The sequence below is a fragment of the Carettochelys insculpta genome, chromosome 6 (assembly GCF_033958435.1).
Source record: "Carettochelys insculpta isolate YL-2023 chromosome 6, ASM3395843v1, whole genome shotgun sequence".
Lineage (NCBI taxonomy): Eukaryota > Metazoa > Chordata > Testudines > Carettochelyidae > Carettochelys > Carettochelys insculpta.
This window is the reverse complement of record NC_134142.1, coordinates 109,912,112-110,056,290: the sequence shown is the minus strand read 5'-3', so window position 1 is coordinate 110,056,290 and position 144,179 is coordinate 109,912,112. Positions and strand designations below refer to the sequence as shown.

At 44.4% G+C, this 144,179-nt stretch overlaps 1 long non-coding RNA gene across 1 annotated transcript; it reads right to left on the bottom strand.

The window, feature by feature from the left end:
* Positions 1-41,663: 41,663 nt before the first annotated feature.
* Positions 41,664-67,918, bottom strand: LOC142015087 (uncharacterized). The gene is made up of 4 exons (XR_012646096.1): positions 67,898-67,918; positions 57,773-57,824; positions 47,357-47,444; positions 41,664-41,723 (listed from the first exon to the last, which is right to left on the bottom strand). It is a non-coding gene; the product is annotated as an uncharacterized LOC142015087 (long non-coding RNA).
* Positions 67,919-144,179: the final 76,261 nt, after the last annotated feature.

Below are 144,179 nucleotides of genomic sequence, written 5' to 3'. Positions count from 1 at the left end.
TATCTGCAGGTTCCAGGGCTAGGTAAATGGATTCACATAACTCATGTTGACTTGAGCCCAGTATGAGGATAGTTCAAGTAGGCATCCATTCTCCTTATTCCTCCTCAGAACTAGGCTTCTGAAATGTTCCAGGAGTTGCCCATGCAGGTCTTTCAAGGTTCATTCATGCATGACTGAGATGCCCTCACAGCCTTTATTGTGACCTGCTCTCCAAAGGAAGCAGAAGTTCTAATCATCTTGTCATGGCCAGTTATACTACATGTTCGGCTGAGGTATTGATTTTGTCTTTCATAGCTGCAGAGGGGAGCTATGTAGCATACCTTTGGAAATACTTCCCACCCACCAAGCCCTATCAGATTTTACCATCCACTTTTGCATGATACTTTTTTTTGTGGGGGTTGGTCCTGCTTGAAGCAGGGGGTTGGACTAGATGACCTCCTGAGGTCCCTTCCAGCCCTGTGATTCTGTGTGTGACTCTGTGACACTGCAGCATAGAATCACAAAACAATCCAGTGTTCTTCTGTTCCTCATTACAGTTTCTGGTCTGCCTTGGTTGCTGTTAGCACACACTCTTATTTCTGATTTCTGGTGGCATCTCTCTCAGCTACTTATTCATTTCCCAAACATCTTGGCTAGTAGGGGCCTATTAGTGGCTTAGGTCATTTGGACCACATGGTGGAATCTTATGGTAAACCCCGAGACACTTATGGAGGTGTAATATCTTGGTTTTGGTTCCCTCCACGTTTTCATAGCACAGAGGCCAAAACCACACTGAAGGAGTACAATCTGGCACTGACAGTCAACCCCAAGTTTATTATAGTCCCATTAGACTATTAAGAAGAGATAAAAGAAGAGAAGTTCTGGCTTCCTCAGCTGCTTCCTTGCAGAGATTTTTTGTGGCATGGGTTCCCAGGCATCTAATCCCGCTTGCCTTGGCAATCATGCATGCCTGGGGAGAGCTGAGACATTACCATTAAACCTATGATTGGAGCCTACTGTCTGCTGGTCCAAGTGGAAGTCCTAAAGCTTTCACGTGCCCCTTTATGACTAGTCATGTTTTCAACATTTAATTTCATTGCTCTCTTCTCCCTTTTCTCTCAGCAGCTGCACAGCTTTCAGTGAGAAGGGCAAAGCCCTCTTGCAATTGCAGCCAGTCTGCCACAGTGATCTTCCACTGGTCCTTAAGAGCTGCTGAAGCAAGCCCTGCTACAGCATGGCATCTAGCTAACGCAGCACTACCTTTCCTGTAAATTCCTGGTTTGAGCATCCATTTGGGTCTTTCATGGGACAGTGGCATGAAGCTACATGCACTTGGCTTTTGGCCTCAAGAACATTCAGGAGCTTTTCCATGATCCAGAACATATGGAGACAAAAAAGGGCGTGTGAAAATACTACCCAATAAGCAGAACCCTACCAAATGCACGGTCCATTTGTTCAATTTCATGCTCACATGATTTTAAAAATGATAAATGTCATTATTTTAGGTATTTAAATCTGAAATTTCCTAGCCTTGTAGTTGTAGGAGTCATGACCCAAAAAAAGAAAGGTGGAGCTGGGAGGTGGCAGTATTGCTGTCCTTACTTCTGTGCTGCTGCTGGTGGCGGCACTGGCTTGAGGTGAGCAGCTGGACAGTGATGGGCACTGGCTAAGACCCCAACTCTGAAAGCAGAGGTACTGCCTGCAGCAGCACAAAAGGAAGGATAGTATTGCCAGCCTCACTTCTGTGCTGCAGGTTGCAGAACTGTGCCCTCCGTCAGCAGTTATAGCTCTCTGACCATCCTTCTCTGAAGGCAGCACAGAAATAAGGGTGGCAATTCCAGGACCACCCTAAAATCACCCTGTGACCCCCTACAACTCTCTTTTCAGTCAGCATCTAGGTTCCCTCTAAGCCAGCGGTTCCCAACCTTTTCCAGACAGGGACCCATTCTGACAGCTCAGGAACACTTGGTGACCCAAGGCAATTCAAAAATGGGGTCGGGGACGGGGGGAACAGTGTTGTAATAGCCAATTTCGTGTCTGAGGCAAGAATATAAAACCACACCCTCTCATGTTTATATATTCATAGTAGTTATTTTATAGAAAAAAGGAAAATACATTAATAATAATAAAATAATACTACATTTATTAGACTGAATTATTATTTTATTATTATAGTTGATTTGAGTTATGGTGGGGAAAGACCCTCATTCCCAAACTGTTCCCCTCACCCGCCATTTTAAACCCCACATTGAGGGATGGGGGGGGTTCATACTCGGGGCTGGAGGGAGTCACACTGAACAACTTGGGGGTCATACTCAGAGGCTGGGGGCCTGGGGATCACACTTAGAGCCTGGGGGAGTCAAACTTGGGCTGGGGGGGAGTCACACTTGGGCTGGGAGAGGCACGCTCAAACAAAACAATGAAAACTGACAAATCAGTTACATAGAACAGAAGGGTGGCAAAAGTGGGGAAGGGGTGGGGGCAAAAATTACTTACTGCAATAGTCTTTTAAGTTCCTTGCCTGAGGTGATTACAAATATCAAAAGTGAAGGAGCTGTCTTCATGATGCATCATTGCTTCTCTGTTGACAGAGAGAGCTGCTGGATGTGGCAGTGTTAAGGAGCTGCAAATGGCTTCTTTAAAAGCCACGTGCAGTTCTGAGCTGCTGGCGACCCTTAACAAATCTAATCGTGACCCATGTTTGGGTCCTGACCCATAGGTTGGGAATGCCTGCTCTGAACTGTAGGGCCAGGTAACTTCCTACTAAGCCCTGTGCACTGGCTATTAAGCTCTACACAGGGGCTTAGGGCTGCAGCAGGAAGAGATACCGCTCTTCAAGCACTGAAGCTGCTGTGGCCAGGGGTGATGACTCCAGCATGAAGCAGCTGTGTCTGGGATGGAGGGAGCAGGAGCTAGACCTGCTGACCTCTTTGGGCGCATAGCACAGCACCCCACGGCACAGCATCCTGCCTTAGGACAGCTGCCCAGGTAAGACAATCCCCAACCCTTCACCCCACACCTGGAGACACCTTCTGCACTCCAAAACCTCATCTCCAGCCCCAGCCCAGAGCATGTACATCCTTCTGCATCCCAGCCCACAGGCCTGAACCCTCCCCAAACCCCTCATCCCCAAGATCTCTCTGGAGCCCTCTCTTCCTCCTGCCCCCAACCTCCTCCCTCAATCCACAGCCTCTCCTATATTCCAAATTTGGCAGCCCTGTCCCCTAGCCTGGAGCCCCCTCTGCCACTCTAACCTGCCATTCCCATCTCCCCTCCAGAGCCCACACAGCTAAGCAGAGCCCTTACCTCCTCCCATGCCCACACCACCTGCCCCAGCCAGCAGTCTGCTCCCACACCCTCTCAGGCCCATTTAGAGCCCTTACTCCAGCTCTCATCCAACCCCTCAGCCCCACTCCCACCACACCCTGTCCATGTACGGTATGTCTTTTGTTATGGAATACATCACCTGGGCATTGGGGAATATAATGAAAGTCGTTCCACACAGGGACATAAAAAATTAGAAGAAACACTGGCTAGGACACCCACTTTAAGAAATGTTGACCTCCCCCAGGATACCTATGTGGTATAGAGTAAAAGCACGCACTAGACCAGAGATCACAACCTGTGATTCATTTTCCATGGCTGTGAATTTGGCCGGGCCCTACCAGTGGAATGATAACTGCCAGGAATTCCATACCCTCTATCTGTACCATGTCAGCAATATCACAACACTGGCTATTTATAGCTTCCAATTTGTGATGTGATTCCCAGAGTTATTTTACAGCATTATTTACTCGTGTGATCTAGGATGTAGATGTTAAGAAGATCCCTGGTGTACCCTAGCTATGTGTAGTTAGTTGCATGTGTTATTAAATACACTGCCATCTATCAACTGTCAAATATCTTGTCCTAATTTTTTTCAAGTACCACATTTCATAACCTGTTCATTTGAGCAAAGTTTATAAGTTGCCTTAGCAGGGAGGAAATAATGCATTCCCTGTTTTCTTAATCAACATTTGAAATTCTATAATAGGTCCAGATATTGGGAAATATTGTTCAGAAAATCTTCAAGAACATTTTTTATTTTTAACCAAATTTGAAACGTTGACAAAATGTGAAGAATTTCATCCAGCTCTAGTTATAAGCAACAGTTCATCCCAAAATGGGTAGAGCTTTGACTTAAGGTAGAGGGATGTGTAGAGAATCCAGAGAAATTCACACAGCAGGGAGCCAAATGACAGTAAGATTGTTCACAGAAAATATTTCCATGAAGTGAGGATATTGGCCTTGTGGGACCAGGTGAGATGCTGAGAATTCTGGCTGTGACAGAATACAATGGGAAGCAAAATTATGAAGAAGGACTCTCTTTACATGTGACCTGGGCAAAGCTGATGTAGAATGACATTAGAAATCATGTAATGAAACATTCTCTGGCCCAACCAATAGCTCTGTCCTTTAAAACATGGCACAAGCATTACAGCATCACTGCATGAAGTATTCTGGGAAATGGTTTCCATTTGAGATTTGCTACCAACATGCTTTGTTCTTCAGGTTTTAGCAAATAAATTACCAAGTAACTATTGAGGATGCGAGTGACGTATGAATAAATTTGAATATTTGATTAGGTCAAGTCAATCACACCAGAGCAATGGACTGGACTAAAACTGAGTCCTTACCAATGCTTCCAGGATTTTACCCCGCGACCCTGCTCGCCGTCTACGGTGGGTCTAATCACAACGGGGTTTCAGGGTGTGTGAACTGCGCTGCTGCGGTGTGTTTACCCAAGGAAGAAAATACAAACAAGATGTTAGGTTTAAACAGGGAGATAGGGTTTATTTTATAACTCAAAAGTATGAATTTTGGTAAGCTAAGTTGCACAAAATATGTAAGCCCTTGTTTTTGTGGAATAGGCACAGGATTTGAATACTATGGCTTGTAGCCTTAAACAATAGGTAACTGCTGTAACAGCACTGCTATCTAATCCCTTAGCTACTTACTGTGCTTCCGGGACGGACCGTGCAGCCTTTGATGCGTGCTGTAAAATGGAAAGATTAGCTTCAGAGCTGAGTTATATTTATTTATTTATTCCTGGATCTTTCTGAGGTTCACCAGGTCGCTTAACCCTTGGCCGACTACCGCGGGGAGCAGATCTTATAAGAATAAGAATTTGCCTGCACTAAGCTAGGTCAATTCTCTAGTTAAATGGGTTGCCCTGCTGGCCAAGCAGGGGAGAGCCCAGTATATGCGGGGTTTCCTACTGAGAGGTTTTCCCCTTAGTTAAGTAGAGGGGTTCTCCTAGTTAAAGGTTATCCCCTCAAAATGGTACTGCCTATTTCGACCACCTTGTTATGGTAGCCCTTTATTGCAGACCTTCATTACCCTTAAAGGGTTACTAAGAATACCAGGGTTTTTCCTTTATTGGGTTATTCCTGACCGCTCTACCCTCCTAAATAGGGGGGAGCTTATAGCTCTGGATTATAGTAACAACGCAGTTTACCTAACTACCCTCCTGTGTGCATGCAATAGTTTTAAGCTAAACCAATAGCATTGGCCTCCTGTGCCTTTACAGAAGGACAAGGAATACAAAATATAAGGCGCTGATCATGGACTTGGGAAAGTCCTAATCCACCCTCTATTACAAAGCTATATGAAAACATTAACTGCTTACCCAATTATTTAACCCTAAACCCAGACCATGAATACCTCCTTATTCCTGCTCTGTGATTCAGGCGCTGGGCCTGTAGTTCTCTTTGAGCTAGGAAGTTATGACCCTCACGGCGCGCTTGTACGGCAGCCGCGTCAGGTCAGATAGTAAAGGAGGGAGAAAAAGAGAGCCAGGAGGAAAAACCAGCTTGGTTAACAAAAACCTCCTGTGTTTTTAGGAACGATCGTGATATTTCAGACACCGGCCTGAGCTAGGGTCAGTGACTGGAAGGGCAGGGTCGCTGCTGCGGTTTCCCTGTGCAGGGCACCGTTGTTTGGGCGGTGCGGTCTGCCAGGCAAACCCTCCGGATAAAAGAACCGGAGCCTTACTAGTGATTTAGCTCTATGGAGACTGGAGCTCTTTTGGTCTTCAGGCTGGAGCTCTTCTGTTCTTCGACGGCCCACGGCGGCTAGAGAGCGATGACTGACACGCAGGTCAGCTTCGGCTCTTCTGCCAGCGATGTTCAGCTACAGGCTCAGTCCAGCTCTTAGCTCAGTCCTTCTTCGTAGTTTTCTTTCTTCTTCTGCTCCCCTCCAAGGTTTGGTTCGGAATGCCCCAAGCAGGGCTGCTCTCCTGAATATATGCAGCCTGGGTGGACCTGTTTGACAACCTCTGCCTGCTAGGTCCTCCTCAGTGCCACAATGTATCAAAAGGGGCATTTGACTATTACATATGTATGAGGATCCTAAAGTAACCAATCGGTTTGAAACTTTTCAAACCATAACTTCATAGATATTTATAGCTCGCCGAATATTAATTACAACTGTCATTTTCTAACTGTCATTCTCCGGCGGCCATTTTGGATTTCTAAAACTCCATTTTAACAGTGAATATGGTTTTTTAATTTATCTAGTTTTGATGTGGTTTGTGAGGGAAATATGTCACCACTGCTGGTAAAGCAGGTTATAAGTTTAAAATGCTTAGCTTAAGAGCTATTTGGTCAGGATGCAGGGCAACCATACAGACACCACAGCTCATGGACAGGGACATATAAATCACCTCAGAAGAGGATATTTCTACATGCCCCCGTGGCCATGGCCAGGAGCTGCATGATGACTGCATTCACTTAGGTACGACCCATGGTGCCCCAGGTACGATCACGCTGACTAGTGGACCCACTCATCCTGTACTTTCCTTACAAGAACTCAGGAACGGCCGCCAACAGCAGATGGCGCCACCCGTCCTGGAACCCGTAGTGGGAGACAGGTACAGTGACCCCAGCAAGCCAGTGCCACCCATCCTGGGCCACCTACGGTCCATCCTAAGCCCAAACGATGGTTTGATGTTAGAGGATATGGACACAACCGGGACCACATAACAGGACACGCGGACACAACACTCACCCCACGTTAGGGATATTGCGCCATGCCCCCGTGACCCTGACAGAGGCGGAGCGGTTCACTCCTTACCCAATCATCCAGCCTATAAGCTAAGACTTAATAGTTAAACAACTATGTGCCAAATTAGACAACTATAGTTCCCGCACAAAGCACATTTACATTTATTCTTTAGGCTTATTTTATTACCCTGATTTGATATAGGCTACACATGCTAACACAAGTTTCACAACAAGGTATATAATCAAGACTGCTATTATAATTATAAAAAATAAAGCAATTCCCTTAAATATTTGGGTACCCACATATCCCAGTTTGTCGGTGACCCATGACCACAGATCCCATACAGGTGGTGCCGGCGGAACATAGGCCACACGCATTATATGGTCTGCTCTGTTAAAAACCTTATTTGCATTATCTGGAATATATACACAGCACTGTTTTCCAAAAATTGCACAGACACCTCCCTTGTCCGCGAGGATCATATCTAATGCTATTTGATTTTGGATCACAGCCTGGCGGATTTGATGTTGTTCATCAGCTAACTCCTTGAGGGATTGCCCTGTTTCATTGGCCACAACCTCTAAGACTGACTGTAGTCTGAGGACTGCTCCACCAACTCTTGCAATGCCAACTGGTGGTAATAGGGCCCAGCCTATCGTTTCCTGCATAGTTAGAGGCTTTCTGTTTTTTATATCTTGTTGTGCTTGCTCCAAATCTCTCTTTCGCCTAGCCAAGGGGCCCCGACCCCAAAATGTTTTTCGGTTAGGTTTAGGCTTGGGGATGATATCCTGAGAAAAGGATTCATCAGGCACTACTTCGTCGTCCTCCTGGTCACTTGTACCAGGGACTCCATTGGTTTCAACCTCAAAATCAAAATTTATCCCTAAAGCGTAGGGAAAAGCGTTACCTATACCCCCCTGCGGTAAGGTTTTGCGGATGTGCAGGGAAGGCAACAGGTAGGCTAAATAGCAGGAGCCATGCCAATATGCTGGGAGTACCTTATATGCTTTGTCACCGCACACCCAGTAATGGCCGGTAATAGCATAGAGCGGCTGGTTGCAGCTTCCCTTACCCTGTCGAAGGTTGGATTGTAATGAAGCCGCAGCTCCTTGATAGTAGCCAGAGAAAGGCCATAGGGCTCCCCCTGAAGGTGTACACTTTCAGAGCATAGAAGCATTTGTTCGTGCACAATTTTCTCCCTGGTTGTTGTTCTCAGACCAGTATGACTTAACAAGTGGGAAATACATGGTTCCCCAAGATTGTGGGAGTGCCATACCCTTACTTAAAATATAGGTTCCGCATTTGCTTTTGCCAACAAAAACATTTTTGTGTTCTTTAAACCGCCATTCTGCACGTGATTTAGATGTGCCGGGTACCTTAACTACCTTTTGCTCATACAAATTAGAACCATTACATACAAAACACCAAAGTCCCTGTTTTCTTTCCACTATCAAATAGTCAGGACGTTTGGCTTGTGCTCCTTCCCAAGTGTTTTTCCTCTGACCAATACATTTTGTCATGTTTTGAGTGGTCAGAGGAATAGGTATCATGGGAATTCCAACTCTGCTGGTGGCAGGGAAGACACTGCATATCCAGCAGTCGGTTTTGTTTAGAGCCTTTGCCACCAAGGTTGAGGTTCTAATAAATGCATTGCTTTCCCAGTTTTGTAGTTTACCATTTACTACACAGGTCATGGCCAGTAGTAACAACAGCATAATGCAAACCTAAAACGAGAAAAATTAACATTATTATTTCATAAAATTATGCAACTGAATTGTAGCCTATTCCCTCTTATTTAACCAGTTGTGGTGTACCAGCATATTTTTCGGTGGACCCAAATAATAGGTATTAGGGTGTTCACCGACCCTTTGAATAGTGTCAGCGAAAGGTTTTTCTGCTCCTTCACCGGGAAGCGTTACCCATACTTTTTGGCCTTTGGCATAGACCGGCCGCCAAGGTTCTTTTTGTTTGGGCTGTATGTCCGGCCATCTAGACACCGCCCGATTTATGTTTAACAAGGCTGTGTCTAAATATGCATGCCAGCCCTTATAGTCTGCATTGGGGTTTAAAATTTTTAGTTGAGTTTTTAATACCCCAATTTTTCTTTCCACTACCCCATTACTTTGTGGATGGTAAGGAGTGTGGAAATGCCACCGAGTATTCCATGCCTTCATTTGTTGTTTAACTTCTTTTGAATTGAAGGGAGGTCCATTGTCAGACTGGATCTCGGTAGGTACAGACCAGCTGGCTGCACACTTAGACAAAAGCCGAATTACATCTTTGGCTGTAGACTTTTTTGTGGGAACCGCCCAGACTTGACGAGATCCCAAATCAACAACCACTAAAGCTTTTGGGAATAGCTTTGCCCCCGGCAGCGGGCCCATTAGGTCCACCTGCCAGGTAGAACCTGGTTTGAAATAAGCCGGATCTAACGCGCTAACCTGTGACCTTGGTCGATTCATTCTTTTGTTGACATTACAGGTTAAGCAGCCTTTGGCAATCTGTTGCCAAGTTTTATGAGACACATATGGGCTTCCCATCTTTCTTTTCCAGATTTTCTCGCATGTTTTTGGGCCCCAGTGACCCCATTCTTGGTGGAACCACTGCGCCACATTTAGGGAATTACCAGAGTTGTCTGCTAGACCAACTTCTGGAGTCAAACCATTCTCTTTTTGAAGATGGTGATTTAAGAATTCATGCAAAGGATTGGAGTCCGGTTTATGGGAAGGACAATGGACCAAATACCAGGGTCTTGGCTTTTGTTCGATTCTTTGAAAGATTTGGTCCCAGTGGTGAGAATAAGCAGTGGGTTTTGCCTCTTTGGACAAGACTTTAATTACATACTCCGAGTCTATTCCTAAGACTGGAGCTTCCAGCTTATGCTTGTCGTTAGCATGCTGGATTGCATAGAGTACTCCCTTTACTTCTGCCTCTTGAGCAGATATTTTTGATGGCTCCGTCACAATCTTCAAATAGTGACACTTGGAGCAATAAATTCCTGCTTTAGGGTAATGCTTGGTAGACCCATCGCAGAACAACCAAGGCTCTTGGTTATCTGTTTGTATAACCAATGACTTTGGCTTGTTCTCAGCAGGTATAGGAGTGTTAACCAGGGTCCAAGACATCCACGAGGAATGTGCCTCGTAAAGCAACTGTGCCCAAGTGGTGCTTTCTCCCCCAAACTCCAAGGGATACTCTGATTTTAACCACTGCAATGACTTAACTGCTGGTCCCTTTACCGTCCCGTGGTAATGGTTCCAAATCCTGGCTTCTTTTAGTGCAAGAAGTACCTTCCCATATGGCCCATAGTTTAGCTGACTAGGCTGCAGTTTTTTAACTACACAGCCAACAGGCTGATTTTGTTGGGCAGCTTCTATTGTTATCTGGTTAGGTGTATAATTTATGGTAATAGTCATAGATTTTTGCGGATCTATCCGCGCCAAAGGCTGGGGATTTTTTAGAGCCTCCAGGAGCATTTCATATGCTATTTTTTGACCTGGAGTCCATTTTATTTTGTCCCCTTTCTTTAATTTTCTTTGCAGAACGGCTAAGTTTGGAGCCATTTTTATGGGTATTAAAAAACGGTGGTAATTTAAATACCCTAGCACCTCCTGTAACTGTTTTTTGGTTTCTGGAGGACGTGCAATCCATTTATTTAATTTTTCTTTTTCAATTTCTGTACACCAGTTAGTAGGATTTGTTTTAATCCCTAGGAAACTAAACTCAGTTTTGGGGGCTAACTGAGATTTTTCCTCATTCACTCTCCAGCCATCTGCTTTTAGCTGGGTAATTACCTCTTGGGTGAGCTTTTCAACAGCGTGTTCCTCTTTCCCCACTATGGCAACGTCATCCACATAATACATCACCTCACAAGTTTGAGGGACAACCACCTTTTGTAGCGTTTTAGCTAGGTGTTGTGTAGCGACTGCTGGTGAGTTTTTATATCCCTGGGGAAGAACCTTCCACCGGAACATTTGCCCATTGAATTGAAAATTCAGGACACCCTGCGGGTCATGCATGGGTACCTGATAAAACATATCTTTGAGGTCCAACGTGCACCCCCAAAGATAGTTTTTGTTGCTGATAACCTCCTCTATATGTGGTCTGTCCCACTTTACAACGTAGGGTGTTTCAGCAATATGGTCATTAGCCTTACGGTAATCTATGACCATTCTATATTTCTTATTACTAGGGTCTGAACCGGGTTTTAGAATCCCCCAGGCGCTACTGATGTATTTGGTTTCATAAATTCTAGCTATTTTATCCTCCTTTGTTAGGTCTTTTAGGAGGGTATTTATAGCTTCTATGCCATCTTTCCCTTTAGTTGGGATTACATTAGATTTCCAATTTTGGGGATTTGTTAATTGAGGTGTGTGTACATTTAATAATTTTGGAGCAGTAATCTCCACCGGGAGTGTTGACAAAATGTGCTGCAACTGAAATTCCCGGATGGAGTCTACTTCAATCAGGTTCCGGGCGCCCAGTATAGCCCTTGTTCTTTTTCTCTCCCCATCTGGTAGCTTTAAAGTGACTTTTACTACCGGGGCTTCTTTTAATTCATTTACCCCTTGCACCCACAACTTTGTGTTTGTTGTTTTATGGGCGACATCAGGGGAGATAACATTTATTTGGGCTCCCGTGTCTATTAGAAATTGGTGGGACTGATCTGTTTCATCTAACAGAGTAATATAAGGTCTGGTATCTGTCTCTTGAATATTGTTTTGCTCGACCAGGGCGTTGGTTGCGTCTTGCCGCTTTTTCTTACGCCCCCGGGAGCGGCACCACCCGGGGACAGTTAGGCGTTTTTTGGTGAGGAGGGGGCTGGTCGCCTAGGTCCATTGGAGCTATACGACCACCATTCCGGACGCCACCCTAACTCTATTGCCTGTTTTTCAAGTTGGGCATCAGATTTGCCCTGCATGTTGGTAAGATCCGTCCCCTTATTGAACAGGTATCTAGTAATAGCCTGCCTGTATTTTGTTACAACTGATGCCTCTTCATCATCCCCAGACCTTTTCTCCTTCTCCCTTTCCTGTTCGGGAAATTTGGGCTTAAACCCAAACCAAGGCTTTTGTTGTCTATTTTTCTCTTGTTTTTGGTACCTGGGCTTAGTGTCCACCGGGTATGCCTGTTTTTTGGCATTTTTATGGTCGGGGTTCTTACTGGGTTTGTCGTGGTTAAACCCGTCATATTGGTCTCCTTGCTGGAAGGTCGCTGGCAGTTCTCCCTCTACATCGTAGAGGGCTCCTACCGGCCTCCCTTCTACTGACCGTAGCCAGATTTTTATGGTTGGGGATTTATAAGGAAGCCCCGACGCTCCTGCCTCTATGGCTAGGCTGGAAACTGGGATGGCAGAGTAATCATATATATAACAGAAAAAGTTAGGTCTCCTTGTCTGGTCTGTAGTGAGCCCTACCGGTCCTCCCTGCTCTGCCCTCCAGCTGGCCACTGCTACACCAGCTATGGCTCTAATTAGATCCTTGGTAGTAGTAATCGCTCCCTGAGGGAGCGAATATGCCTGCCAAGTGGATCTAACTATCAATAAGGCAAGGCTTGGAACCAGGATGGGCCAATGCGTGTTGCGATCCAACTCCGTGGTGGATCCCGCGCCACCACGCCAGCTAGCGTTTCTGGCCAGATAATAGGCTTCTCTCTGATCCACCCATTCCTGACCATATTCTAGTATTAGCCTCCCTAACCATACCATAATTGGCTCTTTGTCTTTTTTGCGGGTGTCGTCCATTAAGGACTTCATCTCCGCTTGTGTTCTACTCCTGTCTGTTACAGTGCTGTGAACATTGCCTGCCACGTCTGTGACACGTTTTGTCACAGTGACAGGGCAAGCTTCAGCTTGTTCACTAACATCCTGGATATCTTGGGCTGGTTTTACTGTGCTGAGGGAGGATGTTTCACTCCCAGCCATACACAGAGTCTTGTCTAGTGTGGACTCCAACCTAGTAAACTTGTTGAGAGTCTCCACTAGACAATTAAGGAGGGTTCCGGCCATAACTTTTGTATCATAATTAACCCGGCCAAACAGACCTCTTGTTCCTGCACCTGCTAAGGTCCCCTTCCATTCATTTAAAATGGTGGTCCCCCTAGCTCCAGGCCTAAGTAAAGTTGGAGTTTTTAGGATAGAATAATCTATCCCACTTTTCTTTATCATTTCTTTGATTTGTTGCAGGGTCTCTTCAGGAGTCCCTGCTTGGGGCTTTTTATCATATTCCACTTTTTGTGGGTCTTTATCTACTGGGTAGAACGTTAGGTTCTGGTGGCAGCTAATTAGGCAAGCCAACCCAGACCACGTGACCTTCTCTATGGTGTTCCTTATGGTCTCACTACGCTCAAAAGCAAAAGTATATTCATTTTTTTCTCCCTTTTCTTGGGCATGAAATACTAAGTGGCTTAGCTCTTTGCCCTGAACCTGACCGTTCTTCCAGGGGCAACACGCAGCGTCTAACGTCACACATCCTGTCCGTGACGCCATATTGAGGATGCGAGTGACGTATGAATAAATTTGAATATTTGATTAGGTCAAGTCAATCACACCAGAGCAATGGACTGGACTAAAACTGAGTCCTTACCAATGCTTCCAGGATTTTACCCCGCGACCCTGCTCGCCGTCTACGGTGGGTCTAATCACAACGGGGTTTCAGGGTGTGTGAACTGCGCTGCTGCGGTGTGTTTACCCAAGGAAGAAAATACAAACAAGATGTTAGGTTTAAACAGGGAGATAGGGTTTATTTTATAACTCAAAAGTATGAATTTTGGTAAGCTAAGTTGCACAAAATATGTAAGCCCTTGTTTTTGTGGAATAGGCACAGGATTTGAATACTATGGCTTGTAGCCTTAAACAATAGGTAACTGCTGTAACAGCACTGCTATCTAATCCCTTAGCTACTTACTGTGCTTCCGGGACGGACCGTGCAGCCTTTGATGCGTGCTGTAAAATGGAAAGATTAGCTTCAGAGCTGAGTTATATTTATTTATTTATTCCTGGATCTTCCTGAGGTTCACCAGGTCGCTCAACCCTTGGCCGACTACCGCGGGGAGCAGATCTTATAAGAATAAGAATTTGCCTGCACTAAGCTAGGTCAATTCTCTAGTTAAATGGGTTGCCCTGCTGGCCAAGCAGGGGAGAGCCCAGTATATGCGGGGTTTCCTACTGAGAGGTTTTCCCCTTAGTTAAGTAGAGGGGTTCTCCTAGTTAAAGGTTATCCCCTCAAAATGGTACTGCCTATTTCGACCACCTTGTTATGGTAGCCCTTTATTGCAGACCTTCATTACCCTTAAAGGGTTACTAAGAATACCAGGGTTTTTCCTTTATTGGGTTATTCCTGACCGCTCTACCCTCCTAAATAGGGGGGAGCTTATAGCTCTGGATTATAGTAACAACGCAGTTTACCTAACTACCCTCCTGTGTGCATGCAATAGTTTTAAGCTAAACCAATAGCATTGGCCTCCTGTGCCTTTACAGAAGGACAAGGAATACAAAATATAAGGCGCTGATCATGGACTTGGGAAAGTCCTAATCCACCCTCTATTACAAAGCTATATGAAAACATTAACTGCTTACCCAATTATTTAACCCTAAACCCAGACCATGAATACCTCCTTATTCCTGCTCTGTGATCCAGGCGCTGGGCCTGTAGTTCTCTTTGAGCTAGGAAGTTATGACCCTCACGGCGCGCTTGTACGGCAGCCGCGTCAGGTCAGATAGTAAAGGAGGGAGAAAAAGAGAGCCAGGAGGAAAAACCAGCTTGGTTAACAAAAACCTCCTGTGTTTTTAGGAACGACCGTGATATTTCAGACACCGGCCTGAGCTAGGGTCGGTGACTGGAAGGGCAGGGTCGCTGCTGCGGTTTCCCTGTGCAGGGCACCGTTGTTTGGGCGGTGCGGTCTGCCAGGCAAACCCTCCGGATAAAAGAACCGGAGCCTTACTAGTGATTTAGCTCTATGGAGACTGGAGCTCTTTTGGTCTTCAGGCTGGAGCTCTTCTGTTCTTCGACGGCCCACGGCGGCTAGAGAGCGATGACTGACACGCAGGTCAGCTTCGGCTCTTCTGCCAGCGATGTTCAGCTACAGGCTCAGTCCAGCTCTTAGCTCAGTCCTTCTTCGTAGTTTTCTTTCTTCTTCTGCTCCCCTCCAAGGTTTGGTCCGGAATGCCCCAAGCAGGGCTGCTCTCCTGAATATATGCAGCCTGGGTGGACCTGTTTGACAACCTCTGCCTGCTAGGTCCTCCTCAGTGCCACAATGTATCAAAAGGGGCATTTGACTATTACATATGTATGAGGATCCTAAAGTAACCAATCGGTTTGAAACTTTTCAAACCATAACTTCATAGATATTTATAGCTCGCCGAATATTAATTACAACTGTCATTTTCTAACTGTCATTCTCCGGCGGCCATTTTGGATTTCTAAAACTCCATTTTAACAGTGAATATGGTTTTTTAATTTATCTAGTTTTGATGTGGTTTGTGAGGGAAATATGTCACCACTGCTGGTAAAGCAGGTTATAAGTTTAAAATGCTTAGCTTAAGAGCTATTTGGTCAGGATGCAGGGCAACCATACAGACACCACAGCTCATGGACAGGGACATATAAATCACCTCAGAAGAGGATATTTCTACAGTAACCTCTTCCTCGTCTCTCTGCAGCTTTGCTTTCATTGGGGAAAAAAGGTGCACTTTTAACTTGTTAGTTAATACATGGTAACTATTATGAGATAAAATCCAGGTGAAGACAGGGCAGTTGCAGTTTTAACATGCTCCATGCTGCCTGCCGTTTTAGAAATGAAGCTCTGTTGCAGGTGATTATCATAAAAAGATTTTTTTTGAAGCTTCAAGAAATGCTGTGATAGCCAGCCTCACAGTAAGCTCATTCAATGAGAATTTGCTCTGGTTATGAACTTTTTCTAACCTGGCATTTCATTGACTGAATGTATTATCATATAATAACCTTAGAATTTAAGGAGTGGAGCTCTTTGGAGCCAGAACTACTTCTCTGCGACTTATACAGTTCTTAATATTAACTTGAACCAGTAAATACTGTGATCCAATGATAGCTTTAGTGGGGAGACTGTCTCAGCTCTCCTGAATACACCTTGAAATAAACTCTGGTTTTGCTTTTTCTAAATAACTGGGATGAGGGTATGAGTTAATTATTAGCATAAGTGGAAAAACTATCCAAAATGATACTTGAGTAAAAGTGCAGCTGCATTGGCTTCTGGATACTTGAGTACAATCAAAATGTGATATGTGTGTGCATGTGCATGTTTGTGCATTTTACTCAAGTAATTTTTCAAATGGACACTGGTGACTTGCACTTAAATATGTTCTTCCCAAAGCAGCTGTACTTTTACTGAAGTAACTTTTTGGGTACTTTTTCCACCCCGATTAGTAGTGTCCCAAACACAGCAGAGGCTAGAGGTAGGGATGTACATCTCAAAACTCAGCACCTGGGTGGATGTCAAATGCTGTCACATTTGGGGTCAGCATTTGTTATGGTCTAACCAGTGCCCTGAATGGGAGTCTTGTCTGAGTGAAGACTGGGGAGAAGAGTGTAATTTGCACTTACAGTTGTAGGCAATCAGCATTTCCATTAATGCCAGATGGGGCTGTTATCTCACTCAGCCTCTATATATAGAAGCCATTCTGGAAAGGAAGGGGTGGGGGTTCAGAACTGAGGCTCAACCCAGACAGAGAGAGAGAGAGAGAGAGAGAGAGAGAGAGACTGACCGACCCAAGAGCCTCAGACAGGTGCTCAATTCACCTTTTACATCTGAGCAGCTGCTTCCTTTGCATGTGCCTGTGTCAGTGTGTGTATTTCGTTCCAGTCAGTAATCATGGGAAAAATCCCCCTTATGTCCCCCCCAACTTCTGCGGATGCCTGGTTGATGATCTCATTCATTAGGCCCCTGTTACCCTGTTGCCTGTGAGGAAATGGCTCTGTTCTCCAGCTGAGGGCAGGAAGTGTCAAAGGGATTCTTTAGAACAGTCTGAAGAGTGTTTCCCATGGTGTTATGTTTATACTCACCGCAAAGCCAGGGGGAGATCAACCTTTCAGATGCTTTTGATTCAACACGCTTTGGCACAAACCACACACCCTTCATCTGCTTTCTGAGGGGAAGTTTTGAGCTTGGACTCTCTTCCCAAGCATGTGGAGAGTGCCCTAGTACTGTACTTACAGGGCTACATTCTGGCTTTGTCCTGTGTGGGGATGTTAAGGCAGGAAAAAGGGGAGGCCAAGCTGTTAGGCCTCTTCCCCTCCAAGCATATGCATGCCAGAGTCAGGCAAAGTGCTGACTTCTCACTGCCCTGAAATCGAGGCAATGAGCCAAGCTAATGTCCTCGGTGGTACTAAACTGCCTCAGAGAGGCAGGGGCAGCCGATATGGGGAATGGATGGCCAGCTCAGCTGTCCTCATCTCCCAGAATATGAGGGGGAAGCACCCAATAGCTCACTTTGAAATGGCCATTAGGAGTGCTACAGGATACAGCTGGCTGGGGAAGAGCTGGGGAATCTGAAAACTGAACAATTTTTGCTGTTCCTTTCAACAAAAGTCCCCAGGAATGTTGACGACAACAGAACTTTTTTTGTGACGGTCCCACTTTACTGAAACGCCATTTGTGTCAAGCATTTGGTATGGTCTAACCAGTGCCCTGAATGGGAGTCTTGTCTGAGTGAAGACTGGGGAGAAGAGTGTAATTTCCACTTTACTGAAACACCATTTGCTGTCAAGCAAACATTTCAACAGAAACATTTTGACCACTTCTTTGGAGAACCTTCCCCTGCTTGGCCAAAAAAGCTCCCCAAAAGTCTACTAGGTGCCTATTGTTTCACTCCATCCCTCCAACATTGCAGGGAATTTTGTCAGGAGCCACAGCACCAGCACTTGTAGTAACTGAGCAAGCACCCAGCTCAGGATATCTATGTTCAGGCTGTGGGAAATATTTAGCTCACACTGGGCATGTTCAGAAGCTTCACATGGGCATAGTCGCTCTGGTCCCATATTACTATTATGCATCTCATGTGCATAGCCACAGCCAATAGTAGTAACATGACACCATTGCTTCCCTCTGCTTTTCTCCCCATAAAAAATTAGAATTTCAGTGCTTATAATACCATTTTTAAACCCATGGGAGTTTCTTTCTGCTCCATTTTAGCTTCCCTTGCAGAATACTATTAATTAGATAAAGTGAAGTTGATTACTTACTTATCTTCTACTGTGCTCTCACTCTCTTTTTTTCCCCCCTCTAACAGCTTTTAAGGGTATTACTACAAAGGCTTGCACAACATATGTTAAAAGTCAGCAATTTAAATCAATGCACATTTTTATTGGAAGCAAAACTGAACTTTTTTTCCCTAAGCCTCACATTCCAGGCTCTAAAGCAGAGATAATCTTCCGAGGAAGCTAATGGACATTGCTAATAGCTGGATCAAATTTATAAAGAGTTAGGGGAAGACAAGCAGGATAGCAGAAGATAACCTTCAACAGGAAAGTTATGACATGCTAGAACATCGTTCCAAGGTTCTCTGGGTCTCATGCCAGCTACTTCATTCGAGGTAATTCAGAAACATGTTTAATTATTTGCAAGGATTCTTTCTGTTATGTCTCTGCCAGAAGCTGCTGATTCAGTTGCCTATTGCATTCAGCATATGAATTGATATGTTTAGTATCCATGGTTTATGCAATAGCATTCTCCCCACCTCTCATGTTACAGGTGCTCTGCTTTAGAAATCTAAACTGTCACTGTTGTTGATAGATTTATTGTAATGTTGCTGTGATAATTATAATTAAAATTAAAAAAGTGATCTCCATCCTAAACCTCTATTTTGCCCAGTTGCTTAAAACTAGAGAGAGGTCCTGGCTGGAAAGTGTGGCTCAGTTAACTTCTGTAGGTTGTTTAGTGTTAGAAGATTTTTTCATCAAACTGTAAAGGTGGGGCTCAAGTTTAAAGGGCTGGTGTCTCATAAGCCACTACCCTGCACCTTATTTTGTTATTTGCAACTGAGCAACATGAGTGCAAAGAAGGTGTGTGGCCCTGCTAAAACACGGCACTGTGTGCTTTGCTGATTGGCATCTCTTATATGTGTAAATGACAACACAAAGTGAGGGATAGTGGCAAATCAGGCCTTAGGTCTAAATTTGGATTCAGACTTCTCCAAAATTGAGGCTGTTCAAATCTGGGTTTGCAGTTTGTACAGCTTTCTCAGAATTTCTCCTGCTAGAATTTGGGAGGAATTTCCAGAAAAGCCCATTTTGGAGTGATTCAGTGGTGAACAGAAAAGGGCTTTCTACCAAAGACAGTTTCCTGATGCTTCTCATTAACTCAGATAACTTTGTTGTAAAACGTTTGATATGTCATTCCCATTGCAATGGGTTAGGAGTGGTGCCTTTGGCATGTTTCAGTGTACTTGAGTTTTGAAATAACGAAGTTCTGGGTGTTTGAAAACAGAGGACAGTGAAGATGTGCTGCATATTTTATTCCATAGCTTCAGGATGTTCAGAGATTACCATGCTACAAGTGAGTCTATTCGACTTTCCAATGGGGTGGGGAGATTTAAGAGAAGCATATACCCTCTGTTTGGTCTAGTTCCTGTTTTTGGTTAATACCTAGATTCTTCTGAGTTCATCTCTCTCTGCACGCATTTGTCTAGCCGTCATTTGTGCTAGGAATCCCATTCTGACTTCGGAGCGAGCCCTGAATTCTCTCTCTTTAATGGGTGAAATCATAACTGAGGGTGTCTGTTTTGCCTTCAGCTCAACCTGCTGTTTCTTGAAGATATGATATACTTGGAAAACAGCCTAATGTCAGTCTGTTAACAGTTGTGTTGTAGTATTCATGAGTCTTTTGGTTGGAACTCCTCTGCTCCTACCCTGGGACAGCCTATATATTTACAATCCATTTGTCATGTCTGATCTTTGCCAGCTTTGGACAATGGGAGTTATAAGATCTTTCTCCATCCTGGCTGAGCAATTGACAATAAGCTGTTTTTTGAGTGCTGGAATCTTTGTCCCCATTGTGTAGTTCCCTAATCTGACCTCGACAGAGACCACACACGGGTGTCTCTGGATGAGAGGGAATGTATGGAATGTTTTTCAATGAACAGCTTATGAAATTCTTTCCTTATATGTTTTTCAGAAATTCTTTAAGTTAAACAGCACAAACATTTCTCAAAGGGAGGCAGAGTTCACAGGAGCTCAACTTGAGACACTTGCTTATAAAAACATTCTTTACCAGAAAAGAAGGGAGAGTAAAAGAAAAATAGAGATGTACATGGGAAAGCATAATTTCTGGTTGAACAGGTGTACGTACGCGCACGCGCACACACACACACAGAGAGAACAAGACAGGAAAGACTATACAAGAGAGACATGATGGCTGAAAGGGCTGATAACAGGGTACAATTTCACTGTCAAGGAGCTAATCCAGTGTCCATCACAGTCAATGGAATGGATTTGATGTCCATCAAAGTATTTCCCTTGACTTCAGTGGGCACTGAATTGGACCCTAAGTCACTAGCTCAAATCTGGCTTGTGTCAGTGGTAAGTGCAAGCTGATGGCCATTCAGTGGCCTCCATTATATATTTGGACAGGTGCACATATCACATTTGGCACCTTCATTGGCAGGCTCAGGAGAGAGGTTACATTCCATTTTCTTTTTACTTGGTAAATATTATATAGATTTGGGGTGGATTTCAGCAGTCATATAACAATTGTAGTAGAAATAAGTTTTGAGGGATGCATGGAAATAATAAGGTTAGGGTTACTTTTGTTACCCTGGCATTTCAGTGGACAGCAACCAGGAAGCATGCTGGATTTAAAAGCCAGGAGGACACAAGATACAGAAAACTGATAACCAAAGCGTTCTGTGAAGAATATTGGAGTTATCTCCTTGTAGTGGGAGAGTTTCCATTTCTTTGTCCCTCTTGCTACAATCCCTATAGGGCCAACGCTTTCTCCCTCCAAGTGGGTAATTTGCTCTGTTTAAAGGAGCTTCTCATCTTTCCCCTCAATCTCTTGTCTTCTCCCTTCTCTCCTGCCTATTCTCCTTATCTCCCAGACATGCACTGTCAGGGTAATATTTGATTCTTCTCTACCATTCTCTCCATCACATCACAGCTATATCATCATCATCATCATCATCATCAACATCTTTCTTCACAATTCAGTAGCGCCTAGGGGCCTTACGCGCATTCAGGCCTGCAAAGGGGTGTACCAGGCATTTGCTGCCCCCTGCCAGTGTCTCACTGACTTGTCACACACCCCACCCCCCCGAAAGAAGATGCCCTTTTGGGGAAGAGAAGCACTGAGTTCAGTCCTCCAAGGACAACATAGAGTATCCACCCAGGATCAGCTGCTGGTGAAGATTGGTTCCAGTGGCTAGAAGGGCCAGAAATAGGCAGAAGCCAATCAAGGCCCAGCATGTAAGATAAAAGGATCCAGCTGCTTCTTCCAGCTGAAAGTGTGATGGGGGGTGAAAGGATCTCCCTTATCTTAAGCCAAGAACCCCAGCTTTTTTGGGGGCCTAACTCTGATACCATACTTTTATTACATTAGGGAAGAGCTATTGCTTTATCTTGTGAAATTTTAAATCCCAGGGGGCCATTGTGATTTAAATATCAATTTACTGCTATAAAATCAGAACTTCTTGTTTCATGAGATGCTTCCATCACTCAGGCAAGCTGGTGACAGGGTGCTGTGCAATTACATAAGAAGAGAGACACTCCTTGACCTTGAAAGCTTAATATAAATAGAAAAGAGAGTATGAGGAGTTACAGAAGAAGGTGGCTTAAGAGTACATAGCAAATTGTGGCAGTGCCAAGAATAGAAACCAGGTCTCTGGTCTATACACTGCACCACACTGATCCTCAAAACTCAGCCCTTTCTTGCCTGTCCCAATAGGTTTGTCCTCCCTTGGGCTATGCTGATTCTTTAGAATCATAGCTTTTTCCTCCAAAGCTCTCTGGTACGCCCACTCTGGTCTATCTAAAATGTTACAGCTAAAGTCATCTTCATTCTCCAAGCACTGACCATGTCACTTCATCTTTCAGTTCCTTCTGTCATTTCCTCTCTTTCACATACCCAAGCTGCAATCATCTATAAGGTTCTTATCCTTGTCTACAATTCTGCTGTTACTTACCATGACTTAGGATCTGTTCACCACTAAGAAAATGTAGTCCCTGTCCCAAAGAGCTTGCAGATTGGGTAAACAATATACAAACAGTGAAGGGGCATGAATGAGCCATTAAGTACTGTAATGCCCAGTGTAGGTTAATTCTATTGCAGATTATGGTTTTGAGCACTTTCCTCAAGAGAGAGACAGGACTAGCTAATCTATTGGAAGAAGCACACTTAAAGGAGGGAGAAGGTGTGATGAACCTAGTCATGGAAGAGTTTCCAGAGGGAAGAGCACATGGAGAAGAAGTTACAGAGGTGAGCACGGGTAAAGGACAGGAAATGAGGAGGAGAAATATGTGGTATGGGCAAAACAAAATTAGTGAGATGGGGAGCAGAGAAAACCCAAGAGTAGAGACATGCAGTTAGTGGGTCAAACAGGTATTATGTCTTCCCTTCATCTTCTGTTTTACTCCTGTTACCAGAGTACAACATAAAGGATGTGCAGATTTGGGATTCAGAAGTGGGAATCAGTTCAAACCACTTTACTAAATGCCACAGTTGAGGAAGGTGGACATATTAGTTAAAAAAAAAAAAAACTGACCTGGTTTGGAGGTGAAGTGAAGGCACAGTGATATAAAAGGGATCATGAGAGAAATGAATATGAATCAGTAGTAACTGCAGAAAACTGATAATGGAAATAAAGAGGCATCTATGCTCAGCACAGTTCAGGAAAATAAGGAGATTTTTTTAAACATAGCACGAACAAAAAGAATCCTGACAATGGTCTTAGTGCAGAAAAGGAAGAAATGTCATATTTCTTCTGTATTTGGAGAAATACACATGATGTAGTCTCATCATACGGTAATATAATGATCTCTCCATCTCACTTGTATTTCTGGAGAATATTAAACAGAAGCTAATAAAGTTACATGGAGCATTCTATCTGTATCAGTCTCAGGATATTAGAAAGACAAGATGTGTGAGGTAATATCTTTTAGGCTATGTCTACACTAGCCAAAAACTTCAAAATGGCCATGCAAATGGCCATTTCGCAGTTTACTAATGAAGCGCTGAAATACATATTCAGCGCCTCATTAGCATGCGGGCGGCTGCGGCACTTCAAAATAGATGCCGCTCGCCGCGGCGCAGCTTGTCCACACAGGGCTCCTTTTCGAAAGGACCCCGCCTACTTCGAAGTCCCCTTATTCCTATCTGCTCATAGGAATAAGGGGACTTCGAAGTAGGCATGGTCCTTTCAAAAAGGAGCCCCGTCTGGATGAGCCGCGCGGTGGTGAGCCGCATCAATTTCGAAGTGCTGCGGCCACCCGCGTGCTAATGAGGTGCTGAATATGTATTTCAGTGCTTCATTAGTAAACTTCGAAATGGCCATTTGCATGGCCATTTCGAAGTTTTTGGCTAGTGTTGACGTAGCCTTATTGGACCAACTTCTACTGGTGTGAGAGACACATTTTTGTGCTTATACAGAGCTCTTCTTCAGGCTAAAGTTATACATTTTTAGATCTAGGGGTCCAGAGAACTTGCAATCAAGAATTTTAAAAGAGCTGGACGAAGAACTAATTAGACTGTTAATGTTGATTTTCAGTGCGTCAGAGCTCTAAGAAAGTTCTAGAAGACCGGAAGATGGCTATTATTCCATTTTTTAAAAATTGGAAACATGTGCATCTGGGTAGTTATAGGGCTGACATTGATTCTAGGCAGTTTGATGCAGTGGCTGATACAGCATTTGATTAATGAAAAATTTAAAGGGAGTAAAATAATTCATGAAAATCAGTCTGGGTTTATGAAAAATAGAACCTGCCAAATTAACTTACATTTTTGGTGAGATTACAGGTTTAGATGATAAAGGCAATAATGTTGACATGATGTAGTTAGGTTCCTGGGGGTGTTCTGATTTCGTACCACACAACATTTTGAGGAAAAAGCTAGAATTGTATAAAATTAGCATGGCACACATTAAACTGATTAAAAATTCGCTAATGGATAGATCTTAACATGTATTATTAAATTATGATTAAATTATCATATTATGATATATCATAATCACATTATCGCATATCATATTATCAATTTATAATAATCATCGTACTATGATGATTAAATTATCATCAGTGGATGTGTCTCCAGTGGAGTCCTGGAGGCATCAGTTCTTGAACCTATGCTATTTAAACATTTTTATCAATGACCTGGAAGAAACCAAAACCATCATGGATAGAATTTGCAGATGATACCAAAATTTAGGCTACAGTAAATAAGAGGACATTGCACTGATTCAGAGAAATCCAGATTTCTTAGTACACTGGGTGCAAGCAAACAATACATGTTATAAGACTAAATGAAAATGTATACTACACATCTAGAAACAATAAATGTAGGCCATACTGACAGGTAAAGGGACATACCTTGAGAATCAGTGACTCTGAAAAAGATTTGGGGGTCATAGGCTACAGTTGCACTAGCAAGTTTTGCTGGCAAAGCCCCAATTGTCTCAGCAACACTCATGGAGCATGCATGCAGAAAATGCATTTTGTCAGTAGTATCTGGACAAAACACAGCACTTTTCCTGGCAGCATTCTGCCTCAAAGGTTTGTAAGAATTGAATCACACACAAATGCAGTCAGGCCCACCCATGGTGGGAGGAGGGGCACAATTGCACAGGGGCCCAGCCTTTCAACAGGCCCAGGAGTTCCCAGACACCATCCTAGTGGTGGTCAGAGCCCTGGGTCCCTTTGAAACATCACAGAAGAACCACCCTGTGCAGCTATGAGGGCTGGTGGGGGGGGGAAGTGCCCTGCCCATCCCCTTCTACCTGTGGCTGCACCCCTTCTAGGGGTGCAGAGTGGAGACCCTCACACCTTACTCCTGGGCCCATGGTGGCTGTCAGCTCTGTTGAATACAATAGTACTAAATCTTAAAAGTTACATAAATACTTCACAACTGCAGCAGTTTCCTGAGTTACTGGCTGATGGCTGTCCTTAATTTTTTTTTAAATTTTCATATTCTATTAACTCTAACAGAGGACTTCTCAGAATATTAAATGTACGGTGCTCTTAAAACTTGCACAACTAGCTCTCATCTTCTCCCTTCCCAATGTCATTTTGATTCATAGGCTGAAACAGAAATACGAGTTTTCCTGCTTTTTCAATTCCCAGTCGATTCCTTAGATTTGTGTGAATAATACCAAACAATGAAAATATTCTCTCTGTGCCTGAAGAGGAAGCTACTGCTGTGAAAAGTTGGCTTAGCAACTGAAGGAACTCTGTTTCAAGGTGTGTGGCTAATGATATCTAACAATTCAGAGGAGTGTCTTTGTTCCAAACATCATCAGTAAACATCTACTGATTATATGGTTTTACTCCACTCCTGAAAATTACTGTAACTGGCATAACTGAGGAGTTATTTTTGAGATGCCCATGCTATGACAGCATCATTATCTTCAGAAGTTAGGCATTTACCCTTATATCTGAGGCTGAGAATGTTTGCAAGAAAATGAGGTGGAGTTAGTGTTTAATCCATTTTGTTTCTTCACTGCCTGTAGTTTAAATTTCTGGTGAGGTATTTTGTTTATCAATGCCTTTTGAAGTGCCTTCCAAATTTCGACAGAATCAGCAATGCAGGAGCAATTTCTTTGACGTTTGTTTAAGGCTATGGACCCTAAATTTCAGTGTGCTGAACATATCCTCTACATTCTTCTTTAATCCAATGTCAGATACTTTGGATGAAATATTTCCATCTATTTAATCACAGTTTTCTAGGCCAATTCTTAATAAATTGTTCAAAACAATCAACTACAGAATTCCATCACACATTTAGAGGGAGAATTAATTTGAATCCTCCTGTTCTCTTCAGGGAAGCTGAAGCAAAAGAGTTGTTAACAGAAGTATTTGGAGAATTCAACAACATTTTCTTTTATTCCTGTGAAGACGTACTTAAGTCTTTGGTTAAAAAATGCATTAAATGGGCACTGCAGCCATACGTTAGTAAGGAGCATCCCTCTGTTTCTTCTTTTATCTTCTCATCTTTGTCTTTTGCTGCATTGTCTGTGACAAAACTGCCCAGGTGACTGTTGAATTTTTGTTCACTGTTGATTACAACTTGCACTGCCACTTTTTCAATATTCTGTTGTGTGGGCATTCCCCAATATATTTACTGTTTCTGAAAGATATGCAACCCCATCCTTTGTTGCACGTATTACTGGATCATTGTGTACATTGTTCCACCTATCAAGGCTTAAACTGGCAAATTTCCTCTAAGTATTTCCTGCACTCTGTTTCAAGTTCCTTCTAATACGCTGTATCTAGAAACCTTCCACCAATGTCTGTTCTGCCAGGTGCAATGTAACATGGTCATAAGGATTCAACCATGCCGATGAAGGTGTTTATTATTACCATTGCAGTAAGGAGAATTTGTGGCATAAATAAACCAAGCTATGGTGTATTGTTGGTATTTGCTGGTCCTTACTACAAGCCCATCCGTGGTGGTGGTTTTATGGGATGATTGAGATCTTTTGTTTGCTATTGATACTTCCTTGTTTGAAATATGTGGAGTTGTAGCACTGCTGTGAAAAATACCAATGGAAGACTCTGAAGTTGTTGCAGATAGACAGTTTGTTTGTTACACGTAAATAGGATCCTGAAACAAAATTCAAAAATGATTTTGACTAGTTGTTCTTCCCGCTCTTTTATTCAGTTAATCATTTACATTTTCTCAACAAGGAGATGCAGATCTGATTCTAAATTAATAAAAAATCAAAGACTGACTGCGCTTAGAATGCACTTAATTTTGGAGTAAGTCCCATTGAGCTCACTGGCAATTCTGTTTTTTGAGAGAATAAGAATAGGATGGGGTTCCTTGAAAAAAGCTGAGTGATGCCGATGTAAAATAAAGAATGGACTTATGGTGTCGTCATTATGGTCATGGCCATTTTGTTTCAAAATCAGGGGCATGTTATGTAATATAAAATACGAAAATGATGGTGGCAACTCTGGATTTTTTATTGCAGCTTTCTGTCCTGTATACTTTGGTGATTCTAAACCTATTTAACTAATTAAACTATCCAGAATGATTAGCTAAGCTAACCTTTTTTTTTCTAGCAATGTCCAACATAGCTAATATCTTTTTAAATCACACTGAGGCATGTCTATACTTACCAGAAGGTCAATGCTCGAGAGGATGAAATTCCAGGGTTCAATGTAGTGTGTCTAGTAACAGGAACACACTTAATCAAATATTGAGGGCACTTCTGTTGACTCTGGTACTCCTTGCAGTCATGAGGAATAAGGTAAGTCGATGGGAGAGTTTCTCCCAATGATCTCCTGCAGTGGGGCTGCATTGGAAATTTGACTTAAGGTATGTCAATTCCAGCTACACAGTTCTTATAGCTGGAGTTGTGTATCTTAAGTCAAATTTCATTTGCAGAATAGAGCTGGCCTTATACTAAAAGGTACACAGAAAGTCTTGAAGAATAATGCATTGCAAAGTGAACTAAGTTACTCATCAGTTCATCTTCATTGTTCTTCAAACACATTCATAACTTCACCCACATCATTTTCTCCCAATAAGCAGTTTTCCTTATGTAGCCCCTCCTGTTCACTGGTCCAATAGGAGGTCATTCAACATAGGGAAAGTCTTGTGACTTTTTACACAATTTTGATTGACTAGGCCTGAGGTACCTTTGTGAGCTCTGAGTAGTATGTCAGTGTGTGGACCTCAGACCAGACCCACTCAGACAAACCACTAGGTAGAGGCTTTTTTCTGTAAAGGACGTAGGATAGGATAACTGTTCAGTGGCCTCCTCTCTGCTTGCAGCCTACAATCAATGCTGAGATCCTGCAAGGGGGAGCAGGAGAGGCTTCTGGAAGTTCTCCCAACATGCCACAGTTCATAGTGCACAACTTGCAGTTCCCTGGGCTGCTCCTGAAGCATCCATGAACTTGGGCTACACTTATGACGTTTCATTCTTGCAACTAGGCCCTGCATGACCTTCTTGCACAGTTTACGCTTGACCCATTTTCCTTTTAGCCAGGGAACAAATTTCTTCAAAATATTCCCAGTTAGGGTATCTGTTACCATGGCCCAGAAGCCATATCAGTTTTTCTGTGGCAGAAGTGTGGGGGAATAAAGAAAGTGCTGAATGTGCTGCGTGTACTCCCTTTTAATTTCCAGTCCACTCCACTGTTCCTTTCTATATTGCCTCTGTCTTTTCCTATATATTGTCTCTATGTCATTAAGACAATGGCTTCTCCCACTCCTCTGCCATGCTTGGCCCATCTCCACCACCCCATAAGCACCATTAAAAAAAATCCTATCCAGCTCATGTCCTTGTTTGCACATTACTTTAGTCTGCTGAGAAACAGACATTGAAAGTCTAGAACTTTCAAGAGGTAAGAGTGATAGTTAAGGTGGACATACTAGAGCCATTAATTTATTTTTAAAACTGTAAGGTTGTGTCTACACTAGCTTCCTACTTTCAAGGGAGCATGGTAAGTAGGGTGTCAGGAGACAATTAATGAAGTGCTGCAGAGCATATGCAGCACTTCATTAAGCTAATTCTCCCCCGCGGCAACTCCGAAGTGTTAAACTTCAAAGTGCTGGCTTGCGTGTCAGCGCGGCCAACCCGCTGGTATTTCAAAGTGCCTGGGCAACTTCGAATTCCCTTTACTCCTCAAAATTTTGAGGAGTAAAGCGACATCGAAGTTGCCCAGGCACTTTGACGTACCAGCAAGTTAGCTGCGGCTTCACTCAAGTCCGCACTTCGAAGTTTAACACTTTGGAGTTGCCGCGGGGGAGAATTAGTTTAATGAAGTGCTGCATATGCTCCGCAGCACTTCATTAATAATCTCCCGACACTCTACTTACCATGCTCCCTTCGAAGTAGGGAGCTAGTGTAGATACAGCCTAAGTGCAGGTACAGCATGTTTATGATGAGATTTAATTGCAACTATTATTTTTACATTCAAAATTTGGTGTCTTATTGATTTTAAAAAATAAAAAATGTTTAAATAAAAAAAATCCTGCCTTGCAAGTCCCTTTCTTCAAATCCTTCTCTAAATCCAGTTTCTTTCCTGTGTGAGTCTGCTCCCCATTAATCTCTACTCCCTGTACCTTAAATGAAATGGGATTCTGTGATTTGCTTCCTCTGTGTCAGACATTAAGTGCTTTGGGGATGGGACCATGTGTCTTGTGAAGTGCTCTGTGCATTTACAGCATTGTATATTTTCATTAATTACTATTAATAATTCATTATTCTTCCTTGAACCACTTTCACATTTCCCTTAGGGCCCCCACATTGTATTCAAAATCCTTCCAGCTTAAGGTTGCCGATGTTATTTCAGTTCCTCAGCTACTGGAAGTCAATATATCTCCATTGAAGATAACAGAAATACACTAGTTTACATGACAGAAGCTGCAGTTTGAGACAAAGTCAAATTCCTGACAACAGTAAGCTGTAAAGCAAAATCAAGGGTTCTTGCTGTAGAAGTGCCTATCAATACCAGGAAGATTAAGTTAGAAATCAATAGAGAGGGCACAGGAATATAGTAAGTGACTGGAAAATAACAAAGGATCAAACAAAACAGGAAGCCATCATAGAAATTAAAAAAAAAAATCATTAAGCAAAAAAGAATTAAGCTGTGTTGGAAAAATCAGAGCAAAGGAGTCATAGGCAAGTTCTACTGCAAAGACAGAACCAGTGATTGAGCAAAACCAGTATTCTTGCCCCTTCAAATTTGAGCTACAAATAATGTATTCTGTTATGGGACTAGGTCAGATCTAAAAATAGTAGATCCTTTTCCCCCTGCTTTGATGTGTACTGAACTGACAGCTAAAATTCAGGGGGAAATGTTTCAACTAAACATTTATTCACCAAATGCAAAACCGTTCACAAGAAAGGATCATGTCTGTTGAATTTCCCAATTAAAAGAAGTTAGGATTTTTGACATTTTCTAAATCAAAAATATCAATTTTCAGGTCAAATTTTTGTTTAAAAATTTAGGCTGAATCAGCAAAAATGTAAAAAAATAAAATGCTGACAATCAAAATGAAATATTTTCAATAATTTTAAAATAAATGTATAGATTGAGCTGGTCCAAACAAAATTTTGATTGTTTGGTGTATGGAAATATTTGAGATTTTGATTTTTCATCCCCATTCTAAATCTTTTTTTTTTAAAAAAAAAATCCTAATAGGAAAAAAAACATTTCTTACCCAGCTGCACTGAAATCTTTTGAAAAGAAGAGTGTTACATCATGAGATTTCTGACCAAAACCTTAAAGAGAAGACTAGCTTATATGGCTTCAGTTCAGGTTTGTAACCATCTGTCAAGCAGCTGACAACAGAAGACAATTTCTGGTCCATGCAAGACAGTGCAGAAGCCCAGTTAGATTTTTCTTTCATCTGGCCAGGATTAAGTATTTTGTTTTTCTCTTTTGCATGTGTTATTGGGAACTAAATGTCAAGGGACTAGGTTGTTATTTCATGTAAGGATATAAAAGAATGTCTTGTGCTGCAGTGGAACCTCTGCGTAAGATGTTAGAAACTGCCCGGTGTTCAAAAAGGGGTGATGACCTCATTGCCAGCTTTCAGGCACTGAGTGAAGATATCCAGCTGTCTCTTCAAAGAGGACTGTAAAGCTGCAGATCATTCCAGAGGTGGGAGGGTGAATTCTGGGAAGAAATAGGGAATGGGAAATATCATTAGCTGATCCAGAGCATATTTATTATGGAACCTTCGGGAATAGGGAGAAAATACTGTATTAGGTCGATTTATCCATCACTGCAACTCATGTAGGAGTCTTCCCTACATGGTGTTCTTCAAACAAGCTTTAAACCTTGGACGATCAAGGATGAAAGTCACAGCTCAACACAGAAGAAACGTACTCCCTCTCCTTCCCTACAGAAACAGAACCTTCCTAATCTACCTACCATCTCTCCTTCAACCCCTGTGAAAACCACAACAGGGTCTTCTCTTCCAGTGCAAAAGACAGGTGAAGACCTGATAGGGCAGCCTATCTGGAGAATGCAGAATGGAGGCTCAGTAAGGGTGCTACATACTCCAGGAAACAATCCTGCCTTTATCTCTTCTGCCATAAACCCTGCTTTTACTACTCAATACCTGCTTCTATGAACACTCAGCGATAGGCAGTAACTAGTTGCTGTCTACCTGGGAGCTGTCTGGTTTTCTGAGGACAAAGGCTGAATATGACAAGAAGGTCTTACATTCAGCAGCAATGTCCCAGGGCTCTACAGTTTTCCAGCACAGCAGACTAGAAAGTGTGTTGCAGCTCCATGTAAACTGAAAAAAATGGAGAAATTGAATTAATTAAACATGGAAATGAATAATATACTCAGTAGAGTATCTTCTGTGCCATGTTGAGATTCAATTCATTTTTATGCTGTCTCCACATGATCAGTTCTCAATATGTGGCAGACCTAAGTCTTGGGAATGTTAGACTGCATTGTACAAGTTGTGAGGGGGGAAACTGGAGGTTTAGCTTTCTGAGGTGAGGTCAGGGTAGGTTTTAGGACCTGGGGAGGCATTAACAGTGTTACCAAGGCTGACATTCAAGCTGTCATCTTTAAGACTATGTCTAGATCACAGCGATTTGTCAACAGAAGTTTTTGTCAGAAGATATCCTCTGGCAAAACTTCTGACAGCAGATCACAGCCAAACTGCCAAGCGGACCACAAGAGCTATCTGCTCTGTCAACAGAGCGCAGCCAGACTGCCTAGACATTCTCTCAACAAAACATCCAACCAGAAGTATAACGGACAGAGCTGCCCGGTGTCTGTCGACAGAGCACTCTCTGGAACATCCAGACCAGCTTTCTGTTGACAGATCTCTGTCTATAGATGTGTTATGTCTTGTGGGGAGCAGGATAAGACTGTTGACAAAAGTGCTGTATTCTGTCAATTTACTATCAACAGAACCCTTTGGGAATGTGGATGTTCCCAGGGTTTTGTCAACAAAACCCTCTAGTGTAGACACAGCCTAAGTAGCAGAAATGTAGCACTTTAACTAAATGATGTTTTCAGTGATGAGCTTTCGTGGAACAGACCCAGTGTTAGATTTGCTACGCCATTGAGGGTGGTGTAGGTGAGCTCATACCTTTCAGAGCTATTGTCTCAATCTCTGTAGGCTCTGGAAGATAATACTATCAGTTAGTTTTAAAGACAGCTTAGTTTCTAGAATTGAAATGTGCAGTGTGGGATGGGTTCCCCACCAAATGGTACTGCCTCAGAATGTGAAAACATAGAGCCCCAGGCCCAATGTTCCCTCTAATTCTTTTTCATCTGTAAGCAGAATACATTTTGTTACGTGCATCAAGCATGTTTACCACAAATGGAAACATATGCTGCTGGCTGTGGGCACTTTGTCCACTCTGCTAATCAGCTGGGTGGCACATGAGTGTCTCCTGGGTGGCTAACCAAGTGCTCAGCTTACAGGGAGCATTGTCCAGACCATATGATGGAGATTCCAACACTCACCTTATACTCCTTTTGAACATCCTAGGTAATTCTTCTCTTCAAGGGCTGTTCTGGAGAGGAGTTGAATTCAAAAGGAGTTGTGGCTGTTCACTATCTTTCAGGATCAAATCCTTAGAGACTCCACTTGTGTCCACTGATGTGCATGGCACAACTCTTGTAGGCTTTGGTGGGAGGACATGGTAACAGGGGCACTGCAATAATTTTTATAGTAGGGGGGCTGTGAACAATGTATGCCATGGAAACCACTTCAGGCTAGAAGTGCAGCACTCCCAGAATCTCTAGTTCCAGCACATATGCATGGCAACTTTATATTTACAGCTGGAGTTTTCATAGGAGACTAAATAAGGGAATTGCAACTCAAAGAGCTTAAGTCTTGTTTGGCTTTCAAAATCCCTTCTAATTCTTGTAAATATAATATTCCCTCTATCCCTAAATCCACGGAAGATGCTTTACTTATGAAGTACCCCCACCGCATGGTGTGAAACCCGTAGTTAAGAGATGGAAGAGGAAACACCCAGAAGAATGACTCATGCAGGACGTTGGGTAGGTTGACTATTAAGTGAGACTTTTTGCCTGGGGTGGACAACAGGTGAACCCTGCCTTAGAGATGGAAGACTTCCCAGAAATGGAATCTCTACTTTAAGTGGGTTCTTCTTTGGGAGAATGGAGCCTTTGGTTAGCAGAAAGTATTGCATATTGCTAAGGGAGAGATGTGTGGAGCAAACTTACACAGAACCCATCTGCACTATACCATGTTCTACCTAGTGCTATCAGTCTTTCAGCTACTTCCCAGCCTCCATTCCACACTGACCTGCAATCCATGGTGTATATACAAGCCCTGACAAATTATTTGTATAACAGTATGGCTTGTGGTTTATATATCTTGTCTGTTGATAGCCAGGTCCCCGCCCTGTTTTGATTGCCCTCTCTTGATGTTTTATGTCTAATTTAGATTGTAAGAGCCCTGGGACAGGGTTCTGTAATTTTTACAATTGACTGTGGAATGTCACGAGCATTTCTGTTGTGGTATAACTAATAAACATTGCCTTCCAAAACTTCAGACGACAGATTTTTAAAAGGAGGGTCGAGGTGGTCTTGAATCCACATATGAACAGATGGAAATCAATGCATGACTTCCTTGTGACAGCTGCTCCAAATGCAAATGCTCACTGTCTTCTACTCTTTGATTGCAGCACTCCCTCATGCAATACACAGGCTCCATGTACCACCACTTGCGTGTACCCTGGGGCACCAGCTAATAGAAAACCTATCACATCAAGAGGCTTCTTCCACACTGAACAAAACAAAATGCAAATTCTCTCATGCATTGGTCAGTCAGATTCCTAGGGAGAAGGTGGTGGATGACTAAAGCTTAACCATCCTCTCTTGGGTTCTATGGCAAGGAGAGTCATTATGTGGAGATCAGTTAGTGACAGCTCTGATGGCAGAAACCTGTCCCCTAAGAGCAGGAGTCAGACCAGAAATCTACAGAGGCCAGCACAATGTTAGATATTAACATCAAATGTGCAAATCCAGAAATTGTCATTGATATAAAATCTCAAGACTTCTGAACCTTCAGCCTTTACAGGCCTGCTACAGAGCTGCCCTCTGTCATCCTCAGGAGGAAAACCAATGGCAACACATGAGCATTCACCATAGGACATAGATTTCTAGGTGTGCTACGAGCATCCAACAACTGTCAAAATCCTTCATCACACTTCTTACAGCATGTAACAACCACAGCACTGCCATGCACTTGACTTGTGTGTAAACCATCTTTACTCAGCTGTCTTCTATGCCCTCTCACTGCTAGGTGGCAATATAACACCATGTACGTTGCATGTTCCACGTTGGTAGGGCAGTCCCATGCTAGTCTCTCTGCTGCCAAATATTGTACCTTGAGTCCAATCCAGGCTGAAACACAAACTCAGTTCATGTTCATGGGCCGCAGAGAGCTCTCAGACAGTACTCCCTCAGCTGGTGCCAAGTCAACAAAACACAAAAAACCAGTTCAGGTCCTTGTCATTCCAGGGCTATTCTCAGACTCCATTTTAGGTGACCCCTGTAGAAATCCATATAAGTCCATGCATGACTCCTGCAGAGAGGTACCATGGCTGAGCCACATGAGTCCTCTTTCCAGGGTAGCCATTTTCCCTGAAGTCTGATCCTGGGATTCTTAATTACATCAAGCAGCACCTTCCTCGGCAAATAGTAACTGAAATAAATGGGACATTTTGGAGTGAGACACTACCTCAGCATGAATAATAAGTTCACAAAATGCCACCTTTGCATTGCACATGCTTTCCAGTAACATAAGACGAGCAGAGGAAGACCGTGGTTGAATATGGGATGTGGCCATCAATGGGTCACATCTCTCTGTTTAAATTGAACAACACCAGAAGAAACAAGTACCAACAAGGTATGTAACTTTAGGCTTCTTCTACAATATCTGCTGAAACTTTGAGAATGTTGAAACCCCAGGTTTCAATACCTTCTCCACAGCTTTTCCTCTGTCTTTTACAATAAAGATTTGTTTACCAACTTCTTTGATGGGGGACAATAAGCCAAAACAGACCTGGAAGGCCGTGTGTGGTGCTGTGCTATGGTTGGGGAAATCCTCCTTGATGTGTTTTGATGATCTGTGTCCCCCTTCAATCTATTCACTTTTGTGGGATCCCCCCTCTGATATTTTATGTACTTTTTTTGAGGAACTTTCCCTTGGTAGCAAGTGGAAGGGGCAGTAATTCGTTAAATTAGTCAGGCTTATGTCCATTATGTAGGAGTGGAAGGTGGTGGTGGTTGTTGTTATGCAGGAGTTTTATCTTATTCTGAAGCACTGGATATTGGTCATGTCTGGGAGCAGGACACCAGCTTAGATGGACCCAACAATCCAATCTTGTATGGTACATTTAAAGATCTTTGAAGCCTGAGGCTATTTCCAAACCACAAATTATTTCCAGAAACTGGGACGCTCTGGTGAACAACAGGGGGGAAAGCAAGCACGTGGCAAGCTTGACACAGAAGTAAAATCCTTTGCAATGAAGTCATTACAGAGAAAGTAAACTGCTCACAAGCCCTTTTACAAGAAGAGTTTGGATCCAGAGCTCCCTGAATTGGCAACTGCATGAAAAGTATAATGTATGAATGAAGAGGTATTAAGCAGGTGTTTTCCATGGGAAGGTCTGAGGACTTCTGCTGAAAGGGGTCTGTGTGTTTGTATGAAAGAGAGAGAAAAAAGAGAGAGAGAGAGAAAGAGATTTACTGGGAGGATCAGTCCACATGGGCCCTGTTCCAAAGCCAGGTTAACGGAAGAGTGGAGTTTTTCACAGAAAATAGAGTCAAACCATTGCTTTATCAGGTTTGCCGTTCACTAAACTTTGCTTAACTTGTGCAACAATTCCTGGCTCCTCTGCCTGGCCTTCACCTTTGAATAGTACTGATTAGCTGGTACCTAGCTTGGCATATGAGCTGCATCTCTGTTAGATCTGTCTCTTCTTTATCTAATGGAGTAGGCTATTTTAACTCTTTGTTTGAGAAAGCCACTCCTCTGGTCACATGTGAGACACCTCTGAAACGTCTAAAATAGACACTCATCTTTGTTAAGGTGAAAAGGAAACAGAAGTAGACCACAGATCTTCCAGAGATTAGATTTAACTTTTCAGTTAATGATGTTGGTAACAGTCTTTGTATAAATTAGCATCTTGAAGGCAACCCCAACATCCACTGAAGTATAGGACAAGCACATGGGGGAAGACATCACCTACCCTGAAGAACTTACAAGCACAATAGACAAGGCTGAGAAAGGGAGTGTGTGTGGTGGAGGGTGAGTAGGGGGAAATACAGGCACACAGGTGAAGTGATTTGGCTAAGGTTATCCAGCTCTAGAAACAGAGCCCTTGTCATGCAAATAGAATCCATGTTTCCAATGCAGTGCCCTATCCTAGGGTCACACTACCTCTAGCTTTTTACTGGCATGTGAAAACCACTGGCTTTGGATTCACAAATTGGTTAATGCAGAGTTAAGGCTTGCCCTCTGGTATTTCAAGCCCTTCCAGAATGTGAAGAATGGTAAAACCTAAAGTCTGCAGAGCAGAAAATTGAGAGTTAAGATAACACATATTTAAACCTCTGAAAACAAGAAAGTACTTTAAGAAGCATGTCATCACCTTCCCCTGCCCCTGGTAATGCTAATGTAACTCTGATCCCTTTGCATGATGTCCCACCATGCCATCAATACACTAAATAGCAATCTGTCTTCACGTATGTTACAGAACTCTCTGGGTAAAGACCATATGTGAACTGTGGACAAAGTTTAACAACCTCTCTTTGCTACAGCACATAGTGGGTTTAGGTAAACTATAGCAAACAGGAGCTACCTACTCTCGTCCTGCACTCAAACACTGACCCAACTCCACACAAATGACTTCAGGCTTGCTAAATGTCATCTCCCTTTCACCTTCACCATTTCCCTGCTGTGACGTTGCTTTCACTTATTTCTTCCAAAGTCTGCAGACCCATGTCCTCTGGGCCTCCTGATTGCAGGCAATCCCCACGGCAAGAAAACCCCTGGAGCACTTTTGCAGCTACAACCTACAAAACACAATGCTGAAATGAGGCATGATCAATGCCTCAAGGTACATGTGGCCCTTTTATCACCTCACAATGACAGCTCTGCCAAGCTACTCCAGTCAGTACAGTAACATCTAACAGTGAATGCAGTTTTAGTATACACAGATAAAAGCTGCAGTTCAAATATGTGGAACATAACAAACAATAAGACATTCTGGTACCACTTCCTTATATGACCTTATTATAGAAACATAGCCAGAAGGGACCTCCTGTGTGACACATACACTATAATTTCATCCAGTTACTGCTGTAATGAGCTGTATACCTTGTAGTTAGCTAAAGCTTCTTCAAGAAGGGTATAAGTTGTATTCTGGTCTTGAAGTCCGCAAGTGATGGAGAATGCATCCTTTTAAACCCATTTTGTAAGATACTGAGTGCTTGTTTTGTGGGGGGATGAAGTTGTTGGGCTGTATCTCAGGAACCCCTTCCTAAGCAATTCTGAACTGGGATTACTACCCATACCCCTAGGAAGCATAGCAAAATTCAAGACAATCCAAGTAAGCGCACAGATTTTAGAGCCCCTCGAACTGTCCACCTTTAAGCTGAAAGCAATAGACAACTGTAGCTAGGGTGGAGTTAGTGCATGTTCATGCTGGTGGCATATGGATTCATTTAACTAAACACACCTTTCATTTAAGTGGAAGGTGGTTTCTTCAGATCATGGCTTGGGGTCCAGTGTGAAGCAGACTGTGCAGAAGCCCAGGAGTATATACAAAGGGAACCTGAACTTCCCTATCATTGTTACTTGGCAAGAAGGTAATTCCTTTAGGGTAGGACTGTAATGTCCTCTCTGGTTTGTGTGGAAAGAAAACCTACATTATGTTTGCGTGTCTCATGCTTTTATCTAGTGTGTGAATAAATAAGTTTATCTCTCTCTGGTCCTCATAGTCCTTCACCCAGCGATCTATTCACCGCTCAACCTCCTCTGCACAAAGTAATCAATAAATAACTATACTAGTGATCCTCATCAAATAATGCAGGTGTTGCCTCAGTTTGAATATCCAGCAATAGCCTTCATAGGCATATTCAGTAAGTGGACACATGGGGCATCAGGGCAGAAAGGGCACTCCTCATCTTAGTGCATCCCAAGAGAATAAACTTCTTCTTGTTAAGGCCCTGGATGGTTACTTGGGAGAGCTGAGGTCAGTTCACAGCTTGGCTACGCACTTTTTGTGTAACTTTGGACCAGTCATGTAAGCTCTCTGTGCTTCAGTTCGCCATCTGTAAGATGGGGGTACCACTCCTTCCCTCTGTATTGTTCATTTATACTATAAGTCCTTTGGTTCATATATGCACAGTGCCTGACAACTGAATCTTAATCTCATATGGAACCTCTAGGTGCTATCATATTAAAAATATTTGCTCATTGTTCTACCCATTTAAACCAGCAGCTATGGGTATGGAAAATCTACTTTCTCTTTATGTACCATACCTCAAATGATAGTGAGATTTTGATAGTCTGGGAAGTCATGTTCTCATGTTACTCAACAATGCTTCCCATTAAAGCTGGATGAAATCCTCATAATGAATAATTTATTTGACTGATTTTTTCCCTTTTCCTGTGTACAAGCTGTGAGCAATTTCTCAAATGTGTTCACTGTTCAAAGTAGTGTGTTATTTGAATCCATCATCCAAACAAATTGCAGCCCATGTTCACTGACCTCTAGAATTATCAGCTCAGTGTGATTGGGTGCATAAGTCACCTGACATTGTTTCAGTTTCCTGAGGATGACTGTAGTATCTTAAAAAAGACCTTTTTAATAAGTGGCAAGGAACAAAGAGTAAATAATGGATAGTGAATAGCTTCTTCATGCATGAATATTATCCAAGTGTGAACACTATGTGTATAATGAGTAGCATCTCCATAAATATTTGTGTGAACAGAAACTGAACTTCTAAACACTGAAGGAAAAATTGCAGAAATATGGCTGAATAAATTCAATTGCATGAACGCACTCACCAGCCCCATAGTATAACCCCATAATTATGTCATTATCTCACAATCATTAATGGATTTTATCCTCACAAATGTCCCGTCAGATGTGGGTGTTGTTCATATTTTCCAAATGGGGAACTACAGCATAAAATAGATTAAATGTCTTCCCCAAAATAAGGGGGAAGTCAGTGGCTAAGTCAGGAACCAAACTCAGGTCTCAAGGTCTAGCCCAGCAGCCCATCCTCTAGATCACCTTTGCTATCCTCCCTGAACAAATTTCTCTCAAACTAACATGATTCTTTCTGGAGACACACTGGTCCATCTCCAATGTGAACAGCACACACCAAAGCATTAGTGGCCATTTGGCCAACTAGCAAAGACCTTCACTGATATTTTTGGTGGGGGGAGGGAGGTTGACTTGGCATTTCTTACTTTCATGGTCTCCACCAAACTACTAAAGTGCTAAACTCCCACTGAAAATATTAAACAAAATAGATTTCTTTAAACCCACCCTCAACTGGGCAATGGAAGCTGTTCCTCCAGAAAGACCCGAGATTGATCAATCTACCTAACTACGCTGTTATTATTTAAAAGGTGCCTACCACTTTAGCACCAGATCTTCATCTGGTGTAGATCAGTACTGCACAACTGATGTGAGTAAGGCTATGTTGATTTACACCAGCAGAGAACCTGACCCTTTGTATTTAAGAAATGCCAGGATCAGAGAAAGAAAAACCTGACAAGCTGCAGCCAGATTTTAGGTTTAGAGATGTCAGGATTTTTTTACACCTTTGGACATAATCGTCCCCGTGGGGCAGGGATTACATGCCTTTGGCTGTGTAAAATCAGTGCAGACACATGAAATTCTAAAGTGTCACAGGCTGCCAATTAGCAGCATTACCAATGGTCACTTTTTGTCAGTTAGCTCCCCTGGCAATCTGAACTCATGAATATTAATAATCATGAATTTGAATACAGTCCTCTGATTGGGTGAAGTGAGACCTTCCAGAAACTTCCATGCCCAGGAGGACCTGTTTGAGAACTTCACCTATATGATAATCAGGTTAGGAATATGTAAACAGAATGATGAATTATTTATGAGGACAGTGAATATAAGCAGGGCCCTCCTGTCATTTGGCGGCCCTTGGGGACACAGGCAAGGATTCTGTGCCCCTGCACAGGGAGGTGTGGCTGCGAGAGCAGCGTCCACCAGCCCTTAGGCCGGCTCTAAGAGCGAAGGCACACCTGCTACTTGCTGAATCACTTACTGCAATCACTACAGCGCCACCACAGCATCGTGGCACCAACGGGCCCAGGCGACGCCACCGCTCTCTAGCAACACCACTAGGGAGCAGCAAGTGGCCTCGGCGGGGAAGTGACTGGGTGGCGAACTGGCCTACCGCAAGGCAGGTACTGCATACCCAGTCACTGAGCCCTGAGGCCGCCACCACACCTGTGACGCCGCCACCTTGACTCCACATCATTACCTTATTAACTGACTCGACAAACCACCGGACAAGACATACCAGACTGGACTTCCTACATCGGACACATAAACCTACCTAATTGAACACACTTTTAAATTCACCAGCTTGGGACATCGGGAGCCCTATTGGAGGAGTAGGGGTCGCACCCCTGCGTTGTGCTTCCCCGACGGGGGAAGCACAGTACCCGAGGGCTTGACCCTCAGGGCCGGGCCTATAAGCCCAGGCTGTGTGTTAGTATACACATACAAATATAAAGGAACAGCACATTTAATTATGAATTATTGTTGTTGGTTAGAATCTTTATTAGTATATTTAATTAATATTTAATATTAGAAAATTAGCAAAGTCTGTAAATGTTATAATTGTGTTATCAGGAAGGTTTATTCCCCATATCCTCTTACCTAAATTACCCTTCCTCAGATACTTGTGGGTGAAGGCACTGCCTCCCTGCCTCCTGTCTCTGTGTACCTCGAGTGACCCACGGAAGAGCTATTTGCCTCCTGGGATCACATATATAGTTGGAGCCACAAAAGGGGTAACAGAAGGCCTCCCAAAAAGACGAACAGCCTTGACTGACTCCAGGGTCCAACCTCTTGGGGCAGGATTAGCACCCTGCCCCCAGTAGGGGTGAAGCCAGCAACTTTGCTCCACCTTTTTAAGGTCACAGAAGGGATTTATATACCCTTACCTATCTTAATTCCCCTATACTTAATTACCTAACCTAACATTGATTTTTGCCTTGCGGTATAATAAAATATAAAAAGAAGAAGCCACACAGGAAACAATGTTTATTGTAAGTGTATAGTCATTATTAGTCATTTCGTATAGACAGTTTGTTATTTTTAATGGTGTTGTTTCAATAAAAATAGTTATTTTGTTTTAGCCTTCACTTCCTTGTCTTGCTCTCGTTATCTGTGCCAGCCACTCCCCTCCAGGCGGCTTAGGCGGGGTCCAGGGTGCGCCGGGGTGGCGCTCTCCTGCCCGGGGGTTGTAGCAGGGATCAAGCCCGGGTCCTGGGATCTGTGAATCAGGAGGTTTAAGGCCTCCTTGTGACAAGCTTATTTTAATATCTAATTTAATCTGATTAAAAAGCTCGCGGCAAGAGACATTTTATGACAAGAAAGGATCATTATGGTAATGTCATACGCACTTTTGCAAAAGACAGGCCATAGAATTTTTCACAGTAATTCCTGCTTCCGTCCCCATGACTTGTGGTTAAATAGGAGCAGATGCTAAGGCATCACCCCATAGATACAAAGGGTCAACAGGTGGGCCTGTATCGTGTGGTGAGGGTAGGGCAGTGGGAAGGGGAGAGGCTGAGTGGCACAGACTGAGTGGCACAGAGCTTTGTTGCCAGTTGGGATGTGGTTTTCAACATGTCTCCCTTTATTTTTGGCCAGGGTGAGTGGATGCCAGAAACCCTGATCATTCATGTGTGCAAGTCAGATATGTTCTATTTATTCTTGCCAGACTTGCTGAATGAAATGACTGTCACATGACTCTCTTAACCATCCCTGGACAACAATTCAGCACCGAGCTCATTACGGTAACACAGTACCAGACTCAAATGCTACATGGGGGGCATTTTCCATTGCCCAAAGTGATCCTGTGTCATATTAAATACTTATTTTCCACCCCTGGCTAAATTCATTGCTGCTGACAAGTATTGGAAAGTAAAGTCCTTCATCCATTAAAATATACAAAATGGACCACTCCCTGCTACCCTGTTCTTCTAATGTCATAGAGAGGCCAGCTCGAGGTGTGCGACTACAGAGTCTATGAACAAATCCATTCTTGGACACTCTGCCGCATGCAATAGCAGAATTAACTAGTTCAAGAGAAGATCAGACCATTTCACCCATTCTGCCTTTGCTGAGGTTCTGGCATTTTTTGGGACAGTCTGATGAGCAAATGTGTTTGTCTCCACACACTTCTGCCCCTTGGATATCAGCATAGGTTTTATTCATTATGTCACACATCCATGAATATTATTAAAAAGGTCTTACACTCGGTCTGGATATCACTCTACTTTTTCCTGTCCGACTGCCCACTCTTTGATTTTTCATCACCAGTGGCAAATGCCTGAACTTTAATAGATGCAATTTACAATTGTTTCCTTAAGCTTCATATATTTCTCCATCACACTCTGAACAAACATACTTTTTTTTATTTGTACTTCTGGACCTTCTGTCGAACAATCAGTGTTCTCCCAACTGCCATGTTTCCCTTTTAATCAAGGGCAGATTCTTGTGAAAATGGGGAGGGCTGTTTGTTTGATTGGTTTTATTTAATTTCCTAGAAATGCTGAGGTTTGGCTTCCCCTGAGGATTTTCCTACTGGGGTAGGTTTCAAAGGGAGAGCTGGGTCGCCCCTTCATTTTCACCTTTAACTTCATTGTTTGCACAGCAAATCTACCTCTCTCTGCATAGGAAAAGAAAAACATCCTATGCGTATCCCACTGTATATAGCGCACAGAGCCTGAACTGGTAATTCAGGCACAAGTGATCGTCATCTGATATTAAGTGAAAGCAGAAAAAAAGTTCAGACCAGTAATATATATTCTTGGTACTTTGAAAGGGCAATTTCATGAAAATGAGAATAGTTACCATCCAAATCATCTGTGAAGAAGAATTTAATCAGGAAAAAGTAGAATGATAATTGGGAATTGTTTCAGAATGCTTTACTAGATGCCCCAAAAGCAACAATAGATGAAGAAGGTCATATTGTTTTTTTAGAAAAATCTTGATATAGAAGGGAAGTAAAGGCAGCTATAAATTTTATTGTTTTGATAGTATATAGACTAGCACGGCTCCCTCTCTGTTACTATAAAGTTTAAAATATATATAAAACAAATTAAAGCAAAGGAACATTGATTGTAATGAATATGAGTCAGAAGCTAGAAAACTGATGAAGGAAGCAAAGGGATAATGGAGAAATCTACAACCAGCAAAGTTCAGGACAGTAAGAAGAAAATGTTTTAAGTATAGTAGGCAAAAAAAACGCCAAACAAACAAAAAAATCCCATGATGGACAGGGGTCTTGGTGCATCACTAGATGGGAATGATGTACTTATCAATAATAATGCAGAAAAGGCAAAAGTGTTCAATAAATACTGGATAAAACAGTTGTCATATCATGTGACAACACTCTTTTTATTCCACTAACATCACAGAAGGATGTTTAACAGCAGCTACTTAGATTTGACATTAAAAAATGAGCAGGTTTAGATAACTTACATCCAATATTTTTGAAGGGCTCATTGGACCATGAATATTGTTTTTCAATTAGTTTTGATACCTCTAGGTAGCTCCAGAAGACTGGCAGAAAGCTAATGCTGTGCTAATTTTTTAAAAAGGTAAATGGGATGACCCAGGTAATTATAGGTCTGTCAGTCTGACATTGATCCTGGACAATATAATGGAGTAGCTGATACAGGATTCATTTAATAAATAATTCAAGAAGGGTAATAAAATTAATGTCAATCAACACAGTTTGTGGAAAATAGATGCTGTTGAACTAATGTGATATCTCGTTTTTGGTGAGATTTCAAGTCAGTTGATAGAGGTAATAGTTGTTGATCTAGCAGACTTAAGTAAGGCATTTGAATTTGTATCACGGGATACTTTGATTACAAAACTATTGAGATATAAAATTAAAATGGCACACAGTAAATGGATTATAACTTGCTTTATGGGAGATATCAAAATGTAACTGCAAATGGCGACTCATTAGCAAAAGGGTGTCCTTCTAGTGGGGTCTCTGCCCTATGTTGCTTAATATAGTTATTAATGATGTAGAAGAAAATATAAAATTATCACTCAACTAGTAGAGCGATGAGGACAGGTCACTGATACAGAGTGATCTGGATGGGTTGGTACATTTGGCACAAACAAAGTACATGTGTTTTAATACTGCTAATTGTATACATCTAGGAATAAAGAAGTTACACTCTATTTACATGTTGAAGGACTCCCTGGGAAGCAGTGATTCTGGAAAGGATTTGGGAATTGTGGCAGATAATCAGCTGAATGTGAGCTCCTAGAGTGATGCAGTGGCCAAGGCTAATGCAATACTGGGGTGCATGAACAGAGCAATCTTGAGTAGGAGTAGAGAGGTTATTTTACCTTATAGCATATGGTGTCCAGTTTTGGTTTCCACAATTCAAGAAGGATGTTATAATTGGAGAGGGTTCAACAAAAAGCCATAAGAATGAATAAATGATAGGAAGCATGCCTCGTGTGATAGACTCAAGGAGCTGGAAGAAGATAGCTAGGCAAATTCAGGATGGAAATAAGGCATACATTTTTAACAGTAAGAATAATCAATGTTGAATGGTATAAGAAGCCCTGAGTTCATGCTTCTTTGTTTCTCTTACAACAGTAACACACACACACACAATGTTATTCTCACACTTTGCATGGTTCACGTCTTACTGGAGAGAATGTCTTATGGATACCCGCTTTCCACTTGCAGTCATACAACAGATATGGCTATGTCTAGATTGCAGGCTTCTGTCGGGAGCCCGGAGGTCTCTCAACAGAAGTCTGCCATATCTGGAACCTTTTGCTGAAATCCCAGTCGTCCTCGTTCTTTGAGCATGAAGGGATGTGTGGACAGGCCAAATGTCAGGAAAGCCTCTCCCGACACAGCAGGAGATATGCAAATGCATTGAGCACTTTGTGTGTCTTTTGCTAATAGTTCTCGGCAATCTAACATAGCTTACATGGGTACAGCATATATTTTCTCATATACCATTTTCCCCCCACTGAAGAATGACAATTCGTCCAAACCAAAGTGGCAGGGAAAGGGTCAATTGTGACCAAAAAATTAAGAATGTAAAAAAAAAATCAAAATCAAAACAATATGTTTTAGCTGACCCGACCAACATTTTTTCTCAGATTTTCAGTTTGTGAAAATTTGAAGACTGAAACTTTTCTTCCCGCTTCAGTATGGAAAACATTTGTTGAAATCCACATGCACAGTGTTGCCAACTTTTCTAATTTAATCCCAAGTCTCCTGATATTTGATGTTTTTTCTTAAAGCCTCAATTCCAGGAATAAGATGAAAATCACAGCTTTTGTTTTTTTTTTTTTTAATAAATTCAAGTTCTCCTGGTGCAGAATAAAGCTTGATGAAAACCCTAAACACTTCAACACCAGAAGGCAAATAAAAAATGCTATTTCGGAATATGTTTTATAATGTAATTTAGCAGGTGATAACAAGGAGATTTGCAACCATCTAGTGGTCACCTGAGCATAGCAGACCACCACTGGCTCACAGACTACTCTGGGGCCCTATGAATGTACAGTATTGTACAAAGTATGGGCTGAATGGCAGCAGTTGTTTCTTCCAGCCCAAGCTTCATTGCATTAAGTGGTCCTGACAGCAGAGGTAGCTGTCGTTGGAACAGTAGACGTGGTGTGCAATAGAACCCCGAGATACATGCACTCAAGTTGTGCGAATCTCAAGTTAATGCGACTCTGAGTGGTGGGGAGCTGGCGTCTGGCTCCAGGCTGCCTGCCACTCAGGGGAGCTGGGAAAGTGGCCAGTGCTGCTGCATTTTCCCTACTCCTGTTAGTGGCAGCAGCTGAGAGCCTGACTTTCGCCATCCCTGACAGGTTTTTCCGCTCCTGTCAGGGACAGCAGCCTTCCTGCTCCTGTTAGGGATGTTGAGAGTCAGGCTGCTGCCCCTGACAGGAGTGGTTTTACAGTGCAGCAGTGCTGATTAGTTTGCTGTCTCCCCTGAGTAATGCAAAATTTGACTTACATGGGGTTGTGCAAGAACGCAACCTCTGTGTAAGTCGGGGGGTCTACTGCACATGTTTGCAGTGATGTTTGCATTGGTGGGGTATGCACTCTAGAAACATTGACTCAAAGTTAACAATTTTGGGGGGTGAGATGTGGGAGGGAATATAGAACATAAAAAGACTTGAGGAGTAAAAAGAACGTGTAAAATATGTCATAGCAGATCAGACTGTTACTCTGTTAATCTAAGGTGGCCAGTACCTAGTGTGTCTGAAAAGGGTTATGTTAGAATTGTCTAGAGAATCACAATTCCATTTTGTAGCAGTTATTCAGTTTTTTCCTTTTTATTCCACACTGAAACGCTGTCAAGACCTTGGGAACATTTTCCTGAAAACAGCATTGTGTCACAACTTGTGGTTTTGGATGTAAACCAGAGATTTGGGATAAGTGAAGAGAGGTAAGAGACGTGTCTCCTAGTTTCATGTTAGGACACTGACCTGAAAGGCCCATGGTAAGAGCAGTGTTTTTCTGAGTGATTCTGAATGAAGCAGAGCTGAGACTTACACCTGGGTCTGCCAAGTCCCAGGCTATAAAGCCTCACACTTCCTCCTCCTCCAAAACCACCTGCCAGAAGGCAACTTTGTAGACATTGATAGCACTCCTCATACGTACCACAGCATATGACAATCGGATGTTCCAAGCAGCTCTAGTTAAACCCCCTCCATTTCCCAGCAAATTCCTTCTCAAATCCAACAGACGCCTGTGATCTGATCCCTCCCCCACAATAAATCCCTCCTCTAGTTGAGTTCCATGCCCTGGAGAGCTAGTAAGTCTCCATTCTCTCTTACTCCCTTTTGCTCTCTCACCCCTCCCCTGGCCCTTTTCCTTTTCCCAGAAGGGATCCCTACCTTTGCTCATACTCCAGTTACAGGATCTCAGCAGATTGGGCCGAGACAGGCTGCACAGGCACATCAAGACGGGATTTGAAGACAGCACCTAGCCCAGGAAATCATGAATGTGAATTAGGATTTGAGGGGTCAGAATGCACCTTGGATCAAGGCTCTAAAACCTTTAAATAGGGGCAAGTTCACAATAACAGTTGGGTTACAAGTCCAGTTGTTGATATTTTTGCCCAGATTGCTATTCAGTGCTCAGATATGCATAGGTGAAAAGCGTGTGCATTTAGCCACTGCAGCAACTGGTGTGCTTGTAAGAACCCTTTTGGGAAAATTATCCATGGCTATTTGTGAACTTTTTATTGAACTATGAAATCAGCTGGCTCCATCCTGATTGTTTGTGCAGCAAGGGATTAATATATATAAAGCAAATAAACTTCTCTCTCTCTCTCTCTCTTTTCTTGAAGCAGAGTTGCCTTGCAGTCTTGTGAAGCATAAGACATTTCAGCAGATGGCACCCTTTCTATACACATTTCTACCTATCCAGGTGTGCAAGTCTATAACTGTGGTAAAGGTTACGTTGCAGCATCACTCAGTGACCATGAGTTTTAATCTGATTTCAATGAGACAGCTAACTCCCACTGCCAAAGAGAATAAAATTAAAGACCAAAGCAAAGTAGAAGTGTGATTTTTAACTCCTTCTCCAGCCCTTTGCCAACAAAACAAAGTAGACAGCAGTTGCATACACTGGTTATTTTGTCTATTAGAAATGGGCAAACTGGAAATGGAAAGAATAGACTAAGTTGCACCAAAACCCAAGAACCCCCTTTTTATTTCCCCTTCCACCCCTGCCTTGCAATATTCCTCATGTCTTTAAACCACCAACACGTTCAAGTTCCAGAGGAAATCTGGGTAGAATGCAGGTCAGTTCTTGGCTTTGCTCCAGGGTATATGCACTTAGCAGGGAGACCGGAGAAATGCTTACAGGCACTGTACCAGCGCCATATACAGTACTCCCTCAGGATATGCGGGGGTTGCTTCCACTCAACCCTCGCATATCCCAAATTTGGCATAAGTCGGGCGAGGGAGCTTCGGAGGTGGGTTGGGGCTGAGGGGTTAAGCCTGGAGTGGGTTAGGGCTACAGGAGGGGCTACTGGACGGGGTGGGAAGGTGGAGTTGAGCCGGGGTGTGTGGGGGTTGGAGCCAGGTCTGCAGGAGTGGTGGATAGGGAGCTGGAACCCGAGCCCCATGTGGGGCTGTACTGTGCAGGGGGCTGAGCTGGAGCTGCAGAGTGGGGGACTGATCCTGGGAGGGTGCAAGGTGGTTTTAGCCCCCCTAGCTGCCTGCAGCAGTGGGCAGCTAGGGAGGCTAAAACCCTTCTTCCTACCTTCTCAGAGGGGGCTGCTGTCAGCTTGACAGCAGCACCACTCTGGGAAGGGGGTTTTAGCTCATCTGACTGCCTTCAGTGACAGGAAGCTAGGTGAGCTAAAAGCCTTCCCCCTACCTTCCCAGGGCCATGCCTAGGCAGGGGAAGGGGCTCTTAGCATGCCTGACTGTCCACAGCTGTGGGAAGCTAGGGAGACTGACAGCCAGGCGTCTTCAAGTTGCATAAAAGTTGCTTAAAGTGAGTTTCACACATCCGGAAGGTAAGGGAGGGTTTATTGTATTCAGGAGCAGAGAGGTAGGTGTGTTAGTTTGTGCTCCAACAAAACAACATCACAGAAGTGTAGCACTTTAAAGACTAACAAAATAATTTATTTGGTGATGAGCTTTCGTGGGACAGACCCACTTCATCAATTCTGATAAAGTGGGTCTGTCCCACGAAAGCTCATCACCGAATAAATTATTTTGCTAGTCTTTAAAGTGCTACATTTCTGTGATTTGTATTCAGGAAGTCATCTGGACGTAGCTGGGGGCATCCAGCTCTAGGCCAGAGTAGGGAAGCAGGCTCTGCTCCAGATCTCAGTGAATCTTGGTTGATTTAAGGTTTGCACCAGGTGAAACTGATTGTTTTGCCTGAATTTTGCTTTGCATTTTGGAATTTGGTTTTTAAACTAGAGATAAGCTGAACCACATCCTGAAGGCAGGAACCAAAGGTGAACCAAAACCTAAGATCCAAGTGTCATGTTCCTTTAATGGGAAAAACAATTGACTGAATCCAAATTACTTCAAATTGGAGGGTTCAAAAATTGTGGTAGCTCAAAAATACCTTCCAAAGAAGCTACAACATAATTTGTAAGACTAATTAAGTTTATGAGGATATATTAAGACAATAAACCAGAGTTTGGAAAGGAATATAAACTGTCATGCTTTGGGTCATAAGATGAACACTACATTCTGGGGCTTTGGACAGCACAGTCTCTAGGGATAGGTGCAGTGGGATGGCTCCACTCCTACAGGGAAAGGGTTAAATCCAGCTGGCTGAGGAGCCAACAGCTGAGGCAATTAACTGCCAGTTATGGCCCAGCTGGGGCTGTATAAATAGGGGCTCCAAGAGAGAAGGAAAGAAAGACTCGTGCTCCAGCTGTGGGGGGTGGGGGGAGGGAAGGAAGGAAACCTAGCTGCTAGGGAAGCTATGAAGGTTTCCAAGTGGAGCAGGGCTGGGGGAAAGGCTGGCAGAGCTGGGTGAGCTCTGGCCAGGCAAGTTCTTAGGCTGCAAGGCCTGAGACAAGGCCTAAGGGTACTAGGGCTGCAGGGAGGCAACCTGGGCAGCAAAAGGCAGCAGGTCCAAAGCTCTTTGCTAGGGATGAGTGGCCATTTCAGACTACCCTTTACCACTGAGGTAAGGGGTTAGATGATAACTGGCAGCAGGTCACTGAGGCAAAGTGGGTATTGGGGTTCAGGGTTCCCTAGAAAAGGGGGCCCTGCAGCAGGGCTGGATCCTGAGGGAAGAGCACTGTGGTCTGGGAGTGATGTAAGTCCTGATATAGGGTGGTGGAGAACAGAAGGTGGGTAACAATAGGTGGGGCACCAGCCAGAGGATGGGGCTACAAAGGCTGAAGAGCTCATTTCTGAGTGACCAGTAGGGGGCACCACTGTGTTTAGTTGTGCTCTGTTACAGTAGGATACCCCAGACTTGCCAAGTGAAGGGTTTCTTGCACTTCCTGTAAATCACCCGAATCAGAATGGTGTAGACTAGATGCACCTCAAGTCTGACCCACTATAGTAAGTCCCAAGTTCTCATGTCACATATGTGCATTAGGGTCCCAACTTACTGCATGCTCATATTATTAGCATAATTTTCCTCCCTTTGAATGCCCTCCCTATGTTATCTCCATGTGCCGTTCTTATTTACACTATGCTATAAACTATGAAATCTTAAGGATGTGGAACTATATAGGGAATACATAATATGAAATAAGGCATTGTCATAAATAATAGTAAACACTATAATGATACTCCATTAACATATCCAATTAATTAATCTCTCAAACTTTCCAGTATTTAAATTCAATATTTGGAGCCAGATCATTATGCTTTTGTTTTGAAAACTCAAAAACACAAACCTAGATCAGTATCAAGAGATTTGGCTTGGAATCAGACTTAAAAAAAAACAAAAACAGAGTGGATGAGGGATTTAGAAGCCAGCCCATAAGAATGATTGAAACCCAAGAAATTGTTTGTATGAATGCCAGTAGAGCAGAACCACCAAGTTTCCAACAGCTCTGATGCCGAAGAGGCTGCCTGGCCGTTTAACTTCTTGTGTCACAGCATCTTGGTCAGGCTCAGGCTGGAGAACAGCTCTATAACACAAACTGTTCTAGGGATTCTTAGAATCTCTGTAAATACCTCATTGGTCTTTGACTTATTTTGCCGTATCTAATATCGTATGTATTTTGTCTCCAAACCACAGCTGTATATTATCTGTGTGGGACCCATGACCACTGTTTGTGATTAAATCTACTTGTTTATTTCATAACCTTTTGGCAATAGAGCAGCAGTGTGCAACCTGTGCCCCACCAGCTGCATGCGACCCATCAGCCATTCTGTGTCAGGCCCTCAAGCATTTGTTTGCCCCTGGCCATGCAGGGTTGCCAGATTCTACTGGTTTCCATCCAGACTGTTTTTCCTACTGGTATTACTACAGTGACAAGCACGTAAAGCAAGGGCACGGGGAGCGGGCCGCATGCTGATTACATACAACATCCCCAGTAAGAGCCATGTGCTCCCTCTGCAGCCAATCAAAGCACTGCTACAGCTGAAGCTGCATTCAAAACAAGCCTGTCCAAGGCTGTCCCAAGAGGGGGAAGGGGCACAGGACAATCCCGCCTCTCAGTGCCTGAGGCGTGGGACCTCAGGCAACACCGTTGTGCTGCAGCTTTGCCCCTCCATCACTTTGCCCCACCCTGGCCCCCTATCCCCTCCCCAGGCAACAGGGCAGGGAATTACTGGGGGCAGGATGCAGCAGCTGCAGCAGCAGGAGTTGCCTCCCTCCCACATGCTCAGCACGCAGCCCAAGTGGCATCCTCCTCCACTCCCCTGAACCTTCCCAGCCTGTGGAACCCTGCTTCTCTGGGGGTGGCTGAGAGTGAAGGGCATGTGTGCAGGGGAGGGGGTTCAGAAGGAGGAGACCTGCTGCTGCCACCAACCACTGACATTGCTGCATCCTGCCTGAGGTAGTCCTCTCTCCTTCTGCCCCACTACTACTACTGGGTGGAGTAGCTGCCGCAGGGCCATCAAAAGCATGGGGCATGGGGTGGCCGGCCCACCTCAACCTATGTATGGATGGGCTGGCTTCTACGATACTGTCTTTGTTACGAGAATCTTGCGGCACGAGCCTAGGTTGCCCATCGCTGATTTAGAGTACACTCCATGGACAAGTCTCCACCAAATTACCATGCAATCCGCTTGCCAAAAACATCTCTGACCACAGCCTCTCTTTAAGTCTCCTTTGTGTTTCTTTTATCCCAAGACAACAAACATATGGGCCTGCCTAGCCTTCTGTGTAAGTTAGCCTCAAGTACGTGCTAAATCATGCTCTGCTTTCCACGAGTCTCTGTTGGCCCGAGGAAGAAAAGAATTTCTGAAATGCAGTGCAGTCTGGCCACATCCCCAACACCAGGAGCAGGGCTAGTGTAGCAGTCTCATACAAGCACTTCAGCAGATGCATTGGGAGATCAGGGAGTATTCTCAAGCAGCTGTTTCTGTCCCCTGTAAGGCTCCTTTACACTGCAGTTCCTCTCGCTGCACCCTTCTGTCAGGAAACTCTGCTTTTACTTTTCTCCCTGCAAACCCAGGTCCTGACTGCTAGCACATGGATGCCAGTCAGGAGAGGTGCACTTGGCTGTGCTTGCTAGCCTCACAGTACAAATCAAGGGGCTTTGCGATAACACGCTGCAAGAGGCCAATAGCAGCATGATGCTTTCTGCTGACCTGTTTCGACAATGGTGCGCAATCAACGGCATTTTGTTTCTTTTTCAGAGTACCATTGCTGGTTGGTCTTCCTCTCTCCCCACTGAGTGATATTCTGTAAGCCCAGGCATTAAGTAGGACCCAGAAGTTCAGTGTCCCAGAGGGGCATGCTATCTGCTATATAAATAGCCACTTCCCACACACATGACCAGCAAGCCTTTTGTTTCCCTCAACCCTCACCCCATTCTTCCTCTGGGAATTCAGCATTGCAGTGCTCTGTGTACTAACTAGGTATGTCACACCATCTTTTGGGGCACTCTAAGGCCATCATCTCTCTTATGAAAGCCAGCTTTTGAGTTTCTCTGCTGTACTTTTCTTTAGGCCAAGAGCATGATACAGCAGAGGTGTAGCCATAGGCAGGCTGCAGCCCACCCTGCCACTTAACATCCAGGCCCACCCAAATCTGAGCATGGGGTATAGCGCTAGCACAGGGACCTGGAACATTACTCGGACACCTGAAAGCCAAGATGGAGATGCGCGCCCACCCCTTAGAAGCTGTGCAGCTCCATTGCCATTTTATGAGCTGCCCCCATGCGAGTACCCAGCTTAGCAGCTTGTTTTGAATGCGTGTCTGGGGACACCAGGGTGAAGAATAAGTGTGGTGTTTGAGGAGATGCTGAGCTAGCACAGTTTGGGTGAGCCCCGACTTTCGGGTGGATGGGCAAATGTCTACTACTCACTATGCCACTATTATCCAATGACTATTTGATTTTCCAAATTGCCGCCACTGAGTCCTCCAACCAGCTACAGCTCTGTACTCTTGATAGTTACTCCTTCCGTAGTGCCTCTTGATGCAACATCCTGCTTTTATGAATCTTTGGGTCTAGCTCCTCAGATCTCAGGTTATATTTACAAGGGAAAGATATACAGACTTCCCTTCTCCGCTTCTCTCCCGGGAAGTAGATGAGCATTAGGTAAGTACAGGCTGGCCACATACCATATCACACACATTCCCTGTCTTTCAACTTTCTGTGTGAGCATTTGCATGTTGTCATAAAACCTTTGAGTCTTGCTAGCCATTGGCTTAGTTTCAGGTAATCCTCAACTGGACTGGTTGACTTTATCTTATCTTAGAATTAATTTTTCTTGCTAATGTCTAGACTTCAAAAGCCAGATCTCTATCAGCTTTTCAATACCAGCAGCTCTGTCACATGAGCTGGAGTCTTGCTCCCTACCTTGACCCATTTATTAAAGAGCTTTGCCACGCAGTAGCTCTTATAAGAAAATGTCCCCCACTCCCATGGAAAATGTTGGCAAAAAAGAAAAATAGTTTTGTTTTCAGAGACATTTTCTTTGGAAAATTTCAAATTTTCATCAGAAAACCAAAACTTTCATCAGAACACCAACCTGGTCGCGATGATTTAACTGGGGTTGATCCTACTTGAAGCAGGGGGCTGGACTCAATGACCTCCTGAGGTCCCTTCCAGCCCTTGGATTCTATGACTTTTTTTTTTTCAGTGGTGGGACAAACACTTTTAAAAAATTTTAAAAATCCAAAGAAAACAGATGCTTTGTGCAAAAACTTTTCATTTACCTCAACACTCAATTTTCCCACAGAGATGTTTCAGCAGAGACATGTTGACTAGTCCAAGCAAGTGAATCTAAGCTTCTCTCAGGTTTTCTGTGGTGCTGTAATCCCAGCACTGCCACTGCCAGGCTTTTGTGTTGGTGTCGTCATTCTTTGCAGGACTACCTCCAGGAGATTTTGTGCCTTCCAGTCAAGGAACGGCTTACTTGCAGTGCTAGTCAGATGCACCATCAGAGCATGGGGGTGTTCTGGAGAAGAGGAGCTCAAATGGGGGAGACTGGCCACAGAAGTGGGGGTTTGGGGGTAGTGGAGCTCTCTCAGGAGAAGGGAGGTTGCCAGGGGCTGCTAGTGACCTCCAGTAGCAAGGGCAGCTCAGCCTGAGGCAGTTGCTAATCTTTTCCTTCAACCCTTTCTGTCTGGGTCAGAGTGATACAACTATCTCATTACAAGCAAAAGCCCTGGAGGGCTGGACCCAGCCAGCACTCTGCTGTGGGCCTTGAGAAGTGTGACCAGGGGCTTAGAGACAAGGAGACTGTAAACTGGGCTCTGTAAAAGCCCCATGAGTGACCTGAACTCCTGCCATGAACAGTAAAATTGCCCAGGGGAAAGGATCCCAGATCCTGGGGCAAAAGACTCCAAACTACAACAGCTGAGCCCTAGCTGTGGATCAGTAAGAAGCTAATTGGATTGGGGGGGGGCGCTTTTAACATTCTAGCCTTCTGCTCAGTTCTATGGTGTGAAGCGCACCACTCCATTAGTCAGTGCTTGGCCATTGATGGTGTCCCTTGCTAACCTCTCACATCTGTTGAGGCAGCACTCATAATTGTCAATGGCTATCAGCCAAGACATCAGAGTTCTTATATCACCATGTCAGTTGATCTCAGGTCACCAGTGCCTCTCATGTCCTTCTCCTGTCACCTCTCAGCCTCCTTCCACCTTATTTCTTTCTTATCCTTGTGAGACTTGCCTTCATTCTAAGTCCTTTGGGAGACTGGTCAATAGTCATCTTCAGGGATTATTTCTGAAGGTACATCGCCTGTATGGGAGCAAGGTGGAATGTTATGACTTGGATTCTTCCTTTTCTCCACCACAAAGACCTGTACACGGCTGCTGCTTTCGTCTCCAGAGCTGGAGTATAGTGGAATTGTTGTCACAGAGCTGTGGTTGGGTTGTTTCCTTCTTCAGCGGGCATACAATGGTTTTACTTGTGGCATGACTTTGGCCAGATAGTTAGTTTTTCATCTGAATTCCTTTTTGCTGGCCCCTACAAAAGCTGCACCCCACTCTTGATAAAGGCCTTCATTGCTATTGCTGCTGCAGAGTGCTTAGTGGGGTCAGAGGAATTAGAAGACTTCAGAAGCTTGGAATTGCATCTGAGAGCAGACAGAGAGGAATGGTCTGTGGGAGGAAGGGAGAGAAAGAGGCCATGTGCCTTAGACTATCCTCCCTCTTCGATCCAAGCACATTTCATAGAGCCACCTGTTTCCCAAGAAATCCTTTGGCATTTGTTACCATTTCAAAACAGATTTTTGTTTTCATCCAGGAAGCAGGGTTTATTCCATCTAGCCTGAGGGGTCGGGCATTATTTGGCTTCATGCTCATTAGACAGCACCTAGTGGTGAATGTGTGACGAGGTGGAGGATCAGATAAAGCTTGGAAATGTACCATCTGTGGAACACGGTCGGGAAGCTCTGGGATCGCTGGAACTAAGCTTTTACATATCCTGAGCAAATATTGCCTTAGCCTGTTTCTAGGAATTCTCTGTATGCATTGTCTTGTGGAATCAGAGGTTTGAAGAGGGCAGCCAGCCAGATGCTCGAGCCCAGTATTGTGGAGCTTGGCAGAAACATTCCTTTTCATGGACTTGGACCTTTGGCTTTAGCACCCAGTATCTTCTGAATCGGTCTCCAAGGCAATCAATTCATTTAATAACCACCTGGCCTCTTCACAAGTATCTGACACCTCAAGGAAGGCCTTGAAAACCTCACCCCTAAAAACCAACCCTGTTCACAAGTGTCCTAGGCATGAGATTATTCCTCCCGTTACTCAGATTTGTTTTGACACCCCAAAGTACAAAGCTTTAAGGAACAAAATGCCTGTTCCCTACTGCTGAACTCTATGTATTTGCTGTGGGTCTGCCTGCTTTACGGTATCACTATTGTCTCAGGCTGCCTGACTCTTTTTGCACTTGGTCTCTGCAGGCCTTTGGCAGCTCTAATGGCTCAAAAGTAGCTTAGCCCCTGGACTGGAATTTATAGGGACAACCTGAACTTTGCAAAGGAGTGGGAATTAAGGAGTCAGAGAGGGCATCTTCATCAGCTCCTCATTGAAACCCCGACTTCAGGGGAATTTCAAGATGGAATTGGGAGGGGGTGGCACTGAAGGTGAAAAGAAGGATGGATAAAAGGCAGAAGAAGTGTAACTGAGGCAGTCTAATGCCCAGGTCACTGCTAGCTGAAGAAAGCCCCAAAGAAGGGATGGATAGAGAAAGCTGAAATCCTTCCACCTTGGTCCCTGTGCTGACCTGAATGACATATGGCCCCCGAGTCAGTGTCTTGGGTATCCCTATCTGTCCAGATCTCCAGAGAATGGGGCTTTATTCAAATGGTTAGCAAGCAAGATTTTGTCTTTAGCTGAAACCATAAAGACATATTTTTAGCCCTCAACAGCCCTGCCAACAGGCTGGGGCCAAGAGGGCAATTGCCCTGTGGCATGCTAATTCAAAGGGGCCTGGGGCTCTTGTTACTGCAGCAGTGGTAGCAGCAGACAGGCCAGGCCGTAGGGCAAGGTGAGCAAGCCAGTTGCCAGGGGCTCCATGCCTTCAGGCCCCTGCGCTCCAAGTGAAAATAGCTCCAGCAGCTGGGCCCCACTGTTAGTGTGCTGCCTTGGGCTCTGCTCACAGGCCAGGCCCTGCTGAGTGGGCTCTGACAGCTGGAGGCAACAGCAAAAATTGTTGCTGTAGCGCAACTCTGCTTAGCTTAGAGGGGGAGGGGAGGCCCAGCACTGGCTGCCCCACCCCTTCCATCTAAGGCCCCCATCCCTCCAGGGGGTATGGAGCTCCCCTCATCATACCAGGGGCCTACAGAAGCTGTCATCCCCCCTGGCCCACAATGTCCCTGGTTCAAGTCATAGGAAAAGTTTTCTCTCTATTCCCTTTCTGTTTTGGAGGTACACTCAGCTACTTCATCAACCCCTCCATTCTACCTTTTCCCTGCTGGTGATATGAGCACAAGTCAAGTGATAGAATATGAAGTAAGAGCAGCAGGAGGAGCTGGTGACCAGCTAGGGCATCGGTCTTCCACATGTGGCTTTTTAAGGACTTCTTTATGGCTCATGATATAATTGCAAAGTTACAAAACAACAATAAAACAAAATAAAAAACCTCCTGATTATTTTTCAACAAACAGTGAATGTCTAAAAGCCCCCAAATGAGCAACTCATATCTAAATAGCAAATGATATGTTATTTCAAAATGTTGGATAACTCACCCTAGTGTTCTCCAGAGAATGAGAAGCCTCGGGACGAAAAGTCAGGCAAACACTGGTACAAACACACATGTAAGGGGAGAGGAAATAGAATATATAAAATGTCTTGGAACATCCTACAGTAAACATGTTTTCAAATTAAAATCAATGTGTGTGCATTTTTCTTAGAATAGAGGTTATAAAAAGTACAGTTTGACATCATATATTAAGGACCATCTCATATTCAAGTGCACTGCGGCTCTTGAGTTACTCGTTTTTTTACCAAATTGATAAAAATAGCTCCTCTTGCTATTTTGGTTGCCAACCCCAGGACTAGAGAGTTGATAGGACACTAAGGCTGCATCTACACGTGCACGCTACTTCGAAGTAGAGGCACCAACTTTGAAATAGCGCCCGTCACGTCTACACACGTCGGGCGCTATTTCGAAGTTAACTTTGACGTTAGGCGGCGAGACGTCGAAGTCGCTAACCTCATGAGGAGATAGGAATAGCGCCCTACTTCGACGTTCAACGTCGAAGTAGGGACCGTGTAGACGATCCGCGTCCCGCAACGTCGAAATTGCTGGGTCCTCCATGGTGGCCATCAGCTGGGGGGTTGAGAGATGCTCTCTCTCCAGCCCCTGCGGGGCTCTATGGTCACCGTGGGCAGCAGCCCTTAGCCCAGGGCTTCTGGCTGCTTCTGCGGCAGCTGGGGATCTATGCTGCAGGCACAGGGTCTGCAACCAGTTGTCAGCTCTGTGGATCTTGTGTTGTTTAGTGCAACTGTGCCTGGGAGGGGCCCTTTAAGGGAGCGGCTGGCTGTTGAGTCCGCCCTGTGACCCTGTCTGCAGCTGTGCCTGGCATCCCTATTTCGATGTGTGCTACTTTGACGTGTAGACGTTCCTTCGCTGCGCCTATTTCGATGCTGGGCTGAGCAACGTCGAAGTTGAACATCGACGTTGCCGGCCCTGGAGGACGTGTAGACGTTATTCATCGAAATAGACTATTTCGATGTCGCAACATCGAAATAAGCTATTTCGATGTTGGCTGCACGTGTAGACGTAGCCAGTGTCTTTTTTCCTGTAGGTGTAGCAGCACTGGTGCACAAAAGAGTTGTCCAAGCTAGGAGTTCTCTCTTGACTTTCTTCCACAGGAATATTTCTCCCTGTCCTTCATGGAGGCAAAAGCAGCTGTGATTCTCTATCTGCTCCAACCAGTACACTTTTTATCATAGAAGATCTGCTCCCACCCAGCATCCCGTTCACATATAGTTAAGATTTTGCCAGGCCCTGACTCTCACTTGGCAAAATGCAGAGGACAGGGCAGTCTTGACCTCCAGGAGCAGAGCATCTGCCCCAGCAGATTCTATTTCCCTCTCATATATTTTCATTCTTTGTTCCCGGGTTGTTCTGCTTATATCTATGGCTGTGTGCAAAGAGATCATCACAAGAAAAACTAAACCTTCAGAAGTAGGAGATTTGTTTCAGTTTTGAAAACTAGTAAAAAATGTCCTTTTGGTATGGAGTCCAGCTGTTTGCTGTTCTTGTTTGAAACAAGGTATCATGTCAAACTGGTCTATTTAATTGCACAGAAGACTGAAGGGGAAAAAAAAAGTCCTGTAGTACCATAAAGACAAAGAATGTTAATTATTAGGTGATGAGCTTTCAATCAGATTAGTGTGTCTGTCCCATGAAAGCTCATCACCTAAAATATAATATTGCTAGGACTGTGTGTGGGGAGGGGGGGCAGGGGAAGCTACAGACTAACACGGCTACCTCTTTGAGGCTAGAAGATTGAAGCAGAACTATATTCAAGAGACTCCCTTGAACATTTTTAAAATATATTTTGAAAATTCTTTGTAGGAAACTGGAGAGGGTTGGGGTTTTGCCACCAAAAGATGCAAAATCTCGAAATTTGGTTTGAAACTGCCATTTGCTAAAAATTCCATTAAAAATAGCTTGCAGCCGAATGGCAATAAATAATTTTTAAGGAAAGATCATGAAGGCAGAACATTGCCATATTCCAACAGCCTTACTTATTTCACCCCAAGAGAGGGTGGCTTGGTAGGTATTATTACATAATAAGCAGAGGCAAAAAATATAACTAGTTTACCTCTGCAAAAATAGCAATTGCCAATATCTCTTCAAATTCCAAACCCCATTTCCAGACAGATATGTTCATAGCCATTGTATTCACTCTGGGGAAGCATTGTTTGGGTAAAATGGGTTTTGTTTGCACAGATGTTTGGGGAATAATGGTTTGTTAGTCCAATGCTTCTATTCCATTGGAAGAGGGGTGCTGAGTAAAGGTGGGAGATACAGGGCCGTACACTTGGGGAATCTCCAACTAGTGGTTTGGGTCTGCTCTAGGGTCTAAGGCAGCACGAAGCGGTCATGGTGGGTGGGGCTCAGAACAAGTCCTCATGTGTAGAGAATATACACCCCCCTAGAGTCTATGTAAAGTGCCCAAGGATGGGAATCAGAAGAGGCCATGGGAGCTAACAGACTTGGGAATTGATACAGCAGGATTTGGTAGGGGGCAGGAAGTGTGAGTTAAGACCAAGAGATTTATTTTTGAGGAAGGTAGGGGCAGAACAGCTGTGAGGAAAATTTTGCAGCTGATTGAGCTAAAGGAGATGTCCAAACAATTTAAATATATTCTCCTAAACATGCTAATCATATTCTAATTAGGTCTACATTGAGTTAATGGGGACTATTGTTCCCAAGGGAAGTATGCTACAGTAATTCAGAATGGCCTGGAGATTGATTGCAAGAAAAAGCCTTGTTAATCATTGTCTCTGGTACATGTCCTTTTTCACAGTCTCATGCAAAGTGCCCCAAGAGGAGTGGAGTTTGACATCTCAGAGTGGCAGCCATAGGCTGGACAACATTTGGTCATGGCAACAGATTTATGGTGGGGCCTTCCCAGCACAAATGACAGACATAATATGGTGGGCAAAGATGATGAGGAAGGTTGGCCTTGTTGTTAAGATGTTGGCCTGGGCCCAATGAGATTGGCCCTCAATTCTTGGCTCTGTCCTAAGATATGTGTGTGACCTTGGGCAAAGCACATGGACCCAGTCCTCAGCTCCATTCGGGCACCAAAAAAATTGGCAGTATTTGCCAAAATGTGTCACAGTTCCCTTTGTGACAAGTTTTCAGAGCTCACTGGTACCTCATTGGGAAAGGGTCTCTTTTGAAAATCTATACCTTGGTCTTTCTATATATGTCAGTTCCCCCTCTGTAATGGGGATAACAATCTTTTCTTTCTCCCTCTTTTTGTCTGTCTTGTTTGCTTGGACTTTAAACTCTTTGGGGCAGACTAACATTTTCTGGGGTAAATACAGTACTTAGTACAATAGGGCCCACATATTGTTGGAACCCTCTCAACCCCACTGTAGTGTTAATAAATAACTGCATGGAAGCAAGGTCTGGGGGCAGTGGAAGTTCCATGAGCTGATCCCTACAAAACCATAACATCTTCCAAATTTTAGCTCAAGACAAAAACACAAAGTGTTTTTCCGTGAAAAGCGCATTTGTGGAAAAAATTCATTCATTTCCCATCAGTAAAGCCAGTAGGAGGTGGGAATGTTTTCACGTAGCTCTATCCACTAATAGTTGTCTTCTTTGTTAATGAAGTACTCCCACCAGTTAAGTATATAAATAAAAAATATCCCACTGCCGTGCAGCTGAGATTTCACTGACAGAATGTCGTCTTCTCTTGTGCTAGTTTGCCAAAGAGCAGGCAAACGGCAACTTAAATTATTGGATGGTGATGAGTGTTAGTGTGATAAAATAAGGATTTAATCCAAGTTTTAGGTTAAAGTTCTCCTTGAAATATTAAAAAATAAGGGAAGGAGAGCAGAGAGAGGGGCAGGCCAGGGAAGGATTTCAGATGTTTTCAATTACTGTAGGAAAAGAAGGAGGGCACATGGTCTAGCCATGAAAGTAGAAGAATGGGAATGAGTTTGACAATACAGTTCTTACCTGCCTCTGAATGAAGCACATTTCAAAAGTGAAAAGGGCTGCTATTTTTGGAAAAGTTTATGCCAATGGCATGATCAGTCACTATTGTATTATAGGGATACATGATCATATAATACACATTTTGATGATTCTTTCCATTTTAAATACATCATACAACTACTGCCTGATGAATATTCACAAGGGGCATGATTCTCAGGTACTCTGAGGCCTCTTTATATCTCTTGGGTGGTACAAAAGGACCTTAAATGGGGTAAACCTTAGCGTAAGTGACTGATCTCCAAAGGCCCTGTTTGGCCATGTGTTATTACGCAGGAGTGGAAATTCAGGTTGAACTATTGATGTTTCTTTTTTTCTTTTACCCTCCCCATTGTCTCATCCTGCCTTCTTTCATTGTTCTTTCTCCATCTCTTTCTCTTTCTTCTCTCCTTCCGTCTTAATATGTAGTCCATCACTTTTCACAGAATTATGCAAACTTGAACTAAAAAAACTGCTTTCCAGTATATAGATTATCCTCATTTTACACTAGGCAATATGAAGACACATAATTAAGAGACTTGCCGAAGTCCACAGAGGAGATCACTGGCAGAGCTGGAATTAAAACTCGTGTGTCTCTGGCTCAGTGCCCCAAAACCAGAGCCACACGTTACTCGTGAAAAAGCTTTGGTTATAAGATGTGGCAAAAAGATCATCAGGAAGAGTTGTGACATATTTGTATGACCCACAAGGGTTATTGCACTCTGGTAGCAGGTCCACAGAAAAAGCTAATGAGTCCATCACAGGTGCCTATACTGGGATGTATTTCTTTAGCTCAACTGATAGAGGTTCATCCTTTTGGTGTTGAAGGCCCAGTTTTCAGATTCCAGTGACAGGCCAAGAGTGGTGGGTGGCATGTGCTCCTGAAAAGTTAGTTTTTGAAGTGTTACTGTTTACCCACTGCACTTATGTTTAAAGGCACTACAATTCCAAAAGCCCAATGTGGCTCCCTGGGCTGCCTGTGCCTTGCACCATTCTGCTTCACTCTTTGCTTTCTTTCTCATCCACTCTACTCCTTCTCTCATTGTCTGTCCCGCAATCACCTCACTCCATTCTCTGTCCTCCATCCCTGCTCACCAGTTGTCCCAATCAGCAGGAGAGGTAGCTACGTGCCTTCTACCCTGCTCTTATCTAGTCACAGCATGTTCCCCTCGGGGAATTTTTGGCCTGAGGTTTTGTGAGTGTGTGTGGTTTTATATACTTTATTTTTATCAGAGAGGGGATAGAAAGTACATAATGTCTTCAGGCCATGAGATTACATAGCAGATAAGGGACAGGCCTATGTAATACAATCACTCCAGGCCATGAAGTTGTGTTACCAACATTGAAAACACTAGGAATGTAACAGGTAAAATTGATTCCAACCCCTATGCAAGCACCTGATTTATGTCAGCATATCCAAATCCAAGTCGAGATTTCAATTTTAATGTGCTGGCAGCTAGGGGTAAAATCCATGGCTTTCCCTCAATTTATGCTCCTCTCAAGCTTCCTTGTTTCACTTGATCTCCTTTCTTTTCTGACTCTTCTCAGACTGCTCCTCCTCCTCCTTTTCTTCACTTTTATCTTTCCAGCTCTGATTTGAAAAAGGTTTAGATGGTTCTGTACTTGGATTCTAAACCTCCCAATTAAATTTTAACTTCTTCAGGGCAAGAGTTTACTTGAGATCTATAAAGTGCCATGCGTGCATGCCTATGGCACTATAAAAAAGATTAATACCATAACAAAAATAGTTCTTGGCTTCATGTTGAAGCCAAGAACTTTGTTAGATTCAAAAAAGGCTGGACATTTATATGGGTAATAGAAATAACCAGATTTATGTAGTTAATGCTAACAATATTTTTAGATATACAGAGGAACTGGTTGAGAATTTGAAAGTGGAAGGCAGCTTGGGAGAAAGTGGCCATGAAATCATAGAGTTCATGATTCCAAGAAATGGTGAAAGGGAGAACAGCAAAATGGAAACAACAGATTTCAGGGAGGCAGATTTTAGTAAACTCAGAGAGCTGGTAGGTAAAGACCCATGGGAAGCAAGGCTAAGAGGAAAAACAACTGAAGAGAATTGGCAGTTTTTCAAAGGGACACTAAGGTCCAAAAGCAAGCTGTACTGATGCGTAGGAAGGATGGAAAGTATGCTAAAAGACTGCCCTGACTTAGCCAGGAGATCTTTCGTGATCACAAAATCAAAAAGGACTCATAAAAGTGGAAATTAGGAAAAATTACAATGGTTGAATATAAGCGAACAATACATGTATACAGGGGCAAGATTAGAAAGGCAAAGGTGCGAAATCAGCTCAAACTAGCTAGAGACATAAAGGGTGACAAGAAGACATTCTATGAATATATTAGAAGCAAGAGGAAGACCAAGGACAGCGTAGGTCCACTGCTTAGAGACACAATATCAGGAAACTTGGAAATGGCAGAGGTGCTTAATGACTTCTTTGTTTCAGTCTTCACCAAGAAGTCTGATGCAGAAATGCCCAACGTGGTGTATGCTAGTGGGAATGGAGAAGATTTAGAGGATAAAATAAAAAAAAACAAGTTAAAATTACTTAGAAAAATTAGATGTATGCAAATCACCAGGGGATGATGAAATGCATCCTAGAATATTCAGAGGTGATAGAGGAGGTATTGGAACCTTTAGCTATCATTTCTGAGAAATCCCAGAAGTCAGGACAGATTCTAGAAGACTGGAAAAGGGCAAATATAGTGCCCATCTATAAAAAAGGAAAAAAAGAACAACCCAGGAAAGTACAGACCAGTCAGTTTAACTTCTGTGCTGGGAAAGATAATGGAGTAAGTAAGTAAGGAATTCATCTGCAAACATCTGGAAGAAAATAAGGTGATATGTAACAGCCAGCATGGATTTGTAAAGAACAAATCATGCCAGACCAATCTGATAGCTTTCTTTGAGAGGACAAGTCCTGTGGATAAGGGAGAAGTGGTGGATGTAGCAAGTCATTTGATACAGTCTCACATGATCTTGTTATCAATAAGCATTGCAAGTACAACTTAGATGAGGCTACTATAAGGTGGGTGCATAACTGGCTGGATAACTGTTCTTAGAGAGTAATTATTAATGGTTCATACTGGAAGAGTATAACAAGTGGCATTCCACAGGGGTCTGCTTTGGGACCAGTTCTATTCAATATCTTCTTCAACGATTTAAATATTGGCATAGAGAATATGCTTATTAAGTTTGCAGATGATACCAAGCTGGGGGCTGTTGCAACTGCTTTGGAGGGTAGAGTCAGAACTCAAAATGATCTGGACAAACTGAAGAAAAGATGATTTAATAAGGATAAATGCAAAGTACTCCACTTAGGAAGAAACAATCAGCTTCATACATATAGCATGGGAAGTGACTGTCTGAGAAGGAGTACTGTGGAAAGGGATTTAGGGTCATAGTGGACCACAAGCTAAATATGAGCCAGTGTGATGCTGTTCAAAAAAAAGCAAACATGAGTCTGGGATGCAGCAGTAGTGTTGAGAGCAAGACACGATAAGTCATTCTTCCTCTCTACTTAGTGCTCATTAGGCCTCAATTGGAGTACTGTGTCCAGTTCTGACACCACATTTCAAGAAAGATGTGGAGAAATGGAGAAGGTCCAGAAAAGAGCAACAGGAATAATTAAAGGTCTAGAGAACATGAGCTATGAGGGAAGACTGAAAACTGGGCTTCTTTAGTTTAGAAAAGAGAAGACTTACGGGGTCATGATAGCAGTTTTTAAGTACCTAAAAGAGTGTTAGAAGAAGGAGGAAGAAAAATTGTTCTCCTTGGCCTCTGAGGATTGGACAAGGAGCAATGGGCTTAAACTGCAGCAAAGGAGGTCTAGGTTTGACATTAGGAAAAGCTTCCTAACTGTCCAGGTGGTTAAACACTGGAATAAATTGCCTAGGGAGGCTGTGGGATTTCCATCACTGGAGACATTTAAGAGCAGACACAGACATCTATTTGGGATAGTCTAAATGGTGCTTGGTCTTGCCGTCAGGGCAGGGGACTGGACTCAATGACCTCTCGAGGTCCCTTCCAGTCTAATGTTCCCTGATTCTATAAAGTTACCATATTTTCCTATGTGGAATACAGGACATCTAGTAAAATTACACATATTCAAGCAAGTTCAGTGAGTCAGTCAAAACCAGAAAGTACAAAAGTTCCAAATGACATCAAGTTGGGACTCTCTCACACAGGTATACAGGGGATGACTGACTGATGGACCCTCCCTGATCAATGTTCTCCACCCTCCATGTCTGGCTGGGCCCCCAGGACAGACCCGTGTTTCCTGGTGCCATGCCCCTCAAGGTAACATGGGGGTGGGGGCAGGGTGCCACACCACACGGTGTCATCCCCCAGCTCCCCCTGGCTTTCTGCAGGGGTTCACACCAGAATTTGGCCAGCAGCAGCCTTCTGGCACCGTGGAGGAGAGAAGGGATGGGAGATGCTTTGATCTGCAGAGGGGAGTGAAGAGAAGGGATGATCTGGCCTATATCTTTGGTAAGCTCATCTCTCCTCCTCCCTTCCTGTCACCTACAGGTGGAAGCAGCCTTTTCCCTTTCTGCTGCACAGTGTCACAAGGCAGCTGACATCTCCAGGCCTGCCAATGACATAACCCAGCTATCACCTGTCCCTCATCTCAGCATGGGCAGAAAGACATTAAGCCCAAAGGATGGACTGTGCACCAAAGGTCGGGGACCCTGACTGTAGGGTCTTCAGCAAACCCAGCCAGATAGGAGGCTCAGCAGGGGAGAGTGCCCAAAGTGTCCAGCTCCCCAGAGGTAGGACCAAAAGGTGGATAGGAGGGAGGGTGGGTGCACAAACGTGTGTGTTCCCCAGGGGCTGCTGTGGAGCCTGCAGGTTTGTGGCATGAATAGGCTGGAAATCACTTCCCCTCAGTCCTTGCCATTCCAGAGTTCAGCTAAGTGGCAGATGGCTTCCCTGTGCCAGTGCTGTGGTGAGCTTTGGTACATGTAGGGCTTGGCTCCTCCTGGCCAGCGCTCCGGACTGGAGGGTGTTGGGCTTTCCTGGTGCAGGAAGGAGACTGCCAGGCAGGCTGCTAGTGATCTGAAGGCTTACACCAAGGACTGGCTCTCCACTCAGAGCTGGAAGTGGGCCATGCCTTTCTGGGAGAGATACGGAGGAGCAGCAGGGCTGTGGGGGTGCGAAGGGGCAAAGCAGGGATATGACAGTAAGGAGGGGAGCGGGTAAAGGGGTGATGGGTGGGCAGGTGAGGTGACACCAAACTGCTTGCGTCCCTTCAGTGCACACAGCCAATGCCTGCTAGAAACGGGACAAGGGACAGGGCTCTGCTCTCAGAGAGCCAGCATGCAGTAGGGACTGTGCTGACATGCCAGCAGGGGGAGTAGCTGACCCTGTGCACTGCGTCGGCTTCCAGCCACCAGCTCTGCACACCCACCCCCACTGTTGGCCACTGGACCTTGCCCCACTCACCAGGCAGCAGTCAAGCAGGGATCCATCCAGCAGTGCTTGTGGGGGAGGAGCAGAAAATATGGGACAACTAGTCCATTTTTAAGAAAAGGCACCTGCAGGAGCTGGAGGGCTTAAACGCAGGATTGTCTCCTTAAAAATGGGATGTCTCGTCACCCTATTTTTTGAAAGAGATAAAACACCCTGTTCTGGTGCCATGTTTAAGATCACCTCTAACTACGAGAGATTACGGCTACTGCACCTTTGTAGGCAGGTCCTTCACGCAGCTGCTGCTGGCCAGTGTCAGAGACAAGTTATTGGACTAGCTGGATCATGGGTCGGATAGTCCTAGGAATAATGTGTTTATCTCTGTGACGGAATTGAATGGGTTTAATTTTTACTCCAGCAAGTGGGCAGAGCAGAGATTCAATATGTTCTCACAGATTCAGGATTGCTACATTTCCCAAATATTGTGAGATAACTGATTGTATGGAGCAGTCCTGAGTTCTGCAGACACTGTGTGCAGAGTCACTGGCAGAGCCATAGGATGTGGGGCAGCCGCCCAACACTCTGGGTTTTGGAGGCCTTGCAGCCACCACCCCAGCTGTCTGATAGATGGGACAAAGGAGGATTACCTGGGGCAGGGTGTGGCAGCAGCAGCAGGAGTCTGTCTTCTCCAGCCCCTTACCCTCTGGCCCCAGTACTCACCACATGATGCCAGCAGCAGCCTGCTCCACCCTGCTACACTGCACTCTCCTAGTCTGCTGAACTCTGCTTCTCTGCAGCCAGTGGGGAGTGGAAGCAGCTTCGCGTTGCCATGGAGAAGTGGGGCTCAGAGTGCCGGGAGGGAGCAGAACAGGCTGATGTTGGGGATGATGCATGATGAGTGCGGAGGGGCAAGGGGACCCCCTGCTGCTGCTACCATTACCACTCACCACACCCTGTCCCAGGTAATCCCTGGTCCACTTGGTTCGGGAGGGGCATAAGGGGGCAGGGGGGGCAAAGAGGTGGTGGGGTAGAGTGAGGGACACTTTGGGCCTGCAGCACAGGGGGGTTGCCTGGATCCCGGTGCCTGGGGCACTAGAAGGTGGGGTTGCCCTGGGCCCTGCCCCTCCCCTCCCCACCCCTCACCTCCCTCGGGTTGGCCCTGGTCACTGACATTCCCCAGACATGATATCAGAACAGCACAATGTCACCCTTCATTGTTAAAATTGCTTTGTGATCAGGCTGACAAGGAGCAATTATGGGTCTACTCCACCAATATCCATCAAATGCAGTGATCAAATCTGACATAGTAGAGACCACTGTAGAACGCACTGTAACCAAACAACATTACATGATCCATGTCTCTCATTTGAAAAATACCGTCTTATGACTGGCTTGAGCTTTCTTATCTAGCAGTAGGAAAGTGAGATCTTGTAATGACAATGTTCTAGACGACTTAGGCATTTTTCTCTCTCAAATGTGTATTTTCCAGTCACCGAACTGGCTGATTTGCACAACATTTAAAATATATTGTATACAGGATGTGTCCACGTATTCTGGAATAAATACATCATAACACAACTCAAAATTATATTGAGTGACAAAATGAAGTTTAGTGACAAACTGAGGCACCAGTACCTACCCAACAGAACCCTTAAGAGCACAGAAGTATGAAATTCATGGGAAAAACCTCTAGAATTTTTTGTTTTCCATGTTCACATTGCCTACAAACCTGTTAATAATAGTCCTGAACTTTTGAAGGCATTCATGTCTAAGATGCCTAGCTTCATCTGAATTGCACTCTCACGTAAAATCTCAATGGTGACTTTAGAGATTCAAAACATGTGCCACATAAGAAGTCAGCACGTTCTGTAAGAAACTGTTTAAAAATGTCCTACGTGAGAAGAACCATAAGCATGCAATAATGAGCACTCAAAAGTTAGGAAATGCCAGACTTAAGGTTGCTTCCTTCTGTGTATGCATTTTGACTAGGGATGTTAACGTTTAACCAGTTAACTGGTTAACTGGTGGGAGTTGGAGCATACCGCTGCCTGACACGGCCAGGGTGCTGCTCCAACTCTGTGAGGCCCACTGAGCCAGGGAGCCCTCCAGCCCAGCCGATGCAGCGCCCATCTGCGGCCTCCCCATCCGCCCTCCTTCCCATTTAATTGGTTAACCAGTTAAACTTAACATTTAACCAGTTAACTAATAAAATGGGATTTTTACATCCCTAATTTTGATAGTCTGTAATAATGTGATCACATACTATTTTTTCACAGGCCTCCTGCCTTAATTAATGTCTGGATGGTTATTCAAGATTTTTTTTTTTGTTTTTGTTTTTGTTTTTGTTTATATATACTCTGCATTCAGTATGTGGTGCCAGGCCTTATTTTTTATACACTATCCAAACTCTACACCGAATACAGAATTATTAATTTCCATTTGGGCATTTCTATGGTACTCCCGCCAAACTACCAGAATGCATCACAAGCATTGATGCAAACATTAATTCATTTGTCCTCATAATCTATCTCTGAGATTATGTTTTATAACCAAGCCCACTTTGCAGCCGGAGAACTGAGGCACAGAGAGAATAAGGTGAAAATTGCCAGATATTTCTCCACAAATTTTGGGTGCCCAATTGGAGACATGCAGGTTTTGATTTTTCAGAACACTTAGTTTTTTTATAGCACTTTCTGGCTACGTCTACACTAAGACAAAACTTCGAAATCCCCATATTCCTATGAGCTCATAGGAATAAGGGGATTTCAATGTTTGCAGAGTCCTTTCAAAAAGGGCCCCCATCTGGATGAGCCATGTGGGAGTGTAATGCAGCAATTTCAAAGAGCTGCGGCTGGTGGCATGGCAATTTTGAAGTTTTGTCTTAGAGACACAGCCTCTATGATTAACAAACAGCTCCAAATGACTTCAGTGAAGCTGATCCTATGTATTCCAGGCACAGAAATTGAGGAAAACATGAGTGACCATGGTCAGCTTTAATGCAGGCACTTCCTAGCTTCTGAACGCTTAACTTTAATGTTCTTTTGATGTAGTTTTTTATGCAATGGCTACGTCTACACGTGTGCCAAACTTCGAAATGGCCACGCAAATGGCCATTTCAAAGTTTACTAATGAAGCGCTGAAATGCATATTCAGCGCTTCATTAGCATGCGGGCAGCAGTGGCACTTCGAAATTGACGCGGCTTGCCGCCGCGCGTCTCGTCCAGACGGGGCTCCTTTTCAAAAGGACCCCGCCTACTTCGAAGTCCCTGGTGGGAGAAGGAGCCCCGTCTGGACGAGACGCACGGCGGCAAGCCGCGTCAATTTCGAAGTGCCGCTGCCGCCCGCATGCTAATGAAGCGCTGAATATGCATTTCAGCGCTTCATTAGTAAACTTCGAAATGGCCATTTGCGTGGCCATTTCGAAGTTTGGGGCTCGTGTAGACACGGCCAATGTGTGTTAAAAGCAAACATTTAGTCTAATGCAATGTGTGGTATGTGCATTTAAAAATCACATATAAGCAGGAAGTTAAGGTTCCAACAGCAAGGTTGTGAATTGAAAGGATTGCAGTGAAAGCTATTAAACTGTAGTGAGGGCGACCAATATCAGTGATGACACATAACTGGTTCTATGGATCCAGAACCTAGCCTAAGCTCCAGGCATCTTATGTTGTTAACATACACCACTACGATCTTTTAATTTTTAATACACTAATTCAGTCCTTCCAAAATCCAGTCACACACTTCTTCAGTTAATACCCCTCTATTTCCCCCCCATGTAAGAGGCAAAACTGTAGCTATACCCTCTCCAGTCTACACCCCTCTCCTTATGCAGGCCAGCTGACAGGAGGGAACAAAGGAAGCAGTTGCCCCGAGGCCCAGCCTTTCATAGAGCCCTCAGGCTCCAGCCTCTGCCACCACTGCTACTTCGTCAGCGGTGGCAGGCAGAGCCCAGGGCCCCTTTGAAGTGCCAGTAGCACTGCTCTACCTCTCTGCACAGCAGGGACAGGAGGGAGGGGAGAGCAGTTCCTCTGTCCCAGCAGCACTAAGGGCAGCTGTCCTTGTCCCCACTACTTCTGCCCTTAGCTCCACCTGTTCGACAGGTGCAGAGCCAGGCCCCACTCTTACTTTTCCCTGTGGCCATGGTGGCTGCTGGCCCGGTTACCTTAATTTACACTAAAGACCACCCCAGGATTACACTCATATGTGTTTTACTAAATGCCACTACTGGATTAAAGGAAAAGGGGAACAAGGTTTCAAGCACACGCCCATACACATTCATACCCCGCTGCACTCAGGCACTTACACAGGCAAACCCATGCAGGTGAAGAGTTGCACAGAGACAGCAGAGGAAGCCAAGACATATTGGGTCTGGTTTGTCTGTCTGCAGTCATGAATCCAGGGTGGCGAGCTGATCATATGACCCCCTTGTCAGCTTGCTCTCTTTGTCAGCTTGAGTAGTCAGGAGCAGTCAGGACCATCCATCCTGCCTCCCCAGCCAGCTGAGATTAATTCCTGCAGAGAGGTGATGGCAAGAACTCTACTATAATGTTGCACCCATCTTTTCATACTTTTCCATCCATAGCTCTTGTCCAGTCTCACTGCCCCAAGACACTCACTGTATGACCAGGAGCCATCAGCTAAAAGCAGGTGGGACTTTGTTCTTCTCTTGATGGGGCCTCTTTCTCGGGTGGGTTCTTTTGCAAGGTTCAGCTCCTATTATTCTCTGGCCATCCACGTACTGCTGGTCATCCAGACAGGCTGGCTTCAGGGACTTATTCCACTGCACACAAACCCACATTCACATTTTCAAAAATAAGAAATCCTGTGGCACCTTATAGAATAAGATTTATTGGATCACATACTTTCATTGGCAACGATCTGCTTCATCAGATACATGTAGTGTTAGCCTTGATTACATGCATCCGACGAAGTGGGTCTTTGCCTGGAAAAGCTTATGCTCCAATAAATCTTTTAGTCTATAAGGTGCCACAGAACTTCTCCTCATTTTTGTGGATATGGATTAACACAGCTACCCCACTGATACTATTCACATTTTCCTCATTCCCCCAAAGGACAGCTCACTTCAGAGAAGGTAAATCTTTTACAAAGGCACAGCCAGGATTTCTTACGTACTTATGGTATCTATAAACAAATTATTGCTAACTTATAATACTTAATGTAGACCTAGCAGCTGCACAAAACAAAGCTTACAGAAAGTTACTGGATTTACATCTACATTGTACTGGACTGAGGGGAGGCTTTATACAACAGGCCCTGCTGTGCTTATGTCTACAAAGCCCTGTTTTCTCAAAATGCCTATGTAAAGAGAAAGGCTTTTCAGCATGCTGGGTCATGTGCTGCATGTTTCAAGTTTGTAAGTAAAAGACACAGATTTTCATGCTTCCTCAGCCTTGCTAGCACTGAGCCCTTCCATTGACTTCTCCGGCTTTGGATCAGGCCCATGGCCAAGTCCAGCTTCCCTCACTGCATCTGCAGCCTGAGTCTCACTTTTTCCACAACCAGACCTACCAACAGGGGCAAAGGGGCAGCAATGGTGGCTGAAGGCCTGGGCCCCTTAAATCGCCCCAGAGCACCACACGGCATGCTCTGGGCAGCTCTGAGAGCTGGCTGGGAACAGGGAGGCCTGGCACAGTACTGAAGGCTGGCTGCCCCAGCCCAACCTTTACCTCCCAATGCCTCATCCCTTCTGAGAGCATGGAGCCAGCCCCCCTCCCACCTGGCCTGTGACCTGGAAGTTCTATCACACACTGGCCACAACACAAGACCTACCTCGCCTGTGACACAATTCTGACTCCTGATCTCACCTCTGGTATAAAGCCTGGCACTCCCACTGTGTAACCTCCTTGCAACACTGACCTGAGGAATTCCACCTCCCACATCACACCAGCCACACAAGTTCCAACTTCCCACCAAGAAGATGTTATCTCTGTCTGCTGCTATATTTGCTGAGTTCTCAGGGACAGCATCAAATATACACTGTGTGTCTATATTGGAGAATGTCACCTGATCACTATGATCGATAGTCCAGGAGAATAATTACACTTTCTCACCTTTGGGAAAGCCCTTGGAGACCCCTACATCAGATGAAAGGAGCTAGTTTGCAAACTGATATATTCACCTTTGCTAGAATCTGGGGAAGGGGGCAGCACAGATTCCCAGTCCAACAGCCTACTTTTAACTATCCCAGGTCACTCAGCTATTGCATGCCTGCTGCTACAGTTGTGAACGTGAATGTTTTGCAGTGTAGTCTGCTCTAACAACTCCTTTCCTTTCTCTCCCCCTGCCTCTTCCTGGTGTTGATTTGTTCAGCAGGGAAAAAATCAGGTTCATAGGTCACAGAAAGGACAGGCAGGCCAAGGATTCACAACAGGCCTATCTCCCTATCTGCACTGAGTAACAGGCTGCAGGAGGCTTCTCATTTGCTTAAACAGAGGTCAAGCCACTAGGCCCATGCCCCAAATGCCTCGGGCAGTTGTGCGTTGACTGAAGAAACTGATGGGTTGCCTTGAATATAATTGATGCCTTATTAATGAAAATACTATTCCATTCAAAGAGGAAAATATATATTTTAGCAAAGAATGGCAAAACAGCAGGCTTCTCAGGACAATGCATGGTTACTCTGTACAAGAGAGAGATGGAACTACAATAGCAGGTAGAGCTCTGCACTGGCAGAGACTGGTCAGGAAGCCCAGAGATGAAGGGATTCTGCGTATCAGCACTGAGGCCTTGGTGAAAGGCTACCACCGTGTTTGCATCCCTGTTTTGGCCCAAGAGTGACAACAGCACCATAATGGCTTGAAAATCAAATGCCCTTCAGGTAGGTAATCAGAGAAAGGGCTGATTTGTTAACATTGCCAGCCTGCGATAGGTGCACAGAAAAGATGGAGTAAGAAAGAGGAAACTGGGCATGCTAGTGAGAGAAAGAAAATCCAAAGCTATTAAGGGAAAATGACTAGCACTGACAGATATATATTGTGAGAGAAAAATAAAAAGCTAAGCATAGTACTTGAATATCTTCAATGTATCCTGAGAGAGAGAGCTTTTTTCCCATTTTATAGATGGGGAACTCAGACACACAGATACTAAGTGACTTGCCACCGTGTCCCAGGAACACTATGGCAAAATAGGAAATTGATATCAGGTCCCCAGCTAGCACACTACCTATTGGACCAACCATCCTCCTACGGAGCTGATCAGCTATGCAGATAGACATGCAGCGTTAAAGTTGGCTTAACATGTTTAAGGATTGGACAGTGACAGGTGTAATGCAGGGGCCAGCAACCCCCAGCATGCATTCCAAGAGTAGCACAGGAACAAATTTTCATCAGCGTGCAAGGACCTCAGCCCCACCCCATCTCCCCCATCCAGCCGGGAGCTTGTTCAAAGCCATGACACCTGCAAATTAACAAAAGACCAGTTCATGCTACCAGCCACCGCCTAAGCAGTAAAGCTCTGCACCTTTATTTATTTCTTAATGAAGCTATTGCAGATTGGACAATTAGTGACTTTAGAAAGTATCACTGGCACTTGGACCGTACATAGAGGTCAAAAGATCAAATTTCGGCACTCTGCCTTAGAAAGGTTGCTGACCTCACATGTAATGTAAAAGTCCAGATAGATAAATAGTTATCCAGAAGACATTTTGGAAGCCATAATGAATAGAATGATTAGCAATAAACAAGGCCTGACCCAACACTTCACTCAAAACTGCAATCAAATACAAACACTGAATGTATCCGGGGATCTGAAAAGGTCTGTTACTTTAAAAAAAGAACAGCTCATTTCATGGGACTAGAACCAGAGATGCTTGAGGTACTTGAGAAAGTCAGTGTACGATTTCCACCTTCAGTTTGTCATTTTCTGAGATATAGTTAATGTGGGAGAGGTTTGTGTGAATGGTGACAGAGCCCACAAGCAGAGTTTTCTCACTGACTTCCCCTCCCTATGAAATCCCTTCTGATTCTGTTCTTCTTATGGTTTCCCAGTGTTTAACCCCCAAATGAGAAGCACCTGAGATTTCTAGGCTCAAATGAAGCTCTCAGTAATAACTCCCCTACTATTAAATGCAGACAGTTATTCAGGAGCTGAGACAGCTCTTTCCCTCTGTTCAGGTGATCAGGTAGCAAGTGTGAAAAATTAGGACTTTTTTTTGTAGGAGGGTATATCCACATATCAGACAGCGTCTAATATTGGGCTAGTCTCAACAATATTGGGATGTCTGCTCACCCTTCCTTATATCACGAGTGTCACTACTTTCCCACTTCCCTCCCCCATGTATTCACTAGCCCCTTTCTTAGTAGTCCTCAACCTGTTTCTTTCTGAGGCCACACCATCAAGCTATCACAATGCCATGGCCCACCTGCGGCACAACAACTGTGTTTTTGCATACAAAAGCTAGCATTAAGGGGTAGCAAGCTGGGCATTTGCCTGGGACCCCATGCCACAAGGGGCATCACACAGCTAAGACACTCAGGCTTTGATTTCAGCCAGGAGTGGCAGGGCACAGGATCCTGGGCTTCAGCTTTCTGCCCTGGGCTTCACTGAGTCTAATGCTGGCCTTGCTTGGGGGACCCCCTGAAACCTTCTCATGATCTTCCAGGGGCCCTGGTATCCTGGTTGAGAACTGTTGCACTAGTCCACTGAGGGATCTGACTGGGCTGCTCCCAACAGTAGAAGTCCTAGCTGGATGGCAGATTTGCTATTTGCAGAAACCCACAATGAAATCAAATCTTTTCCTTTCTCTTCCCAGGGCTGGGATGGTCAGAGCAGGCCTAATTGTGAGGCTGAGTATCTCCTCATGGTCTGAGGAGCTGGGATGATGTGGGCACAGGCTATCCTGTTTTATTTTACCCATAGGATTTCACTGCTCCTCTGTTTAGTCACTTGCTAGCTACCAAAGATAAACTGTAAACTTTCTGGGCCGCAGGGACCCTCTCTCATTATGGGTCTATATATTACCTAGCACAATGGGGCCCCAAACTTTGTGGGGGCCTGTAATAATTATTTGCATTATGCTTTTATTACGTGTTTGCTATTATGCTCTGTTAGGGATAGGAGTAACTGATAGGGCCTTCCAGAGTAAATAACATTTGAGTGGATAGAAGTGGCAGAAGACCAATGGCTTGCTGTTGCTACTGAGGATACAAAACTTCCCTCACCAATGTACTCCGCAGCATAGCAGCTTGATAGGGTAGCAGAAACACTTTCATTCTGGCTAATCTGTATTTGAGAGCTGTTTTCTTTTCATCATCTTTCTAATTTTAACCCACAAGGAAAACACAGAACTCTGAGCCCAAAACACACAGTCCAAAGTCTGGCTGACAAAGAGAGGCCTGCCCTTTCAGGAACTGTATAAACAGCAAGGTATAACTGTATAAACATACTCTCTCTACCCCACAGCCTTTGAGCATTCTGCAGGTGCCCGATTCTGCAGGCTGTTGCATACCCACAAGTTGAATGACTCCCACAGGAGATGAGGTTATTCAGCACATCGTTGGTTCAAGCCCTAGCTCTGCATTGAGTCACTGTGATTCAACTCCACGTCCTGTTATTCATCTACGCTGTTTTCACCAACAGAAATATCAGGCCGTGTTCTGCCGAAGCCCCTGCTCAACCAAAGTTCATAGTAATGTCACAGAGTCTATGTCTACAGTAGCATACTCTGTCGATAGAAGTTTCCTCCGACAAAACTTCTGTCAACAGATTTTGGCCAGACTGCCAAGTGGATCGCAAGAATGACCACTCCTTTGACAGAGTGGGAAGGCAACCCAGCCACTCTCTCAACAAAATGGCCAACAGGAAGCACAGTAAACAGGGCTGCTGGGTGTCCTGGGAGCCCTGTCTGTCGACAGAGGGCACCCTGTAACATCCAGCCTTGCTTTCTGTTGAGAGAGGTGTTCTGCCTCATGGGGGAGCAGCAGAACACTGCCGACAGAAGTGCCGTGTTCTGTCAATTGACTGTCAACGGAACACCTTGGGAATGTAGATGCTCTGTGGGTCTTGACAACAAAACGCCAGTTCTGTTGACAAAACTGTAGTGTAGACAAGAGCCAGAGTGAGGACTGGGGCAGGATGGGTTGTAAAACATTCCAACTCCAGAGGCACATTGTTGAGGGGTGATAATGGGTTACCCTTAAAGCTGGGCTAGAACCATGTTGGAACAGTGGTTTCCAGTCCTGGCTGCTGCTAATCCCGGCTGGCCTGGGGCCAGTGGGAAGGCCCTGACACTTAAGTTGCCAGCACCCTTGGCTTACATTGTCTACTTGTAAAGACTGCAAGATTTAGCACTTGGACAGGATATAAGGAGAAAAACAAATAAACAACGAGCCAATAATTAGCTACAGAATCTTGATTTTCCAGTCAGCGCCAGTGTTTTTGGGAGGTTCAATGATAAACACCAGCAGTGCACGTGATTTTGTAGATTGCTGTGGTAAATTACTTATCAACAATAAAAATAGGATGTTATATCCATGTGGTATCTCAGAGCATATCACAACACTGTACATGCCTGACATAGATAACACATACATAATCGTGTCATTCATGTGACGAGTTGTTCCTGTGGCTGCCTTCCCTGCTCTCTGCCTGCCTCTCCCTCTTCAGCAGCATGACTGTTAACATTCCCAATGTCTCCCTCTTCAGCTGCTTCAAACAGCTGCCACTGTTCCAAAATTAACTAGACATGGGCACGTTTCCCTCTCCCATTTGGGCGCCCTCTCCAAACAACAGTCACCCATAAATGTAGCTGGATGAAAGTCAGTCCAGAGCCCTAGGAAATTCTTTGCTGAGTTTTCAATGGTTCTAAACACAGTGGCCACTGATGTCCATCCCCTCTCCTCTGCTCTACTCACAGAATGGGAGAGAAGTGGTAATACTATTCTGAAGACAAGTCTACATTACAGCACTACATCAGAATAACTGCAGCACTGCTGCATGTCTGATGAAAAACACTCTATGCTGACAGGCAAGCACTCTCCCTCAGCATAATTACTCCATCCTGGCAAAAAGCAGAAGGTATATTGAAGGAGAGTGTCTCCAGTTGACATACCGTTGATACGGACAATGCAAAGCCTGAAGATCTCCGGGAGAGGGGGTACAGGGGAAGCTTTTTCATGCCCCTGAACCATGTAAGTTAGATCAACTTGACTGGTAATGTATACCTGCCCTAAATCATAGGTGAGTCACACCTTAACTGGAGCATAGTAACAACTCCTTAACTGGAGCAATCCTGCCTGTGCTTTAAGACCAGCACATACCATTAGCATGGTACAAAGTGGTGACACTGAGTTATCTAATCATTTGTCTGGGGTCTGGTGTTAGTTCTTATAGTTTGCCTTGATCTAGGGCAGGGGTCAGCAAACTTGCTGAAGTGGAGTGCCAAAATTTGACCTTTTGACCTCTACGTACATTCCAAGTACCAGTGATACTTTTTAAAGTCACTAATAGTCTTACTTACAACAGCTTCATTAATACATAAATAAAGATGCAGAGTGTTACTCTTTAGGTGGTGGTTGGTAGCATGGGCTGGTCTTTTGTTAATCCACAGGCTGCAGGGATTTGAGCAAACTCCCAGCTGCATGGGGGAAGAGGGGCAGGGCCAGCTCCCGCTTCATGTGCCAATGAAAATGTGCTCACGGGCCACTCTTGGCAGCTGTGCCAGGAGTTGATAACCCCTGATCTGAGGTTTCTTACCAATAGCTCTACTGTTTAGTTCACCATTGCCCCAAAGGCAAGAGTGCAGCCAACAATGCTTCCTTCAGCAACTCGATTTTGCTTCAAGGTCTCCCATAAAATTACTGATGAGACTTGGTTGCAGAAGTTGACCGGATCACCTCCCAGGGTGCTGGGACTGGGAGCCAAACGGTAGCACACTTTTCCTCAAAGCTTGATTTGTTTTACAAGAGTCTGTTTAGACAACCCGAGGGTATTCCTATTTAAAAAAGGGTTCTATGGTATGCTTCTGCCTGGTTTTGGAGCTGATATTTGTGACATATTAGGAAAGTAGGAAGGCTAGGAATGGCTGATTCACTGACCTAAAAAATGCCAAGCCATCTGTCAGCTGAGTTCAATGCTGGGTGAGTGAGAGAACTGCAGCTGGTCAGCTCTGACTTACTTCACAAAGTCAAGTTGACATCGTTGGCGTAAGTTTTGTATTTGTGATTAGAGGAGACTACACACTCCCCCCCCCATCTCATCCCTCTGTGCCTCTTGAGTAACATACATATGGCTCTGAGTACTGCATAAACAAGTTTTCACTCAAGTCACTGCTACATAGCCAGTGCAATTCTAACAGGGGGAGCTGTGTGCCAATCTGCTTTCCCCCATCAACAAAGCTACCAGTTAAGTCCTGATCTCAGCACCTTTGCTATGAGGGATGAATAGAGAACAGAAGGGGTAGTTAAAAGATCATGAATAAAATAAGAACTACCCTGTGCCTTTGCTCAGAATGTAAACAAAACCCCAATTCCATCATCAGAGAAGTCCCATCCGAGTTTGCAAACTCAGAAAGTTTAATGTAACTTGAAAACATCTAGAAAGACATTCAGGCTTCTGAGTTACATTCATGGCTGGAAAGAACCTATCTTATCTTTCAGATACCAGGTGAAATGTGCAGTGCTTCTAGCTAGGAGAGAGAAAAGAAAAAACCAAAAACCTTGGTTCAACATACAAAGACTGAGCCACAGTGATACCGGTCAGAAATGATTGAAGCTGGGCACAAGTAAGACACAGAGCAGTCATACTTAGAGATCCTTTACAGACCATACTCTCACTCAGCAAGAGACGCTCTGTAAGCACATCAGCCCAGAGAGGATTTCTGTGGGGAGAGATTATTCCAAATCTGTAAAAATTGAAAAGAAATCACAGTTGCAAGAAACTGGTGAGGCTCCATTGACCTCAATGAAGTTACGTTAATTTATGCCAGCTAAGAAGCTTGCCCCCATTTTTATCAGTGGTGTTTCTCATGATTGTTTCTCTGTCACCCAAATGGGAGCACTAGGGGACCTGCATCTAACAAAGAGACTGGTGGAAACATGGTCAAGCTGTGCCCACCTCTTGCGAGAGTGAGGCAGAGTCTGGTAGCCATTGGCTCTGCTGACTTCCTATCTCAAATCTAATGCTTCTTTTATGGCCTTAGGCAAGCCACTTAGGCTCCCTAACTCTGACATGGAGATAACACCTTTTCCACATGAGTTTTGGGAGATTAATTAGTGAATGTTTCTAGAGCACTCTGAAGAGGAAAAGTGTCAACTACCATTACCTTTTAAAAAAGAAAATTATTATACTGGATGTGATCACCAAGTCCTGTATGAAAGTCACATATTCCCAAATCATAGCCCAAAATTGCCTGCCATAATTTCAAATATTTGCAACGCAGGTCACAACATCTCAAAATACATCCACAGTTACTTAAGGCAAGTTAATTATTTTTATAAAGTATTAAAAAGCTTCATGTTATACAGGTTGAATCTTTCTTGTCTGGCACCCTCAGGACTGACCAGTGCCTGATGAGAGAATTGGCTGGACCACAAGAGGTCAATATTGTCTAGCACGTTAGCAACCTGTCCACTGCTTACTGGGCTCTTAGGAGACATTTGGGGGTAAATTACATCTAAACAATAGCGCAGAACACTGAAAGCCAGGACTGTAAACAAACTTTATGGGACCATGGGAAACCTGGCCACATGATAAATACTCATCCAGCTGACTAAAATCGTGCCAGATTATGGATGTTGCTGGACAAGACAGTTCCAGATTATAGAGGCTCAAGCTGTAGTACAGACGTCAGCCATTTATAGGGATTAGAAAGAAGCTTTTCTTGTAGGTTCAGTAAGGTCTTAGAGTACGCGACTCCAGAGTATGTGACCCCACTCCTACATCACTGACCCTCAATTCATACTGCACAGTAAACCCTTGCAATGCGCCATTTCAACCTAACACATAAGTTAAGTGCAACTCAAAATCTCACTCCCTCCAGCCCCAGCTCAGCCCTTCCCCGTCCTGCTCACCATCTGCTCACAGCTCCAGCTCACTCCCCACTGGGGGAGCAGCTCCTCCCAGGGAAGTGGCAGCCCTGGGCGCTCCTGGGCCCAGAGCCCAGGGGAAACAGCAGCTGTGGGCACTCCTGGCCCCGGTTCAAACCCTCCCTGTGCTGCTCCGGTTCAGCCTCCTGCAACCCCCCTGTAGCCCAGGCTTAACCCTCCTGCTCTCCTCCCATGGTCTCAACCCACCACCAGGCTTAACCGTCCCCAACTGCCCCCCCAGCCCTGGGATTTACAGTTCAAAAAGGAGCTTCAGGTGCTCCTGCTGCTTCCCTGGCTGCAGAATGTGCGTTCCACAGGGGAAAAAGCCCCCCCGACTTACATGTAATTCAGGTTAAGTGAGGGTGCCTGGGACTGTACATCTCATGTAATCGAGGGTCTACTGTATCTTATCCCATAACCAGCTGACTTCTGGCACCTTGCTGTAAAGTACCTGGTTGTGGCCACTGTGAGAGGCAGAATATTGACCTTGTTGGTGGTGCTTTACTGCTACGTACACCAAGGCTGGACAAGTAACCTTGTAGGAACAGTGACCAGTGAAGGCATGGGATTCCAACACCTTGCCTCCTGCTGTCCGGTTTAGCAGGCCTACTAGTGCCCTCACAGGAGCAACCTGTTTTGCTCTGCAGTGCCTTCGCAAAGCACATTGGTGATGATCTCTGAAAGAAGTTCTCCCCATTCCAAAGCTCAGGCAAGTCACATTAAAGAAGTGATGACATCAAAGGGAAAAGGAACTCTATTGTGAGCTCACACACAAAAAGAAAACATGGATAACTTTTCATAAGATCAGACACACGTCGGAGAGAGTTTTCTTGTCACCCGTAAGCCTCCTTCTCCGAGGTTCAGCTGTAGGAATGCACAATCTATGCACATGCCATGAGCCTACCACTTAATAAAGAACTTCAGCCAGTTGTTACCTGTTATTGCTACCCACCGGGTGGTACAACAGCAACAAATGCCAGAGCACCCGGTTAGAAATTTGTTCTCTGTCCCCTCCCCTCAGCTGACTGGAGTTTTGCCAACTGAATATGAGGTAAAATGTGCTGAGTGGTAACTTTCTCAAAACCGCCATGTGTTTTGCCACCTTGTGCTCCTCCAGCCCTGCCTGACAAAACAAAAGAGCGTAAACATTTTCTATCATTTCCTTTCGCCCCTGGATAAATTAGCCAACCAAGTCCAGGCACCTGAGCCAACTCTCAGTTGGATAATTTAATTACATTCTTCCTACATCAATTACCCCATTGGATATGTCATTCCTCTGCACTTCCTGTGAGGTGGCCAGTAGATTTGCTGTGCACTGTTAAACAACAGTAATGTTCTCACTCAGTGCATTTCAGTGGCAGCTGAGGAGATTATGGATTGTGCATGTTCATAGTCCATATCCAATATGAGACACCTGTAACCAACAGTTGCGCACACAGTTATATCTATCCACCTCTGAACTTGGGAGAGTTCACATCTTGGATTTTGCTTTGGCTTCATATAGAGAAACTGGACAGTTGTGAAGCCCCAAATGGGAAGTTTTAGTTTGCGTCTATTTATGGATCACGAGTGATATGAAGATCTTACTGGTACAACATGAATGCTGAAGCCAACGGCAGTTTCTGCAGGACATGTCAAATGAACGCCAATAAAAGCATATTACTGCATCATACCATTTGGTATAGTGTATGTGCCACGTGCTACAGAAATACTTGTTTTAGGAATCTCACACAAAATAATTCTGTTATGTTTTTATCTCTGCAATCACATGCACCTTAGTTACCAAAAGACCCACTGTACAGGTGTGCTGGGGTGGGGAGTTGCTGTTTTAAAGTGCATTATCTTGGGTCTTTCTAAGATGCCCCCCTTCTGTGGTGTGAAACGCCTAATGGATACCCTAACATGATGCCTTGGTGCTGGCTTGCATGGGGCAGCAGCATCAGGATCTGGGCACTACAATGGCTTAGCATGACTGGAGTTAGCCATATATGAGGGTCTGAGCAGTAGGAAGAAGAAAGAGGGATAGCTCAGTGGTTAGAGCTTTAGCCTTGTAAACCCAGGGTTGTAAATTCAATTCTCTTTAAGAGCCTGGGGCAGGTTAGATTTAAAAAAAAAAATCTGCCATGGACGGTGGTAGGTCCTGCTTGAGGGGAGGGGACTGGACTCAATGACCTCTGAAGGTCTCTTCCAGTTCTATTGTATATATTTAAGCAGGTTCAGACCAAGGAAAAATCCTCATCTGTAAAGCAGTAGGTGCACATTCCTCCAAGGGGGCAGGAAGGGGAAGGATAGTTCAATGGCTAGAGCATTGGCCTTGTAAACCCAGTATGATGAGCTCAATCCCTGAGGGGGTTTTTCAAGGTTGTGGGGCAGGTTAGCCTCAGAAAAAAACAAAATGTGTCAGGGATAGGTCCTGCTGTGAGTTCAGGGGACTCTGGACTCAATGATTGCTCAAGGTCCCTTCCAGCTCTATGAGATACACATATCTCCATGTTTCAAGTCTTCATTCAAAGTCTAGTTCTCCTCCACCCTAACAGGGTGTGACCACTGTTCTTTCCAAACCTTGAAACCCCCTTGCACCATATTATGTGCTGTATCCCACTGCTTGAATGTGTTTTTGATGCTAAAACAGTGCTCCCGGGAAAAACACCTCTCCTCTGGCTCATTAACTCTTGGAAAGACTTTAACCAGCTCCACCTGCCAAAATACATCAACTCCACTGCAACGAGGAAGAGGCTGTTGAGTTACAGACAACTTAGCCGCTTTCCTAATCATTGTCCAGCCTCATTAATGGTTAAACTATCTTAACTTAATCATTTGTTGTTTCCCCACAGGTGGGAGCCACTTGAAGAAGAACTATCAACCTCTCCCTGAAAAAGCCCATTAAAAAAACTGTGGTATTTCCCTACATACCACCTGTAAAGCAGCACTTCAGGTGTCCCAGGAGTGGCCCATTCTTCATCTCTAAGGACTAGTATTTGGCTTGTGGATAGGTGAATTCAGAAGAGTTTTCAGTGCCTATGAGGGGAAAGGGCTATGAACGTTCACCAGAAATAGGGATAGTGTGGCAGATGCTGTGCAGCTTAATCAGTGATGCCTCTGCTATTTTAGTACTGGGGCCCGCACAATACTGCCAATGTACCCACATCCTATATCTGCAGCTCTCCTTTTTTCAATCACAGTACCTGCAACTCCACTAACAACAATGCTATCTGTTCTGCAGTTCCAGTCACCAAGCCCACAAGGGTCCACTAAGACATCACAGTTTAAACTTGCTATTGCAGGCATCTCCCTTTATTCTTGGACCCTCATTAGGTCCATATAGATGAAACTTAGTACCAGCCCAGAGCTCTACATGTGACTTAGGGTCCCAGTGATGTGCTGCCAGTTATGGGGCTGCAGCCTTTATCTGTTATTGGAGCCTCAGATAGAGTAAGAGCTGCATTCAACCTTAACCTGAAACCTGAGTCACTCTGAACTTGACCCTTCTTTCAGGTCTGAAAAGTTCAGTTAACATTTAAAAAAAAATCAACTTTCACATTCCTCTGCCCTCTTTGGAACTTGACTGGAGGTAAGAGCTCTGAAATACCCTGAGGAATGCTGTCTTGCAGTATTTCTGACCCTGCTGAAACCAGTATTTCTGACCCTCTTTAACTCTGTTAAGATTTTCAGTTTGATGTCCAGGCCGAAGAAGTTCAGAGACTTTTGGACAAGGTTCAAATAAACATCTAGGGTCAGATCCTCAGTTGGTAGAAGTCGAAGTCTTTCCATTGACTTCAATAGAGCTATGTCCGTTTGCACCAGCTGGGGATTCGGCCTGTAAAGTTTTGATTACTCAACTATACCAAACTGCTGAAGCTTTTGAAATCTACTCATTACAATATTTTAACTAATTGAATGTTAACAGGGTGCTCAGCACAGAACAAAAATATCAGATAGGGACACAAGAAATTTAGTCTTGTCCAGAGTTACACACCCCAGCTGGTTTTTATCTAACTTGAACTCATGTATTTAAAAAACAAAACAAAAAAAGAAAAGTCACTACACACTAGGGACTGAATTTGCAACAGAGCTTGCTACTCCTGGTGAGGACCAGGCTTTCAGGAGAGCCAAGCTCCTGTTTCTTCACCAACACTTGCAGGTAGTTTTTCCAAATGACTGAACATGCTGGATGCTGCGGTCTTTGGAAAGACCATCCATAGATGCCCCAATAAGCACATCTAGAAAGCAATAGGATATGAGTGCTTCAAAATCTGACCCCACTTGTGGTCCTAAGTTCTTCTGGAAATCTGATCTTCACCTACTGTGCTAGTAATAGTAAAGATCTTCATGACTTCTTTTCTATCAGACAAGCTCTGACTCGAGTCCCTTGATTCCACCTTGGCTTATGCAAAGCAATGCAGACAAATGATGGGTCATTCTGATTTTCTGGTATGCAGTGAGTGAAATATGGTCTGCACTAATCTTGAGCAGATGAGGTTAGGCTGATGGAAGAATGTGCACTTCAACTACTATAGCCACTCAGGGACTTGGATGATCTACAGCAATGGAAAACCCCTTTCTGTCACACGAGAAGACTCTAGACTGCAGTACAGCTGGGTGCAGTTTAGTGAAATGGTACATGTCATGACCTGTGTGTCCTTTTCCCTAGTGTGCCCCAACTCACCATCCAGTCTTGCGTAAATCACTTAACTAGCCCCCTCATTTGCTGCCAATACATTTGGCCTTGAGAAACACATTTCTCATGGAGTCAGGTAGGTCTAAAAGTAGCAGCTGACCCCACAGAAGTGTCAGGTGCCCTCAGAGGACCCTCAAAGCAAAATATTAATACGTTATACAGAGAAATGCTGTACATTCTTCAGAAAATTAAAAACAACAAAAGATGTGTCTGCCAACCAGGACTGCTTCAATGGATTCCATCTTCCTAACCTTGTAACTGAGCAGATGAGAGTCCCTTGTGCTATGGAAGAAAATAATATAGTTTCCAGTTTGAACATCTGTTAATGAAAGAATATTCAATCACATGTACAGACAAGAACACTACTGTCTCCAGCTAATTCTCATGAGCATATTCCCATAATGCCTTGGTGCTCATTAGCATACACCATTATAAAGATTATACCCTAGGGAAAGGAGATCACTTTAATTTCAGTCAGGCTAGCATAGGTTGGTATTTGCTTATAGCAGCAGTGTTTACATATACCCAAAGGCTGATATTGACATAGACAGCATCCCATGAAGAGGGCTTGAGACTCTTCTCACTTGCACCAGTTATGTACGCTAGTGTATCTCTGGTGACTGCAATGGCGTGCCATCTGATTGATTTTGAGAGGAGAGAGAGGCTCTGTACCAGTTTCAGTTCAAACAGCTATCTTATTTCTCCTACATTTTTAGGATGGCATCTTTTCCTCCTCATCTTCTCATTGTTCTTGCTTTCTTTGATGTAGAAGTTTCTTCTTTCACTAAGATCCCCTCAGGACATGTGTTTTCATCTCAGACTCAGCTTCCTTGCTTCCAGTATGCAATGGGAGAGAAGTTAGGCTATGCTATTCCTGAATAAGCTGTTCTAGAAGAGGTATTCTGGAACAGCTTATTCCAAATAGCACAGCTACACACAAAATGCATTATAATGTAGTGTTCAGCTATTTCAAACTAGAGCACCTACACACAATAGAGCCTATTTCAAAATAGAGACATTGGACTCTAAGGCTACGTCTACACGTGCACCCAACTTCGAAATAGCTTATTTCGATGTTGCGACATCGAAATAGGCTATTTCGATTAATAACGTCTACACGTCCTCCAGGGCTGGCAACGTCGATGTTCAACTTCGACGTTGCTCAGCCCAACATCGAAATAGGCACAGCGAGGGAACGTCTACACGCCAAAGTAGGACACATCGAAATAAGGGAGCCAGGCACAGCTGCAGACAGGGTCACGGGGCGGACTCAACAGCAAGTCGCTCCCTTAAAGGGCCCCTCCCAGACACACTTTCATTAAACAGTGCAAGATACACAGAGCCAACAACTAGTTGCAGACCCTGTATATGCAGCACGGACCCCCAGCTGCAGCAGCAGCAGCCAGAAGCCCTGGGCTAAGGGCTGCTGCCCACGGTGACCATAGAGCCCTGCAAGGGCTGGAGAGAGAGTATCTCTCAACCCCCCAGCTGATGGCCGCCATGGAGGACCCCGCTATTTCGATGTTGCGGGACGCGGATCGTCTACACGTCCCTACTTCGATGTTGAACGTCGAAGTAGGGCGCTATTCCCATCCCCTCATGGGGTTAGCGACTTCGACGTCTCGCCGCCTAACGTCGATTTCAACTTCGAAATAGCGCCCAACACGTGTAGACGTGACGGGCGCTATTTCGAAGTTACTGCCGCTACTTCGAAGTAGCGTGCACGTGTAGACGCAGCTCAAATGGCTTATGTTGATATAGGTTCTATTCCTGCCTACACAGCCTCATTTCAATATTTTGAAATAGGAGCTATTCCTCGTAAAATGAAGTTTACCAATTTAGAAATAAAACATCTACTATTTCAAAATTATGTTGAAATAGTGGTTGAATTACATATAGACACTATCCTAATTATTTCAAAATAGCAGCTACTATTTGCTGTGTAGACACACCCTTAGTGAGTACCTCTACTACATTTACTCATAAATTCTCCAAACTTCAAGACTTCAGCAACAAAATCTGTGGATTAATGACCCTTAATTCAGGGTATTACTGATTGGACTATGATTTAGATAAACTCCACACAGTTCTTCTAAAGTCGCTAATATGAAGATGCATTTGTCCAAACTCATCTTTCTTTATTCCACTGACTTTTCTTATTTTCATAAGTTGAAGAATGCAGTGGCGTTGGGAGGGCCATGATGGAAGTTTTATATCTAATGAATTTTATTTGGAACTTGGTGCACCTTTGAGTAGAGCACCAGAGACTTTGCGCAGCTAATGGTACCTCCATGGGCTTGTGTTTCCCTTCACAGTCTTTGTCTGTCTTGTCTGTTTAAAGCGTAGTCTGGTCAGGACAGGAATTGTTTCTCATAATGGCTATGTCTACATTAGCCCAGAAAATCGACCTGCTCGGGGTCAATCTTCTGGGGTTCAATTTTGTGTGTGTGGTAGGGATGTGCAAAATCAACCTATCAGGGGTTCCAGTTGACCCCTGTACACCTTGTGAGCTTCAAGGTGTATGGGAGGTCAATGGGAGAAAATCTCCTGTCAACCTTCCTCGGTCACAAAGGCCAAGTAACTGAGTGCAGATACGTCTATTTTAGCTATGCAGTTGCTGTAGCTAGAATTGCATATCTGTGGTCGACTTACTTTGCCTAGCGTGGACAAAGCCTATGTGTTTGCACAATGTGCAGCATGATAGGACCTCTGTCAGAGCTGGGACCTGCAGGCACTACTGGAATTAGTAACAACAATAAAAACTATTATTACTATTAATGATTTAATGGAAAGTTACATTTGTTTTTAATGATTAAAAACAAATTAAATGCCCTCTGTAAATTAACAGCCCATCGCTGTTACTTTAAAGCACTGGAGCTGGAGCAGTGACTGCTTCCCCCTCTGCTACAGCTGCATAGAATACCTTATCTGCCCCACCCCATGTAGGTTGGCATGCTTCTTACAACTGCCCAGCTGTGGAGTGTGAGGAATGGGAAGCATCTGCCAGCTAATGGGAAAGTTTGTTGAAGGTGATGAAGAAGGCTCCAGTCAGATTCTTCCCCTCTTGAACATCTGAACAGATAACTGCTTCAGAAGGTTTAGGAACTAGCCAGGTCTTCTGGTTATCTCTGAAATGCACTCAGCTTAGAAGCAATTCACAGCTCAGGCACTGGAAAGTTCAGGAATTATGACCAGACAATAGAGGCTTTGTCTGCATTTTGAAGACCAGGTCTGCACTAGGGGATAAGTTTAAGTTAAGATACACAACTCCAGTTGCATTAATTGCATAGCTGGAGTTGATGTACCTTTGATCTGAACTTTGGGGCCACCTCCACAACAGGAGAATCAGTGCAACAGCATGTTCCCTGTCTTCTAGCTCTGGCTGGGTGTATGCAATTCTGTGTGATCCTGCAGTGACACTGAAGTAGACCAAGAGGGAACATCACTCACAGGAAAGATACAACATTCTACAGCAGAGGCTACTGTAATAACTTTATGGTAGAGCAGTGGGTATTGGACCATTACAATGGAATGTTGGAAGACATTTCACGAGGGGGAAAACCCAGCATTCTTCTGGCCTGAGGGTTTATCCTGAGGGAAGACAATAAAGCATAGTAAATGAACCTTCTTTACATGCTGCTTCAAACAAGGCTAGCCAAGCTTGGATATTTTCTTTAAGGAGTGTCATTAACTCCAAATAGGGAGGCAGCACAAGGTCTGTGCCTCACAAAAGTCCATTTAAGCCCCATTTAAAGGACTTAAGTGGTATGTATACCTCTGGGCAGGGGTAAATTTCACTCTTAGGGAAAAATGTCCCCTCTTGGTTGGAACTGTTTGAAGCAGCTTGGAACCAAGCTATGCTTTTCCTTTATAATTGACAAAATTGAAGGAGGCATTGTCTGCAGCCATAGAAGAAGATAAATAGATGAAAGGGAGAAAACTAATAAGCCATCCACTAGGGGCCAATGTAGGATTGTTCCATACAATGTGTTTCTTCAGTACATTCTCCAGTGCCATCTCAAATGTGTCAGTCAACAGGAGGGCCACAGCATCCCATGGCATTACACTACACTGGAGAATGCACTGAAGAAACACATGGTATGGAACAATCCTACATTGGCCCCTATAGAATGTGGGAAAAACTTGGCCCACCTACTCAGATGTTTTTCAGCCAGGAAGCCACCTTTCATGTTTACAGCTGGGAAGACTGCTGCACAGAGAAGGTGCCATCTGAAGGTTCAAGTGGGAGCTGGATGCCATTGGAGGTTTCCAAAATGAGGGTTTGGCTCTGTGCAAGTTGCCTAAGCATCCAGTGGTGGTGAACATGAGTGGGGTTATGACGTAGCCCCAAAAACATTTTCAGAACCTCCTGGGGGCATTCAGGTGCAAATGGTTAGTGATTTCTCATTCTATGCATTGCAAATACAATCATCACAGGGACCATTCAGGAAAAGAGATAACTCATACCCCCTACAACTGTAAGTGCTCCGGTCACATATCAGCAGGAGTTTAATATGTTCTGAGGTGGAAGAAAGTGTATGTGTTGTATTGAAATACACAGAATGATGTTGAGACCTATGTTCTGATGCTGGCTTAACTGGCATAAGGTTCTGTTTGCACGTTGAAATTGTGTGTGTTTACAACCCTGTGCTTTGTCATCTGATACAATTTACTGCACACCAGAGACCATGATGATGTAAAACAGAATGAGGGTCACTGGCTGCAGATGAAAAAGGGGAAGAAAAAGTTGTTTTTAAAAGATCACAAGTTGCGGTTAACCAGCTGCTCCTTTCCCGCGGCAGTCACTAGTACTTGGAGACCACAGCAGACGCACAGTTGCCAGGGTCTGAAGGGCAAAAATTCCTGCATTTTGGCCTCTGAATTCCTCCATCTGATTCCTGTGTTTTCACAAAGATGTGGCCTGCTGCTGGGTGACCTGGAAGAGGCTTGTCAGCACACCTGGCTGGCTGCAGAAGCTAAGGACCAACTTGTCCTATTAATCATTTAAAAAGTGGAGAGGAAGAGAAAAAATAAGAGCACCAGTTCTGGCTAATTGTAAGGAAAAAAAGACGTCAGAATTCATTTCTCTCTCTTCTGCTGCTGTACAGTTCACTGACTGACAAAGAAAACAGGGCAGCAAGAGGCGGGGGAGACATTTCCGGGGAGCTGCTCCAACCCCCGCCAGGGAGTTCTGGATTCTAGAGATCAGGATTCTGGCACAGAGGGGGAGTCCTGCAGATCTCTGAAGTGGGACTTCAGAGCCCCAGAAGAAAATTCTGCAGGTCCCCTGTGTGATGATTCAGATCTTTGGAATTGGTGGGTGTTGGAGTCCAATGGCAGTATACTCACTGCTACTTCCCCACAGAAAGACTTATACCAATATTGTCTAATGTTGTCACCTCTGAGGTGCAAGAAATGGGACATCTAAGATGAACACAAACCTATAAAACTGGACAGCTGTCAGGGTGTGCTGAGCACCTGTAGCATACAACAGCTACCTCAGAAAAGGGACAGTCCTGAGAAAACCATCCCTAGTATTGTCTACAATGATTTCATTTGGGGGAGTCTGGTACAGGAAAAGCTGTGGGCTCCCAACTGTTGGTAATCCAACAGCTTTCTCACGAGTTACCTCTGAAGGCCATACAAGGTAGGTTCCCTTCATTTATGAGTAGTGAAAGAAAGGGAGCAATGCTGAAACTCCCTTCTGTTGTAACATGGGTCACACTATGGAAAATGAGGAGAACTATTCACTGCTCTACAAAATGCCCTACCCGTGATTTCTGGTACCGGAGGCAATCAGTGAAGTATTATCTGTGAACTCAGCATAGCAAGTGCCACAGCATCCTTAACACAAGGGAATCCTACTGGGAGAGGCTGATATTTGTTACACTAACTTCTGCGGGGGTAGCTCCTCCACAGCCAGGGTGTGAAGTAAAATATTGCACAGGAAACTGTGGAGAGTTCAGTGTACATGGCCTGCATGGCACAACCAGAACAGTAATAAGAGGTCTTGCTCCAATCTGATATGCTGACCTGATCCTGAAATTACAGAGCTGAAGAACAATGTAAATATGCTGTGTATGAATTGAGGGGCAGTGCAATCAAGCAAACAGAACAGGATAATGTTCGTTTACTTGGGATCTCTGTTCTGTCAGACACATACCAAGGTAGCCCTGGACATTAGTCCAGGGCAGGGGTCTGCAACCTGCATCTCTGGAGCCGCATGTGGCTCTTTAAGGACTCCTTTGTGGCTCCTGATCCTAAAATTGCAAAGTAAAAACCAACCAACCAACCAAAATCTTCCTGATTGTTTTTGATAAACAGTGAACGTCTAAAAGCCCAAAACAGCACAACTCATATCTAAATAGCAAATAATATTCCTATGTCTAGACTAGAGGGTTTTGTCAGCAAAATGGATGTTTTACTGACAAAACCCGTGAGGCATCCAGATTCCCAAGGTGCTCTGTTGACAGTAAGTTGACAGAACACAGCACTTCTATCAACATCTGTACCCCACTCGCTATGAGGAATAATGCCTCTGTCGACAGAGAGCTGCTGACAAAAAACCAGTACGGACATTCCAGTAGGACATAAAGGGCTTCCAGGACTCTGAGCAACACTGTCTGCTGTGCTCCTGGTTGGCCATGTGGTTGAGCTGGTTGGGCTGGGCAGTCTGGCTTCTCTCTATTGACAGAACAGATTGCTGTTACGATCTACTGGCAGTTTGGCTACGATCTGTTGACAGAAGTTTTGTCAGAATATATTTTCCGACAAAAACTTCTGTAGCCAAATCCCTGTAATCTAGACATAGCCTATATGATCTTGAAATGCTGGATAACTCCTCCCAGAGTCCTCCAGAAATAGAGAGAGAGAGAGAGAAGGTTTGGGAGGGAAAGTCAGGAAGCCAGTGGTACAAACACATACATAAAGTGTGAGGAAATAGAATATGTAAAAGGTCTGTGAACATCTGGCAGTAAACATGTATTACATTAAAAATCATTGTGTGCGCACTGTTCTTAACACAGGGTTACTAAAAGTATGGCTTGGTGTTATTTATTAAGGACTGTCTCATATTCACATGCATTGAGGCTCTTGAATTATTGAGGTTTTTACTGAATTGAAAAAATATGGTGGTTCTTGTTATTTTGGTTGCTGACCCTGGGTCCAAGGTGTTCGATTCACCTCTGTGAGGATAACATAAAGGTGTAGTAGCTGGCTTGTGAGGATCGTCAACTAAATACAAAGGCTAAATCCATTACTAATGAAGGCTTATAGATTTTTGTTACCACAGTGTATCCCCATCAGATTCCCATTGGTGGTGTTATAAAGGAGAGGTGTTGCAAAAGAAGATGGGCTAATAACTCTAGCCCAGTCTCAGATATAATCCAGAATAGTCCTCCTTAAATTTTTTGAGACCACCAAACAACAATATTTTTTATGGGGAACACCTATGAAAATTTTCTTTAAAAAGTTGTCAGATCAAAACAAACAAACAAACAAACAAACAGCAACATATATAGAAAAAACAAATTAAGTAATTCAATCAGGTATCATAGCAATGAAGAAGTAACATTGTATCTGGTTTTAATAGCACATGATATCACAAAGGTGTCAGACAGTCGTGGCGCACCTACAAATTGTTCACGGAACACCAGTGTTCCACAGAACATAGTTTAAGAAACACTGATCTAGATTTGTTGATTTTTATGTATGAAAAGACCCACTAGAGCTGTGTCTACACGTGCATGCTACTTCGAAGTAGCGGCACTAACTTCGAAATAGCGCCCGTCGCGGCTACACGCGTCGGGCGCTATTTCGAAGTTAACTTCGACGTTAGGCGGCGAGACGTCGAAGTCCCTAACCTCATGAGGGGATCGGAATAGCGCCCTACTTCGACGTTCAACGTCGAAGTAGGGACTGTGTAGACGATCTGCGTCCTGCAACGTCGAAATTGCTGGGTCCTCCATGGCAGCCATCAGCTGGGGGGTTGAGAGATGCTCTCTCTCCAGCCCCTGCGGGGCTCTATGGTCACTGTGTGCAGCAGCCCTTAGCCCAGGGCTTCTGGCTGCTGCTGCAGCAGCTGGGGATCCATGCTGCAGGCACAGGGTCTGCAACCAGTTGCCGGCTCTGTGTATCTTGTGTTGTTTAGTACAACTGTGTCTGGGAGGGGCCCTTTAAGGGAGCGGCTTGCTGTTGAGTCCGCCCTGTGACCCTGTCTGCAGCTGTGCCTGGCACCCTTATTTCGATGTGTGCTACTTCGGCGTGTAGACGTTCCCTCGCAGCGCCTATTTCGATGTGGTGCCGCGCAACGTCGAAGTTGAACATTGACGTTGCCAGCCCTGGAGGATGTGTAGACGTTATTCTTCGAAATAGCCTATTTCGATGTAGGCTTCATGTGTAGACGTAGCCTAGGATAGTCTAGCCTGGTCCATATAATGTAGGTCAAAGGATTCCATCCAGTTGCCCCCAAACTGAGTCCACCATTTCTGGCTGACAGTGTTGCAAACTTGCATGATTTTGTAACAAGTCTCATGGCAACTATTATTTTCCTTAATGGCCCAGCTCCTGCAGTCAAGTAGCTATGTGACAATTTCTGCCTTTATTCTTAAAGAAAAAGGAAGTTTCTAGATCTCATGGCTGGAGAGAGAGCCCCAAAATGCGGTAACAACAAAGGTTCAAAAGGCAAATAAAAAGAACACCAAATTTATTATCATTGCACAATCTCTCAATTTTTAAAGCTAATCTTATGATTTTGGGTGAGGCTGACATGACTTTAGAACATTTCAGGCTGGCAATAGGGACAGCATCTCTTTCAGAAGGACACCCTGGTTGTGGCCACACTAGCCTGCTATAGTAATGTGGCACTTTGAGATATGCTAATGAGACGCTGCCATGAATATGCAGCTGCGCATGTGTTGAAATGCACATTTCCTGTGTAGCTGAGGGGACCTTTTGAAATGATCCCCTGCTTTTGAAACCCCCTTATTCCCATCTGGTTTGGGAATAAGGGGCTTTTGAAATCAGGGGTCCGTTTTGAAAGGCCCCCCGGCTACAGGTGTGGCTGTGTTTCGAAACCGGGAGTTTTGAAGAGCACGTGGCCACTATTATGCTAATGAGGTGCTGCATATTCAGAGGAGTACCTCATTAGCATATCCCAAACTGCCACATTACCAGAGCCCCTCTGAAAAGAGGGGCTCGTGCAGCCATGGCCCCTGTGTTTAATTAAATCTAGAGATGCTGACTAGGGGTATATGGTGATCACATGGAGAGCAGGAATATAACTCGCCCCTCCCAGGCTGTTTCCGAGATCCTTTGGTGTCGGCCATGTCATGGAACAGCAGCACTGCACACCATTCCTAGGGTGTGTCTACGCTAGCCAGCTACTTCGAAGTAGCTGGCACAACGTTGAAATAGCACACGTTGTGTCTACACATGCTATGCATTATTTCGATGTTGAAATTGACGGTAGGCGGCAAGATGTCGAAATCGCTATTCCTATCCGAAGATGGGAATAGTGCCCTACTTCGACAGTCAGCATCAAAGTAGGGCATGTGTAGACAATCTGCGTCCTGCTACTTTGAAATAGCGGGGTCCTCCATGGTGGCAATCAGCTGAGAGGTTGAGACGCTCTGTCCAGCCCCTGCGGGGCTCTGTGGTCCCCACACACAGCAGCCTCTAAAGCACCATGGACCCAGATTGCCTGTGGCAGGAAGCTGAGAGCATGCAAGCAGCAGCACACACACGTGCTAGCCCTGCACGCCCTCCGGAGGCCCTGAATCCACCATCCACCACCCATGGCAGAGAGCAGCCCCCAGAGCGCCCCAAGCGCTTCCCCTCTGAGGGGGCCCAGGCACCCCCAGCAGCCAAAGGGGGAGGGGCAAAAAGAGGCGGGGCCCCTTCTGGTTGGAGGCCAAGCTCTGAGACCTGCTGGGGCTCTGGGGTGAGGAGGAAGTGCTCCATGTGATGGGGAGCAAGTGCAGAATGCAGAAGCATTCGCCCGACTGGCCGAGGGCCTGGCTGCCTGGGGTCACCCTGCCTGCACTCCAGACCACGTCCAGAGCAAGGTGAAGGAGTTGCAGCAGGGTTACGCCCAGGCCTGGGACTCGGCCAGTGGGTCTGGGGCCGCCTCCACGACCGCTTGCCCCTATTACAGGGAGCTCAGGGCTATCCTGGGTCCCCAGGACACCTCCTCCACCTCGGCCACCTTTGACACCATGGCCGACGAGCCCCGGCAGGCCTCAGAGTCCAGCCCAGAGGCCAGTCCCGCACCCCGGGGCCCACCCGAGGAGCCACCCCTCAGGATGGCGGAGTAGGGGTCTGGCAGAGGAGGGGTCCAACAATGAGGAGGGGGACTCCTAATAGACCTCCCCTCCCAGAGCACCAGCCAGGTGTCCACCCACCGGGGTTCCCCCGACTGCGGAAGTGGATGGTCAGGTATGTACCCCACAGGGCACACACCCCCTCGGCCATGGGGCAGGGGCACCAGTCATGACCAGGAGCCCCACACACCCCCAGCAGACTCCAACCTGCAACTGCCCATCTACAGCACAGTCTCAAGACAGCAGCATGGCCATCAGTGCCTGTCAGTACCCACACCCATGGAAAGCACTGTGCCCTAACCCCGGGGGCGGGGGCACCATGCAATGGGGACACCCAACAGAGACACCACACCCACCAATTGGAACAGAGACCCAGCACCCAAGGAGGGGTAGGGGGAATAGGCCACGAGCCAGGGCACAGTACTAATAGCCTTCCCCTCCCTCTCTCCCTCTCCACAGCTGCACCATCCAAGGCCCCAGGCAGCCAGGCACCCTCCGTGGTCCCCGAGAGCCCACCAGAGGCCAGCAACCGCCAGCACCTGGGGACACCCCCAAGGCCAGCTGGACGGTCACGCCACCGCTGGACCCAAGGGATGGCCCCCATGGACCCCCAGCTCCTGGCAGCTCTCCGGCAGCAGATGGAGGTGGCCAAGGAGAGACTCCGCTTTGACAGGGAGTAGTCCACCCAGCGCTGGGCGGCGTGGCACGAGTTCATGGGCATCTTCTGGGACATAGCCAGGTCGCTCTGGGAGGCTGTCGCCCGGCTCCCACCCCCCCGCTACCCCCCCACCACTCCACCGGGTGCCCCCTGTGCTTCGCCTCCTGCCCTTCCACCTGCCTCGCCACCCGCCGTGCCACCTGCCAGGCCCCCAGGACTGGAGCCCACTGGGGCTGAAGACTGGCTGGTGGAGGCATCCCGGCTGTACTGCTTGTCCTCCCAGCCCCCGGCCAGCCACACCGGGGACCATGGACAAGGGGGGGGTCGCACCCCTGTACACCCACTCCAGACTGATGGGCTGAGACATCCGCTGGTCCCCCATTTGTATACAGTTGTCCCCCTTCTGCAAAGTTGTTCCCCTTGTACATAGTTGTCCTCCTTTGTATATTGGTTGCAGTTTTTGTTGTGAACATTACAGTTACCAGTTTTCAATAATTCATAGTTTTATTTTCCACAGAAACTGAGACATGTGCTTGTTGGGGGGATGGTGTGGGGGCGGAGTGCGGTTGGTGTGGGTGAGCCCCCCGGGGAAGGGAGCGTCTACACACACCCTACTTCAAAGTTTAACTTCGAAGTAGAACACTACTCCATTCCTTCAAGTAGGACACTACTCCATTACTTTGAAGTAAGCAACTTCGCAGTTATTTTTGTAATGTAGACACACCCCTAGACTCAGAGTGAACAACAGCGATATCTCAATACTTAGCATAGTGAATATACCAACAAAGGATTTCGTAAGGCAGCCCTTCTCCAGGGCTGGACCTTGCTTGTCAGGCCCTAGTCAGTGTCTGGGTGGGACCTGAGCTTCTTGTTTTAGATGTACTTGTGACAATAAGAAACTGCAAAAGGCTGCCTGAGGGTGTGCATCAGATTCCCCTTATGCACTAAAGAACCAAACCTCGCCAGCTGTAGCAGATGTACATCTTTTGTAGAAAGGGCACAGATTGGGACCTCTAGCACACGGTCCCCTGCTGATTTCACACAGAGATTGGCCGGAGCGCTATGGTTGGGGAGAAACTTGAAAAGCACATGTTTGCCTCTGGTCAGGACTGTCAGTGTTACACCCCACAAGCCTCAGAGTCACCAAACATACGCATGCACTCCTGCACCCACTGCTCCTTCTGGACCCCACAAAGAGGGGCATAATCACAGAATCATAGAATCATAGGGCTGGAAGGGACCCAGGAGGACATCTAGTCCAGCCCCCTGCTTCAAGCAGGATCAACCCTACTAAGTCATCCCAGCCAGGACCTTGTCAAGATGGGACTTAAAAACCTTGAGGGATGGAGAATCCCTCTCTGGGCAATGCATTCCAATATTTCACTGCCCTCCCGGTGAAATAGTTTTTCCTAATATCCATCCTACACATCTCCCTCTTTAACTTCAGACCATTACTCCTTGTTCTGCCATCTGACAGTACTGAGAACAGTTTCTCACCCTCCTCTTTAGAGCTCCCCTTCAGGAAGTTAAAGGCTGCTATTAAATCACCCCCTAAGTCTTCTCTTCTGTAAACTAAACAAGCCCAAATCCCTCAGCCTCTCCTCATAGGTCTTGTGCTCTAGCCCCTTAATCATTTTTGTTGCCCTCCACTGAACCTGCTCCAGCACATCCACATCCTTTTTATACCGGGGCCCAAAACTGGACCCAATATTCCAGATGTGGGCTCACCAGTGTGGAACAGAGGAGAACAACCACTTCTCTAGATCTGCGCGAAATGCTCCTCCTAATGCACCCTAGTAATATTTTTGTAAGTACAGGGCTGAGTATGTATACATAAAATTTGACTTGGTGCCTTACTGAAATGCCTTGGGATGGATCAAACGGGCAGAGATGAGCAGAGTAAAGATTAACAGAGAACCAGGCAGGCTAGAACCATGACCTGGCAGAGAAAGAAAGCGAGAGCCAAAGGGCATGCAGATCCATTTGCCCTAGCAGTTCCCTGTGCCAATGATTACCTATATGGGACTTTCGCAAAGGAAGGAAGGGCAGGATTTGTCTCTCAGGTGGTATCTTTGAATATGAACAGAGTCAACTTGAGTTTTATAAAAAAGCCAGAGTAGACCAATGAAGAAATAACCCACAACGCTAGTTAGCATTTGTTTATTCCTTTGCTGCTGTGGTCTTTGAAACAGGAAAATACAGTCAGGGCTTCCACTCTCCCATCTCAAACGTCTGCAGATGACTTCAATCACCATGCAGCTCTGATAGCTTCTCACCACATCAGTGAATAGACTAACACAGCTATCTTTCAGAAACTGGTCTCCACAGCCTTTTCCAATGGCTGTTTGTAGCCACTTTCTGGATAATATTGTGGCCTGTTTATCAAGGAGGTCAGAAGAGAAGACCAGTACTGTCTCTTATAATCTATCACGCTGCATTCATGAGTCACACAGGGTTACTTTGTTTAGCAGAAGTTCATTATGAGATGGTGCCTACCACAAGTACAAAAACGTGATGCCTCAAGTTTCCTTTGCCCATGGCTGAAGTGGGGGCCAGAGTCAAGATGCTGGAATTTGTGGGGAGACTGGGAAGAGAAAGTCAGGTCATCGATTCTTGCTTTGACTTGTGGCTTGATAGAATAGGGACATCCCTTTTCTCAGCACAGCACAGATCCTAACTGACATTTCTAGAAGAGTGACAGAGTGAATGGATGACCAGGTAAAAGACCAGTCCCCAGCCACTGGATAGATAAGAACAAGCTGCAAAACAAATAATCTTTACTAGAGGACTGCAATACACTAAATAACTAATCTACTGTACTGCAGCCTACTAGTCATATAAATATTTATGAGGGGAGAAACAGATCATGGGGAAATAAGTAGCGCGCAAGGCTCAGCTTCACCTAATCCCCATTACACTCCCTCCTCAGCCCTTTTCATTCATTCTGTTTCAGAACCATTTCTGTTCTGCTGCTGGTATTGAAGTGACAACATTTAATTTCTCATGTTTTGGCTGGGCCCGCAATAAAAATCCTTCTCTGTTTAAACAAGGCAGAGGGGGAAAAAGAAAATCCTCTTGTTTTCAGTAAGACAAGAGCTGTGCATCATCGTACAAAGCCTTCTGGCTTTGTAATAGACAGTGTCCCCTGAGAGAGAGATTAGGAAGGGGGGGAAAAGGAGAGTGTTGGAAGGTAGCCTGAGGATAACAGGCGTTATACAGAGGAATTTTTTCCCTGCTGTTTTTGTTTGTTTTAGTACAGAGGCTCAGTGGAGCTGGCCAGCAGCCGCACACAGCAGGTGCTGCCTGGAAATGCAAGGGGAGAAAAATTCCTACTAAATGGAAGCATTATTTGACACCACTGTCTTTCGCAATGTTTTCCTTTTGTTTCTGACAAACTCCAAAGCCCCTTGGGCATCATGGTCATGGCTGTAGCTGGACTTTTCTGGAGCAGGAGAGGTGGAGAAGTGGTGGAGTCCCAAACATGCCAAAGAGTTGGGTGACAAGCCTAGAATTCTGGAAATAATATTGCATTGGTTTGAAAGGTACAGGAGAAGAGCAGAAGGAGAAAGAGAAGATGTCCACTCTGGCTTCTTTGTGGCTAATTTTACAAGTCTTTCTTCTAGAGAAGGGCCTCAGCTGGAACTCTCAATCCAAGCCCCTTCAAAAGTTGGAGCACGTTTGGAGCCAGGTCCAAACAGACATTTCATGGTGTTCGGCTGACCTCTACTTTCTTTTTTTTCCCCAGGCTATTTGAAGGCTGACGAAACGGGACAGCCCTTTGGTTAGGGCATTAGCAGGGGATTCAGGTTCAATTCCCCATCAAACCAGAGGCTTTGTGCATGACCTTTGGCAAGTCACTCAGTTTTTCTGGGCCTCAGTTCCCCATATAGGGATAATATCACTTTCCTACCTCCCAGGTCAGGCTGCCAACAGATTTGCTGGCCCCCTGAGTAAGGTGGTAGTGTTGGGGTGGCTTTGGGCATCAGAAGGGCGATGGCCTCAGGCAGAAGGGGTGGAGCTGAGGTGCTAGCCTCCCCCAGTCAGCCCTGCAGAGCAGCCTGCCTCATGCCACCCGGGAACTCCCACAGCAATTTAAAGGACCCACTGCTGTGGTAGCCAGGACCCTATGGCTCTTTTAAATTGCCAGGCCCTGGGGCAGCTGACCCTCAACCTCTTCCTCCCTTCCCCTGTCAGCAGCCCTATTCAAAGGGGTATTATGAAGATAAATCTATTGAAGATTGTAAGGAACATGGATATTACAGTGAGAATACCTACCTCCTAGTAGGAGGTATCCAGGGGGAAATGGAGAGATACATTCTTTTAAACAGAAACTGTTTTCCAGTGGCTGCTGAGAAGTCTGATCAGATCTCATGCACCAAAGAGCCTTCTTTAGGATATAAGAATTCCATATTAAGATGTAAAGAGGCTGGTGCACCAGAGGATTCTATCTTTGTAGCCAGACTCTGGTGACAGAGAATTCAGTCTTTAGAAGTGACAGTATCTCTGTGTGTAGTGCTTTGTGACTCGCAGCCAAGGTGAAGGCTCTCAGTAGACATCAAGACCAACTTCTGCTGAGTGTGGTAGAGAAGTCTGTGGTCATCACATACAATATCAGGAGATGTGGAGAGAGGTGCTGGAAGCTAAATTTAGATTACCAGGGAAAGGACTTCAATGCAGGCTTTTTATGGTAGTTTTTCTGAACTGCTTTGGTTTCTTGCATATAGTGAGCTAACTAAGGGAAACTTTCAGGCCTGTGGATAAGAAAGTAGAGTAAACAGGAGGGAACTATGTTAATTGGAGAGTAGGAACATTTTGGAGAAGGCAAACCCTTTGTGCGTAACTCTAGAAAGATGGCAGATCCTACAGGACCCTTATATTCTCTTTGAAGAAGACATATCCTCCACATTAACCAAACAGGAGCTAGGACTCTTGTAGAGAAGTTTAACAGTCGTGGGGTTGGTTGGTTTGTTTGTTTGTCTGTTTGTTTGTTGGTGGGGTGAGGGGATTATGTACAGTGAGAAAGGCTGATAAGCCCTGAGGAGCACTCTGATCAGGCTAAGATGTCTGGTGGGGTCGTCCGTAATACAAAGGTGACTCTGTATCCTGCATAGGCCAGTAATTGCAGCTGAACTACAGGAGGGGCAAGTTGAGATCACAGAAGTACATTCCAGCAAAATAACTGTTTGTCTGCTGAAGGAGTTCAATCAAAAGGGCATGTGGCCAAATATAAAAATGTTAAGGCTGAGGATTGTAAAATTGCCAAGGGGACTCCAGCACCTAATTTTTAATTAAAATTAATTCTAGCTTAAATTAATATGTACGAGTAAAATCATCTTAAAAGTAAAAATTAGAGTGCCTGGTAGTGGTAGAAAACCATGGGGGCATTTATAAAAACATGATGGAATAACAAAAATCAGCAAAATCAACAAGAAATTGCATTAACTGAGTATAAAGTCCATAAGGAGTACAGACTGGGTCATGCAGTTCAGAGAGAAGCATTCTATCTAAAATATTCCTTAAAATTTAAAGAGATAAAATTTCAGACTTGTGAGGATCATTCAGACAAAACCTCATTGAACAACAAATGCACTTATAAAGGTAACTGTGTAGATGTAATATATTTTCATAAGATATTTGACATAATATCACCTAACATTCTGATTTTAAAATTATACATCAGTAAAGGATATGTTAAAAGAACAAAGAACTGGCTGAGACATCTCAGGAAGTAATTGTTACTGGAGGAGCAGGGTTTCTGGTGGGGTTTTGCAAGGATTGGTACTAGGCCTGATGTTATTCAACCTTTTCCTCAGTGATCTGGAAGTAAATTTAAAATCACTGATGATACAATTTGTGGATGACATGAAGTTTGTCAGAGTGGTAATAATGAAAGGAATTGGCCAGCCACGTAGAGAGACCTATAACCTGGACCCAGTCCATTAAAATACATTTTAACACAACAAAAGGAGAACTATATGTGCAGAAACAAAGAATGCAGGCCAGGCCTGCAGAGTGATGGACTATAGCTCGGAACACAGTGATGCTGGGAAATACTCCATGGGTCACAGTGAAGAAGCAACTGAATATGAGCACTCATTAGGTGCAGTGAAAGGGGCTAATGCAATGCTTTGATGCATCATTAGAGGCATAATGAATAAGAGTAAATTGGTGATTTTTTTCTCTGTATCAAGCATTGGTGATACAAAAACTGCAATATCATCCAGTCCTGGGGTCCACATTTTCAAAAAGGGTGTTGAAAAATTTGAGAGGGTGCAGAAGAGAGCCACAAAAATTATTTGAGGACCAGCTAGAATGCCTTACTGTGGAAATCATAAGAAGAGCTCAATCAAATTTCAGATCAAAAAGATTTGTGATATGACTTGATCACAGTGTATAAGTATCTTAATGAGGACAAAATACAGGGTACTAAGTGGGGAAAGGCATAACAAGGACCAGTGGTTGGAAGGTGAAACTAGCTAAACTAGAAATTAGGCATAAATTTTAATATTGAGAGTGATTAACCTTGGGAACCAACTGCCCAAGGAAATGGTGAATTATCAGTTTTTCGATGACTTCAGTAAAAAGTGGGTGAAATTTAATGGTCTTAGATTATGACATACAGGAGGTCAGACTAGATGATCTATTGGTTCCTTATGGCTTTTAACTTGATGATCTGTGAATGAATCTATGAAATCCTAAGCACAAAGAACACAACATACTAGGAGGGTTATACTTCTGGCCTCCAAATCGGGGGAAAGCTATTGCATGTGCATTGTAAAGGTAAATCATGGAGGCAGCTAAATCTAAGCAGTAATAAAAGATGACTGCAGTAACTTACACATAAAATGGTCATATAACATGTCAGGGCAAGGTTCAGAGAAGTCATCTCTCAACATCTTTAATGGATACTTTTTGAATGGATATCTCCAGAAGAACACACAATAGGAGAACGACAAGAAGTCCTGTGGCACCTTATAGACTATCTACAGATAGTCTATAAAGTGCCACAGGACTTCTTGTTGTTCTCGAAGATAGAGACTAACACAGCTACCTCTCTGACACTTGACACAAGAGGAGAGGCTGTCTTGGCTTAGGCTTAAGTATCAGAGAAGTTGGCTGTAAAAGTTACTGTACTGAAGCCACTAAAGTGACTGCAGAATACTTGAGCTAAACTGTCTTGTCATTAAAAACTAGCACTGTGACATTAAAGGTTAGCAAAGCTTTTTGTTTGGCTGTAACAAACATAAAAAAAAGGAAGTTAACCATAAGTGGGGAAATTAAAATCTGTAGCCTCAGCATGCAGGCAGCTTAACTGTGGCATAATCAAGTCACAGAAGACACGCACATCCCTAAACAAAAAAAGAAAGCAGGAAGGCAAGGAAAAAAGCAATAGAAGCAATTCTTACATTGTGAATTAGCTATAGTAGTACTTTGCCACAGACCACATATGTACTTCAATAGAAAGCTGCAAGATCTAGAGAACCTAAGCTATTGTCCCAGCTCTGAACTTCCTGATGCGTGTCCTTCGACAAGTCAGCTCATTTCTTTGTTGTCCCCTTTCTCCCTTTTCCTGTCTTGTTTCTTTAGGTTGTAAACTCTGTGGGACAAGGACTGTCTCGTACTCTGTGTTTGTCCTGTGACAACATAGTGAAATTTTGATCTTGGTTGGGGCCTGCAGGCATTTCTGTAATGCAAACAGCCATGGAATAAGGTACTATTCAGTGTGAATAACAGCATCAGAATCTGGCTCAGTGAATATGTGTACATGAGCTATTCTGAGAAGTTATTTGATCCAAATAAGTAATCTTCAATACATAGAAATTCAGCCCAAAGGAAACCAGTGAAAAAAGAACATATCCTGGCTAAATTCTCCAGAACAGCCTTCTCATTATATAATAGCTAAGCCCAGCATACCGCAAAAGCAACTGCATTTTAGTTCACAAAGCACACGGACTCTATAATGTCACCACAGATGCCATGCAACATTGGGTGGCATGACAAATATGGCAATTTCACAGACCCAAACACGATGACAATGACAGCGGAACTAATGTGCAGGCAATTATTCTTGCATTATTCAACACTTTCAATTGCTTTTCTTTTTAAATGACAATATGATGTAATAACGTATAAATACTGTAAGGGAGGATTTATTTATAGTTGTTCTTAGTGATAACAATGAAAATATTAATGCATTTTTTGTACTCTATCCTCATTGACTGCAGTAGCACAATCATTTTAAGGTAAGAAATGCATTCAAGCCTATCTGCTCTAATGCCTTAAAAAGAAGTGTAAATATAGAAGGATAAGGAATGGGGTTTTCAACAAAAAGAAGGTAGAGGTCAAGGCAAGAGAGAATGTCCGAAGGTAGAAAAGGGTTAGCATGCCAAGTGTAAAGATCCCAGCTGCTGTCAATCAGGATGCCTTTTTCTGTGAATAGAAAAATTTAGCTGAAAACGAACTATTCAGGTGAACGAGAAGTTTGTAGCACAAAACTATTAGGTAATCCTATGTCTGTTGATTAGAGAAGGCCACTGAAGGGAGAGCGGTTGTCCCCAGCACAGGGCAGCATCTGATATATGAGTAAAATTGTCATGGAGTGGGCAAAGATGGTGCTTGGTCCTGCCATGAGTGCCAGGGATTAGACTTGATGGCCTCTTGAGGTCCTTTCCAGTTCTAGAGTTCTTTGATTCTACAATGCAAAGGCAGATGCTGGTCTCAGGGTAAACCTGAAGTGATTCTGCTGACTTCATTAGAGTTACTCTGGATTTATCATAGCATAATGAAGTGCAGCTTGTGGCCCTAAAGTGAGAATACTTACAAACCCCCTGGCTTATAATGTATCCTGGGTGTTTGCTTTGGGGTTTGCATGCTCAGAATATTTCCTCTTTATGGATGTAGATATTACACTGGAGGAAAGACCTCAGGGTGGGTTAAAGCTACACTAAGTCCTGGCTTCAAGTAACTACAGTTTGAGAGACAGCTGGGCACAGCCTGATCCAAGAAACTGCTTGTTATAGCCCATGAGGGCCACTGTGTATTTGTTTTTACAGAGAACACAGCCTACCCTGCTCCCTCACCACAACATTTATGTGCAGTCTTCAAAGTGATTCCTCCCTAGTTCTGACATTTCTGGAACTCAGTGAAAGTGGGTGAAACTGGGGAGAACAATGTGCCCTTTGCCCTGGCTGCTTACGATGAAATCAAATCTCATTATTGGACAATGCCAAAATCACTTTTAAAACATACAGGTCTCTGTGTATAGGGGGGAGCTGCCCTTAGCATGAAGGGACAGAATGCTCAGTGCCCTAAAGAAGCCTACATGGAAGTTAGTTCTGGAAACCCACTTCTTATTGAGCATTCAGTCCCAAATGGCAAAGACCATGCTTAGAGGAAGCCATGCTGAACAGCTTGATTGTGTGTTGGCCCTATTGCCTATTCTGGAGTCAGTGCTGCTTGTTTGACTGGCAACCCCACAACCCCTAGCAACATAATCTTCTGTCTATCCCTGAAAGGCCTCCCTTTGGGAAACTGAACTGGATTTTATCTGCATTCTCGCCATTCCTGGGACTGTTTCTTCCAGGCTTTGTATTTATAGGTGCTCATGGTTCTTCCAGAGAACATACCATGGCTCTGCAGATAGAGATGATCTGAGAACATCCTCTTCTTCGTGATAGGGATGCCAGAATTTCTCAGCTTAATAGAGGAGATCCCTCATCCATTTACCTTGCAACCTTCCAGCAGCAGAACTCCCTGCAAAAGCAGTTGTTATAGCAGAATCCTCTTATGCTGAAGTCATATTGTTCACACGATAAACTCATCAGAAGCAGAGGTACATACTTAGCACAATGCTTTGGAAGAATTCATTAACTTTGTTCTGCTTCACTACAAATGGAGTTTCATTGGAACCAGAGGATGATATTCAAGACATAGATGCCACTTAGAATACTGGGCAGCAGGGAGTACTAGAAAATATTCCTGCAGTAAAAGACATGTGTTTACTTGGACAGTATTTATGGTGCTTTTAATTTTCTCTAGTGAATGATGGGGCAGGCAAAATTTTGATCAATAAAATACTCACGGAAAGGAAAATGTTGCAAATACTTTTGTAAGTCTTCATTTCTGCACAATTATAATTTTTTATGCCAGTGCTAGTGCCATTTTTAAAGCTCTTTGTGGATTTGGGAAGCATCCAATCATGGAAGGGACCTAATACCATATGAAGCACAAATAATGAATGGCAAATAAGACGTGTTTGAGCAATAGGTAAAGAGTTTACAAACACTTCATAGTCTGAAATGTGGTCACATAAACCATTCCTGGAATAAGTGAGTATCAAACGCATTTGGAGTCTGCTCCTGGATAATTTGAAAACAGAGACCCCAGTTCAGCAAGATACTCTGGACTTCCTGTGTGTTTAAAATTAGATATGTGCATAAGGGTCTTGCTGAAATAGTGCTAGGAAAATGAGTTACATTCATATAGGAATGGTCTGTGAACAATTTGCCTAGCTTAATTCCTCTGTTATCAATGTATATAATAGATTTTTTTTTAAAAGTAAGAATTTAATATCAATATTGCATAAATAAACTTAACAATACAATAACTCTTTGGGTGAGTTAATTGGATAGCCTTTTAGGCATACAGTTGTACTTGCAGACTTACAATAGTTTCTAATGGGTGGCCCATATCAGCAAAAATACTAGCATGAGGAGGAGGTTGGGCTGTGTGTGTGGTCACCTGTTTAAATGCTCAATGGTATTTTCTCAGCATGGATATTCATTGAATATTTACATATCATTGATGAATTGGAATGTGTAAGTGGCTATGATTTTCTGGAAAGCATTTTGTTCGGCTTTGTTTTTGTATTTTTGTTGCTGTTATGCATTTCCTACCAGAACCATTACTGCAGGATAAATAAAACTACATGGTAACGTTATTTTGAAACATGCCTCTGCATTTTGCTTTATTTCAAATGTTTTGAGAAGTGAGTGTTTACAATGTTAAAAATACAACCATGCAAAAGCACCACCAGAAGAGAAACCAAAAACAAAGTTTGTTTTGAAAGTCAGTAAAAAGTGGTGGGTCTGATTTCCATTTCTGTTACAACAGAATTTAATTTAATGAAGTTAACCTAGCATAAAACTGATGTACTGGAGTGGCTACAGGCACATACGATCATGTAACTCAGATTATTTAACAGACAAAGGACCCAACAGTGTAAAGGGTTGAGCATCCAACAGTCTCAGGGTCTAAGGCTTTCTTTATCAAAATTAGTTGTGAATCTCCCATTTACTTGAATGGTCCAATCCACTCTCCACCAACCCAACCTTTTTAACTTTAGTGGGAAGTGAGTTTTCTTTACAATGTACCTCTCAAGACTGGGCTAATAATTTAGTCTACAGCTACACTTACAAGCTTACAGTGGCAGCAACATAAACGGGTATGCCCTGGTGTGCAGCTCCAACAAGAGTTGTCTGAGCTGCCACAAAAGCCAGCAGGGAGCTATTTAAAGAGCTGGCAGTGGCCTAGGTTGCAATGGGACAGTACGCGTAGGAAATTTTAAATTACTTTCACCCCTGAGCGGCAGCACCAGTACAGCTGTGCTGCTCTAAGAGCGCATGTGTAGTCTCATTATAAAGAAGGAAGAGCTACATAAAAAATTATACAAACTGAGGCAGCTTTTTCAGCAGGAGAGCGTCTCCGGACAACACACTGCTGTGCACATGAGCACTTAAGCCTACAAAGATTATGCTGCTCAAGGGTGTGTTTTTCACACCCCTAAGCAACAAAAGTTTTGCCAGAGTGTTAGTATAGGCGAGGCCTTTGTTAGCTATTAACACTTCTTCCTTCTTTGAGTCATATTCAATTTGCCCCTTGCAGTTCAAGTAAATGTTAAAAGAGCTGGTTGAAAGTTGCTGGCATAATTTTTGATCATGCTAGATGTGTAAAAGTAACGACAGAAGGTGTCTTAACCTTGTCAAGCAGTGTCATTTCTTTTAACCCTTTCAGAAGAATAATTTAGAGACATGGGTATCAGCACTGTATTGAGTTAGGCTTTAGAGAGGAAAAATGTATGACTATTTCACAGTACAAAAAATCAGCTTTTACGTGCCACCGATTTCTTTTTCTTGGTTATGAGGGAGTGTGGTGGGGGGGATGCATAGTTTGTTTTAATTATAGGAAAAGAGAGCTGTCAGAAGACATTTGCAGAGTGTAAATGGAGTCACAAATAAAGGAATGCATATGTTATTTGGCAATTAATGGGGCAATGATGAGCATGTAACTTTGAAAACAAAATTATTTCTTGGAATGTGGTGAAAATCTGATTTTTTTGCACGTCCAACTGAAGGCTCAGCTAATGAGGCAATAGCAAACACCAAAACCTGCTTGCTTCTTATTTGCACTGGGATCTTGAAATGATCTCATGAAATGTTTCTGTTTGTTTATTTTTTTTCCTGCCTCCTTAAGATGCATTCTTTGAAAATATAACTGATACATCTGTTTGTATATACTGTGCTGCTGGTGAGCTAGACCAGGGGTTTGTGTTCATTTGGGAAAAGGAAAAGAACCCTGGCCTTCAGAAATGTTTACTATAGCAGGAAATGAATTCACTACTCTACGTTCCAGTGAGTATAAAACAAAAAATTAAACCAGGAGCCTTGTATAAACCCACTTTGTATTGTTTCTTCCCTAACAGCCCCATACGTGACAAAGCTCAGAGAAAAAGAGGTAGTTTTATTGGGGTAGAGAGAGGTAAGTTAATTGTTCTGTTTTTTTTTTTTCCTTCATGCTGGTACAATCACATAAAATCTGGTGGTCTTTCTCCTTCCTCCCGTTCCAAAACTTCACTGAGAAATAACACTAGGCAAAATCATTTCAAGCTGTCACCATTACACAACCTAAATTTTATTTCTTCATTAATGCAATACAGAGAGAGGGAAAAAAAACAACAATGAGAGCATTTCTCTGGAATGTGTGTTTATTGAGCACAAACTGATATGTTTACTGAAATAGCAGTTGCTGCCGGGTTACCCAGTGGGAGAAAGCTTTCTCTTTCCATAGTATCCTTATATCCTGGTGTCACTCTGATCCGGAGCACTTCACTCCAGAGATGGAAAGATTCCTCTCCATTGCATCCCTTTGGTTATTATCTGTGTTAGGGTAGCCATGCCCTGTTCAGAAGAGGAGGCCATCTCTTACTGAGCAATGGGCTGGTGAAGAAATAAGCAAGGATAGTGTGATTGTTATGGGAGCCTGTTCTTAGGCTAATTGAAGTCAGTGGGAGTCTTTCCATGGGCTTTGCAGCAGGCCCTCAAGATCAAAAGGAAAGAAAGGTCAAAGTATTCAGTTGTGGGGAAAGCAGTGAATCAGGTGACAGGGAAATAGGGCTAAATCTTTGCCTCTTTGAAGTTAATGGCAAAACACTCACTGGCCTGGGATTTGCCTTGTAGGTGGAAAAAGACAGAATGAAAAATATGCATGCAGAAAAAGACAGTGTGTGTTGTGATGGTGACAGACCAACACATAAATAGATCAGCTGAGGGAAGTGAGGGAGGGAGTCAGAAGGTAAAGAAAGAGATGAAGGCACAAGTGTACTTATTGAGAGCAAGCAAGAGCTATGAATACATGTGCAGAGAATGAAAAGGTAAATACAACTCGGTGGTGATGGAGAGCCCTGGAAGAGCCTAAGGATATGGCTACTCTTAATATGCTATAGTGGCGATGCTGCTGCAGCATTTCAGTTTATGCACTACCTATACCAAATGGAAGGATTCTCTTGTTGTCTTAAGTAATCTACCTCCCTGAGAAACACTAGCAAGGTAGATGGAAGAATTTGTCCATTCACTTATCATTGTCTACCCTGAAGATTAGGTCCACGTAACTACATCTCACAGGGGCGTGAATTTTTCATGCCTGGGAGGGATGTAGCTATACAGATACACATTCCTAGTGAAGACAAGGCCTGTGACTGACTTGACCAATCAGATTGCACAAGCCTTCTCTCAGTGACAGGGCAGAGGTGTAGCTCTGGGACATTGCTCATGGTGGATAAACAGCGAAACCTTCTCATAAGCAACAGCTGCTGGAACCACAAGTGGTGGTGAGTAAATTTCCTTTGAGGTAAAAATGACATTCTGAATGCAGTTCTTGATGAACTGGATGGAAAGAACATATTTTAAATGCACCATCAGGCAGGTAGATGAGGGGTGAAGGGAAGGATGAAAGCGTCAGATAGATGAACAGAAACAGAAAAGAGGAAGGGTCTGATTCACTGCCGCCTTGCCCCAGTTTCAGCATAAAGCCAAAATATTGTAGTGGTAAACCAGGCCAAAGCAAATGGAGTTGAGAACGAGTGAGTAGGAGATGTGGAAAGACAAATAGACACTCTACAGCATGAGTTTCACTTAGGGCTGGTCTTCACTTGAAAGTTAGGTCAACCCAGCTACACCACTGGCAGACTTGCCATCCTCCTGGGCAAGGTGGAGGGGACCAATTCTGGGACTGGTGGGGCTTTGGGCTGAAGCAGCAGAGCTGGGGACCAGCCTCACCCAGCCTGGCCTTCAATGCTGCCTGGCTTCTGCTGCCCAAGGCTCTGGTGCTAATTTAAAGGCCCAGGGCAGCTGCCCCTTTTTGCCCCTATTGGCAGCCCTGGGTGCCCCAAGCTTCCATGTTTCAGATTCATATAATTTTGGTGGTGCCCAGACCAAGTCCAAGCAGAGTCATCCAAGCCATAGGATGGACCAGGGCAATTGCCCTGAGCCTCAGAGGGACACACGGTCCAAGGTGGCTAGGGAAGATAAAGAGGGGCCTGTCACTGGCAGCTGCAGACAACCTGGCCACAGCTCCTGTTGTTGCTCGGAGGATGCTAGAAGGAGGTGGGCTGGAGGTTTAGGGGGAGGAGTGGAAAGGGAATGGGGCAGGGGCAGCGCAAGGGTGGGAAGTGGCAAGATGAGTGTGGGGGCTCAGAAGAAGGGGTGAAGTGGGGGCAGTGTAGGGGTGGGAAAAGGTGGAGCAGGATACAGTAAAGATAGCTGGGGCCAGGTCATGGCTGTTACCAGCCCCAGGCCCCCAACTTAGCCTCCAGACTGCCTGAGGCCCTATATCCCCATGAAGTGTAGGGGCTTCCCAAAGCACAGGACCTAGGGCAGTTGCCCCCATCCATCCTATGGACGGGATGGGTCAGAAAACATAAGCCTCAACTTTGCTGGAGCCAGGCTCATGTTCCTGAACCTTGGTGGAGCATGGGCCCATTTAACTTGCCACCTATGTGAGTGACTGCTGGTGTCGTGTGGCATTGCCACAGGGGTGCAGAGCTGGACCGTAGGCAGTGGCTGGATGAGACACACACATACACACACACAAGCTGCCACCCACTAGTATGATTTAAATTGCCACATTTAAAAACAACAGGGAGCACCCGGACACCACCATCACCACTGTGGCAATGGCCAGGAGCCCCAGGCCCTTTTCAGTCAACCAGGCCCCTGAGCTATTGTCCCACTTCTCCTGCCCCTATTTGTAGGCCTGGTTGAGAGATGTGAAAAATGCAGAAGTTACATGCTGTAGATAATCTGTCCTACTTCCATGTGTAGACTGCGCGAGGTCAATGGAAGAATTCTTCTGTCAGTTCAGCTGCCACCTCTTGTGGGGGGTGGGGTTAACCAGAGTGATGGGAGAAGTGAGTGTCTACACCGCAGTGCTGCAGATATGCCCCTGTAATGGTTTAAGTGTAGACAGTGCCTCACATGCTTACACTATGACTTATGTTGGCATGACTTATGTTGCACAGGGGTTTGAGTAAACCACCCCTTCAAGCCACGCAAACTACCTGGACATAAGCGCCAGTGTGGACAGTTCTGTGTCTCTGGGAGAGCATCTCCACCCACACAGCTTCTGCCTCTCGCAGAAGTGGTTTGATTGTGCAGCCTAGAGAGCAGCTAAAATGATGTAGGTTTTTCGTTTTTTTTTTTTTGTAAATAGGTCTTCTAGGCTATGCAAAGCACTATCATGATAAGGCTGTGTGTGTGCGCGTGCGTGTGTGTACTTGTACATATGCAAGTCATATATGCACATAAATGCACACGTTGTCACAGGCCAATAAAAATAAAGAAGTGTTTTCTCATTATTATAACAAGATCCAGGCAGCAAAAACAGTCTGCTGTACAATTCCAGAGGCCTTTGCTCAGGCTGGCTGCCAAGCAGACATCTACATTGGCTACTACATTGCTTCATGTGGAATCCACCTCAGATCTCCAGTGGCTCACTCAGCAGCCAATCAGAACACAGCTTGTCAGCTCCCCAACCAACCTAAACAAAACTTTAATGTTTTCTGCTCAGTCCTTCATCCTTTAAAGAAACACACACACACACACACACACACAGAGTAACTAGTACAGAATATCAGACTAATGAAGGGATACGGCTGCTCATGCATCACTCACAATGCTGCCAAAACAAGGAACAAACTGTCCCTACCATTTGGATGGAACTGCTTGATCTGAACTTTTCAGAGGCTTATAATATGAAAATTCTTGAAAGGAAACATTCTTCCCCCCAGCTACCTCCCATCTGTTTATGACTCTACGGCAGATATGAGTAGAACAATGAAAGAGGAAAGGGCCACAAATAGTTCTCACAATGCCAGCAGATCTACCTCCATGAAAAAGCAGAGGCCAGGTAATAACACCACAGGCTTGCAGCTGGACTGGCCCCAAACACTGACACAGAGCTGCTCCTGCTCTCATGAAAACTGCACTCACTTTGGGCCCTTGTTTCATTGATGGGCCTACAGACACATACTGCAGCTGGCCAAAGGAAGTAAAATTTATCTCCCACAATTGTTGAACTGGTACTAATTAATATCCATTTCTCTGTGATTATCTTAACCTGCCAGGCACCTGGAAGAGGTACACAGGTATGTCTACACTGCAAAGTTTTGTTAAGGAAACTAATGTTGTCAAACAGAAATCTCAAAACAAAACAAAGCAAAACAAAAGTCACCAATGCATGTTTAGTCTTGCACCCTCTGTCAATAGATTGTGTCCACATCTTGAGCTTCCTGCTTGGCAGTGGGAGCAATGCACTGTGGGTATGTACCCTAAGGTGGGGGAGCAATGCACTATAGGTATGTATCCCACAGGGCCTGGTGACACCCACTGTTGCTAGGATTTGAAGGACCTCAGAACAAAACCAGGGTCATCTTGAGACTGTGCAAAATATCCCATCTGCACTGTTGTATTTAGGGGCTTCTTGCATCTTTTGTGCCTTTTTACCAACCTTGGCATCCGCAGTGAGAGAGAACAGATCCTGCACTTCTCTCTCAGGCTGTATTAACTGTCATGAGGACCTCGCGCAAGGCAGCAGAGATCGTCTTGAAGTTACTGATGGAGGAAGAAGACTCAGATGAGCTCGAAAGTGTGCATGGTATGGAGAGCATCAACTTGTCATTGCATTTGGCAGACACAGGACAGCTGTACAAGATAGACTGGCGCTTCTGGGCTAGGGAAACCAGGATTTATTGGTGGGATCACATTGTCATGTGGGTGTGGGATGAGGATCAGTGGCTACAGAACTTTAGGACGCCTAAAGCAAGCTTCCTGGAGCTACATGCTGAGCTCACCCACTACCTTCAGCACAAGGACACCTGAATGAGAGCAGCCCTTTCAGCAGAGAAGCATGTTGTAGCAATTGCTGTATGAAAGCTGGCAACTCCTGATAGCTACCGGTATGTTGCAAATCAATTTGGAGTGGGGAAGTCTACTGGAGCTGTACTGCTGCAATTGTGCAGGGCAATAAATTACATTCTGCTGTGGAGGACTGCAGCTCTGGGAAATGTGTGTGATAGTAGCTTGCTTGGGGGACATGGGATTTCCTGACTATGTTGAGGCAAGAGATGGCACACATGTTCCCATTTTATCACCAAGCCTCCTTACCACTGAGTACCTCAACAGGAAGGGATACTTCTTGATGGTGCTGTAGGTGCTTGTGGAGCACCTTGGGCATTTCACAGACAACAGTTCAGGGTGGTCTGGAAATGTACGTAACATGAATCTTCAGGTACACTAGCCTGTACAGAAGCATGGCTCCCCTTCTGAGGCTATTTCTTGTAAAGTTTGTGGATGACACCACGCTGGGAAGGATTGTAAGTGCTTTGGAGGATAGGATCATAATTCAAAATGATCTAGAGAAACTGGAGAAATGGTCGGTGGTAAATAGGACGAAGTTCAATATGGATAAATGCAGAGTACTCCATTCAGGGAGGAACAATCAGTTTCACACATACAAAATGGGAAGTGACTGGCGGGAAAGAAGTCCTGCAGAAAGGGATCTAAGAGGCATAGTGGACCACAAACTAAATATGTCAACAATGTGACACTGTTGCACAAAATGCAAACATCATTCTGGGATGCACTAACAACAGGAGTGTTGCAAGCAAGACATGAAAAGTAATTTTTCTGCTCTACTCTGTACTGGTTAGGCCTCAACAGGGGTATTTTGTCCAGTTCTGGGCACCACATTTAGGAAAGACATGGAATAATTGGACAGTCTCCAGAGAAGGACAAAAAAGTGATTAAAGGGATGACTGAAAATATTGCGGTTGTTTAGTTTAGCTTAGAAAACACAAGGCTGAGAGGGGATATAACAGCTTTCAAGTACCTAAAAGGGTGTTACAAGGAGGAGGAAGAAAAATTATTCTCCATAAAATCTGAGGACAGGACAAGAAGCAATGGGCTTAAACTAAATCAAGGGAGGTTTAGGTTGGACATTAGGAAAAACTTCCTAACTGTCAGGGGAGCTAAACACTGGAATAAATTGCCTAGGGTGGTTCGGTAATCTCTTCATTGGAGATATTTAAGAGCAGGTTACATAAACATCTATCAGGGATGATCTAGATGATTCTTGGTCCTGCAGAGAGGTCAGGGGACTGGATTTGATGACCTCCTGAGGTTCCTTCCAGTTCTAAGGTTCTCTGAAGTAGGCCCATAATGACCCCATTTTAATGCTAGACTCCCTGGGGCCCAGGCCCAGCATTGAACCTGAAGCTCCATTTGTACAGTACTTCCTTCTCCCACAGGTCCCGTCACACTTATGCCTAAGTCTCCCCTTATCCATGGGTAAGCTCCCATTTAATATCCATACAGCCCTTCCCCCTACTCCACAGTGTCCAATTCCCCTCCTTAAAACTTACCTCCGAAGAAAACTGCCTTCTGGTAAGAGTCTATTATGCTGATTACAGCTAATGACTGGCTGCAAATGAATTATACAGTAATTTGGTACTAAAACATCCTGCCATTTTTGTTATTTTTCCCTTTCACCCATCAACTTGTTTGGTTTGTCCACCTATTTTATCCTGTCTTTAGAGCGTAACTGTAACGTTAATATTTATATTTATATTCAGAATTAGTTGCTGGTGCAAAATATATAGTCACAGGTGTTTCAGGCTGCAAATTATGCTCATGAGAACTAGAGGTCAGTGTGAGCCCCCTGAAAACTTTTCTTTAATGTCTTTGTAGAGCTGTGGCATCCAACCAATAGTGAAATAACCTAATTATTCTAAAAAGATATTTATTGTTCAAGCCAACTAGCCACGCTCAACCAGTCAAATAGCCACATGTGGCTAGTAGCGAGCATGTTGGACATGACACATATAGAAGATATTACAGATTCATAGTTATAATTAGACAATTAAAAGTGAAAAATTAAAATAGCAAGTTATATTTTGACCCTTTGGTAAGCACGACAATCATTTTAGCCTGTGGAACTCATTGCCACAAGATCTCCCGGAGACCAAGAGCTGAGAAGGTTGTATAAAGGTTTGAACATGTATATGGATAACAAAAATGTCCAGAGTTGCAGTAATAAGGATTATAAATGAAAATGAGAATTGCAGAAGCGATATAAACCCTCCTGCTTCAGGTCATGAACTCAACAAGGGGTTAGGAGAAATTTTCCCTCTGGGTAAATTAGCTCTTTGCTACCTGCTTCAGTATCTAGTGCTGATCATTGTCAGAGAGAAGATACTTGACTAAGAAGAACTCTGGAAATTCCTATATTTGTATGACCTTTCTCAGGTTTGTTCTAAGGACAGGAGAGAATTCGTTTAAGAAGTCTGCATAAAATATGCTGTGCCATGTCTGAAGCATGGAATGAAGAGCGATTACAGGTTTGACAATGTCTTTGTCCATGTATAACACTAAGAAGACTGATTTGTACCTCCTCAGGTGTAGTCTGTACGTATTCATAGAATCATAGGATACTAGAACTGGAAGGGACCTCAAGAGGTCATCAAGTTCAGTCCCCTGCCCTCATGGCAGGATGAATCGCTATCTAGATTGCTCCTGTTGGACGTTTATCCAATCTGTTCTTAAATCTCTCCAGTGATGGAGATTCTACAACCACCTTAGGCAATTTATTCCAGTGTTCCATATTCCATCAGGAGGACTAGTATCTGAAGTGTTTGAACACATTGGGTAGAGAAATCCAAAAAGTGAATAACATTTGCCTTCCTTAACCTTTGCAAACTCTGTGAACTGCTCTTAGGTAAAATGAGAATTCCTGTCAGGCACCTGATGACACTGGAACAATCACAGGCACCTAGTACAGATTCTAATCTAGTCCTGAGAGTCCAAAACAAAGTTCAAGCGACAGGCCTAGAGAAGCTGTTCTCTAGAGTTCTGCTTTGTGCTTATTGCTTATCAGTGTCTTAAAAGTATTGTGATATGCATCTGATAGCATTAGCTGCATCGGTGAAAAATTCAGTGTACCATGGAGGGTCCTCAGGATATTGTCTCACCACCTTTTCTAAGGGTTCGTAACTAACTATTAAAGAGAAGGGACAGAGGTTACATCTGCGTGGCAGTCCCCCTGTGAAGGACTTTGTGAAGAAGTGTTCTCTGGGGCCTTGAGGAGAATAATGGTTTTGAATCTGAATATCTACGTGGATTTCTTGAGCTCCATAGTGCCAGCCATGCAAGCAAGGTCAGTTGACCCCCTCAGAGACTGCTCCTGTGGGGGAGGTGGGCATTTATTGATAGGAAATTGAACCTGAATGGGCTCCTAAAAATTCTCCATGTAGCTTTCAACAGAGTTAACCATTGATCTTTCCCCAGGAAGAGCTGAGGTAGGCAGCACAGCACTCCATCTACACTAGTCATTCTCCAGTCCAAACTATTTTTAACCCCACAGCATGAGCCCATCAAGCCTGAGTCCATTGACTCGGGCACCAAGATTCATTGTTGCCAGGGTTACACTTAGTTACTCAGGAGCCTAAGTCTTTTTTTTAAAGGGTTAAGCACTTAAGCATCAGCATCTCATTGAAAATCAACAGCACTTAGGTTGAGCTGGGTAACATGTTTCAATCTATACTTCTACTGCAGTGAAAAATGCAGCTTCAGGGCAACTGAAAGAGTTTGTGACTTTGTACCAGAGTTGCCAAATAGTTTCAGTTGGAAAACAATAAAATATTTTTTCACATTTTCTAAGCCAGTGTTTTGAGCATTGGCATGGGACATAGAGTTGCAGGAGGTACTGGAGCACTCCCAGATTTTGCACCCAGCTTCCCCATGCATGGGAGCTGGCCCTAATGCCAGCTCCTCCAGCCCTGGATCCCAGCCTCTGGGCAGCCCTGTGGGGTCCTGCTGGGCCCACGCACCTTGCTGGCCCCATGGTGTACTGCCTCCACACGTTTTGCCAGCCCCCTAGAAGCTCTGGGGGTCCCACCATCCACTGGCCCCACAGGCTCTACTGGCCATCAGGGTCCTGCAGACTGTTGGCTCTGCTACAGACTTCACAGCTCACTTGCTACTCTAACCCCAGGTCCAACCGCCAGCCCAGAGCTCTGCATCTGCCTCCAGCTGTGGAACCAATCTGTTGCAGTGAGGTTTGCCAACTCTCCTGGACTGCATGGACCAGATACCATTTGCAGCAATGGAGTCTGATCCATCTTGTCTGGGAGAGCTGACAACCCAATCTCATCGGGTCTTATTAAAGGGAGTGAGGAGTTCAGTTCAGGACTCCTCCCCGAGGGTTTCCATTTTGGTTTCACTATTACTTGAATGAGCTCAAAATAGAAACAAAGCATTTTGTTACAAATAAAGCATCTTTTATTGCCTTATGGGTTCAACAAAACTTTTTTTTTGGGTCAACTCAGTCATCTCCCCCAACCCCCCTCTTTCAGAACTGCCCGTGATCTGAAAAGTCAGTTGTGCACACAGATCTCTCCGAAGTGCTGACCTCACTTCTGAAAATGGAGCTGAGACTCCTAAGTCACTTGAGGGCTTTTGGAAACCTTATTTGTGGCCTTTGTTTTGATGAGGGGGTTGTCTCAATCTTTAAGAAATGCCTTGGGACCATTTCTGTTTCATACATGGGTTTTGACATGAGCGACCTCTAAGCTCTAAGCTTGTATTCCTGTTTTCATTAACACGTCCCTCATTTTGTTCTATATTTTTAGAAGAGACCCCATGCTTCTTCAGATTGGTTTATTTGTGTTTTGAATCTGGTTCATACTGACAATTAGTGAGTCTGCCCTGAAATGCCATGATACGACTTGGTCTCTGAGTTCAAGGATGTCTCTGACGTCAGCCACCTGTTGAAGTCTGAGGAATCGTATACTTCCCTGAGGCCACAGAAAGATCTATTCCTTCACACATAATAAAGCACCATTCCTCTGCCCTGATATCACTTCAGTGGTGTGGAAGCCCTTACTGTTCAGAAGAATGTTCTTGATAAGTGAAATACTCCCACTTTCCTTTTGCATGGACCAGATATCTCCAGGCCAAGGAATTATTCAGCATATCATCAGGTGTGCAAAGATATCCTTTGCACTTGTTATTGGCAGGAAGATAGCTATTGAAAAGACACTTCAGCCATAAGGCATCTTGCCAAGCTTGTTATCAGATCCTGATTCCCATATTTCTCTCGCAGAGCAAAACATATTTTTCATTTAGCAGAAGGCAAAGCTCAACAGGATTTTTTTTCTGAGAATTTATTCAACTGTATTTTGTTGCTCTTCTCTCTGGCAGGAAACGGGCAGTATCCTCCTCATGGGGTAAAAGAGGGCTAATAAGCAGTCAGTTTTTATTTAAGACGTTTGGTCTTTTACGATGCAATTGCCTCCAATGGTACTCCATGAAGTTCCTTCAAACATGTAGCTGTGAATATTATGAAAGCTCCATGCAAGCCTCTCATTCTATGACTCTGGAAGTGTTCCAGTTGATGAGTGGAGATTTGTTAGCATGGCCCCCATGTCTGAGAAGCAGCAAAGTCCCCCTTCTGTGCAATCTCTAATACAGCGTCTGTTTTACTTTATTGGCTAAGTGCAGCATATTTAATTGTGGGGAAACATATGTTCATAACCACTGTTTAGTGCATGGTTTCCCAAACTGGGGGGCATGAAAAAATTCCAGGGAGGACATGAGGCAACCCACCCCTGCCCCATCATTCTCCCTACCCGAAGAAAGAGCCGGCCTTTGCTTCCGGCTCTCAGCTTCTGCCATTTTACATGGGTGACCTGGCACAGCTGCTATAAAAAGCAGGCAGCCGGCAAAGACCCACATGGAGCTAGCTGCCTTCTGCACAGATGAGTAAGTGTGGGTTTGGAGAAAAGGAGGATGGGGTTAGATGGGGAACTGGGGGTGCCTGGCTTTGGTGAGGGGGATCGGGATGGGGTAAGCGCAGGGAGCTGGTGGTGCCTGGCTTTATGAGAGGGGAGGGGCTCTGGCAGGTGGCTCACAGGGCTTGCAGGGCTCAGATGGTTGGCCCCAGCAGCATGAAGCTTGGGTGGCTGGCCCTGGCAGCACAGGTGGCTCGAGCGTCTTGGGCTGGTGGGTGGGCATGTGACCCTAGCAGCATGGGGCTCGGGCGGCTTGGGCTGGCAGGTGGGCAGCTGGTCCCAGAAGCACAGGCTCAGATGGCTTGGTCTGGCAAGCAGGTGGCTGGACCCGGTAATGTGGGGCCTGGGTGGCTGGCCCTGGCAGCGTGGGGCTTGGGAGGGTGGCTCAGGCTGCTGGTCCACAGATGGGGTGGGCGGCTGGTGGGCGAGTCATTGGCCCCAGTGGTGCAGGGCTCAGGCGGGTGGCTCTGGCCATGCAGGTCTTGGGCTGGCAAGTAGCTGGCATGGGCAGCTCTGGCGGCTGGCGTGGGGCTCAGGCAGCTGGACAGCTGGGGCTGAACAAGACACCCATAAGTGGCCAAGAAAAACTACTTGTGCTTATTTTTAACTTTAAATAACATTTTTTATCAAGTTTTTGTGTTTATTTTAAGTTACAAATTGAATTTTTTGTTAAAGGGGGTGTTGGATGATGGTGAAGAAGAGATGCGGGGGTGAGAGGGTTTCTCAATAACCTAAAGGCGGGGTGTGATGCCTAAAAGTTTGGGAACCACTTATTTAGTGTTTGTTAAATATCTCCCTTTCTGCTGGATGAACAGAAGCTATGTATCTGCTACAGCAGCGATACTCTTACCTCTGAAGTTCTTAGGTTCAGTCCTGGGTGACAGGCATCATATCTTCAGCACCAGATGATCTGCTGGGATCACTGCTGTGAGTCCTAGGATGGTTTCTAACTGTGTTTGGCAAAGAGGCTGTCTAGTGATGGTTGAAATCTTGGTGAGCCGATGTAATCCTAGAGAAAACACTCTAGTAACAAGGACCTGACAAGTAGGAGTGTTGGTAAGAAACAGAAATGTCATTTTCTGTAATAGTATGATCTGGGTCAGGCTTCTAAAAGTTCATCTTCTGTCACGAGACAGGGCTCAGTGTCTACTGATTCCAAGAACTACAGGTAATGAGTACCACCTGCCCTTTCATATCAGACCAGTAAGTTAGGCTGCTGAGCTAGGTATGTCACAAAAGCCATTGTCTAGACATCATGTCATCAAGCAAGATGTGCTGAGAAAGATGCCTCATTGAGGCTTGGACCTTCACACAAGCTAGGGGCTCCACACCAGTTATGTCACAGAAGCTAGACAACAGACACTTGCAGGAGAGCTACTGAGCCAGTAACATCACAGAGGCCTGTATCTGGATATCACCCTACCAGGCGAGGAAGCTGACTGTGATATCACCCTACCTGGCGAGGAAGCAGAGGCCTGATGCTTGACACAATAGTAAGATGAAAGAAAGACTCAGCCCATGCAGCACAGGCCTGGTCTGAGGCTTGAGGCCTGGCTAACAATGGACAAAACATGGCTAACATAAAGCAAAACTAAGCTGTGAGGACGAGGCAGGCCTCTGATAACAGAACTTGGCACAAACAGAGCTGAGTGTGCAAAACACTAATTGGTAACTGTCCCAAGTGCAGAGTAATAATTGGTACCAGTCATAAGTTGAAATCACAAGGTACCACCAGCTCATTAAAAAGCACCTTGGTACCGACTCCTCACAGATACAGACCCAGGTTCAGGAAAGGGTCTAAAATGAGAGCATGAAGGATAAGAGATGATCTAATCAAACCACAAGGTGCAGGGTGATGGGTGGTAACCTTATACATCAGCAGTGAGTTGTGATTTATTTGTTCCTGTATATAGAGTAGTGTCTTGGAGGGACAGTCTTTGTATGACCTAGGGGGCAGTGGAAATTTCCCACTGACTGAGTCATTCCATTGTGGCAGGTACCTATCCTCAGTGGTTCAGTAGAGTCTAGTGACAACTTATTGTACTTTGCTTTACAATAAAGATGGCCTGGCACCTTGGATCCTTATCTGCTTTGTGGTCTTTGGGGGCCCTTCAGGGATCTGCTGAGCTCATTGGGCCCACATCACTGAACACACATGCAAGCAGCCTCCTGGTTATCATCATCAACGGAGCCTAAGACCAGTGAGGATGCCATGACAATAAACCTCCTAAGTACAGACACAAGACCACAAAAGTGAAGTGGAAGAGTTAGTGTCATCACAGTAGCCAATCCCCTGACCTCATACCAGAAAGCTAGAGGTGCCAAGCCAATAATTGCACATACACTTGCACCATGAGAGCAGCCAGGTAGTTTACACACACTAAACCATGTAACTCAGAGATGCTTACACTTTGATATCAGTCCAGCACCCTAGAAATCCTGGGGGCATGTAGAATTAGGCAGCCCAATTCTCTCTCATCTGTTGCACATGGAGGTCAAGTCCCCCTCTTTGCTCTGAGACTTCAGAGTCTGTTCTCCAAGGTTTTGTCTGATTTAGATTGAAATGATGGGGCCTTGGCAGCCTCTTTGCTAAGCTCATTCCACTAGCAGTAAGAAGCAAGGCTTAGTTTTTGGAAATCTCCTCTGACATTTAGCCTAACTTCTCTCCTGATTTAACATTTCGTTCTGTTATTTATTGTTATCTGCCCCTTGGGCCACTCTGAAACAATTTCCTTCCTCTCCGTGGTGTTTACACCCCTCCATTGACTTAAAAATACATGACAAAATAAATAAATAAAATAACAGGGCACCGACAACTTTCAGATAAATTACTTGGCTCTTCCCTCTATACCATTGTAGTAAGAGGTCTGGCTGTGTACCAGACTCCTTGATTATTAACAATCTTAACTACTCTCCTGGACATTGAAAAATAAAACCTTATACAAGTCACTAAATAGATAAATTCTCCCATTTGACACAGTACAAGCAGTTAAGGGACTTTGTGTGATTTCCTGTGAAGCCCACAGTTCTGAAGGAGAGCTGTTGTTTTTCTTGTAAGGGAAAGGGATTTCAAGGTCATGAAATGAATAAATGATCATATATGGCTGCCACTTACCTCACCACGGAGAGAAGGAAGCATAAAGATCACTCTGCAAGTTGGGGCAGTGCTAAGAGAAGTGCTCTTTAGAATATGGTCTCCTGCCCGTCCCCCTCTGTAGTGGGAAGAGGAACTTAGACCTACCTTTCCTAGTTATGTAAGTCTGATGCAGGAAGATACAGACGCACCTCCCCAGTCGTTTACATTTTTTTCTTGACCTGAAAACCCAAATTTTTCTGTTTCCCTTGTTGTATGCAGTGTAGTTGTAGCTGTGTCAGTCTCAGGCTATGAGAGAGGCGAAGCAGATGAAGTCATAGGCCTTGTCTACACTAAAGCAATCTTTCAAAAGATGATCTTACAGAAGATCTTTCAAAAGAGCACGTCCACACACAAAAAAGCTGATCGAAAGATCAATCTGCTCTTTTGATAGCATCCACGCAGCCACCCACCCCGTCAAAAGAATGGGCCAGGGGTCGAAAAATCTGGTACCATGAGGACTGCTCTTTTGAAAAAAGGGCCCACGGAGCATCTACACATGCTTTTTTATTTTAAAAAAAGGTTTCAAAAGGAGGCGCTCTTCCTGATCTGGGAACGGAAGAAGGCTTCTGGAAGAAGAGCTGCCTTGTTTAAACTTCGGATCGAAAGAGGTCATTTTATGTGTGGACACTCTACGTGTTCATTCAGACAAGGGCCTGATTTTCCTAAAGAACTTGTTAATGTAGATGCAGCACATAGTTTATTGGAGAGTTATAGTTTACGGTTGGTGAGAATGTTTGTCTCTCTTGTCAACAGAAGCTGACCCAGTAAAAGATCTTGGCTCTTTCCTCACCAAACCACTAGTGCTAAAGGCACCTTCCAGGACCGTCAATGTTATGGGATATATGTACATTGACCCCATCCAGGAAACTGGCACAGGTTTTCCTGTTCTTGGAGATTTGTTCAACCAGTCATGTGAAATGCCCATTCACGGAAGCTCCAGCTGGTGCACCAAGGCCTGCATTTTTCCCTGCTGGGCAGAAGTACCTTTAAATTTCATTTCGATCAGAAGACAGTTTTGTGGTCTCAGCATACTGCTTCAGTTGGTTGTTTACCTCCCCAAAATAACATAGAGCAAAATTTAACTGGTACTCTCGAGGCCCGGGATGAGGGGGTGGCATAAGAGGATGTCTGATTCCCCTGTCTTAGGGATCTATCATATTATTTTCATTGCATCATTATGTGAATTGGGGAGAACAGGAAGCAAAAGCCTCTAGTGACCAAATGGAGGCTCCAGTGTGCAGGCCTTGAGGATCACCAGCTTCCCCTACTATAGTGGGAAATAGCATAGCTCAGCCAGTATGGTCTTGTGTTGGGATTCAGAAGACCTGCATTATTTTCTTAGCTCTGACCTGCTGTGTGACTCTAGCCAAGTCATCTTCCCTCATTGTGCCTCCCACCCTCTGCCTCTCTTGTCTTTGTAGATTATTTGTGCTTCATGGTAGAGACTTTCTCTTATTGTGTGTGTAAACAAAACTGAGCACAAAGAGGCTCCTAAACACTACAAGCAAACTGGAGAATCAGTAGCACTGGCCAGAGAAACGTCATTCAGTTGCATGGAGGATTTTAGCTATTTCAAAATTTAGTTTTGCTCAGTTTTGGAATGAGAAGAAATATTTCAAAATTCTCTGTGAAAGGGGATGGAGCCTTGGCCCCTGGACATGCCACCAGGTGGGTAGTCCCAAAGCCACAGATGCTGCAAGCTCTGGAATCTCTGGCCTACCTAACTGGCAGTCTCAAAGTGGTAGCTCATGGAAGTCCTGGTTCCCTGGCCTCAAGGCAGTCCCCATGGTCCCTGGAAAAGCAAGGGTCCCAGCAGGTCAGCAGGTGGGCTGCTGTGGATCTGTGTGGTTGAGCTGGTGGAAAAGCAATCAGGTTTCTGTCAGAATCCTTTTGAATCCTGCCTGGTTTCCTGATGAATGTTACAGAAATAGACCCTTCTAGGGGAAACATTTCAGTTTCAACATATCAGTAAATTCTGACCAAAAAACCCTCTGTCAGACTTTTTCCAACAAATTCAATTAATAAAGTGTTTTTTGATTCTTCCCTCAAGAGTATCCTGAGAGTTTTTTAACACAGAGGAATGCTGGTAGCCCTCATTTTTCCTGCTTTAGTATACTTGGGGCATAGGGTAGTCCTTTCCAGTTAGAGGCACACTGGTGTCCTGGGATGCTTTGCTCCCAGCTTTCTTTCATTCTCTCCGCCTTCTCCAGCCCCCACCCATTTACGTTGCTAGCCAAAGGCTTTGATCAGTGCACCTACCTATGTTTCATTTGTTATCTCCTGTCTGAAAAGGTGAAGGTGTCTAAGCAAGGGTAAGACCCTGGGCAAGAAGGACACTTATGGTGAGTGGCAAGTTTCTGGGCTGCTGCTGCTGGAGGGTAGAACACTTGTTTTGTAGGTAACAGGCCTGTGGACTCCTGAGACCTGTCTGTATTTAGCAAGAGGCTGAGACTCTGCTGTGGCTGCCACAGCTCAGGATCTCTGGAGGTGACAACCTAGACCCAACAGGGATTAATTTTATTACCGCTGACAGAGAGTCTTGGGCCTTGCAACACTAGAGGCCTTTCAGGGGTTTCTAAAATGTATAGAAATAAAGGATAGGGCTCCTTTAAAATGTGAATGCTGGCAATTGCCCAAGCAGAAACGCACTCTCGTAGACCTGCTGCTTTCATTAGAACCGAGAGGTTGAATGAGGATAGATCTCTTGAAAGCTCTCCTGAAGTTTCTCAAATCACTTGTTCCAGGCTATGCTTAACAGAACCTACCTATGGATTTGTTTGTTTGTTTTGCATGTTATTTAGGTTAATTTTCTCATTTTAGTTTAAGACATTGGATTATTCTCTCTACGCCAATTTTTGTTTTGTTGCCATGACGGAATTAAAATAAGTAAACGACAGACTGTCTGAAATCTTGAACTTTCAGTGGGTAGGGAAGGAGCGGGCCAGTTTTCTGCAGAATGATTAGGGCAGGATTTGCGGGGCTCCAGAGGAGCTGAGGGACAAAAAGCAGGGGCTACTGCAGATATGAACTGCAATGCCCTGGCAAAGCTGTGTAGGGAAGGCTTGCGCCACACCTCTCTCTATTGTGGCTGGCTTGAGAAGCAATGAATTGAAAACTCACCCACCCAAAGAAAAGCCTTTCCTGGTTAGATAGGATTCTGTTGTGTTGCTGGAGACATCGCAAAGTGAAAGATAGGGCACAGACTGCAAAAAGAATTATGCTGGGGCAGGTGCAGAATTAGGCTCCTTATCAGATGGACTATTATGTCACACAGTCTACAGAGGAAAGGACTTCCCAAAGCCTAGAATACAAAGGATTCTCTGAAGCAGACAGGAAACATGACCAACTCACTCTCACACCCACCAAGCATGTGCACTTACTAAACAGCCAGCAGGCTATTAAAATCTTGCAGAGTACAGTTCCCTAGAGTGAGGGAAAGCAAGGGACCTGACAGTAGCTGCTTTTCAGCCACTGCTGCTTTTGCTCCTCATTAATCTGAAGGCCATTATTTTTTAACATTGCTGTTTTGTGCGAATAAAAGGTTCTCTTGAGCAGCGTGGCCTTCCTTCAAACTGCAACAGGGGTCAGGCAGACTGAGCAACGTTGTTTAGCAAAGAGGGTTGTTGTATGATCACAGCAACTGCTTAAAACCATCTTCTGCAACTGGTCACTTGGAATTTTGCGAAGTGTCCAGCCCAGCTCCAACGTGCCCTCGGATTCTTTCAATTCACGTGCAGAATAAAATTACAGATGTGCACCGCCAGTAGAAACACCTGCTGCTCACTTTGGGCGCTCTGCTAATCAGCTGGGTAGCGTTTGAATCTCTCCTGGGTGGCCACCTGAGCACTCGGCTTACAGGGAACTCCGCTCACCTCTCAGCCAGTGGACGAAACTTTTCACAGAAAGATGTCATGGAAATGGCAAACTCTAAACAAATGCTGAAGAAAGTTCATGGAGCAAAAGTAAAATCTGCATGGCACCAGATTTTGGCACGAGCTGGGGTCACATTAATCCACCTCTGCAGTGGTGCCAACAGCTGCTGCGGGCCCTGGGGCTAGGTGGGAGTGGGGCCCAGCTCCGTGCTGCAGAAGGGTTGGGGCCATGAGTAGAATGAGTGGGGCCAAGGGCAGTCAGGTCTCAGCACCAGCCGGACAGTAGTGCTGGGCCCCTGCCCTCCACTCCCCGTAGCTAGGCACAGCTGGAGCAGCGCTGCCATGGTATTTTAAAGGGACCCAGAGCTCTGGCCACTGCCAATGCCAAAGTGGCGGAGGGGGCCACAGCTCCAGGCCCCTTTGAAATACAGGGCCTGGGGGCAACTGCCCTCTTTTTGCATCCATCCCCCTAACCCCCAGGTTGCCAGGCCTGCATCTCTGAAGCTGAAATATGTCCTACAGCTCAGTGAACAAGTCTTCTAGCTTCAATTTCAGCTGATCATGAGGCTTTTGGTTAAGGCACTAGGATTCTGAAGACAAGGGGTTTAAATTTCCCATTTTGCCCCAAACTTCCTGTTTTACCTTGGACATGTCATTTATGACTCTGTACCTCGGTTTCCCATCTGCAAACCTGAGATAATACTTCCCAGCCTCAGAGGAGCACTGTGAGAGACTTGGATAACATGACAATAGGGTCAATAGAGGTATGTAGACATTGTCCTTAAATGTCTCTTTTCAGAAGGGGATAGTAAGTGCTTGTAAACAAACCACAGACCCAGGCTTATTCCCCAGAAGGACATGGGCTGGTTTTGGGGACAGCCATGGCAGAATGAGGTTGGCTGTTCATTTTAAAGCATGGCTGAGTTGGCGGGGATGATATGCTGCATGTGTTTAGTCTAGGTTCTTTTGTTGCGTTTGTGTCTTTTTATGTAAAAAGTTCTGATAAGCTGCAGATAATAAACATAAGAATAAGGATCTTGGACTTCAAAAAGCCAATTGTAATAAACTCAGAGAACTGATTGGTAAGGCCCAGTGGGGATAAAATGTGAGGGAAAAAAGGAGCTCAGGGGAAGGTTTCTCAACAAACAATAATATTGAAGGTGAAACTGCAAACTATCCCGGTACAAAGGAGAGAGAGAATCAGATTGGCCTCTTACTATTTTTGCTGTCAAGAGCTCTTTAGTGAGTCGATCATCCAAAATAAAATTGTATATGGTGCATCAAGAAGGAACAAGCAATAGACAAATCTAAGGAAGGAAATCATAAAAAGAAAAGGGTGTGATGATGGTGGAAACAACACAATTGGTCATATCTTTACCCCAGAGCTTTTCCATCAGAAAGGCAGACGAAGCAGAAAGAAGAGTTCCCACCAGAATAGCTACTCATGACACCATTTGAAGACCATGATTCAGCTGCACAGCCTGATTTCTGAGCACATTAAGATAATGGACTCATCTCACACATTGGATTAAGTATTAAGTTGTACATTACTGAGGGCGTCTCTTATTTGCTATTTTATATTGCAGTAGTACCTAAGACTCTCAGTCATTAGCCAGGACCGCATGATAAGTGCTGTATATTTTATGAAATCTGAAATGATAAACTTGGTTGCCAGCTTTCCACGTGATGACAAATTTAAATGTCTGATTTTATAAAAACCTACCTTTTGTGGGGAGGCGGGGAAGAGATACGATTTTGACAAATGATGAAATAGTCGTTTGGTAACTGTGCCAGGACCACGTCCAAAACTCAAATGTTGTATATATTTTGTATCCTCTTGTGGTGGTGCTAGAGCAGTGGTAGGCAACCTGTGGCCCACTAAGGTTCTGTGTGTGGCCCATGAGGCATTTTGCAATGCACAGGGTTGCCAGATTCTGCTGGCTTCTGGCGGCATAATTTTCTTGCCCTACCAGTGATACTAAAGTCACGCGCATGTGAAGCCGGAGCATGTGATGTGAGGTGCATGTCAATTGCATAGAACAGTGACACTGAGAGCCGTGTGTTCCCACTACAGCCAATCAAAGCACTACTTTGGTCGATTGTCACAGCTCACAAAAAATAGATGCGCAGGTATAGTTAGCAAAACTACCCTTTCCCAAGAGCCCATCTTGGTTATGACAATCTTGTGGCCCACTGAGATGAAGAAGGGCCTCTCAAGCAGCCCATTCACTAACCTAGGTCACCCATCACTGTGCTCGAGTGTGCTTTGCCGTGACAGAATCCAATTGGGAAAGAATACATGGAAAGAGCACTAATGCTTGTCTGTCATTTTTAAGTTTTACTGGCACCATCCCATTTAGTTTGGAATGAACGCCATTACTAATGAAGCACTCTTCTTCTGCCACCCTTTGTGCATCTCTCTGCTGCCATTCCTCTCTCTCTGTGATCTTTGTAATGCCCACCATACAATATACATTGATTAGACTCTTATGTCCGCATAGCCAGATCATATCAGAATCTTCACTTACAGGCCAGTTGAGACCAAAGTACAGCCTTTATAGTTTAGAATAGAAATGTAACCACTAGGTTCCACACTCCCTATATGCCAGGTTTTTCGATGATGAAGATGAAACATAATATGCTTCATCTGGAGACCTTTGGTTAAGACCTGCTGCTCTGCCTCACTGAAAACAAACTTGGCCCTTGGCTTATGATCACTTCCTGCACCCCCATTGAGCAAAATATGGGTTTGGATATAAGGTCAGGAGGAGGTTAAAAGCCTAGGCATGCAGAATTGAAGAGGGAACCCTCATTATTTTGCAGATGAGGTGCTGAGACACAGAGGCACTCAAATACTGGCCCAAGGTCTCTCAGGATATTTGTGACGGAACAAGAAAAAGAAACCTGGCTCCCCAGCTCCAACGTGGTGCTTTTAACTACCAGATCATATTCTTGCAAGGGATGCAGAAGATTAGAACAGTGTTTCTCGACCTTTTTTTTTGTGTATCCCTTTTTTTTAAAAAAAAAAAAGTACCACCAGACTTCTCTTGCATACCCCTAAGGTTATGAGTACCACTGGCTGAGAAACATGGTCCTACAGTAATCTGAGGTCTTGAACCAAGAGCCATGCAACCTTTCCTGATTACTGTACTCTTCTCAGGAGTCAGATTTTTTTTACATACCACCAAGTTACACCTCATTTAACAACTACTTACTTACAAAAACATGCAAAAATATCATGGAAGACTCTTACCGAAAACTTGCTGACTTTCTATCATCTATTAGAAAATAAACGAGCTGGAATCGAAATATTGCACTTACGTTCCAGTTTAAGGCATATGAAGCAGTAGAAACAAGTCATTGTCTGAATGAACTTTTAGATTGTACTGACTTTACTAGTTTTTTTTTTTTTTATGTAGCCTGTTGTCAAACTAGGAAAATATCTAGATGAGTTGATGTACTCCCTGGAAGACCTCGGTGTACCCCTGGTTGAGAAACACTGGGTTAGAAGAACTGAGCTCTGTCAGAATACACGTGTCCAGTGTTTGACTATGCTGCAAAAAAAAAAGCAACATTTTAAGAAAAGGTCTGAAAGCAGTGGGGTGAGGGAGGGTAACATATTGGACCTACTTTTATTGAAATCTCCGCATTGAGTGATGGAGCTGGGATTGGCTTTACTTAGCTGGGGAAATCCTGATTTCTGAAAACACTTGAGGTTGGGACCCTGACTTATTTATCACTCAACTTTTATTTGTGTTGTCCCATCTATTTAGAGTGAGTCACCTATTACCCACTCTCTCCATGTGTCCCCACTCAGTGTTCTGTTATTCTAAACAAACACTCTGTTCTTCCATATAAAATTGCTGAACCTCTTTCTCTTTAGGGAATAAAGTAAAATAACCTTTGCAGATTCTTGAGCAGCTTTAAACCATCCTTCTGGAATAGATGACTCCCCCCACCAATGAAACAGACAAAAAAAGCAGCCAACAAGTAGATTGAGAGCAGAGTAGGAAATGTGGGGTGGGGTGGGAGGGGAGCCCTCAAGGAGTTGAAGTCAGTTCCTTCTTTCCAAAACAATAGAAATGAGAAGCACGTTCCGCAATTATTCTCCCACTGCATCGAATGAGGTGCTTGGCGGAATATCAGATCGTGTGCCAGGATAAACTGGTCTTGGAGGGCTCAAGGATGTGACAGGAAACATTGAAGGTTTCACTGAGGGCAGTAGAGCGCCAGTCGTGTTAAAAATAAAGACAGTCTCTCTCTCTCAACCTAAACATCCCCTGTGGGGAGTGAGAGGAGGGATGTCAGAGACAGACAGTAGAGGCCACAGCTGGTCCTGGAACTTCCTTTCTGCCTCTTTAGTGTTTCCCTTCTATTTTCTCATTTGTTGAAAACAATTAATTTTGCTCTACATTTTTTTCTGTCACAGGGCTATGACTTCACCTATCTCTGCCTCCCGACTTTTTGGAGCTGGTAGAGCTTTACTGGCTAATGTGAATGAGAAGTTGGCTGGCAATAAAGCTGCTGCCAATATTGTTTGCCCACTTAATTCCATATTCTGCCGAGAGCAGGGCAGAGAAGTAAGAGTGAAAGAGAACTTGATGCTAGTTGAGTCAATGGAATGGCAATGATGCTGAAATCCAGCTTTCCATTTTTCATATCTAATATTATATTGTATGACTCCAGGGTGGATTTGGTTGCCCAATGGCCTGTGTCTGGACATGAGATATCACTAGGCACCACCTCTTACTTACAGAATTTGGCAGGACTATACCTATTTGAAGGAAACAGCAACTCTTCAACTGCTACTGAAAACATTTCTTTTTCCCAGTGCTTGCAAATTTCCTGGATTCCCCCAACCTTCCAGTAGAAGAGGAATGTTTGCTGTCTTTGGAGAATGGAATTCCATATCCCAAATTTTTTGCAACTCACAGAGCATAAACAAATCTGCCACAATGAACGGTACCCACCACCAGGCCTTATTGTCACCAGCAACAAACGAGGGGCAGGGAGAGGAGGTAGGGGAGAGGAGAGAGAGAGAAGAGGTCCAGCTTGAGCTGCTCATCTATCTTCTCCTTCCGCATGTGCAACTGGCATGATGTCTGGAGACTATATGTGCACCAGATGACGTCCTGCTGTTGTCATGCTGACAGCCTCCACCTTTTCCCTGCCCATACCTTCATCCCCAGAGCTAACCTATAGGATCCGTGTTTTGCTCTGTTACCTCACTGCAACTCCAGTGGAAGAGCAGCATGCTAGCTGAATGTGTCAGTGACCTAATAACTGGCCCTCATGTCTGCCATGTGCTGTGAGCTGACATAGGTCTCCCACAGCCCCTCAGCACCATGCCAGTAACTTGAATGCCAGCCCATTGTGTTTGCTTGGCATTAAAAGAGACAGTCTTGGACCTTAGGCAGGGATCTGCAGGCACTCTGCACTCTGAAAAGCAGCCAGTGCTGAGGGAGGCCATTCTATATCTCCTGGGCTTCATTCTTCACAGGCTGCTTGAGCCTTGCAATGGAGAAATGCTTGTTTGTCTAGACCCACAGTCACTCCTGACTACCTCAATTTTCCAGATGAGCACCCTGCTGCCACAGGAGATACTGTGAGGAAAAGGGAAAGGATCCTTTATGAAGGAATGTGGAAAAGATGAACAAACTTCCAAAAGGCAACCGGCCTCCAACTCTACATTGGGAAGCAGAAATTATACTGGTTGAACCTCTCTCGTTTGGCATCCTCAGGACCTGACCAATGCCAGATGAGAGCATGATGGGAGGTCAATATTTTCTAACACATTACCAACACTTCCACTGCTTACTGGGCTCTTAGAAGGCATTCAAGCTGGATTATGGAGTTTGCCAGATGATTGAGTTCCATATTAGAGAAGTTCAACCTGTATAAACACATCCTTCAGAGGCTGAAAATCAGTCTTGGTCCTGCCTCCAGATGCCATCATTTTGAGGCCAAACATTTGCTGTTGTGGTTTGGGGAACTTGCTGAGATATGTGCTGCTGAGTCTCCTTCATGTGAACTGACACCCAAGAACTTTGCTTAGCTCATACTTTAGCTTAGTGATTAAGCATGCTCATTGCAATAACATGGAACAGGAGAGCTTTGCTGTTCTTGTTAGAAGGACCTAATAAAACCTGGGAAATCTTGGGAATGGAGAAACTTGAATATTATATAATGACATGCTTTCTTTCACACCCACTGATGTATACATCTAGGCTGCGTCTACACTAGCAAATTCTTTTGGAAAATCTGACAGAGCATCTACACACAAAATGAGCACTTTTGATCTGAAATTGAAAGACCATGGCTCTTCTTCAGGAAGCCCTCTTCCACTCCTGGAACAGAAAGAGCACCTTCTTTCAAACTCTTCTTTAGAAAAAAAGTGTGTGTAGATGCTTTGTGGCCCTATTTTCAAAAAAGCCATCCTCATGGTGCCGGATTTTTCAATGTCTGGGCCATTCTTCCAAAAGAGCGGTGGGGGGCTGTGTGGATGTTCTCTATTGAAAGATCAGATCAATCTCTCAATCCACGTTTTTGTGTGTGGATGCAATCTTTTGAAAGAAGTTTGTCTGGAAGAGGTCTTCTGGAAGAACTTCTTTAGAAAGATTGCTGTAGTGTAGACATAGCCCAATGCTAGCCCACTGGAGATCTGTAACTTTAACCTTGCCCAACATTCATCCATGCCATCTTTTACATATGAGAAGAATCCCTGTTACATGACACTGAGGGCTGTGCATACATTAGCTAAGTCTACAGCATAAACAGACAATAAGGCTAATGCAATTGAACATTATGGTACTGAATGCTATAGAAAAAATGGGCTCCATAATCAATTCCCAGCCGTCCCTTGTTGCCATTGCAAGGTATTGAAATTAAAAAATTAGTTATTGACCCCCCTGCAATATTCATGTAAGTATTTTATTAGCTTTAATCATAATGTTTTGGAGTTTATAAATATGCTTGAAAGACAATAGACAATGGAAACAGTGGCATAAGGCTCCCAGTGGACTTATGTTGACAATGAATGCCATTGAGGGAAATGCGACCTACCTTCCCAGAATAGCAAAGGAGAGCTCATCAGCTGAACAACGAAAGGCTGAAAAACAAACAGCTTTACTCGGAGCTGTCTCAAGAACTCAGACAAAGTCAACTTGGCTCAAGAAGACTAATTTTCCCGAAGATCTGACCACTCTGTTTATGGAAGGATATGACACTTTTCTTCCATTGATAATGCTGGTGTCCAGATGAAGGCTTCTGTAGTCAGAGAGGTAAAGTCATTTAAAAGTATTCAAAATTTAAAGAGGTAAAAACAGCCTGAATTTTCTGGTGTTGCTCAGGTGCCCCTTCCCCTGGAAAGACTTTCTGTAGACATAAGACAAGGGTGAGTCAGATAAAAAAGGCATAGGATTGGGGTGGTATCTCACCAATCCAGGGCAGGGAGAGAAGGACTATGGAAGATTATAGCTTAGATTAAGGGAGCTGTAAATTGCCTTTAACATTTCCCTCTGTGCCAAATCTCTTTGTCTGAGGTCTCCTTGGGCATAAAAGCATGTTTAACACATTGTTTGAAAAAAAAATCAATGGATTTTTATTTTGACATTGGTCATTTTTCAGCCTTATTCTGAAATAAAAATACCCCCAAAACTTTGTGACTGCAGATGCCCTGGTTCTGTTAATATAGATGAGGAAAGGAATTTTTAAGTAGAAATGACAACTGAATGATGACCAATCCATAAGTCAAACTCTTAGCATAGAGATCATAATGAAACACCAATCATGTTTTTAAAGACATGTACAAGACCAAAAGTAAGGCTTGGTCCTTCCCCTAGGATGTTTATCATGCAATGGGTATACTTGTCCTGAACAGTGTATGAGTGTTAGAGCTTGTAAAGGTTCACTGTTGGGGTCTATCACCATTAGAACATGGCCTTGGGTGTTACATGGAAAGTGTACTTACAGAAGTCCGGTCTTTCCAGCAGGAACATTCCCTCAGCCTAGCAAGGACATGCTCTCAGCCCTCCTCTGAAGCCTTCTGGTTATTTCTCCCCTTTTTGAAGTTCCAACTGAAACCAACAAGCCAAGGTCAGCAAAAGAGATTAAATAAAAGGACAAAGGAAAACAAAAAAGAACTCTACAGGCAGTTCTAGCCAGCTCTTTCCTCAGAGATGCTGTGGAGGGGCCGCAGGTGGCTCCAAATTTGTTGGGCCTCCAGCACAAATTAGAGGGTATTGTCTGTGTCTCCTGTGCACCACAGGAGATATGTTTCCCCTTTCTGTGAGGGCAGAGATTCTGCCAGCTACACTTTCTGTTTTCCAATGACTCCTTCATTCCCAGCAGGACTTACAGGTGTGGCAGGGTGGGGTTTTGCCAGCCCAAAGCAACAGCTTAACATTTTCCATGTTGGTGTGGTGTAGTGTGTTTGTTTGGTAAAAAGAAAACTCCCTGTATATGTTGATGCAAGCAGGATACCATATCATCTGCTTCTGCCCCACTCCATCCCACAGCAGCTCAGAGGTAGCAGCAAAATCCCATATTTAATGCCCAATTATTTTCTCTTCTTGCCTCCATCTTTTTTTTTTTTTTGGCATCTGAACAAATCGAACAAAAGGCACCACACCCTATAGTACTGGGGGGATATGACCTCAGAAGCCTGGTGCCAAGTTTAAGGTCAGATTCTAGTCTCTCCTGGGCTGGAGACTTTTACTGACTTTGTCTTGCAAATACCCAAAGCTCTGGGCCAAAATACAAATGATTTTTCTAAGGCTTGTCTCTCTCAGCTCATGAGTAAGCTGCCAGAACCGCAGACAGGAAGTGGCTGTTCTCTAAAGGTTGGCTTGGTCAGCAGAATACATTACATTATGTCAACACCATGCCCCTGAGTCAACAGAATAGTTCCAGGCAGGCACTGGCCAGTTAGAGACCCTGCTGCTGAGGTACTGGAGAAGTTCCACCAATGGGGAGCTCTGATGCAGAGCTAATGGAGGTGGGGGAAACTCCATTATTGCACATCAGCTTAGACTCCACAGCTATGCTTGATCCCCAGATCAGACCAGGTCTCCAGTTCAATTGGGTGTGGGTTGGAGTGTGGCAGATGAGAGGGGTAAATATACATAGTCAAAATTATGCACTGCAAGTTGTGTGTTTCCAAGCAAGAAACCCAAAACTTATCTAACTAAAAATATTGTTTCTTCTCGGTTACTGAGCCTTTGCCGCCAAATGTTCAACTCTCTCACCCAGCCCAGTGCACTGATGTCTTTGTGGTGACACAATCCTTTTGAATAAGGTTCCTTGAGCTTTTACGAATTCCTAGTATATGTTGAATTCGCTCTGGTTTTAAATTGTTAGAGAAACCCCTTGCTGAATGTATGTTGTGCCTTGGGATGTGGTACCACCAGCACCAGAATTTGTCATCATGTCACCCAGTGGCTGTGATCATACCGTGCCATCATGAAGTGCTTGGTCTACAGAGGCATTTGTCCTGTATTAATCTATTCAAAGAAGGCCACATGCTGGTTTGGAAGATGTACTATCTTTTTCAACTATCTTAGGTGGAGTCCCTCAAGGCCTTATCTCAAGTCTTTTACTTTTCCATATATATACATATGTATGATGCCCCCTCGTATGAACATAAACCCTCAGGAGAACTCCTACCGATGATACAGGTGGCCGTGCCCCTATCTTGCTGGTGATACTCCTTATCCTTCTTGGCCATAGGGGACAAGACTACCCCACAGAGGGCACAAAGCTGGTAAGAGCATGAAAAACATATCTCTGAAATTCAAACCCAGGAAGAGGAACATTCTGGAGGTTAGGAGGGGGAAACAATTTGAGGATTCCACTAAGACATTGACCTTGCCCTCTATGGAGGAAATCTGAGCTGAAGTTAACAGAGCAGGGACTAACCTTGAAGTATTTGCCCTACACTCCTCAGTAACCAGGTAGCAGCAGGATTGTCTTTTTGGTCCTCTTGGATTTCCTTGCAACTGTCTGAGGTAAAAAATAAATGACCATAAAATCTGTGCTATCACTATACTGCCACCAGCATCCAATAATTCACAGAACAGCCAGAAATAAACGTTATGTGCAATTACAGCTACCTTCCATTCCTCCCTATGCCAACATAGACTTCAGGAATGTTCTTGGTTCTGTGTTAAGGCTAAAGGTACACTACCTTGGAAGGTCGACATGGTCAGGGTCAATCTGCCAGGGTTTACACTTTCAGGGGTCCAAGTCGACCCCTGAACTCCTCATGAGAGGTGAGGAATAAGGTCAAAGGGAGAAATGCTCCTATCAATCTTCCACTGTGTAGACATCAAAGTTGACTGCAGATATATCAATTTTAGCTATGCAATTGGTGTAGCTATGTCTAGCATTGACGTAGCCTAAGAGTACGATCTGTGGACTCTGTGGGCTACTTACCAATTCTGCAGAATGGCTAGCTGGAGACCAGAGTAGAAACAAAGCTATAAATAACAGAGCCAAATCCTGCCCTGCACGCCACTGAGGCTGCAGTAGTATCATACAGTATTAACTTGAAGACTTGAGACATTATGCAGCCTTTAGCTTGCCTAATTATGCTGTCCCTAACAATGCCTGGCTACCCTCACACACCCTGCACCCGCTTACAAACATAATCGCATGATCCTGAGTGGGCTAGCCTTTGCACTATCAAAGTAGAAAACTTAATTTGCAAGAAACTATACAAAGAAAAACATTTTAATAGTGCTTTTCCCTGGCAGGCTGATTCCTTCACACCCTGCTACTAGTCTTCAAGATCCAGCCTTTGCAAGGGGTGGGGAAGGGGGGTGACATCCTATTAAAATGAACTTTAGACCCCTGATCTGCCTGCTGGGATAGCTATGTGGACCACACCCTTCTTGTTCCTTCATACTGAAGGTAGCCGAAGGTGAAGAGGCCTGAGCTTTGGTCAAGGAAAAAAAGACGAGCAGCTTCTCACAAAAACCCTGCTACTGCCTCCCCTCCACTGGTCCTCAGCGTTGTCTGCTTGGAAACCATGGTGTAATGGGTGTCCCCGAAACATTATCTTCACGTATACTTTACTATGGCTACGTCTACACTAGCCCCAAACTTCGAAATGGCCACGCAAATGGCCGTTTCAAAGTTTACTAATGAAGCGCTGAAATGCATATTCTGCGCTTCATTAGCATGCGGGCGGCTGCAGCACTTCGAAATTGATGCGCCTCGCCGCCGCGCGGCTCGTTCCGATTGGGCTCCTTTTCGAAAGGACCCCTCCGACTTCGAAGTCTCCTTATTCCCATCAGCTGAATGGGAATAAGGGGACTTCGAAGTAGGGGGGGTCCTTTCGAAAAGGAGCCCCATCGGGACAAGCCACCCGGCGGTGAGGCGCGTCAATTTCGAAGAGCAGCGGCCGCCCACATGCTAATGAAGCGCTGAATATGCATTTCAGCGCTTCATTAGTAAACTTTGAAATGGCCATTTGCGTGGCCATTTCGAAGTTTGGGGCTAGTGTAGACACGGCCTATGACTTCATAAGCAAGGCTCTTGCAATCCACTGGTAATGGCTCAGCTATTTGGCTGCCGTGCAGCTGCTTCGCACCTCCTGTATCCAGCCCAGCAGGTTTTGGCCCTATAGTGTAGAACTTTCTATCTTTGTTGTCCTCTTCTTAGATGGTGAATCTCCATCTACTATCACTGGTTGCCAATGCCCTTCCTAGGGAGCTGAGTTCAGTCTCAAGGCCTTCATCTGTTTGAAGACGTAAGGGCAGGGAGAAGACTATTAAAAACCACAAACAAATATACTCACCCACTGAATTAAAAAGTTGCCTCTTCCATCTCACTCAAGATTGACTTTATAATCCCAATGAACATTAGTTGTCCTATTTTTGAAAGATCTTGCTATAGATGAGATTAATTCCCTAGTCCTTATTGCAACCAGCAGTCTTCTTCTGAACAGAAGAAACTTAAGTAAGCTCATAGCACACAAGAGATGACAGCCTGTGTGCAGGATATTGAAAGCTGACAGGATTTCCCTTTTGCTACACCCCAAAAAGCAAGATCTCCATCAATAAAAGTAACTTATGACAACCTTATTTTCCATTGTGCCCATTTTCCAAACATCACACCAAGTCCAGCCTTTAAAACTTTGGAATTAGGGTGGCTAAGTAATCTGTATCTCACCACATTTACTTGAGGGTCTCTAAGCACTTAAAAACAAGTAAATATTAATTCCCAGTTTTTACCAAAGGAGAAACAAGGGCAGTGAGATGTTAAATTGTTTGTCTGAGATTACAACATGAATGTGGTCTTCTAGAGGACACTGGCTATATCCATAAACTGGTTCAAGTTTCACTACTTGTAGCTATAATGATTTTCTTCCAACTTCCCTCTACTTTACCTTTGCTCCATACAGGTTACCATTTATGGAATTGACTTAACTACTGCAGCCTCTTTCTCTAGTCTTTAAATTGTCATCAGCTTCTTACAACTTTTCTAAGAATTGACTTTAGGAAAATATGCTCAGTGGTGCTTGAGAGAGTAAGTTGGCCAATATGAATTCTTAACTTTTATATTACATTGTCCCCTAAGTCTTCTGCAGTGCACTATGAGCCAATGTCTGTGGAGTGATAAAAGAGTCCTTCTACTCACCTTGCAAATCAACCAAGAGACTGGAGATAAAGGACATAAACCCAAGTCAGCAAACCTAGAAGCTCTGAGATTCCTCAGTGTACTTTATTATCAAATGTACACATTGTCCAGAAGGTACCTTTATTAGTATTGCACAGTCTTTCCTCCAGATACCCTGGGCTTACAGGACTGCAAAGAGAAATGCAGTGGGTCTAAGGTGGATAAACTGAGACACCACAAACTACCTTATTTCATTTTTCATTATTTCATATGACAGAGACATAAAACCTTAGAATACTAGAACTGGAAGGGACCTCAAGAGGTCACCAAGCCCAGCCCCTGCCCTCACCCCCCTGCACTCACCGCTGGACCAAACACCATCTATCAGAAGTTTCATTTATCTTCAAATCATTTTTCCCACTTAATAAAGCATTGGAATGGAACAGAAAGTCCTGCATCATGAGGTTATAAGAGGTGAAGTTAGTTTTTAAGTCAGCCTTTCCAGAAATCCATTTATCTTGACACCCCTTAAAAGTTTATATAAATTTCATATCTGAAAGGTCTCCTACAGGTGGGTGCATTGCAGCAGCATTCCCCAGGGGATTCTTGTATAATACATGTCCTCTTCTAGGACTTAATGCCAGCATTTCCTTCTTCAGCATGAGTTCCAGATCTCTGGAGCTAACAGTAACTTGGCCAGATTCTACTTTTGGTTACAGGCAGTTGTCAATGCAGACTAACACTGCTGAAGGGGAACCATGTTCAGCTCTTTCCCCCCCATAATGAGCTGCTCTGCTTCAGACTGCAAACTCCTCTTCCCATTCAGAGGATGCAACACTCTTCCAGAGTTTGTAACCATGGTGGCTACTACTCCTCACTGACACCTCAGCTAGTATCATGCAAGAGCTACAGATACTTCTGTATCGTCTTTCTTCTTTAAGGGTGGGGAAAGGTTTGGATGAGATAAATTCAGGGCAATCAGATCTCACAAAGAAATAGAAAAAAGTTCAAATATATATGAAATAATAACTTTGTGCAAAGTGCTGGCAGAGGCAGTCCTATTTTTCCTGTCTTACAAGAAGTTACACAATCAAATGATTTATTATCCATGGCACAGAATGAAAGGTGAAAGATTAATATCTTACAGACTGCTGCCGACCTTGCTTTACACAGGCTTGGGAATACTCCTAGCTTCTCAACACAGCACTCGATGCCAAGACTGTTCCCTCCTTGTCTGAGTGAAGAGTTTAGTTTATCTTTTTACAATCCTGTCTTTTCAACAGGAAATGGTACCTTCCGAAGGCCCCTGACCATCTCCTGGTATAACGGAGGAGTTTATCCCTGAAGGTACCTCCTGGAATTCCAGGGTTTCACCTTGCATTGCAAAAGCAGTGGAGAGCAAATCTGGGACTTGCCTACTCTGGGAAATACCATTGAGTCACAGCACGTGTTGAATGAGGCAATACTGAGTACCCAGTGTAAACATGAATTATCATGTTTAAAACGGTCATCTGGTCACGGGTTAGCGTTAGGAAGAATCTTACACTTAATTATACCCAGATGATACAATTTTTAAACTTGATGCCCCTTGTGTACACAGCTTAACCACTCTAGTCAACACATATTGTTACAGGCTATCATTTCTCAGCAAAAGAACTCTTTACTGAGATGAGGCAGAAATTCATCAACCTGGGCAGGCTGCTCATCATTGGGCCTCACCTTACCCAAGTGGAAGCAGTACATTTCAACGGTATAAGAAGATGCACAATCTTATTGCTGATCATGAAACTATCAAACACCTTTGGTCTTATTTTCATCCCTCATAACTCAAGTGTATGTTCAGAAATCACGGGAAGAAGACACAGTTGAGGAAAAAAGCTAGGATGCTTAAACAACATCACTTGAAGAAAACTTTTAAATGGGAATTTGGAACTTGCCTCTATCATTTAGTTTAGAAAAGAGAAGACTGAGAGGAGACAGGATAGCAGTTTTGAAGTACTTAAAAGAGGGTTATAAGGAGAAGGAGAAAAATTGTTCTCCTGGGCCTCTAAGGATAGGACAAGAAGCAGTAGGCTTAAACTGCAGCAAAGGAGGTTTAGGTTGGACATTAGGAAAAGCTTCCCAACTGTCAGGTTACTTAAACACTGGAGTAAGTTGCCCGGGGAGGCTGTGGAAGCTCCACCACTGAAGATATTTAAGGACAGATTAGATAGACTCCTGTCAGGGATGATCTAGAGACTTTACACAGTGTTTGGTCCTGCTTTGAGAGCAAGAGACTGGATTCAATAACCTCTCAAGGTCCCTTTCAGTTCTAGTGTTCTATGATTCTTTGATTCTCTTATTTCCTTTTGAATGTCCCAAACCACCAAATCTTAACACTTGCAGGGTGAACTTCAATGTTTATTGTGTCACATGTTAACATGTTTCAGCACCAATCTAGAAAAGTACTGGGCTCCAGGTTCCCATTCATTCCTGGAGCTCATGAGGTTGCTTTGGTTTTGTTTTGGTGTTAGCATCAGAGTCACCAAAACGAGCAGTGGTCAGAAGTTCAGGAACAGAATCCCACTTTTACTCGCACATCTCCTGGGCTACGTCTACACGTGCAGCCAACATCGAAATAGCTTATTTCGATGTTGCGACATCGAAATAGTCTATTTCGATGAATAACGTCTACACGTCCTCCAGGGCCGGCAATGTCGATGTTCAACTTCGACGTTGCTCAGCCCAACATCGAAATAGGCGCAGCGAGGGAACGTCTACACGTCAAAGTAGCACACATCGAAATAGGGATGCCAGGCACAGCTGCAGACAGGGTCACAGGGCGGACTCAACAGCCAGCCGCTCCCTTAAAGGGCCCCTCCCAGACACAGTTGCACTAAACAACACAAGATACACAGAGCTCACAACCGGTTGCAGACCCTGTGCCTGCAGCATAGATCCCCAGCTGCCGCAGAAGCAGCCAGAAGCCCTGGGCTAAGGGCTGCTGCCCACGGTGACCATAGAGCCCCGCAGGGGCTGGAGAGAGAGCATCTCTCAACCCCCCAGCTGATGGCCGCCATGGAGGACCCAGCAATGTCGACGTTGCGGGACGCGGATCGTCTACACGGTCCTTACTTCGACGTTGAACGTCGAAGTAGGGCGCTATTCCTATCTCCTCATGAGGTTAGCGACTTCGACGTCTCGCCGCCTAACGTCGAAGTTAACTTCGAAATAGCGCCCGACGCGTGTAGACGCGACGGGCGCTATTTCGAAGTTGGTGCCGCTACTTCGAAGTAGCGTGCACGTGTAGACGCAGCTCTGGTGTTTACCAGAAATGAAGTGAAATAATGGAGGTTTTATATTTTAGGTATTTTTAGTTAATATTTTGTCCCTTCATGGAGAAATAAGGAAAAAGTTTTACTGTAAAAGCTTAGTTACATTGTACTAGAGGAGGCTGACTTTGTACCTTTTGCATGAGCTTAGCCATAAAAATAATAATAATATTTTTAAAAATAAACATAGCTATTGTATTTAACCTTGGACTGTGCAGTGAGCGGCATTCCAGCTATCTGTGGTATCTTTTCACCAAAGCTTCCCTTCAGGAAACAGAATAAATTAATGATACAAACAGGAAGCATCTGTCTTTCCCTAAATAATATTTAAAGTGGGGTCCCCTTGGTGTGAGCAGAGAGAAAAGACCTGGAAACCTGTCTAGAGCATTTTTGATTAGTCTTTACAGAGCATGCACTGAATGGTTACACTCAAGCACTGGAGGTAGGAAGAATTATTTGTAAAAGAAAGGCTTCACTTTCAAAAGGCAGTGTGATGGGCATTCGTGAAGCAGAGAGGAGTGGATCTATATGCAAGAGCGACTGATGCTTCTTCTTTGGTATCATTCATGCAGAAAGGTGCCCCAACCATTATAACACGGCACTTTAATTCCAAGACTTCTGAGGAAATTATCAGTAGCTGGTCTTGTTTTCCAGATCCTTCATTTAACATCACCCAGCTGTTGATTGTTTTATTGTTCCTCTTTCCCCATAGCTGAGATTTTTAATATATGACTTTGAGAGGAACAAAGTG